The 144,179-nt window shown below is 33.9% G+C and overlaps 12 protein-coding genes and 1 long non-coding RNA gene across 21 annotated transcripts; 7 read left to right on the forward strand and 6 right to left on the reverse strand.

The window, feature by feature from the left end:
- Window positions 1-11,778: 11,778 nt before the first annotated feature.
- LOC140867315 (F-box/kelch-repeat protein At3g23880-like) lies at window positions 11,779-13,268 on the forward strand. The gene has a single exon (XM_073272393.1). The coding sequence runs from the start codon at window positions 11,889-11,891 to the stop codon at window positions 13,158-13,160; it is 1,272 nt and encodes a 423-aa protein (XP_073128494.1). The 5' UTR covers window positions 11,779-11,888; the 3' UTR covers window positions 13,161-13,268.
- Window positions 13,269-19,118: 5,850 nt separating this feature from the next.
- Window positions 19,119-22,286, forward strand: LOC140863655 (pentatricopeptide repeat-containing protein At3g16610). 4 transcript variants are annotated; one of them, XM_073267239.1, is made up of 3 exons: window positions 19,119-19,252; window positions 19,353-21,653; window positions 22,143-22,283. In XM_073267239.1, exon 2 carries the CDS (start codon window positions 19,492-19,494, stop codon window positions 21,550-21,552), a length of 2,061 nt encoding a protein of 686 aa, XP_073123340.1. In that variant the 5' UTR covers window positions 19,119-19,252; window positions 19,353-19,491; the 3' UTR covers window positions 21,553-21,653; window positions 22,143-22,283. The 4 variants fall into 4 exon arrangements, with proteins under 4 accessions (XP_073123340.1, XP_073123341.1, XP_073123339.1 ...); XM_073267240.1 differs by having other exon boundaries at window positions 19,128-19,252; window positions 19,356-21,653; XM_073267238.1 differs by having other exon boundaries at window positions 19,134-21,653; window positions 22,148-22,286.
- LOC140863656 (uncharacterized) lies at window positions 22,157-24,294 on the forward strand. 3 transcript variants are annotated; one of them, XM_073267242.1, is made up of 5 exons: window positions 22,157-22,293; window positions 22,383-22,500; window positions 23,226-23,361; window positions 23,463-23,542; window positions 23,698-24,294. In XM_073267242.1, the coding sequence occupies exons 2-5, from the start codon at window positions 22,430-22,432 to the stop codon at window positions 24,134-24,136; spliced, it is 726 nt and encodes a 241-aa protein (XP_073123343.1). In that variant the 5' UTR covers window positions 22,157-22,293; window positions 22,383-22,429; the 3' UTR covers window positions 24,137-24,294. The 3 variants fall into 3 exon arrangements, with proteins under 3 accessions (XP_073123343.1, XP_073123342.1, XP_073123344.1); XM_073267241.1 differs by lacking the exon at window positions 22,157-22,293 and having other exon boundaries at window positions 22,367-22,500; XM_073267243.1 differs by lacking the exon at window positions 22,157-22,293 and having other exon boundaries at window positions 22,367-22,500; window positions 23,226-23,358.
- Window positions 24,295-24,523: 229 nt separating this feature from the next.
- LOC140865499 (probable WRKY transcription factor 65) lies at window positions 24,524-27,292 on the reverse strand. Its single transcript, XM_073270162.1, has 3 exons — window positions 26,946-27,292; window positions 26,694-26,843; window positions 24,524-25,245 (listed from the first exon to the last, which is right to left on the reverse strand). Exons 1-3 carry the CDS (start codon window positions 27,059-27,061, stop codon window positions 24,729-24,731), a joined length of 783 nt encoding a protein of 260 aa, XP_073126263.1. The 5' UTR covers window positions 27,062-27,292; the 3' UTR covers window positions 24,524-24,728.
- Window positions 27,293-36,568: 9,276 nt separating this feature from the next.
- Window positions 36,569-37,679, forward strand: LOC140866048 (uncharacterized). The gene has a single exon (XM_073270914.1). The coding sequence runs from the start codon at window positions 36,730-36,732 to the stop codon at window positions 37,507-37,509; it is 780 nt and encodes a 259-aa protein (XP_073127015.1). The 5' UTR covers window positions 36,569-36,729; the 3' UTR covers window positions 37,510-37,679.
- A 1,828-nt stretch (window positions 37,680-39,507) lies between these two features.
- On the reverse strand, window positions 39,508-42,908 carry LOC140864380 (chaperone protein dnaJ C76, chloroplastic). Its single transcript, XM_073268532.1, has 9 exons — window positions 42,314-42,908; window positions 41,568-41,696; window positions 41,358-41,487; window positions 41,080-41,200; window positions 40,882-40,963; window positions 40,661-40,714; window positions 40,422-40,460; window positions 40,064-40,166; window positions 39,508-39,932 (listed from the first exon to the last, which is right to left on the reverse strand). Exons 1-9 carry the CDS (start codon window positions 42,539-42,541, stop codon window positions 39,799-39,801), a joined length of 1,020 nt encoding a protein of 339 aa, XP_073124633.1. The 5' UTR covers window positions 42,542-42,908; the 3' UTR covers window positions 39,508-39,798.
- A 766-nt stretch (window positions 42,909-43,674) lies between these two features.
- LOC140863792 (large ribosomal subunit protein uL5z-like) lies at window positions 43,675-46,068 on the reverse strand. Its single transcript, XM_073267459.1, has 5 exons — window positions 45,931-46,068; window positions 45,727-45,834; window positions 45,589-45,631; window positions 44,485-44,680; window positions 43,675-44,096 (listed from the first exon to the last, which is right to left on the reverse strand). The coding sequence occupies exons 1-5, from the start codon at window positions 45,931-45,933 to the stop codon at window positions 43,898-43,900; spliced, it is 549 nt and encodes a 182-aa protein (XP_073123560.1). The 5' UTR covers window positions 45,934-46,068; the 3' UTR covers window positions 43,675-43,897.
- A 1,414-nt stretch (window positions 46,069-47,482) lies between these two features.
- Window positions 47,483-52,368, reverse strand: LOC140863576 (shaggy-related protein kinase eta). 2 transcript variants are annotated; one of them, XM_073267101.1, is made up of 12 exons: window positions 52,195-52,368; window positions 51,122-51,214; window positions 50,845-50,904; window positions 50,491-50,763; window positions 50,328-50,402; window positions 50,189-50,245; window positions 49,181-49,321; window positions 49,039-49,089; window positions 48,848-48,943; window positions 48,684-48,767; window positions 48,420-48,521; window positions 47,483-47,925 (listed from the first exon to the last, which is right to left on the reverse strand). In XM_073267101.1, exons 1-12 carry the CDS (start codon window positions 52,324-52,326, stop codon window positions 47,824-47,826), a joined length of 1,266 nt encoding a protein of 421 aa, XP_073123202.1. In that variant the 5' UTR covers window positions 52,327-52,368; the 3' UTR covers window positions 47,483-47,823. The 2 variants fall into 2 exon arrangements, with proteins under 2 accessions (XP_073123202.1, XP_073123203.1); XM_073267102.1 differs by lacking the exon at window positions 52,195-52,368 and adding an exon at window positions 51,891-52,126.
- Window positions 52,369-53,897: 1,529 nt separating this feature from the next.
- LOC140863575 (sec1 family domain-containing protein MIP3) lies at window positions 53,898-59,391 on the reverse strand. 2 transcript variants are annotated; one of them, XM_073267100.1, is made up of 8 exons: window positions 59,222-59,391; window positions 58,916-59,059; window positions 58,165-58,314; window positions 57,063-57,569; window positions 54,995-56,530; window positions 54,847-54,915; window positions 54,425-54,561; window positions 53,898-54,122 (listed from the first exon to the last, which is right to left on the reverse strand). In XM_073267100.1, exons 1-7 carry the CDS (start codon window positions 59,267-59,269, stop codon window positions 54,433-54,435), a joined length of 2,583 nt encoding a protein of 860 aa, XP_073123201.1. In that variant the 5' UTR covers window positions 59,270-59,391; the 3' UTR covers window positions 53,898-54,122; window positions 54,425-54,432. The 2 variants fall into 2 exon arrangements, with proteins under 2 accessions (XP_073123201.1, XP_073123200.1); XM_073267099.1 differs by lacking the exon at window positions 53,898-54,122 and having other exon boundaries at window positions 54,168-54,561.
- Window positions 59,392-60,863: 1,472 nt separating this feature from the next.
- On the forward strand, window positions 60,864-62,493 carry LOC140865337 (phospholipase A1-IIdelta). The gene is made up of 2 exons (XM_073269943.1): window positions 60,864-61,356; window positions 61,523-62,493. The coding sequence occupies exons 1-2, from the start codon at window positions 60,908-60,910 to the stop codon at window positions 62,307-62,309; spliced, it is 1,236 nt and encodes a 411-aa protein (XP_073126044.1). The 5' UTR covers window positions 60,864-60,907; the 3' UTR covers window positions 62,310-62,493.
- An 11,075-nt stretch (window positions 62,494-73,568) lies between these two features.
- LOC140867317 (phospholipase A1-IIdelta-like) lies at window positions 73,569-75,196 on the forward strand. The gene is made up of 2 exons (XM_073272395.1): window positions 73,569-74,076; window positions 74,265-75,196. Exons 1-2 carry the CDS (start codon window positions 73,625-73,627, stop codon window positions 74,989-74,991), a joined length of 1,179 nt encoding a protein of 392 aa, XP_073128496.1. The 5' UTR covers window positions 73,569-73,624; the 3' UTR covers window positions 74,992-75,196.
- Window positions 75,197-104,292: 29,096 nt separating this feature from the next.
- Window positions 104,293-105,863, forward strand: LOC140860411 (phospholipase A1-IIdelta-like). Its single transcript, XM_073263428.1, has 2 exons — window positions 104,293-104,744; window positions 105,197-105,863. The coding sequence occupies exons 1-2, from the start codon at window positions 104,293-104,295 to the stop codon at window positions 105,861-105,863; spliced, it is 1,119 nt and encodes a 372-aa protein (XP_073119529.1).
- A 9,433-nt stretch (window positions 105,864-115,296) lies between these two features.
- Window positions 115,297-116,769, reverse strand: LOC140867833 (uncharacterized). Of its 2 annotated transcripts, none has more exons than XR_012145284.1 (3): window positions 116,489-116,769; window positions 116,074-116,131; window positions 115,297-115,475 (listed from the first exon to the last, which is right to left on the reverse strand). It is a non-coding gene; the product is annotated as an uncharacterized lncRNA (long non-coding RNA). The 2 variants fall into 2 exon arrangements; XR_012145283.1 differs by having other exon boundaries at window positions 115,297-115,487.
- Window positions 116,770-144,179: the final 27,410 nt, after the last annotated feature.

The raw sequence follows: 144,179 nt of genomic DNA on the forward strand, positions 1-144,179 counted from the left end.
CATACGATGAATGTCAGGGTTCAATCCTTGAAAAAAAATGATCAAACTTCGCCATAGAACTATCAACAATATGAGGACAAAAGGGTAGCAGATCAAAGAACTTCTGCTGGTACTCCTCGATCGTCATCGTCCCCTGTCGTAAACTCAACAACTCACTGAATTTCGCCTGACGAAGAGCTGGAGGAAAATAAAATCTCTGATAAGCAGTACGGAACTCCACCCAAGTAACTGCACCTCTGGCTGCTATGAACGGTGCGGAAGTAGATCTCCACCACTTCCTTGCTTTGCCCTCAAGCATAAAGGCAAGAATCTCCATCCTATCCTCAGCCGTGCAACGGAACTCCTGGAAGCACTGCTCCATCCTCTCCATCCAATCCTCCGCCTCTTCGGCTGTCTCACCACCCGTCAAAGGCTTCGGGCTAACTTCTTTGAATCTACGCATGCTTACTCGCCTGCGCTCCTCGGGCTGTCCCCGATGTCTACGATCATCTGGATCGCCCCAACGACCGCCGTCTATGCTACCGTGACTCTCGTCGTAATCTGCCATCTGTTACATAAGAACAGATAATTACTTAATCCGCTTTACGATATTCCCAGTGCAATGCGTCGCTCTGATACCAAAAATGTAGCGACCCAACCCGGATCCACTACCTAATCAGAGTTATAGTAAAAGCGCACGCAATGAAAGTTTAAAGCGTAAAGTGCGGATAATTAAAATACAACAAATCCAATCGGCAGAATACAACCGACGCTATCACAAGTGTATAAATACTGTTATACAACCAAATCGAAGGTTCAGGATAAATAAATCCCTACCCTATACAACCTCGCACTCCCCAAGCTCAATCCTGCTGAAAGCCGCCTGGACCGTCCAGCCTCAAACCTGCCCCGCCACAAGGTACACAACGAATACCCAAACACAGGGGCGTGAGCTAGAACGCTCAATACGAAGCAATGATATAAATACAAATATGCGCACACAGATGGTTTAAAACTCAAGTGAAAACACTTGCTCATGGCGCCGGGAATATACAGTACCGGCTAGAGAGCTACTCCGTGGGGTACTCGTATACTCCATATCAGGGCTGAGCCAACCCCATCCTGACCCGAATACAAAACATGATACAAGTCTCATATGGAAACTGTCATACCTAACTCGAGTCCAAAATAAGATCATTGTTCCCTATGGAGACTATCAATGACTCACATCTCTCCAGATGTAGTCATACGTAAAATCATGTATGTGTTAAGACGGTAAAAACATGCTAAAATATGATAAAACATATAGCACATACTCATGCAACATATAAGCAAATATATCATGTCGGCTATCTCGGTCAGTACTTACGTACCTCTAACACTGCTGGTCAAACCTAGCTTCACTGACCTAGACTCCAAGCCTACTAGTCCAGTCTACTGCTACTACAATGCAAATATCCACGCATCAATAATAAAGCTCTAAAAGCCTTAACTAAGCTATTGCATACTCCTAAATATTTTTAGGATGCCAAAGCTATACATGCGTCCGTCGTTAGCCCTTTGTTGACGATAGCCTCAAAACTAGGCCGTAGCTCCGCGACGACGTCTAGATCACTAAGCCACTTTCGGATTCCCCGTAGGATGCCTAGATCTCCCTAGATCTGAGTTAGAAGGCTTAGAAATCAGAGAGAAGAGAGGGAATTGGTGCGAGAAAATGAATTCTCGGACCCTCTATTTATAGGCAACGTTCGGAGCCTCCGAACCCGGTTCGGACCGTCTGAACTCGATCGGAACCTTCGATCGCACCTTCGGAGCGTCCGATTGCTCAATATTACGTCAGCCATGACGTCACCTTGCTGACGTAAGCAATGACGTGTGCCCTGGTCCAGATCGGAACGTCCGATCTTATCGACGGAGCTTCCGATCCACTTCGGAGCCTCCGATCCTGAGTTCGGATCCTCCGAACCCGTTCGGAGCCTCCTGACTTGGTTCGGAGCTTCTGATCCATCCGAACCCTTGGGACCTTCCCGGCTATTTTCGAGTGTTCTGAATCCATTTCTGAAGTCCGTTATCCCAACAGGAACTTATTTAATCATGTTTTACTTAATCTAAACATAATCACGTAATTAATTACTCATTAATCACTAATTAAAAATGCTGGTTATTACAATATGACACTAAGTAAAACTTCAACCAAATATTGGATAAAACAATGACAAATAATTGATTAATGTCTTATCATTTGCACAAACAGCTACTTCTTATAGAAAATTGATTTGTCGAGATCACCTGTGCTTTTTGACACTTGCTTAATCATTATTTTGTTACGTTAAAATAGTCAAATACCATAATTATTCCGGATTAAATTGAAATTAGTTGAAGCTGATTATTTTGTTAAATTAAAATAGTAAAAATAAATAAATAAATAAAGCTTTGTGAGAAAAACTTGTGTGTACGCACACATCCACACTATTCAACTTCTTTCTTAAAACGTCTCCTCTCGATTACTGACCGAAAGTTATATTTACTTGGTGCATCTTTTAAAGGACTTTAAAGTTTAAACATGCATATTTTTTAAAATTAATATTAATTATTTGGTAGGTCACCATATTACTGCCTTTTAAATAACTATTAAAATTCTACTTTTTCCCCGGACTAACCAGTTAGCCTTTAAATTCTACTATTAAGGCACCATTTGGTTACCTATATTAATAATCTATATATAATTTATCTCATTCAGTCCTACGTTCTTTTTGTTATATTATTTATCCATCTATTAATTATTTATATTACATCAATCAAATCATTAATTATTTTTCTTACATCAATCAAATCATTGAATTTAAATTACTATATTACCCTCTATAAATATTATTATTCATATCTTATTATTTTATTACAAGGACGAAATGGTCATTTTATCATTTTATATAAAATTTAATCAATTAAATCAAACAAATTATAATATATCAATCAAATCAAATAATATATCAACTATCATTTTTTATTTATTTTTTATCATATTATATTATTTATCTCTGTATTAGTTATCTTATCTTCCAAACCAAACGGTACCTAAATATATTGATTTAAAATTTGTTGCTTTTGGAAAAGTGCATGGAATTTTCGTTCAAACAAAGATGACCTTATAGTGATATCATGAATCTTTATTTTTGGGTCTTGCGCCAAGTACAATTTATATTGTATTCATTGAATTCTTATTGGTTTATACATTTATTTAGTATAATATAACAGGTAGAGTATGATTGAATTATTATATTTTATCGTTATAAAAAAATAATTTTATTATATCTCATGGTATATTCAATTTAATTTGTAGAACATTTTGATTCTACCTATATAAATGTTCCTCTCATGCCATCCTAAGGGGTGAGGGCCACCCTGTATTTCATATCCTTGGATAATGTCTATACTGCTGATGAGCTCATTATTAATGAATATTTTTAAGATAGGTGATTTGGCGTTGTTTTCACAACGATATACAAACTTAGTTAATAGAAATGCCTCAAAATTTATATATGATATAGATAGGGTTAATTGTTAATCACTCCCTAAACCAATTTATAACTTATTTATAAATCCCTACATAAATAAAACTTACTTTCAACTCCCTAGAGAGAAAAACTTTTGTTCATAAATACCAATTATACTCTTATATCTTAAAATTCATAAAAAAAAATGAGAGAATGGATAATAATAAAAACAAAACCAATCCAAATAGTATATATATAAAAATTCAAATTAAAATCAAAGAACATAAACCATATCATATACATGTCTATGTTGATACAGGAGCAAGTATGTGTTTAGGAAGCAAACATATACTTCCAAATCATTATTGGAAGAAATATGATAAAGGACTAAAAGTTCGAATAGAAGATGGATCAATAATCATGCTTGATATAGTAGCAGAAAAATTAAAAATAAAAATTGAGGAAACAAAATTTGTAATACCCATTATATACCAAATAGAATCAGGAATGGACATTATAATAGGAAATAACTTTTTAAGAGAATATCTTCCTTTTACACAATTTGAAAATCACATAACTTTAAATAAATGATCATCAATGATTTATATTCCTAAAATACGAACAGCATTTCGTGTAGGAAATGAAGGATTTACAAAGAATTTTCATAAACGAAATACAAATCCAATAGAACTAAAAATAGAAAATATTTTAACAATTAATCATGAAAAATAAATCATGAAGAAATTTCATGATATTTGTTTTGAAAATCCTCAGGAAAAAATTAAGAAAAGAAAACAATTCATTGCTTTAATAAAACTTAAAGACCCTAATATCACAATCCGTGAAGCACCAAGAAAATGCAACATGGATGATGTAAAAATATTCGAAAAAGAGGTTCAAAAATTACTAAAACTTAAGATAATCATCCCAAGCAAGAGTCCACACTCTTCACCAGCCTTTTATGTCAGTAAGAAAGACACTGATAAGAAAAGAATGGTAATTGATTATCGAAAAATGAATAATGCAACAATTATGGATGGATATTACATTCCAAACAAGAATGATTTACTATCTTATATAGGAGGAATGAAATATTTCTCCAGTTTAGATTGTAAATAAGGATTCTGGCAAATTCAGCTAGAACCACAAACACAATTACTTACATCATTCAGTTGTCCAAAAGGACAGTATCAATGGACTGTATTATCTTTCGGACTTAAACAAGCATCAGGTATCTTTCAAAGATATATGGATGAATCTTTTAAATCATATGTAGATTTTTGTTGTGTTTATATAGATGACATATTAATTTATTCAAAAACACTAGATGTTTGTCATAAAGATGGAATTATACTTTCTGAAAAGAAAGCACAATTGTTTAAAACAAAAATAAATTATTTAGGATTACAAATAGAAGATGGAAAACGTTGTTTACAACAGCATATACTTAAGAAAATTCACGATTTTCCTAGTGAAATCAAGGATAAAGATCAATTAAGAAGATTTTTAGGATTATTAACTTATTCTGGAAATTAAATTAAGAAACTTGCAGAAATCAAAAAACCTCTTCAGATAAAACTTAAACAAGACTACAAGTGGAAATGGTCTAATGAAGATACTAATTATATAGATACTATTAAAAAGAAAATAATTAGTAATCTTCCTGAGTTATATTTTTCTTTCAATAAAAATATAATAATAATTGAAACAGACGCTTCAGATGAATACTGGGGAGCATGTTTAAAAGCTTATACAGGAGAAAGAAATTTAGAAGAACTTACTAAAACAGCTACTAGAAAAAATGAAGAATTATGCAATTATACATCAGGAACTTTTCAAGATGCACAATTAAATTATCATTCAAATGAAAAAGAATTATTAGCTTTAATATTCACAATTAGGACTTATGAAATTTATCTTATTCCTAAACCATTTTTAGTAAGAACAGATAATATGAATTTAACATATTTCAAGACAAGGAAAATATCAAAAAATGCAGGGAGAAATGCAGCAAGGCTAATTAGATGGCAATTGGAATTAAACCATTATCAGTTCGAGATCCAACATGTCAAAGGAACGGATAATTCATTACCCGACGCATTAACCAGAGAACTTCATCCAAATTATACTATCCGTAGTAACGTAATAACAAAAGATATCCTAAGTGATCCAGAAAATGACCGCGAATCGTCCGAACATGCCTTAGAAAGCATGAAGAATATAAATTGATGAAATGAGATTTATATTCAGAGACATGAATTATTTTATGACTTTCAGTCATCCAAACATGCCTCAGAAAGCATGGAAAATATAAATTGATGAAATGAGATTTATATTCAGAAACATGAATTACTCTATGAGTAAAGACAATCAATCTCATTTATGAAGATTGATTCAATTCTTGCAAAAGAATTTCATAAATGAAATGATACGCATAATAAAACTATTTGAGTTACTCACGAAAAAGAGTTAAATTTTAACCAGTTATATATATATATATATATATATATATGTTTTATTGTGCAGGATGAAACAATTAAATCAATTAGAAGAACAATTGATTGACATAGATGAAGAAATTCAGATTTTCAACAAAGAAAAAAGAATATAAAAGGAAAAATTCAGAGGATTAAAGAAAAGATGACAACATCATCATCATCATCCTCACCAAAAACTCCAATCAAGTTAGCAACTTCATTTAACAAAATAATGGAGATGAATGAAAAACAGTCAGTGGTCACAGCCAACACTGATAACCAAGAAAAAGAAAAGAAAAAAGAACCGGTGGTCACAGCCAACACCTAGAAAAATGAAAAAAAATAAAGGACGTTTAAAAGTGCCCTTGAAGCAAGAGAAAGAAAGATGGTTAATCTGCGACCACAAAAACCAATTTTTGAAAAAACAAATTTTCCAGAAAAACTCAAGACTGAATTCTTTGAAACACTAAACTATTTCAGAATAGCCAACCATCTGCAGAATCTTGGCTACAAACTTGTGACACACAGAGCATATCAAGAGCAAGAACACTACAAGGTGCTCCAGCGCATGAAGTCGCAAGATTCTTTTCAAATGGATTATTAAGTGGATTGGAAGTCAGTCCCAACAATCAAGAAATAGAACTATTTCCATATCAGTTGAGAAATAGTATCATCCAGTTCAAGAAAGCAGTCTTTAAGGACGATCCAGTATTAACATTGAGTATTCACTCAACCCTTCCAGATTGGGATGATAACAAATTCTATCAACCAATGGTATATATTCAATGTCGAAAACAAAAAGACAAGTTCTTATTCGAAGGATCAAATGAAGAGAAACCAGTAATGGATATCTCAACACTTCCTGAGATAAGAATAAAGACATTGATTTACATGATCTCAAAGACAGGAAAGATTGATGAAAACTCAAAGGTTAAAATAAATTTTGCAACCAGTAAAATTTTATTAACCACTGGACACAAGGAGACAATCCAAAAAAAAGAACAAGCCATGTTAGCTCAATTCGAAGCTCCAATCTATGAAGCAAGAGTTGACATGACCCGAGAAACCCAACAAATGCTATGTCAAAAACTAAAAATAATGATTTCCACTCACAAATGTGGACATTGCCAACCCATTCAGACAGAAAAAACATCTGTCAAAGAGGACAAACCAGTTGTCAAAGAAGACAAACCAATAAAGAAATGGTCCGAATGTACCAGTGATTCATAAAGTGACACAATGTAAAAACAAATGAAATCGTGGACCACACCACATGTGAAAGGCATCCACTCAGATGTAAAATGAGTTGTTTTCCATTATGTAGTATGGTCCCCCTCTTCCTTTATTTTTACTAACGTATGCGTTTCTCCACCCCTATAAAAGGAGATGTTTGTGTTGTAAATGGATAAGTGAAGTTAAAGTATCTCTCTCTTCTTAAGTTTCTTACAATCTGGTTCATACAAGATGTATAAAAACTATCAGAAACTAAGAAACATAAAATCAGAAACAAAAATAAGTCTTATGGCTAATAACTAAACAAGCAGGGCGTAAGGAGGATAAGGTTGGAAACCAACCATTGAAGATTCATGGTTAGAGTAAACCTGGAGATCCATAGAGCAAGTACCAGTTGATCAAGTGATCGTTAAGGGAAAGCAAGGATTTGGCCTCTGCTCAAAACCAAGATTCATTCAAACAAGGTAACCTTTCTAAATCTCTTGCAGCCCTTAATTTAAAGAAATAGTCAAAATACATTAATCATGTCATCATCCTTTATAAGAAATTGAAGATTGATAATAAAAAACTGGTTTGAAATAGAAGATGATCATGAATATGATACATTTCATGAATATCATTTAAATACTTCTGATTTAACCATATTCGAATCAATTTATCAACTAAAATTTGTAATTATAACCTATGAATGGAACCAAACTAATCTGAAAACATTTATCTGTTATAAATGAATCAGATCTGTAAAGCCATGAATGAGAAAATTCATAAGAATTTGAAGAATTCCGCAACCTGGTATCAGAGCGGTTAAATAAAGCAGATTATTAATGCCTGGATTAACTTTAGTATTGAGATTAAAAATTTATTTGATAAAATAATCTTACTAAAAGATTTACGTCAAATAGATCAATTATGGAATAAAATAAAAGATCTCCAAACCTTTTATTTCAAAAATCATGACAAAGAACATTTTTCAAGCAACTGGAAAATGATAATTCAAATTTCTGAAAACGATGAAATTGAAGACATAACAATATGTTATGAATAAGAACAAACTTTGTTATCGAAATCCGATCAACAAAAACAAAATAATAAAAGTAACAATTTTTACTAAATGGAAAATGTATGAAAATACAAAAATGAATATCTTTAATTTATATTCTCAAAATATAAATTTTGATATAGAAAATTGTGAAAACAATTTGAAACATCTTAAAAATTGTCAATCTTCAATTGATAGTTTCGAAGATTTTCAGAATTTATTAGAACAAATTGATTCAACAAAAAGTCTTTTAATAGCCTTAAGAAAATTAAGAAGTTCTATCATCTGTTAAAATGACAGAAGAAACAATTCCAAATCAAAATAGTCAGATTTATGAATATGAAGAGAACCAAGAGTATAATTTGAATATTATATTTAATCAGAATAAGTTTGCCGAGATACAGAAAACAGAGTTTTCTAATTCAAAAACAAATCTAATAGACCAACCAGGAATATTAAGCAAGATTTCAAATTTTATTAATCCTAGAAAAAATTTAATTTATTATTCGATTCGTACAATAGAACGATCTTGTAAAATAAATAACGAATCAATGTCTAATACTTTGAAGTTATTAACAATTCAAGATATTGATACCATCATGGCAAAAGCCAGTGAAAAAGAACGATCTGAACTGAAATATGTTCACATTGGAGGAATCAAAATAATAGTATCAGCTCACTACCGAGAAGGAATAGATACATCAATTGAAATCACAGTTCGTGACAAAAGGATACGTAATTTTGAGAATTCTATCATTGGAAAAATTGAAGGAAACTTATGTTACAAAAAGATGAAATTTTGTATACAATATATCTCTTTTTGATAAAAATATAAATGACGTTTTAACATTAGATTATTACTTTTATAGAAATAATCTTATGTTAACAGGAAACCATACGATCAATATAAACTATGTTGTCGGTTTAGCAATAAGTAATAATTCTCAAACAGGAATAATTTCAACAAAACCAACTATTTCTGTTGAAAGAATGTTTGAAAATATTACAAGAATTGAACACCCTCGAAAAGCATTTATTGAAGAAATAAATCCATATAAAAGATGGAGTTCAGATGACCTCCAAATCACAAAACAGTCTGTACCAAGAAGATCATTATCATTTGCTATAAATGATGAAGATATTCTTGAAAAGATTGGAACCATGAATCAAAATATTCTTAAAATTAAACAAGCTATTGTTAATGAATCAACCTCATCGCAATGACATCCTTAATAAAATTAGAAAAAGATCTAGGAGATTTAGAAAATAATATCAATAAGATCAACTATCAATACAAGAATTAGAGAAGAATTTCAAAGAATATATTGATTTAGCAATGACTAGATTAATAATTGAACAGGAAAGACATAGTAATAAAATATTAAACTATCTTAAAGAAGTTCTTCCAATAGATAAAGGAAAAAGAAAAATGGAAGAAGAACCACCATTCAAAATTGAATCATGGTATAGAAATCCCCTTAGTTATGGCAAACATAAGTATGGAGATGTTTAGTGAAACAGACTCATCTGATTTTGAACAAATAGGAGTAAATACAGAAGAATTATATCATTCACATCAGGAATCAGAACAATACAGAGATATGGATATTTCAGAATCAGAATCTGAAGATGATTCTAGACCACGATTAAATCTACGAACGAATGTAGAAGGTAGTGGTGGAAGAGATGATGAAGAATTTAAATATAACAGAGACCAATACTCTGGATCTTATAAAGATGTTAGAGATATTCTTAGATAATCAAAAACATCAAGATTTGTGAAACAGAATATCTTAGATTTAGGTTGTTCAACAGCCAAAGAAAGAAAATCAAAAATAGATCATTGGGCAAATGAACTATCAGTACAAATTCAATTAACATCATTATTAGACAAAAGCGAGAATATTCAAGTTTTAACTCATGAGATGATAAAAATGACACTGGTAGGAGCAGTAAGAACTTGGGCTGAAAACCTAGTAATTACTAATCTACCACAAGGAATGACAGGACATCGATATTTCGAACTATTTGTTGATGCCTTGTACCAAGAATTTTTAGGAGTTTCTAATAATAACGCTAATTTAGTAGCCAAAAATATAGAACAAAATAGAGCAATTTTTATTCTGGATAATATAAAATTATGTAATCTATGTTATCTAGAAGAATTTATATGTGATTATGAAACAAACTATTATCAGTTAATAGATGCTGATAAAAAAGAGCATTATAAATTAAATATTTTTAATAAAATACCTAATATACCAATAAATAGTAAAGATGAATTCTTAACTAGTGCTTATGCCAAAACACTAGGAGGAGCTATTAAATTTATTAAAGACGTTATAACAAAAAAATGTCAAGAAGTAACATTAAATAAAAGAATATCCAAATCTTACAAACAAAGTAATAAACTTTGTTGTGACAAATGAAATTCACAGTAAAAGAATACGGTTGTAAAACAAACATGTCACACAAACATTTAAAACGACAGAAACATAATAAATTAAATAAACCTTATAAATCTTTTAATAGGAAATTTATTCCCTATAAGAAAAAAGAAATTTAGAAGGAATTTCTTCAGAAAACCTTATAAAAAAAAATTTTATAAAAAGTTTGATAATAAAAAACCACCTTGCCCAAAAGGTAAAGGAAATAACTGCACATGTTGGTTGTGCAATGAAGAAGATCATTATGCAAATGAATGTCCAAAACGAAACGAAAAGAAAAATAAAGTTAAACTTCTTGAAGAAATATATACTATTGGATTCTATCCAGTAGAAACAATTGAATTTTCATCCGACGATGAAAATATTTATTATCTTGATGAATCAGATTTTGAATCCGATTCCACATTTGATAATTCAAGAAATAATAATGATTAAAATAAAGACAAAAGCATTTTCGGAAAGAAAAATATAAAGAGTAAATTGAAACTTATGTTTGATTTAGAAAGTTATCTGCAATTTGCCCATATAGATATCAACACTATTATTATTGTTATTTTTATCTAAGAGGTTACCATGAGTCTACTAAAAAAACTTGTTCATAATAACGAAGCGAATATTATAAAGTCTTAACGAACCTCATTAAACAAATTCAAACGAACTTTTATGGAATCAAATTACTAATAATTGACTGGCAGTTGGTTCATTTCCATCCTTAAAGATAACGTATGATATACATTAATTAATATTTTTTAGCACCACATAAACTACGGAATTTGGGTGTGGAACTGTGGATAAGGGGATGGCTTTTTTAATTTTTACTCATTATATTATTTAATTTATATCTTACATTATATTTATATTGAAGATATATTATTAATTATTTACATATTATAAATAATATATTAATTTAAAAATAATAAATTTGGGCTAATAGTAAGGTAGGTAGCCAGAGTTGGGTGAGCGGTCACGTCAGATATCCAAAAAGTTGCAAACAATTCATTGTTTCAGAAACCAAAAAATAAAAAACATCACTTTTCCGTTTCTTTAAAATCACTCAGTAATCAGTGTCACTGTATCAGTGCTCACATTCATTTGCAATCTATGTAAGTGTAACCATCAAAGCTCTCGTTTTTATGCCACCATTTGATCGATTGTGAACATTTTGATTCTCTTTTCAAGAACCCCATTCAAAATTTGTCAGCTCAAACAATCATAAAGAATGGCGGATTATCTACCCGAAGGTGTCATTGTCAATATCCTCCAAAGATTGTCCGTGAAAAACCTTATCTGCTGCACTTGCGTTTCGAAATCATGGTATTCTTTGATAACTAGCCCAGAATTCATCTCCTCTCACTTGAATTTCACCTCTGCCACAGAAAAAGATGCGTCTTTACTTTTACTCAGACGTTGCCTTGCAGATTCCGAGTGTTATTCTCTGTACACCGACGAAAAATTTTGCACTTGGAATGACACATTGAAATTCCCGTTTACGAGTATAAATTCTTATTTCACAATTATTGGTAACTGCAACGGATTGCTGTGTCTCTCAGATGATCGAGTGCTTTACCTGCACACCATCATTCTATGGAATCCCTGCATTAGAAAGTCGATTGTGCTTCCAAAACCCAATTTGATTTACAATTCTTTTGGCACTTTTGTGCAATCTTTTGGATTCGGGTTCGATCCCATTTCTAGTGATTACAAGCTGGTTAGAATAACATATGTGGATGATGCCCAAGAACCCCTGCCTCAGGTCGAGATATACCGGCTGAGTACAGGTATGTGGCAAGACATCAGCTATTTGGCCCTTGATTGTGTTATATACAATCGATCCCGCCCAGCATACATCAATGGGAGTACTCATTGGATTGCAAATTCCATCCAACGTGGCGACTTGATCGTGTCATTCGATATGTGTCGTGAAGTGTTTCGGAAGATGACTATACCGGCTAGCCTGGTGAATCTTGAATCTTTCAGTAGTAAAGATGTGGTGGCTTATAAAGGATCACTTGCTCTCGTGTCTTGGAATCTGTCGGGCAATGATCCTGGTTTTTGCGTGTGGGTGATGAAGGAGTATGGTGTTGCGGAGTCATGGGCTAAACATTTTGTCATGACTTATCAAAATGCCGGAGGGGGGATAATGAGGCCATTGTGGGTTAGAAAAAATGGTGGGATTTTAGTCGCTCGGCAAGATGGGCGTGTGGTTTCTTATGATGTGGTTGGGGATGGAGTCGAGGATCTCCGAATACGCGGATCGTCTTCTGAGGAATTTGTTCGTTCTGTTCATGTGGATGGTTATATGGAGAGCCTTGTGCTGCTTGGGAGGGGTCCTATGTTTGATGATGCACATGTTCGCAACATTTTGCCGCTCCTGAACTTTGGTGATGGCTGCGGTTCTTCTGTGAATAGCTATGGTTGCTGCTACCTGCGTAGCTTGGGGAATGGATTCAAGCATAGCCATGGGAGTTATGCAGCGCATGGAGCCATGTAACTAGTTTCATCAACTTTAGTTTTAGGGATATAAATCATGTAATTGTCTTGATTTTAGGTGTAAGAGGCAAGCTTATTGTTGTCTTGTCTTGTTGCTGATTGATTTGATGACAAAGCTCGTGACTACTATTATTGATTGTTTTTGTTATCAGTGACAGTATCTGAGTATCACATATCATTCAGGCTAATTTTCAAAAAAAAAAAAAAAAAAAAAAAGAAAGAAAAAAAATATCATTCAGTCTAGATCTGACTGTATAAATGATCCTCCCATGCCATCCATAAGGGGTGAGGGCCACCCTGTATTTCATATCCTTGGACAAAGAAATAATTAAATTCTAAATAAATAAAAAGTTTAAAATGCGAATGCAGCTTTAGTTTGGGTTGCCTTCACAATCATATGATGTTGATATGAAGTATGAACAATATACGGAAACTAATATCTGCCTTGTGTATGGTAAATATGGTGCAATCACTCTCGACTATATTTATTTTTAATTATATTTTAAAAAATCTGTGAATCGGTGGAACTGGTTTTAAATCGGTTTATCGGTTCAAAGCTGGTTCGGCCTATTCTGACCGGTTTAGAATGATTTAAACGTGAAAATGGTTTTTGTATCTGCTTTGGACTAGATATGTGACCGATTTGTGATCGAACTGACAACTCCGATCTAATTTTAAAAATTTTGGGATTAATGTGTTTGAGTGAAAAGTTCAAAAGTTGCAAGTGTGTTTGTAAGTATGAGTCATGTTAGACACATAAGTCAAATGATTATCATATATTTTTGGGATAATTTATGTTGCATTAGGATTTTTTATTCACGATGAGTTTGTATAAGATATTCATATGTATGTTTGTAATTATGGGTCATGTTGGAGAGAAAAGTCATATGTTTATCATATATATTTTTGGATTACACTATATCGAGAGTTTTATTTTCAGTGAGTTTTGTATAATATGTTATCGCGAACATCTTAAGGTAAATAAAAAAAAATATTGATGGATCCTATGTTATTTTGCACAAAAACAAAAAAAATGAAGTATTTCTCCGGTGTAGCATACAATGAGCTGTATTTTTGGGGAAAAAATTCAGATTTATAAGTCATAAATATTTTGAATTTTTCCTTCATTGCAAACTTTTAGGCGATGAGTCATCATGCCATATGATAGAATTTGATTACGCACACTTTGAGTCTGTGCCTAACTCCCAAGAGCAAAACTCTGTTGATAATATTTCTGAATGAATCCCAAATATTCTTTTTACAATCTTTAAATAGTGAGCGATAAAAGCTGAAGAAAACATCCTGAAACAGAATCGTAACTAAATACAATTGATATAAAAGATGGTTTCTCTATCCTATGACGTAATCCTTCATCCATGTAGGTTGGTTGCGTCTTCTAGGCTCTGGCCGCTGGTTACACTCTCCTTCATCTTCCTCGTGCACTTGGGTGGTATTGGGAATTTCTGAGTCTTCCATTATTTGGACTGGGCTTTTATCAATTATCCTTTTGTTGGCCCATTCTTCAAGAAGTTGGCCCACCAATTGTGAGTCCATCTCCAGTCTTACGGGCTTATCACTCCCCTCATCTTCAAAATCAACCTTGTCCTCAAGGTTGAACTGATTGTAAAGAGAGCAGAACTCATGAAAGTTTTCCCAAGTGGCATCCTCTGGATATTGGTCAGACCACTGCACTAACACTTGCTTCACTTTCTGATTATTAAGAGTGATAATCCGAGTAGCTAAAATGCTCAAAGGCAAAGATAGTGGCTGATTGTTAACACTGAACTCAGGCAGTGGTTCAATGTGGTTGGGAACATCTCCTTCATAGAGTTTGAGTTGTGATGCGTGGAATGTGGGGTGAATGCGGCTTGTAGGTGGTAACTGCAGCTTGTAAGCTACCCGTGTCAATAAGAATTTCAACTGGGATTTGGTTGTGAGATGTCGTGATATTATAGATGCGGGGACTGAAAGCATTAGTAAGTGTATGTAAGCTAACTTCCAGTATGTCTTCCTTGTGTTCCGCATCATTTTCTGCAGGGAAAAGCTGGCTCTCGAATTCCTCGTGTTCATCACCGAAGAGAACCATGACCCTATTTTTGCAGCGATGGTGAACATTGTATTTTTCATCGCATGTAAAAAACAATCCCTTTTCTTGCTTCTCTTGGATTTCCGTCGGAGTTAATCGTTTGTATGGTAACTTGGTGGTGTTGTGAGGAGGTGGCCACTGTAATTTTGGTGCCGGTATAACAGGTTTTGCCGACACCCCCGCCATAGAGTTGGGATTTGTAAATTCCCTCTGCCCAGTGCCCCGGAGGTCATCATTTTGTTCCTCAAACAATTGGGCTTTCGTCATCGCTTCAGTGAGATTCTTGGGTGGGTTGATCAATAACTCTCGTCTTATCTCTGGTTTGTGTCCCCAAATGAAAAAATTTAGAAACATCGGTTCAGATACTCCCACAATCCGATTCATCAAGCCTTCAAACTCAGCTCGGAATCGAGAAACACGCCCCGTTTGAACGAGTTTTGCAATGCGACCCATGGGATCATCATAGAAAGATGAGCTGAATCGCTCCTTTACTGCATCGAGAAACCCATCCAAATCTGTGAGGCTCGCGCCCTCAAGTCCAAGTACCACCCCGGCCCATATCCCTACTTGGTATTTAAAACCCAATCCTTCCAGCACTTTGGGTATCTTTCTACATTACAATTATAATCATTTCTCAAACATTGTTCTCTCTCTCTCCCAAAGAAACGTGAATGTGAAGTGTCATCTAGAAGGATTCTAGCCCTCTTACAGTCAACCTTAAATTATTTCTAGAAGATGGTAAGTGGAACACGTGTTCTCTTGATATTCTTTATATTATTTATCTTCATGTTCTATTATATACAAATCTATGTCCTATTGTGGTATGATAGTTTTCTACAATTATTTGGTTGAGTTGATCTTGCCTATGACCTTGTCTAGTAGGGTTAAACTAGACACCTATGATCCAATCTGGAGAGTTAAGCCAGACATTATGATTCAGTCTGGGAAGTTAAGCCAGACATCATGATCCATTCTGGTGAGTTAAGCCAGAAACTCATGATCCAATCTGGGGAGTTAAGCCAGATATTTGATTTTAATATATTTGAGACTTTTAAACTTGTGAATACTTTTGATCGCTTTATAAAAAAATGCGGTCATATATTTTTAAAAAGATTGCTTGAGATCGAATTGTTATTATTTTCTTTTGGGTTTAGTTGGAACATTTTATTTTAAATTCCGGATAATTATTTTGTTTTTCTTGGAATAAGTTGGTTGTTGGATTTAGTTCTTTATGGAGATGTATAATATTGATTCTATTTATTTTTATTATAAATCTCGTTTATTTTAGGCTTAATGTTCTTTTAGAAATAAATTTAACTATGTAAATTCTGAGGACACTGCCGATGTCTATGCCATACAACTCGGGGCATGACACAATCAGTCACCACTTCATTGCGATCCACCATTGGTACCATGCAGCCGCTTCCCCTTCAAAGTGGAAAGCCACGACCGGCAACCTCAATTCTTTTGGAATGGCATGGAGATTGAAATATTTCTCGGTTTTGTAAACCCAACTGTAAACATTATCCCCATTAAACTTTGGTAATTCCAATCGAAGCCCCTTCAAATATGAGTGCATATCCTTCCATCCTTCCCCCATCTGTCGGTTGCCGCCGCCCACCGATTTTGGAGATTTTAGAGATCCTCCGGAGACTTCATTCAGCTTCTGATGGACTTGCCCAAACCGCAAATCCATGCTCATCATATATTGTTCCAGTAACTTTGTGTAGTTAGCCATTTGAGATTCGGAATGCGATTTGAAGTTGGATTCCATCTGCCTCATCGCCTCTGCTACGTCCTCGTTTCTCATCCCTTGAGTATCGAGGAAGGTGAACGAGAGCACCAATGATAGAATTTGATTACGCACACTTCGAGTCTGTGTCTAACTCCCAAGAGTTTTAGCAAAACTCTGTTGATAATTGTCACGCCCCGAGACCGAGACGTGTCACCGGCGTTGTTTCAAATTTACAAAAAAATTGTAAAACAACCAGCCTCGTAGTACAGTATAAACCAAACCAGTCTATTATCATAAATAAACTTCAAAACATTGTCTTTACAACTCGATAAATCCAAAATAACGAAACAAATGCGGAAGCGTCTAAAAACTAAATAACAAAAACTTTAAATGCAACAACTCAAAATTTAATCCTCCAGCTCTATCTTTCACCAACCCCAAAACATATCTTGTTCACGATTCTCTAACTCATCATCTTCATCATCTGGGAGGGAAAAGTAAGGGGATGAGTGTTTTGGGAAACACTCAGCAAGTGGGGGCCGTTCGAGACATATACCAAATATATGCATAACATAAAATCATAATCGTGAACATGAACATGAACATAACTCAATACTTGGGCCATCGGGCCATAACATCATCATGATAAATAACTTTCAACACATGAACATAAGCACTGAAATTCATCTCCTTTCCATGATTTACTGTCTCCTATATGTTAATCCTCTAAGGAGCGAGGCCATGTCCAATATGTTAATCCTCTATGGAGTGAGGCCATACAACGGTTACAATCCCACCGTATAAGGGTCATATCATTATCATATCCATTCGAATCATAACAGTGCTTGACAACATGCATGACATAACATGAACCAACATGACACGAACAAAAGACACATGCTCGAACGAATTTCGAAAACCCAAATACCATGACTCATCAATAAATATTTTTAAAATCACATCAAAAAAATATACATACAAAAGCCCACTTACCGTAAATGTGTACAGAAATCAATAACCTTGCAAAGCCTGGACCAAAACTTCAATGGAAATTCGAAAGTACTTCTCGAAACACACTAATCCGTGAACCAATCAAAGCAAGCCTCTTCTTTAATCTATTCTCAATTCACGAATCTTCTCTGACAATCCTTTAAACAAATTCCTATGCCACTCACGTAAGGATTGAACAACTCCTTTTTAATATTGACAGAAGGCTTCGAAAAATAGTGCAAAACAAGAACTAAATTGTGGACGAAAATATGGATCAAAGTTGCAGCCTCTACACACGAAAATATGGAAGAGACTGACAAATCCTAAGGTTGCTAATCTGCTCGAAAGTAAGGAGAGAAAATAGAGACGATTTAGGTGTGATTATTCCACAAGCACTGCTCCTCTATTTATAAGCACCAAAGAAATTTGAGATTGACTAGGATTATGACTTTCAAATTTTGAATAGAAATATATCTCCCAAGATTTGACTACATCTTGATCTTGATCATCTATCTCAATAATATTTGTAAACTAATTATCAAGATACCCAAAATTTTTATTCTATCTCCAAAAATATCTCGATGACATAAAATATACTAATACAAAATATCATAAATTAACTATTATCACAAATAAATAATTAAACAATAAAAGATCCTAAACATAATTTAGAAAAATTACGGTTTTCACAATAATATTTCTGAATGAATCCCAAATATTCTTTTTACAATCTTTAAATAGTGAGCGATAAAAGCAGGAGAAAACATCCTGAAACAGAATCGTAACTAACTACAATTGATATAAAAGATGCATTCTCTATCCTATGACGTAATACTTCATCCATATAGGTTGGTTGTGTCTTCTAGGCTCTGGCCGCTGGTTACCCTTTCTTTCATTTTCCTCGTGCACTTAGGTGGTATTGAGAATTTTTGAGTCTTTCATTATTTGGATTGGGCTTTTATCAATTATCCTTTTGTTGGCCCATTCTTCAAGTTGTTGGCCCACCAATTGTGAGTCCATCTCCAGTCTTACGGGCTTATCACCATAATAGAAATGTCACTCAAGAATTAAAATTGTTCATAGCAAATAAAAAAAAACAATTTTCAAAATAAAAAATAAAAATAATACGATAATGTTTGTAATGTGGTCAATAAGTGGTCAAGACGAACCTCGAGTCTGCCAACAACTATTTGCATTATGCCAAACACGAGCTCCGTCTCCAACATCAATTGCTGGTTGCAACTGCTTGAGGCTTGCAGTGGATCAAGATCGCTCAAACAAGGTAAGATAATTCACCAGTGTATCGTCAAATTAAACGGGGAAGATTTTGGTTCTCAATCACCACATCTTGACAAGCTCGTGCGCTTCTACCTTTCATGCAGCAGGCCTCAACTTGCACATCGAGTCTTCAAATCAATTCCAAATCATTGGAGGAAAAACAAGACTATATTATGGAACCAGATTATTAGAGCTTATGCATGGGATGGACCTTTTGAAAAGGCCGTTGATTTGTATAATGAAATGGTGGATTCTGGGGTCACACCTACAAATTACACCTACCCTTTTGTGCTGAAGGCATGTTCTACTTTGCAGGATATAGACATGGGTGTAAAGATTCATGGGCATGCGAAAAGATTTAATCTTGAAAACGATGTTTACGTGTGTACCGCATTGGTTGACTTTTACGTGAAATGTGGCTGTCTGCTGGAGGCGAGGGAGGTGTTTGATGGAATGCCTCAAAGGGATGTAGTGGCTTGGAATGCTATGGCAGCGGGCTTTTCATTACGCGGGCTCTGTTTGGATGCGATTGGGCTGGTTTCGGAGATGCAGAACAAGGGTGTAGAACCAAACTCTTCTACTATTGTGGCCATTCTGCCCTCTATTGCAGAGACATGTAGGTTGAGAGAAGGAAAAGCTGCCCATGGTTTTTGCGTGAGAAGGGATTTTCACATTGATGTAGTGGTAGGCACCGGGCTTCTAGATATGTATGGGAAATGTGGGCAGTTGGTACACGCAAAACATCTATTCAAAACACTGGCGTCAAAAAATGAGATCACTTGGAGTGCTATGATTGGAGTTTTTGTTACATGTAATTATGCAGAAGAAGGTTTAGAATTGTTTAAAAAGATGAGAATGGAAGCTAGCAAAATTCCCTCGGCTGTTATGCTTGCAACTGTTATTCGTGGTTGTGCTAAGCTGAATGATTCGAATGTTGGTGAACAGATACACTGTTACACGTTTAAGTCGGGTCATGTCTCGGATATAAAAGTGTGTAATACGCTTCTTTCATTGTATGCAAAGTGTGGGTCGATGAACTACACAATAAAGTTATTTGAAGAAATGCAGACAAAAGATTCTGTCTCTTATAGTGCCATAATCTCTGGCTGTGTTCAAAATGGCAACACGGAGGTAGCTTTGCAAATGTTCCATAAGATGCAATTATCAGGGTTTGAGCCTGAATTGGCAACTATGATGGGCTTTTTACCTGCCTGCTCTCATTTATCTGCTCTGCAACATGGGACCTGTGGTCATGGCTACTCAGTGGTGCGTGGATTTGCATCAGATTTGTCACTCTGTAATGCTTTAATAGACATGTATAATAAGTGTGGTAAGCTAGAAAAGGCTAGGCTTGTCTTTGACAAGATGCTCGGGAGGGATGTGGTCTCATGGAATGCGATGCTCGTTGGTTATGGAATTCATGGATATGGAAAGGAAGCAATTTTACTGTTTCAAGATATGCAGAATGAAGGTGAAAAACCAGATGATGTAACTTTTGTTGCTCTCCTGTCTGCATGCAGCCATTCTGGACTTGTTTCTGAAGGGAAGCATTTGTTTCGTGTGATGAGTCAAGAATTCAATATCGTTCCACGGATGGATCATTACTTCTGCATGGTTGATCTGTTGGGCCGTGCTGGTCTTTTGGTCGAGGCTCACAATTTTGTCAGTACTATGCCATTTGAGCCTGATGCTCACCTATGGAATGCGTTACTAGCAGCTTGTAGGGTTCATAAAAATATTGAACTCGGAGAAGAAGTCAATAAGAAAATTCAGAGTTTGGGACCTTCCAGTACTGGAAATTTTGTTCTTCTATTCAATTTGTATACCACCGCACATAGATGGGACGATGCTGCTGCTGTTAGAATTAAGCAGAAGGATTTGGGCTTTAGGAAGAGACCAGGATGCAGTTGGACAGAAGTAAATGGAATTATCCATGCCTTTGTTGGGGGGGATAGGTCTCATCCACAGTCTGCTCTGATAAATAAGAAACTGGATGAACTTGATGCAGAGATGAAATTGATGGGCTATAGTGCAGAGTCCGATTTTGTTTACCAAGATGTTGAAGAGGAGGAGAAGGAAAATATTCTTCTCTATCACAGTGAGAAGCTTGCTGTAGCATTTGCAATTATTAGCCTTAAAGCTAACAAACCTATAATTGTTACTAAGAACTTGAGGGTCTGTGGCGATTGCCACACGGCTCTAAAATACATGACGATCATTGCTAAGAGAGAAATAATTGTTAGAGATACTAGTCGATTCCATCACTTCAGGGAAGGAATATGCAGCTGTGGGGAGTTCTGGTAGTGTCAAGAATGAAATATCTTGTGGGATATCTGTCCCCTTTGGTGAAACATTTTCCGCGAGTTTTCCCCTGGGGAATAGGAGATGATGTAGCATTGTGTCTGGTAAGCTTTAGACAATTTTAAATGATTTCTTTATTCGGATTTGTGTGAACTTTTAGGGGTTCAAGGATCTCTTGTCTGATAATTTTGTTAGAAAGATTTATTTGTTTGCTTGATTCCATTTAACTGATTTTTGTCTCTTATATTATCAACTTATCAAGTTTTTGTCGCAAGTGGCTACCTGTTTATGGTTTTTGCTTTTGCATTCGATTTTGAAAATTGATATTGAAGCATTTCTGAAATTTTGAGATGCCTAAAAATAGATTTACATACATGACTTTGCTGTTAGAAAGTTCCCTTGGTTTTTCTCTTTGGAGTTGTCTGATATCTCTTGAATTGCTATTCGTATTGTTGTTGCTAAGTTACTTCTGATTCCAGTTAACTTTATAGTGGATAAGTTAATGCAGAGCATCCTGTAGTGAGAACTTGTGAAATCAAGTGTCAAAACTACTTTCATGTTTTAATTACAATTTTTTTCCCTGTTCTGTCTAGGTTAGCCGACTGTCTCATCAAGAATTATAAGAGTATACGGTGGACTATGTAGTATCAACATATTTCTGCAAGGATCTAGACAGAGCATGATTGCATATTACGTATTAAACGATCTTCATGTTTTCATCATGCTCAGAAGCCGTGGAGTGAGGTATTATGTGTTAACAGGAATGCTTCAATTTCTTTGTTGGACGCATGCTTTTAACATTTTCACGATGCTACAGTTGCTTTTGACATCAGGATTCGAAGTTCTGGCCCAATAATTTCAAGAATATCCAATAAATGCGATGGATTTAAATATTAGGTTTGATACCTATTACATCATTCTATCCAAATCAACCTCGGAGATCTTGAAAAGGTAAAGTTGGATGCACAATGAAGTGTCTATCGGTTTACAGTTTACTAGCTGCCTGTGATCACACTGCAATTCTGATATACCTCATTGACTTTATTTTTGCTGATGTAACTTTGTTAAGAGTGGGAAGATGTTCAATCTATACCAAATCTTTCGATCCAAATGCAATTAAATTTATTTTTGAAATAATGGTCTAGGAAAAACACCCTGTTGAGTTTCTTAGGCTCTAAAATAATTTTCGAGGGTAAATTACACAAACAGCGACTGAGCTTGGATACACTTGTCCTATTGGAAACTACCCTCATCCTTCATGTGAATTTATATACTCAAAAGGTGTAGATATAAGGTTCTGTTTTGGTGGAACGTAAACTTTCAAACTGTTGGGCCGTTCGTATATTTCTGTAATCTTCACTGCCTTTTGCATTATTTAATGCCTGGGTAGAGAAGGTGGATGGCAAGAACTTGATTAGCTCTTATGGTTATTGATATTAATTGATATCAATTGTATGGCTCTAATCCTCGGGATTTCAAATTTAGAGCGTGGCAGAAAAACCAGTTTGACTCTTTTTAGAGAATCAGATTCTTTGCTTCGTATTCCCAATGATGAATCTTTTTGATCCACGCATAGAAAGCATCTTTCAATAGAAATAAAGCCATAAAAAAAGGTAAAGTTGATGTAAACAAATTCTTCATTTTGGGAATTCATTTTTCATTGTCGACATGAGTAGAAGAAGCTCCAGCAATCTCCGGCCACTGGAAAATCGACAACCTGGACAAGGGTATGGGGAATATGTCCCTAGTAACCGTAACCTGAATCGAGCGACGCCTCATTTACTGGACTACGTTCCGGCTCGGAGATCTGTGGTTCTCTCTCTAATTTCACACCCTTACCTTGAATTATTCTTATGTCTTAGGCTGTTTATCTAACTTGTATTTGGTACTTTCTGGCCCCTTTTGTCTGCAAGAATTCAAGATGGAGCACGAGAGATCCTTGGTTGTTCGTTGAGGAGATATTTACAGGAGGATCTGATTATGGAATAGCCAGGTAAAATCTCACTACTTAATGCGTCTGAAAATCGACCATCTCTTCAGGGATGACTCCTGAGGATGCCGGTTGGGTAGTCTGGTGCTTTGCTTCTTCAATGAAAAAAATACTCAAGTTGTATCCAACTGAATTTTCGTTATTTTTTCTTAATGCAGTTTGCCATCAACAGCACTCCCTCGCGCTCCAGTGCAGTATCTTCTCATCGAAGCTTACGATCCGCATGCCAGATTCCGAAACACCTCTACTGGAACCAGTGGCACGTATTACAACCCATTCGATCAAACCCCTGCAGCGGAAGAATCCAGACTGAGTCAAGAAGATCAAAACAAAGCCATCAATAAGCTAAGGAAACAACTCTACAACCCACACATAAGCAATATAATTAGGAGACTGGGCACCAAATCTACCAGCGGTGACTCCAAGAACATTCTGCAAGACGATATCGGTAAGAGGTGTGCAGTTTGCTTGGAAGACTTCGAGACTAGAGAGTTCGTCACGTCGACTCCTTGCGACCATATGTTTCACGAGGCGTGCATCGTGCCGTGGGTGAAGAGCCAGGGGAAATGCCCTGTGTGTAGGTTCGTGTTTTATTGAAATGCATAAATTTCACTCTCGTGCAAAACATTTGATGTTGGTAATTGTTGTCTGATAAGAATGGTTTAAATCAAACATTAACTCGAATCTTGGGATGAGTTTTTATGACTGACTTTCATCTGTGTTATTATAACAAGTATATTTTTAGTAAGTTTTTATTAATTGTGTAGCTATAACAAGTTCACACAAAGCTTGGGCGGAGATAATTTTAAATCTTCATCCAAGTGGCCCTAGCTCCCGCCCCATCCCGCAGTCATACATCGAATCGACGTTAAAACAAGGGGATGGATCGGAGCTTGAATTGAACGTAATCAAGCCAATGCAAACTACTGCTGATATATAGTTTTATCATCATAGGCATGTCCTCCAAGGTTTTTAGTAAAGATTCACAGCTGCCAGAGTCGAAAACGCAGCGGTAAATTGTACTAAAATTCAGTTTGGTATAAAATCAGGGAACCAGTCGTCGTTTCTTGAGATCTTTACAGTAAATGGTGGAAGGAAAAAAAAAAAGATAAAAGAAACAAATGATGCGAAACATGCAGCTCTCGATATTCTTCACTATCTAGGATCATATATATATACTCGTCCCACGTTATAAGAAGTTATCCTGTGCCACCGCAACATGGGCATGGCCTGCTGTATCTACACGGCCGAAAACCAAGGAATATTCCGGAAGGTCTCCAAGATCACCGAACAGAAGCTCGTCCTCTTCTCCGATGGGCATGAACGCCTCCATTTCAGGGTGGCCTGAACAGACAAGCGTGTTCCCGTCCATCATGGCGGACCCCATTTCGCACAGCCACCCGAGCTCACCGGCGAGCTCGGAGTAGTAGCCGTCGTCAGTGCTTTCTTCTGGAGGGAAGTTGGCCGTAGTAGTGGCGGTGGTGGTGGAGGAGGAGGGTGAAGTAGTGGACGTGGTGGCGGCAGAAGCGGCCTCGGTCTTTGGCCGAGAGTTGTGTCGGTGGTTTTTGGAGGAGGCGGCGGCGGCGGGGAGAGAGTGGTTGTGTTCGGAAGAGTAGGTGATGAGTATGGTGGTGGGATCGTGGCGGCTCCGCTCTACTTGTTTTCTGGCTGGGCAGCCTTTCGAGCTGCTACATCTATAATATCCCCTGCCATGCAATACCAATCTTCATTTTATTATTGTTGCTCAAAAATAACTAAATACAATATAATGTCTGTATTTGTTAGTTTTGATACCATGAACACTCGTTCAAATAGAAATATTGTTACACTGACATTTTATACATTCAATAAATAAACGTCACTTCAGCAAGTATTCATTGTTCATGTAGATATCTACTATCGTATCAAATTTTACATATATATATATATATATATATTCACTTAATTGTCATATCTATATGATAGGGTTCCTGATTAATCATTAGAATTCTCTTTACGTTGTGCCTGAGAAATTCTATGCTGGCAGATCGGTCTACCAGATCCAATGGCCCCGGGCCATTATGCACATCACATCATGGTGATGTGCACAATGCCCGGGCCGTTGGATTGCCCTCCGGGCACTACCCCGGATTGCAGCTAAGAACTTCGTGTTGTGCTTGTCAAATTTTAAGTCAGCAGCTGATTCACACACATAATTGGCGTACGGTGGCATCAAAATATATAATAATAATAATGCATATGAATTATTTCTGATTTTTATAATTTCAATTCAAAGCAAGGAAAAACTTTATTATGAGATGAATTAGGAGGTAAATAAATTAATTAATTCATAACAAAAAGACAGACGCTGTAAAGAGGAATATTTACAAAAGAACCACAAAATTTCACCAAGAAACCATTAAAAATACCCTTTCCTTATAAATAATTGTATAGGTTAAAACTTCATCTATACGACTAATTTCTTTAGCTATATCATTATTTTGTTAAAATGAAATCGAACACACAATAAATGAGTTACAATTTAAAACACAAACTTGAATTGATCTTTCATAGTGTTAAAAATCATAGGAGATGAATATGAATAAATAAATATGATGTGAATATGATAATTAAAATGGCAAAATGAATATGAAAAAAAAAATCTAAACATGAAAATGTTACAAAACGTATATGTCGTTCGAGTCCCAATTAATGAATGCTCCCATCATTCAAACTTTTTCATGTGTTCTCTCTTTCACAAAAGAGACACAAAAGGGGAGTGGCCACTAACTAAATACACAAATCCCAGTATTGCACATGCACCAAATAGTCTAATCGAACATGAGTAAAACAAGTCCATTTTTAAATTTATAAAATAAAAAATAAAATAAAATATTTATTTATTTAAATTTCAAAATATTTATTACATTGATATGAATTTTAGACAAGGTTATAATTATGTACGCATTCAACCACTATATCCATAAGTCATTGAATCATTCAATGAAAGAGATATTAGCGCACAGCCGCCTCTAATTATATAATCTCTAATAATACTAATTAATTAATAATAACAATAACAATAGCAATCAAAACCAGCCACCTACTTCCCGCCGGCAACCACGAGTTGATTGAATAAAATCTTTAATTCGATAAAATTAATTGATTAAATTACCTGGGGTAAGGTGACCCTTTGATGGGCTTCTGCCCGTATTTTCTCCACGACCAAGAATCCGGCGGCGGGTACACCTCTCCTCTGCTCCGGTTACCGTCGCCGCCGCCGGAAATCGGCACTGTCACCACTCTCTTCCGTGCGCCCCTTCCACTGCCCATTCGAAATTCGGAGCAGAAAATTAATTAACCCCAGAAATGCACTGTAATTAAGAAATAATTACTACTTTATGCTAGCTATATATATATATCAAACCTTCTTCTTGGAGGAGGGATGTAAGCTTCTTCTTCTTCTTCTTCATCATCACCTGTGTTTTCTGGAGTTTTAGTACCGAACTCCTCTTCAGACTCGTGATCGTAGCATTCTTCCATTTATAATGTACCAGTAAAGATGAAAATTATATATCCTATGCAGGAACTAGAAAGAGAGACAAAACCTTTTAGCTGTGTGCATGTGTTTATGTATAATAATATATATATTGCCTGAGATGGGGTGGTGGGGATGGGGGATACGGCGGTTGTGGGGGTGGCGGAGGGGCTGGAGGAGGTGGTGATCGGTGTTGGGTTTTATATATTAAGATGGAGGAGTGGTCACATTGACAGATTGGCGATGAGAGTAATTTATTATGGACGTGAAACCCAATTCATTTTTAAAAAAAAAAAAAAGAAAGAAACTTGAATAATTCCCATTGGAGTACTATTATTTTTCTGGATATTTTTGGGGGCCCATTTCTAACGCAATTATTAGAGTTTATTATATGTGTTTTATACTTTATATCTGTTGTGTATACGTACCAATACGTTTAGATAGTTGTAAAAAATCATTTTTAGCCCTTCAATTTTCACAAATTTATATTTTATTACTATTTAGGTAAGTTCTTAGAGCTTCAATATTTACATATTTATTATTTTGTTGTTTGTTATATATTTTTTAAAAAGGTATGTTAATTACTATATAATGCACTATTGTGGAAAAAGGCTGGTGAAAATGGGCCTTTTCACCCAATAACTTTTATTAGATGAATCATGTTGATACCAAGGTATCATAATATCGGGAGAATTTATGCTAGCACATGGACAATGCTCATATGCTAGATTCAACGATTGTTTTTTTTTTTTTGCATTTCAGATATTCACATGAACATTTGAAGTGCAAAAAAAAAAAATTGGCTGTTGGATCCCCACATGGACAGTGCTTATGTGATAGCATAGACTATTCTCATACTATCATGTACGAGATATATGAGATATTGAATTCGATGTCTCGTTGTAATAATCTTCTTTTTCGACTTAAAAAAAAAGTTATAATTCGCACACAAAAGTAAAACACAACAAAATTGATGGTATAGTTCACACGATTTATTTATTGACATTTGGGGGAAAACATTAAATTCGAGAGAGGGAAAAAAAATTTATGATGTCAACCGCATTATGTCATTTAGTAAAAATTTTAAAAATATATAATTGAACATAAATTAATCGCACGTAACCCACTATCACAAGCATGAATACAGTCACCTCAATTATGAAGCTGATCAATGGCTATGGCCTGCATTATTAAAAAACCCCAATTTCCGAGTGATTCGTTGTGAAACCTTATCCAATTGGACGAGACCGGGTTTTCGGTCTTTTTATATAAGTATTAGTATGTGCGTATTTACATGTGGATTTAGCAACAATATAACTTCTACTAAATGCTCGTCATGATTCGGGTCGTTTGATTTCTCTTTATCAATATTTTTGCAAAAAATATGTTTTACATGGTTTATCTGATGTGATTTAATTGACTAGTATGATTTGAAAGTTACTATGTCATCCGTAACATTTATCTAGCACCGCAAGATTGAGCGGTTTTGAGGTTTTATTGTCATGAAAAATAAATAAATTCGACCAAATTCATAGTATTAGAAATATTTTACTTTTTTTTAAATGTACAATTTTGTTTACTTCTCACATGAAGCAAGTATATGATCCAAGTGATTGAATTTAAACTTCTGTTATATACATTGTTAAACGTTATCTTTGAAATTATAAAATTATCTTAAATCAATTATTAAGAATATCTTACCATTAGGATAATGTTGTAACTTCAAAATTATCGTGTAAAATCGAATGCATACTTATAACATTTTTCGGACATAACTTGTATTCAACCAAATATATCAGGATAACATTTAAAATCTGCGCGCCTATTTAAGCATAGCTAGTCCCGTCACTCTTGCCAAATCCTAATTCCAATATTTGATTACAGTTATTAGGTGCAAGTCAAATACGTTTCGGGTCATAAAAGAATTAGGTGTTTAATTACAAACACATCTGATAAGTGATATCTATTAATCCCATTTAATTGAATGGATACAAAAAACGGTTGTGCTCCATTAATCTCGAGACGAGTGATCAAATTCATATATTATAATATGATATTTATATATCATTCCGTGTGAGTATATTATTCTTATAATTTAGTTTATCATTATATTTCACGAGTCAAAAAATATCTAAAACATGCACATGAAACAATCAATATAAAAATAAAATTTCCGGTGTCACGATAATTGAAAGTAAGTAGAAATTACAGTGATTACACATATGATGCCCCCATAAATAATTGGGTCTGGTCCGACCCGAACCCGACAACCCATAATCAGGAAACGTGAGTCAAAAATCACCTACTATTGTTATGATACAGGATTTAAGACAATACAAAGCTCATTCGATAATGCCTCATGTACCAATTCAAGTTAGATAGACCTATTCAAGACAAAGTGAAGAGCCCTTGACTCAAACCCTAGCTGTTGAACTCACTAGGCCGAGCCCTATCTAGGCATGGTAAAATCCCGACCCAAGCCCAATAATCCATATTTTTAGAAATATAATTTGAGGTCCATCTAGTCTTATTTTATGAGAAGCCCAGCCTGAGATGACCCTGTTAGGGAATGAGCTCATGATCATAAATTCATGGGCTTGAGCCCTAACTGGTATAGTTGAAACTCGACCCGGGCGCAGGAAGAGCCTAATATCTAGAATCTTTCAGTACTCTCGGACACATGAAGATCTGCAATAGATAAGGACAATATCTTATGAATCCAAGATTTGATGATTTTAGACTCATCAATTAGAGTCCTACTCTAACACATGTTCTACCTTGACAAGGTAACCTACCCCTCTAAGCCCCCTATAAATACAAGTATGGTTCATGGTTTATTCATTCATCTCTTCTATTCACTTTTTGTTCACACACTCACGCACGCATATTCTCTTGTTCTTACTTTTAGTCAAGCTCTTTCACTTTCGTGTATTGACTTAGGCATCGGAGGGGTCACGCCAAAAACACCTTCGGCGCCCCCTAACTTGGCTTCTGTCTGTGCAGAAATCCATCGTGCCCGACCCGACCCGATTTATTGAAGATTTGGAGATCCACTCTACCAGACCGAACTCGGAGGAAAAAATCGACATCATCAACATACATTTGTACATGTAGGGACGGATCCAGGAATTAAAACTAGCGTGGACTTAATCTTAATTTAATATATTATATATTATTTTAAGAAAACATAATATATTTTATTTATAATATATTTTGAAACTCATTTGAAATTTTCATAAATTTAGAGTAATACAACAATAAATAAGACTCAAAATTTTTCATTTTTTTCAACCACTACAATTTATTTTAATGCAACAACAAATAATTTTATTATTCAAGTAATATATTTTTCTCTCAAATCATAAAAAATATCATTTTTTAATACATTCATATCACACAACTATTATAATTTTAAAAATTAATCTGAAACAAAAAAATATTTCATTTGTATCTGTATTTAAAACTTGATAAGCCGAAGCCATAAGCTGAATTTTATAGAAAAATTTTAAACAATAAGCATACAAAATTTAAAATTTACTACACTATTAATTATTTTTGAAATTAATTATAAATATATATATATATAACCCAAAAAAAAAAAGTTGTGCTCGTCCATGTGTACATGAATAACAATACTCACACATAATGCATAATGTTTATACGTACACGCCAACACTGACCAATGAAATTTGGGATTGAGAAATCGTAATTAATTAGAGATAAATAATTATTAGTTAATTGCATATTAGTTGGTTTCTTAATCAACAATTTTTGTTTAGGCAATGGTTAGAAGAGACCGCGTCTCGCTCCGGAGGATGCTCTTAGAGTTGACTCATCAATTTTGACTTTTATATTAAATGCATGAGCATATATAATTAATTGTCAAGTGGATGAACGTAGGTTGCTACCTACATAAAACTATATGTTGTATAACTTACTAGTAATAGAATTGTAAATTCTATTAATTAAACAAGTCTTAATTAAATATTATTATTTAATTTTTTTTCTAGTGAACCTATGTTTCAATAATATACATTTATACTACTAAGAAACCATGCGTGTTTTATTTAAACCAAGAAATTAAGTATGAATTAGCAAGTACTAACAATTTTTTTTTTTGAGTAAGTACATCAAGAAATTCGAGACAGAAAAGAAAATACTTTTGGAATTTTAAAATTAAAAAAAATCGAATTCAAAATATATGAAACAAAACTTTTTTAAAAAAAAAAAAAAAAAAAACTAACAAGGTTATGAAAATGTTAATAACTCGACTCCGAGTCTCAGTGTCTCACCTGCCCCAATCATTTTTAAAAAAAAATAAAATAAGAACAAAACAAAACAAAACAAAACAGCCCCAGCACATTAATTACCAAAGTCCATATTGGTGAGGCTGATTCGATTTCTTGAGTCCTGTATGTTGCCCGCTTACCAATTATATATTTTCTATTGTCTGTGGCCCAAATAGTTGGGCCATGGTATTGGCCCAATACGTCTAAACAAATCGTATTACATTGTATCGGTCGTTGTTCTCTGGAGGAAGCTGAATTGTGGACGGTCCGGCAATAATAAGAAACTAGTACTCGAATGCATGCGTGCTTTTATTATTTATTTTTTAATTAAAAATATAATAGTTAGATTAAAAATGATATTTTCGTAAATAAATATTCATGAAATAAAAAAAAACAATATAAAAGCAAAAATGAAGATGATGTCATTCCAAGAGATCGCTGCTCTTACTTAAAATATAGTATAGATAGATAGCATGGAATACAGGTTTAAAGAGGATTCTTCTAGAAGTGGATTCGGATTTAGTGGTAAAATGGTTCAATAGACAAGAAATGTCATCATCTCATCTCATTTGCAGCTGCAAATCCCTCATGGCTAGAGAGTGGGAAGTTGGCATCAAGAAGATACATAGAGAGCAAAATCGGGTTCTAGATTATACAGCGTCTAGAGCTTTAAAGATGTTAGGGACTGAAAATTATAACGACACCCTCTAAAGAGGCACGAGAGATAATCGAAGAAAACAATATTGGTATTAGAAGAACTACAAGGATTCATGCTGTGACTTGTGGGTAAATAAATGATAATTTAGACTATATGACGTGTTGGGAACACAGACGACGCGCTTGAGCGATAATTTTTTACAGCTCGATCGCTCAACTTTAGGAAATTTTTCGTCCCGCATGTGGGGAGCTGCGCTCGAGCGATAATATTTTATAGCTCGAGCGTACCCTTTTTTGTCTCGTAGATGAGGGCTGTGCTCGAGCGGTAAAATCTTACAGCTCGAGCGCAATAAAATAATATTAAATATTATTTTAAACTAAATTTTATTCAAAAAAAATAATCGGATCATAAGACCACATCCCACCGCACCACACCGCGCCGAGCAACATCTGATGACGTAAGGACTCAATCCTATAATCCAAAGTTAAATTATATAAAATGAAAATTACATTGGAGTTGTTTACAAGTTTTTTCCTCTTTTCTCTCCAATGTCATTATACAATAGATTTAATGCGTTTACATTAGGTGCTATTATTTTACGGTGAAAAGAGAATCAAATTGACAAATTTTGGACAGATGAGTTTAATACACGAAATTGGTATAAAGGGGCATTATACAGGAAAAAGAACGACACCGAAAAAGATGTAAAAGACTAATATTCTAGGAAACACATTCAAAATTAATTTTGGTTGCTCTCGTTTACAAGCATATATAGGAATATCTACTTTTAGAGACCTGGCGGTTGGCACATTAATGGCATCGCAATTCGCATGGGCCGACGACACGACGAGTGGATGTATTCGTTCACCATAAAAATTAGTGTGAGATCGTTTCATGAAACACATTTTTTACAAGATTTGATTTATGAAAAAAAATTATTTTTTATACAAAAAATATTATTCTTTATTGTATATAAACTGAGTTGATCGATCTCACAAATATAAATTCATGAAACTGTCTGATAAAAAATCTATCTTTCTCCTCATAAGCAAGATAAGTTCATGTGATAGTATGCATTTATCATTTGTCAAAAAAAAAAAAATTTTAAAAAATTAACGTCATATTTTTTGTCATAAGAATTAAGATGGACCTTTATACTACGTTTGGAATGAAGGATTTTCACGGGATTTGGTGAGATTTGAAATTACAAATATTATTTTAGTATTGGGTAAAATGAGATTTCAAAACAGGATTAATATTTGATCGGATTTCGCGAGATTTAATAGGAATAGAGTTTTAAACATTATATTTTTTTTAAAAAAATTATATTTATATAACTTACTCATAGATTCAAGTCTTCTTTGCAAATTTTATAAAATACTATTTATCTAAAAATTTATATTATCAATCACACTATTATATTTTAAATTCTTACCAAACACCAAAATGAAATTTCAATTTCATGGATTTCATGAAATCCAAATCCAATTCCAATTTCAATTCCTATTTTTTTTATCAATCCAAAGAAGTGTTAGGATCCATGGATCGAATAAATCATAGAGGAGGTGGTTCCGTTCTTAATAAAATATAAATGTGGCCTAAGTACTAACACGTGAATTCGTGCCCATTTAATCAAATCACATATTAATTTGTGACTTGAAATTGGTCCATGCCTCGTTTTTCTTTCTACCCCTTATTAAATGTAAATTAATACCGGGTACGGGCACTGATGATCATTTTGTCAATGCTTTTGTATTGAATAAATATTTAATCAATACTAATGCCTTCACGCAATGCGTACTTAACAATTATTTAAATAATTTTTGTTGTTTCCAAATTATTTTTTTAATTTTTTTAATTAAAATTAATATAAGCATCTAAAATTTAAAAACACATGGAAAATAGATTAGTATTGTATAAAAATATAGATAAAAATAGATTTATATTAATCAAATTATATAAACAAAATATAATTATAACATTAAATAAAATTTTACCAATTTAATTCTACAGTGGGATACCTATATTGTGATTTGTGTGTATAACGTAATAGAGTTCTGATCCTACGCACCCTAGAGTGCGTGGGGTTTCAGATGCATCCGTGTCAAAAACAACTCCGATTGTCTTGAAATTTTCACGGTGAGATCGTTTCGAAAATTCGAATCTATCGATATATCATATGATAAAAATTTCAATCTCAGTGTTCGAAAATAGAAAGATGACCGTAAATTGTATATTTCACCTAATTTCCTGTCATCTTCATATTTACGAACATTGGTGTTGAACTTTTTATCATATGATATATCGTTGGATTCGCATTTTCGAGACGATCCTACCGTGAAGATTTCAAGACAATCGGAGTTGTTTTGGGCACAGGTGCACGTGGAACCCTAAGGTGCATGAGACCAAATCTCTAACGTAATATATATATATATATATATATATATATATATATATATATATAAGATGATAAAGTTATATTTAAATATAACTATATATATATACCACAAAATTATACGGGTTGTGTGGAACAATTCTCTGAAAAAATAGTCATATTTTTAGGAGCACTTTTCATTTTTTTTAAAATGAATGAAATAAATAATAAATAAGGGTTATAATTATAATTTTGGGATACAAATACCAAGATAATTACTTTACATTATTCTCTCCCTTTATGATATGTAAAATAAATAAAATATATATTATTCTATGTCATATAATAATGCATGAATCCCTTATATAACTATGTTGATCAATTTAATGAATAGACAAAAATGTTTTTTTTTTCATTTTTAATAAATTTATTAATTACTAATTATAAATATCATATTTTAAAATAAAAAAATATCATATTTTAACTTTATTTTTAAATTAAAAATTATAAAAATGCTAGTAATTTATTTTTATATATAAAATAAATTATTTATGTGCGCGCTAATTTTGTTTCAAGTTGGCAAAAAAAAAAATTTGTAGGCTCTCCACGCTAATACAACAACAGTGAGTAGAGAGCCCCAACAGTGAATTTGCTCTTCTTTAAGAAAATCCTCGTCTTCTTGATAAAGATATGCTTATAAAATATTATAAAAAATATAAAACATGTCATTAGAAAAAAGTATACATTTTCATTTTCGGATTATTGGGTTATTTCAAAATTTTTAAACAAGCTTATTGTCAGAGATGAACTCAAAAAATTCAATTAAAGATGACGAAAATAATTTTTTATCAAAAGAGAAGGGATGCAATGAGTAAATAAATAAATAAAATTGTTATTAAAAATTTGAAGAATAACATAATATAAACGAGACAAAATTGAACGAGACGGATGCAACCACCGATTTTCCGTCGATTTCATCTCTGTTTATTGTAATCGCATAAGAGGCGTGTAGTTTTGATAGAATCCACGGGTTGAACCGGTGGTTGAAACATTAAAATCTCGCATCAAACCGGATTTTCATGATTTGATTTGAGCAAATATAATGTTTATTTTGAAAATTTGAAAACTTCAGTTACAATAATTCAAATAAAATAAATATTTGTGGGATATTAAGCAGGTGATTAAAACGAAAGAAGGTTGATAGAGAGAGAGTAGGACAAAAATGTGGGCCATTTTTTGGTGAGAATGAATGGCGCAATAATGAAACGCGTGGATCTGACGGAAAATGTGAGCTCAATGATTCGTCAACTTTAAGCATAAAAATTGGGCCACACTTTTCAATCTTCAATTATTGGTCACAACTACAAGTATATTAGGTTTTTACTTTCGAAAAATAAAATAAAACAAGGGTTTAAGCTCGTTTTTTATATTTCATCCTTTTCAATTATATTGTTTATATTTTTTTTAGTTTGTCTCAAATATATAATCATATATCATATTTAGTAATATTTTTTTATATTTTTTTATTAATATACTCCTATTAACTACACCTTAAAAATTTTGCAATCATTTTTTAATACATTGAATAGATATAAAATAAAAAATTTATATAAAATTTGATTTTCCAATATATTTTTTTTAATCTGTGTAAAAATTCAAAAAAGACAATATATATGTAACGAAGAGATTAATTATTTTAATCGATAACGTTGAATCAAGTGTGGACTCGGACAAATTCACACTCGAATCCACAACTTTCCGACAAAAATTATGCAAAACCCCTCGAGGAAAACGATGAGAATTTCAAATACATGATGCCGGCCGGATAAAACAATACAAACAAATCACCAACGCCATGTTGCGTGTAAAAATAAATATTTGATTTTTAAAAAAAGATTTGAAATAACATTGATTTAATTAACAATGCGTCTACATGGAAAGCATGACTTCAAATTCTCTAATACAACATCAGTGTATTAAATGTTTCTAATTATAAAATTCAAAAATATTTTCTAAAATACCGAGATACACCCACGGGAGAAAGGAACTCCCCTCTCACTAGAGAATTTATAATTTTATTAAAAAAACAAAACAAAAACGAAATAAAATGCTACACCAACAAGAATAATTAAATGTCCCTTTAATCTATGAACATAATAATAATAATATCCCACTCAATCTTTCAATATCATTACAAATAATTACTAATATTTAAAATCAAATGGAGGGTCAAAAATGTAAAAAGCCTCTGCTGAGATTTCATATATAAAATTATAGCCGGCTTTCGTCCAGCACTTGCTCTCATCACAGATCTACCAGCCAACATTTCAAATTCTTCTTCTTCGCCAAAGAATGTCTGATGAAGAGACAATACTGCTGAATCTCTTCGATTTTTACTGGTTCGAACATGGAGTTTTCTCGGAGAAGAAGCTCGCTTTCTCTACAGTTAAAACAAGTCCAGTTCTTCAAGTTCAAGTAGGAGGAGGAGAAGAAGAGGTTCTTGAAAAACCAAAGCTTAAGCCAATCAAGACCCTGATGAGAAAATCTTTGAGTGACCAGTTTTTGAGTTCGAAAGATTGCTTGGAGTCTTCGGGTTCCCCATCTCCGGATTCAGTTCTTGTTCCCCAGCTGCAGACTATACTTTCAGGCAAAGAAATCGAAGAATTCCCGGAATCAGCCCATGAAATAGAAGAGTATTCGAGCATTTACAATTCTCGAAAGGGATTCGAGAAAAACCGGAAAGGATCTGGAGTCCACCTCCTCTCTCACACAGAACCAGAAGGGAAGAAGCAGAGGAGGAGGAGAAAAGGGAGTGGTAAAAGCTTGTCGGAGCTGGAATTCGAGGAACTGAAGGGATTCATGGATCTGGGATTTGTATTTTCCGACGAAGATAAGGATGCCAGACTGGTTTCGATAATTCCAGGGCTCCAAAGGCTTGGAATAAACAGAACAGAGGAATCTGATCATAAGATATCGTCGGTTCCGAGACCTTATCTTTCGGAAGCATGGGAATTTCTGGAAGAAGAAAAGAGCCCATTGACGGGCTGGAGGATTCCAGCTTTTGGTAATGAAATGGAGTTGAAAGATCATCTCAGATATTGGGCTCACACTGTTGCTTCCACTGTCAGATAACGAGTGCTGGCTGTAACAAAGAAAACAATTTTGTATGTAACGTGTTTGATTTCTTGACTCTTCTTCGAGCATTAACAGGTAAAACACAAACTGTGGTTAATTAAAAATGCTGTAATTGGTGAACAAAGGCTAAATTCATACCAATAAAGACCCATCCTTTAGATTGATTATGAGTTGGTAATCGTGAGATTTTCTCATATGTGAACATGGTTTTGATTTGGTTTCGATTGGCCCACCGTGTGAGATGAAAATAGTAGAACCCTCGACGAGTGTCCGAGTCGACTGCGTTGAAGATTTTGCCAAATGGTTTAAAGTTTGATTCTTGTTAGTGACACTTTTTGAAGATTATTATTAATGTCTTAGTTTGGGGATTATCGAGTGCGCTGAAAAAAGAATACCGAATGTCTTTCTTACATCATAAAAAATAATAATCATCATAATAGAATCATGAAATGGTGGGAAACTGTCTAAAGTATAAGATTTGTGACAAAAACTCTTATCAGATGATTTTTGGATAAATGGTTTTTCTATTCGATTCAATCTATAAATATTATTTTTTTTAAAAAAAATATATATAAATCGAATGGATCTATTTCCAAAAAATTTAGGTATTTCAAGAAGTCACTTTTAACAACGTTCGGGTTCCAACTCAAATGGGTACTTCTTATATTGTTATTATAAATACATTATATACCGGGGGAATCTTGCTGAGAAAACACAAATTATTTAGAATATAAAATGCATAGGTGAGTGAGTGGCTTACACTCATGGGGAGAGCATTTTCTTGAAAGGTTCAAAAGTGGAGCATATATTGCAGCTAATAGTCTACAAACTGACTAAAGGTGCTATAAAAAATAATTCTTATTATTTTGTCGCTGTTAAATATTTCAATTATAGCATCAGCTTTTGTAACGTACACATACACCACATTAAATTTATTTTTTTGAAAAAATAAATTATAATTACAAAATGGATTCTCTTCCGATTGCCACGTATCCTTGTGTTGCTGCCAGCGGGATGGCATGATACGTTCCATTACTTATAATTCACACATTTCTTCACTCAAAAGAAAAAATAAATAAAAAAAAAATCACACATTTCTCACCCCACTCTTTTGGATAAGATTGTCGTACAGTAGGATATATGGATTGGACACTGTCCAAATTTAATGAATAAATAAATTATAATTATTTCGAACTTAATTAAATGATATGGGAATTTAAATTAGGAGATATTTCACCGTGAAGTAAACGGGGTCACAAGACAATTAATTAAAATTTTAAAAGATTGAAATGGTAGATTTTTTATTTATAAATTATAATCATTATCATTACATGAGCTGCCACTAGCCCAATTGATAATTGATAATGATAGAAAAGAATAAGAAAAGGTGTTTTTTTTCTATGCATGTGAAGACGCACACATTCAAATAATACTTTACACAAGGGACAAGGCCAAGAACTATAGTGAAAGTTCTGTATGACATTTGACATGCAAATTTGTGAGGCTAACTAGTCCTGATTTGAGTCGTAATACAAATACAAACTCAAGCAAGATTTGACTCGTATGTATAAGGAAAATCTTGAATCCACAATCTTCACCTAAATACGTACGTGCACAAAGACGCATAATGAAGAATCATTTTAAACTATACTACGGTTCATTTCAACCTACATTTACAGGCATTACTCTCATGATAGATTTAAGAATCCTCATTTATCAATACATACGGGATCCACTAAAAAATAATTGATCTCACATTTATTGATAAATGTACACCGTTAGATCTATGCCAAGACAGTGTCTGTATAGATAGAATCTAACTTACTTCTACTACACCAAGTGACAATGACATCATTTAAAAATCATAACCATTAATAGATGATCCACTAGTTACTTGTACAGTTCTCACATAGAATTCACATGAATACAAACAACTTTAAATGATATGAAGGGATACGTTATTTCACTCTTGGGAAGCATGAATTTAGACTAGCTCCTAGCAGCATCACAGAATAGCAAGTCGAGTAGTCGACCAAGTCAGGCTCTCATTGATTTTGTAGTAGTAGCAGCAGCTTGCTAGCCATTTATATATTTTCATATCTTGTTTCAACATATGATCAAATCTGTATACAATTCTGATAAATCTTTCAGCGGAGTGCCAAGAGTTTATAGATTTTCGGACACCATATACATTACAGTTTCGAATCGAGCAGCATGCATGACTCCTATATTTATAAGAAAGAAAAAATATACAAATGAAATATCAGAGTCAATTTAATCTGTTCACTACTCCTTATTGGAGGCACCTTCAGGAAGTTTGCGAGTCGGAGCTTTGTCGACACCCCTTCTTGAATATTCCCTCCATCGGCGAGCTGCTGCAGCAGCTCGCGATGCCCTCTCTTTCATTTCCTCTTCCGAAGCTAAACCACCATAAAAGCCTTATTTTGTCAGACAATCGATTCAAGACCATATGCATAGACTCTACTGTTATTTTGAAGGAAGGTAAAGAAATTAAGAAACGAAACAATAGCCATAATATCTTTATGCTTACCTTGACTATTATACTTCCTTTCAGGGTTTCCCCAAAGGTTGCCCCAAAATGATTTAGTTTTATCAGAATCTTTCTGATTCATCATCTTTGTTTTAGCTTGTCCCTGCAGAAGAAAAGTGACCCGTTTGTTTATTTGCTCAATTAACCACACTCTCAATACATGTGAATATTCATTTGTTCAAAATTTCATTTTCTTATTCATATGATTCATTTGTTCAAAAATTCATGAATACCGAGAAATAAACATTTCCTATCCGGGAATAGGAAGCGAAACAATTTTTTCCCTTCATAAATAGTATCATATCCCTCGTTCACATTTTTAAATGAAACATTCTGAGCATTGCTGTAGTATTCTCACCAAGATTTTGATTTGTCTCTTTTCCCATCTAGAGCTTGCCTGCACCATTAATTACAGAGAACTAGCATTATATATTGAGCAAGATACCGTTTTCACAGCAAAAAAATAAAATAAAATAAATGGTTTGGTAAGGTAATTTCAACTGTAAAGCAACCGAACAGCATTCAAATGACTTGTTTGACATAATTACCGCTTGTCTCAAAGCAAATATTACAGGTTACACGGACAACTGGTCTTACCATGCGAAATACATCAACAGAAGCTGAGCCCATTCCTGAGAGCATCAAGGCGACCTGATAAACGATTTCAAAAATTTAAAATTAGCCGTGTATGTAATGAATCGATGTTCTTCACATTTGTCGAAACCAGATACTATCCAAGAAAGAAGATAATTATATCAACAAAAGTTGCAGGCCCAAGCTCAAAATTTCTTGGGAGGTGTTGATTTCTTGATTCTTACATTTACTCTTTCAACTCTTCTCATTTCATCTTCGAGCAATGATAGCTGAGCAGCTGATGTCCAATGGATACAATCAACTGGGCTGAAATGAAGATGGAAGCAACTATCTTAAAACCTCCTCTCTTTCTAGATACAATTTACTAAATAAGGCAAACACCCGAAACAAATGGGAAGAATCATGATAGACCTTGAACCTACCAGCTCTCGACTGCCTGTTGAACAGAGTCACCTTTGCCGCACTGGTTGTAAACTCTGGCCCTTCCAAAATCTTCCTCTATGGCAAATACACTCGAGCACACATTGGCACAATTCTTGCAACCTGAGAAATGGTTTGAACCAAAGGTATGAACAATCGGTCCTATTCCCCTCCCTCCAATTTTTTTTCCCTATCTGACTTTACAAATCAATTATAGAAACCTAAATCCATATAAGTGAAATAAATCCATGATAGCTTAAGTTGCAAACTCTAAACATACCTATGCAGCTAAACTCATCAACAAAGACATGATCCTTTGTGCTCAAATCATCGAAAAATGGATTAATTGCTGTCAAAGCATATCCATGAATTTCGTCATAAACCATTCGCTGAACAGGGTCGCTCAAAACCTGTACAGGCACTTCTAAGCATGAATGAGGTCCAAGAGCTAGCTCAAACTTTTAAAGGAGTCCACAGGAAAAGAATTCACCTCATAAACCTCATTTATAAACATACAGAAATTTGTGGTTTCCGGATCATCACCACTCAAGTCTGGATGGCAAGCTTTCATGCAATTATAATATGCCTTTTTTATCTGCTCCGGTGTCGCATCTGGAAGCTGGTAAAATAGGCCTCCAAAGAAATAGAGTATCAAGCATGATATTCAATGTACAAAACTATATAGCAGACACAATTTTAAACAATGGACACCAAGTCCGCTCGAGTAAATCCAAAATTGTAGTGAAACAAAAACATATAGCTGCGCATAAAATCAAACTTCCACATTAATATTGATACAGATACAATCACCATTCTTCAATTATGATAATTAAAAGAACAAAGTTATTTCCATGATAGTTTTTTTTTTTTAAATGTAGTTTCGAAAGTAACTCATCATTCACCAGTCCAAAAACTCCAACTCAAGTCAGGTGAATTTCTAAACTTAAATACATTCACATCACCATTGCAACATGTTTCATACCATTCATGAAACTCATCCAATGGTTTTCTTACTTGAAGAGAGTTAGTTAAAGATAGTCATTTTCCCTCCAAATCACATTACTTATTTCTTGATTTTGCCTCCAATAATTGAGGAAAAATTATGCAGATGAAAGACCAATTTCTGACACACTAGTGACTTGTACACGCGTGACTAAAGATACAGCAACGAAACGAGACCAAAGCTTTCAAAAACACCAAATAAGAATTTTAAATCACATCAATTTATTCTACTACCAGCCCGAGTAAAGCATAATAATCATCTGCATCTGCAATATCTTCAAAAGAGGCAGATTCCTGATATGTAACCCTCGTCCTGCTATGACTTCCTCTCCTCCCTCCATGTCTGTTCCACTTCAAGCTCTGCTTACCCAGCAAAGGGTATCTGTTAGTCGAACAAAAAATCTGAACTGGGTTTTGGAATTTGAATATATCTGTGCACACTGGTGATAGTAATTGAGCCATCAACAAAGCATGCACTAAAAAAAAATCTGGATTTTCTTTCCAGAAACAGGGAATGAAAACAATCTGGAGCTCTTTCTTGAATTATCGAAGAAAAAATGTTTTCCCCAACATTTAAGCGGAGACGAAAAATCAGCACAAGAAATATAAAAATGGGGGAAATGATGAGATGGCAAGATGAAGGCCATTTGTTTCCGCAAGAATCTGAAAGGAATATGAATCCTGACAAAATTTAGGTGTTGGCACGTGTCTTGGAGTGCGAGTTTCTGCCTTGCACGCCTTTTGGAGTTTGATTCACGCTTCAGGCTGTTGATATTTCGTGTCACCCGATAACATACAAACTTTCTGGATTTTTCAATATATGATGATAATAATTTTCATTAAAATTTGAAAGACCAATGTAATTTAATGATATGAAATGTGAGAAATCGAGGATAAACTAACCCATGCCTTTGTTTGGTAGCTTAGCTTTATGGAGAAGGGACGAAAGAAATGTAGCGTTCAACCGTGAAAGTTGACCAAATACGATTTGGCTTGAAGTTCTTGCAAAAAATAAGAAGAAAATATTAATTTTTGAATAATAAGAAGTGTATCAATTTTTATTTAAATATGCTTGATTAAGAATATTAGACTGTAGAAGTGTGACTATTTAACTTATTACAATACATTCTACACTTCAAATGAAATTAATAGTAAATTTCTCGAGAGATGAATTTTCAGTAAGAAATATATTTGAAAGAGAATTCGTTTTGCGTAAATGTAACATTTGTTTTTTTTTTTCTCCCTTTTTAAAAGGATAGGATATATACAAATTGAATACACATACACCCAAGAACGTTCATGTTAACACTCGTCGATCTCATAGACTTGGCCAAGATAGAATCCAATCATTAACAAAGAAATAGGATCTAATTTAAGGAATAAATTTAAATCACAATTTGTTCAAACCATTACATATTGGAATCAGAACCGAACACATTCCACCTCACATCGAAAGATATGAATACGGAATTTGTAAAAATTGTGGAACAACGGTCAAACCTAGGCACCTTTTTGGCTTCGAATTCAAGATTTAAAGATGGAAAAAGGGATCACCAAGCAAAACTAAAACGACGAAACGTTAGATCTTTTGTAAATTGAACGCAATGCCATAACACCAAATTATGATGTCCGGTTTCTTAACAGAACAAAATTAGGAATGCAAACCAGGAATTCAACCAAATTGATCATACGAGTACAAAAGATGTATGGTGAAATTGTTGAGAAAAATAAGATTTCTAACAGTCAAAAAGAAATATGTGGAGAAGAAAAATTGCATAACTAAATATGCATTTGGCAAACCCAAGATACATTCTCTAACTAGGTTGCGATGTTGGACGCTTTGTTGAGGATGACACCTTCATATTTCACTTGGAACCACTTCATTGCATCCTCCTTCGTGACCCTGTGTTGGATCCCAACACGAGACTTGCACCTACGACGTCGCCCCACTCGATAACCAGGGCGCTCCAACACAATGTAGAAGTCCATACCATAAATACCAGTCGAAGGGTCATACCTGGAGAAAGATTAGTAAATGCACAATTATTATTAGGGTAACAATGGTGCAAGGGAGATAAATCATTTAATGGACCATAGTAATCTTCTACGGAGTTGAGGCATACAATTTCTGAAAAGCAAACTATAATATGCAGTTTAGGAAGTTATCATTCTTTACTTTTTCCCATAAATAAATAGCCATTCATCTTTCCAGGGAGAGGGTAGAGAGTCTCATAAAACAGCCAATTCCATAATATACAGGACCATGTTCCTAAAACAAAAACATATACCGCAATAATTTTTTTTTTGAGAAACGATCTAACATCATTTACTTTTATATTGCGTAAGTAAAAGATGCAAAGCATACAATTTATAAATATGAAATAAAAAAAGGCAGATATAATTACTTAATTCCAAGATCGATGTGCTCCTGAATACCAAAGCCGAAACAACCGGTTTCACTAAAGTTCCTCCTCAACAGTTCATACTCCTTGACCTTCAGCCCGCTCTCAAGCAGCTGTGTTGCCTTTTCACCCCTGACTGTGACATAGCATGCAATTTTTTCATTACGCCTGATTCCAAATGACCGCACGGTGTATCTTGCTGTCAAACAAAAAAATTAACTATATTAGTAAAACATTAAAAAAAAAAAACCAAATACAGAATTCAAACAATTGACTTGCTCATGAATATAACATAAAGTATCATGCATTCAGAGCATTTGATGCTTCACTGTTAATTATTAATATTTGTTTCTTGATCAGCTTATCTGAGACATACGACACGAGAATTCCAGAGCTCATGATTGGATATAACAGCTTAGCATTTACAACATTCAAGTTGAACCCACAGGTGAGGTGAGAACCGGATAAGCTATTTTACATACCAAATCCAGTATCTACATGCCACTTTATACGATCATATTACAATAAGAAATCAAAGATCGCAACTTTACCAAACATATTCAAGAAAAATCCATGCTTACAACTGCTCAGCTCATTACATAAGAGGCCAGTGAGACATTAAATTTGAAATTCAAATCAACCACCGCACATCACCATTCTTAGATTGATCTGGAACATTTTCAAATCTTTCAAGTTTTACTCACGAACCTACAATCCGTATCACAGGGACAAACTTCACCACATGCACTCACAAACAAGCAAATGTACACAATCTTTGAGAAGTTGAAATACTATCCAAAATGCCTTTTCTTCCATTCAGATTGGACAGATCGAGTCCTGAGAGATGCATTTCAAATGACTCATCCGAGAGGATTTTAAATCCAGTGATACAAATACCTAAAATGGTGGGGGGAATATAACACTCCCCGAATTCAAAACAAGGACAACTGATTTAAACACGCATTCAAAATAATTTATTTCACATGCTTCAACCCAAGAACCCAAAAAGAATTTGCATTAACACCTGAACAATTTATCTTCTTCAAAAATTCCAAGATCCACGACAGGAACCGAAAATGCTGAAAAAACTAGTTGAAAGAGAATTACCCTTGGAGAAAACAGGGGTTTGGCCACTGAGCTGCTCCAACACCTATGGAAAAAAAAAAGCTAGGTATTGAACTACTGAAAATCGACCACACTGACTAACAATTTGATGAATATACAGAATAATTGGATGAGACCTACCTTAGCTGCTCTAGTGAGACGATCTCCACTCTCACCGACCGATATGTTGAGGACCAGCTTTTGAACCTTGATATCTCTCATCGGATTCGCTAGTTTCTTCTCCAAAGCCTGTTTTCAAACATTATCACAAACACACAAAAACAATTTAGTGATATTCATGTGTATAGTAGCATAAATGGATGCAAAACGGGTAGAAGAGGTTACCATGGCGGTGGACGGCGCGGTTGGAGGCGGCGGGAGTTGCTAGGGTTCTGAGGAATATCAAATATGTGCAGAAAAAAAGATGCCAACCCTAATATTATTGCTGTGGACTCGCGGAGAGTAGTGTTTCGTAAATTCACTCTGTCGCAAAATTACATTTTTTTTTACTAATAAATAATAATTAAATAAAAAATCATTTTAACACGTGGTATCATGTTTTTTTAGATTATGGATTATAAGGTGATTAATATTTTTAATTTTAAAAAAAAACAATAGGGATTAATTAATATAATTAGTTATCACAATATAATATAATATAACTACACAAAAACTGTTATGATACGATCTCACCAGTCAATTATGTGATAGAGATCTCCTATTTGAATAACCCACGAAAAATATTATTCTTTATTCCAAAAATATAAATTTTTTTGTTGTAAATATAAATAATATTGACTCGTCTCACAAATAACAAAATACTTGCTCTTGTAACTAAAGTGTGCATGTGCCAAACAAAATATAGTTTGGTTCCCAAGGAGATGTCCAAGTTGATGGAGAGTAGGTGAAATCTTGGCCAGATATCAGGAGTTTGATTCCTCCTGTCAACGCCTTCTTGGACTAGCCTGTCGCACAAGGCTTGCCTAGTGCAGTTTACTTGGCTAGCATAGTTTGCAGGCTATTGCGTTAGTCCAGAGTTTACCCAGCGCGCACCGAAAGATAGCGCCTGCGGGTTCCCATGTCATTAAAAAAACAAAATATAGTTTGATATTATAATTCTAACTACCAATTGGTAAATGTTTTACAGATTAGTTCTAAATGCACGTAAACTTATCATATATATTTTTACATTCATGTGTTGTGTTGTACATATATATATTTTTTCAAAAAAAACCATAAAAACGTACATGAAATAATCTCAAGGTACAAATATTTGAGACGGATCTTCGATCTATGAAATTATATTATTTTTCAACACAAGTATGAATGAAATCTCCTTTCACGTATATAGATACTTGAAGGAGTTTAACAAAAGTCATGCTCTTTAAAAAATATTTGCAATTGAAAGTTTAAAATAAATTCTAAATTAGTGAGAATTGAGATCGAGATGGGTATTTCGATATTTGGTCGACATTTTTGGCATATTATTTTAAGAAATCAACGGGGAAAAAAAGGCCTAATTATCATCGAATGCTCCACAACTTTCGCTAGTGAGATCGAGTTTAAATTTCAGAAGTTTAAATGTTTACAAAAATTTATATAAAATAGTCTCACTAATCAATATTTTGAGATAATCTCATGTTTGAGTCATTCATTAAAAAATATCATTATTTATAACAAAAGTAATACTTTTTTTAATTACTGACAAAGTTGACTCATTTTACAAAAAAATCCGTGAGACAACTTACAAATCGTAGAGTCTTTTATGTTTATGTTTACCAAAACGAACAATTTATAGTACACAATTTTATTTCACATGTCTCACATGACACAGCCATACAGGATGAGAGACGGCAGAATTAAGTAAATCGTAATGGTACAGCTTGCATGCGGAAGATGAAACATAACACACTCAGATTTGGAAACAAATGCAAATACAAAGGAATCCTTACACTAATTTGTTCAAGAAAATAACTGCTCATCTCGACACTAACACAACGATCATATTTGCTCCTACATTTAGAAATCTTTAGTTCCACCAAAACAAATGTACAAACACAGAAGAAACTTGCTTAACTACAAGAAATACTAGACCAATACAATCGAAGTTGCTCTTAAATCAAGTAGCCACTATATATGATACACCATCATAAAGGGATGTCAAGACGACCCACTTTGCTTGGGTTGAAATGCCCTTAAAATATTAAACAGAAAGCTAATGCTTTTGTGCGCCACCGATCACGTTGCAGCAGGATGGGGGAAAGGAAGACTCAGACTGGCTTGCCGCCAAATATGCTCTGGTATCAACTTGCTGATCAACTCCGGAGATGCTCCAGATAACTGCCAGTGAGAGAATTACAGGTTTGCATAAGCGTTTGTTGATGTCATGTTAATAAGAAAACGGTGGGCAAGGCCAGATTTTGAAATGGGAACACATGATGTTCCAATAAGAACTAAGCATTAATTTTGCTCTTTACCAATTCAATTCTGCTTCAGCACCATAATAGAACAATTTATCACTAGCGTTTCAACGAGGACAGAAATTTGTTAAAAACAAAAACTAATTAAAACACCAAGAAGACAAGAAGTAAATTAATTTATGCTGAGTCAACTCCAATAGTTGCCAAGTGTGAATTTGAAGTAAATACTGGTAAAAGATAATAATTTGCAGAAAAAATTATCAAGGTTCAGATTTAAAACGATAATAGAGATTCTACCGAATAATTAAGAACTGGGCGAGGGCGAAGAACAAAATCAATCACTGCCATCAATACAGCGACTCTCTACTTTTGGTTTCCAAAAAGGAAGGAAAGAAACAAGAGAAGAAACCGTACTTCCTGTTTAAAGTTAAAAAGAGGGGGGAAAGGGCGACCATTTGGCAGACGAGCATTGAGTTCCCGAAGCTCATTAAAGAAAGGGTGGGCACATGCTTCTATCTGCAAATAAAAAACATTAATTACATTTAATCAATGACAAATATAGTAGAAAAAGTAGTTACGAAATCTATGTCTATAAGTAAAATAAAAGCAAAGATTATTTTGTTGTTCAGCATTGCTATTGCAATAAAATTTAAAGAGATCGATTAAAATCAAACATACAGCTGTGCATCGAAGGCTTGGTGAGTATTGAAGTAGTCGAGAAGTAAGATCAATGGCCTCAGGAGGCATCCGCTTATGGAAAACCTGAAAAATGATTACTCTATGATAAAAACACTGAAATTTTAATAGACCACTAAGAAATGATATACAGCAAGTAGCTATACTTTGTGCCATGGATGGGCTTTAATTTGGGGAAACCGGAAATCAGTGTAATTTGGATTCATACACCGTATTTCTTCTCGGGTTGGAGTACCAAGAACCTGTGCAACAAAGTCATACATAAGGTGAATGCTACCATATCATCACTCAAATTTCTACTCCATAAATATGTAAGATATATACTGTTGATGCATACCTTGATAATCTCTACGAGCTGATCGACAGCATTTTCTCCAGGAAAAAGAGGCTGGAGTACAAGAAAAATGATATTCCACAAGGAGAACATGAGCAAGTGTAGGCTGGTAAGCATGGTAAGCCAGACTCAGAAAAACACAAACCTGGCCCAGAAGCAGCTCAGCAAGAACACAACCAGCTGACCAAATATCAATTGATGTTGAATATTCTGTTGCACCAAATATGAGTTCTGGAGCACGATAGTAACGAGAGCAAATGTAGGCTATGTTAGCTTCACCCTTCACCTGATAATCGTATAGTTTATGTGGTTAGGAAAAAGCATAATTGATAAGGTCAAACCATTCAAGTTCACAGAGTTTTTAGTATAATAAGCAATATGAGATTCTGAAAAGTGTTTTCTCAGGAAAAGAAAAATCTCTAGAGACATAACGGAAACATTTCCTTTCATTGGACTACAGAAAAAATGGTTAACCACCTTTTAGGATACCCAAAATGGAAAGAAACTATCAAACTACTACACGTCACCCCATTGCTTCAGGGTAAAAGGAGCCAAAAAGAAAGGGCAGAACCCCAAGGAAATTAACATGCAGCTACTGCTGCTAAAGTGAAAAACTACAAATGGGCCTTTCTATGTGGTTTACCAAACCATCCCTTCTTTCGCAAAGCATGCACTAAAATTAAGCTAGTTTTCCCATGTAACGAGTGAATAAAACGAAGTTTGGTATGACATGCCATCCCTCTACTTAAATGATCCAATTTCCAATGTCGCCTACTGTTCATTCAATTGATAATGACAACTGCTAAGATTTCTTTCCCCTGAAAACCTAAGCTTATTTTCCCATGTAACGAGTGAAGAAAACGAACTTTGGTATGACATGCCATCCCTCTACTTAAATGATCCAATTTCCAATGTCGCCTACTGTTCATTTAACTGATAACTACAATTGCTAAGATTTCTTTCCCGTGAAATTGTTAGCCAACCTGCCATGATTAAATAGCTATCAATAACATTGTTTATTGGACAGATTTCTGAACCTAAATTTTTTGACATAACTGACAACCGATGAACAATTACACATATAGATGTGGACCAAACGAGGGCAAACAATCTTCACATCAATACACAGGACTAGACAGAGCAATGAACTTACAAGAGCTTTTGCACTTCCAAAGTCACAAATCTTGACTTGGTGGGTAAGAGGATCAACCTGCAGCAGAGCATAGTATTTTATCAGGAAAATAAAAATTCAGAATGACATTGGCAAGCGAGAGGAGAATCATATCACTAACCAAAATATTTTGAGGTTTTATATCGCGATGGCAAACCCCAGCAACACTATGCATATACGCAAGCCCCCTAAATAACTGAGAAGAATTGGCAGATTTATGCCAGTCAGATATGAGAAAATGTGACAGGAGTTATTGAGAAAATGATTAGTGACATCGATCAAACCTGATAAGTGTAGAGTTTCACATAGACGAGTGGCATCCTTTGATTTGCATTGCTATAATGCTTTAAAACCTTGTACATAGTCTCAGGGACATAATCCATTACCAAATTCAGGAAAAGTTCATCTCTGGTTGTTGTGGAAAAGAAGCAGTGCTTCAGCGAAATCACATTTGGATGATCCATCAACCGCATTAACTGCAGCTCACGATTTTTATATCGCTTATCTTGTAAAACCTTCTTTATGGCCACTGTCTCTCCGGTCTCCAAGCACTTCGCCTGCAGAAATTATCACAACCTTTTAGATCTAAAAATATTTTCTTCTAAAGAAGAAATTAAGATCAAATAAGGAACACAAACCTGGAAAACAATACCGAATGATCCAGTACCCACGACACGCTCTGCCATGTAACTAATTGTCTGCAGAAAAGAACCACAAGCAAACTCTTAGCTCTAGCTAAGAAGATCATCAACAAGCAATTAATCATTTATAAACATCAGAAGGACCCCTTCATCAAGGAACTAAAAAAGGAAATGAAAAATCTCGAAATTTATAAGAACAATCTCAATATCCTTAAATTTTCATAAAACCTAAAATAGCAGCAACAGGAACTCAAAAAAGAAGTTTGAAACCAACCCTTTTGGGCTCTCCATTTTTGCCTCCTATCGTAGTAGAAATTATGTGACCAGTCAGCGGATCATTTCCATCAACTAATGCGGAAGACATATCCTGCAGCACAGACCCAAGTGAATCATTAGTTCATTCGAAAAACAACTTCGGGCTAAGACAATCAAAGTAGCACAATTTGCAGCAGCACCATAACAAAGATAGCTAAATATTGACTGAAAATTCTTAAATTCCTATCTACGCGCAGAATTTAGCAAATATAAAAGGAAGAAGGATGTAAAATGATGACACGTTTAGAACTGAAAAGGCAATATTTGCAACAAGAGACGGCTCTCAAGAAAGCATCCATGCATGCCAGAATACTTGAGAAGGGAGGGATCTACTATATCTTAAGGAGAATCTACCATAAGCCAACTGCGTCAAGCAAACACTCATTCAATTCAAGTAAACTTCATCTAAAGTTCAAGAAAAGCAGCCAGATTTCACCCATAGAAAGTAATGAGCTACATCTAAGCAAAATGAAAAAAAAAATATTAAAAAAACATTGCATTTATAAACATAAGAGCATGGAGAAGGAAAAAGCATATGCATTATCCGGCAGATAAAATTGAAGAACCAAGAAAAAAACAGAAAAAAAAACCTTTTTCTACCCACAAATAAAATATGAAGAACGATGAGAAAAACTAAAATTGCACAAATTTTCATCAAAACGGATGCATCCTACCAAAAAAACCTGATACCCCAACAAAAAAAAAAAACTTATAAATTAGTGGCAGACCCAACACTCTCTCTTTCCAGAAATCCAGCAGAAATTCTCAAACTTAGAACCCAGAACACCCACGTAAAACATTTAACTCTCAGATCTCCAGCATACTCCCCAAATATGCAACCGGGAACCACCATAGATCCTTGTACAAGTAAAGATCCACAGATTGGCGAAGCTTCTGAGCTAGATCGAGGTACCACAAAAGAAACCCAAGCAGAATTTGGGTAAATACACATTGTTAATGCAGAGAGAAGTCCAAATGAGCAGAAAAAGAAGGCGCTAACGGAGGGATGGATGGGGTGGTAGGTTGTACTACCTTGTCGGTTTCCATGGCGTGCTTGCCGGCGGTGGCGAGTGGTGGCTGAGCTTGGTCAAGATGATGATATGGATGATGGTGGTGGTGGTCTGGTGGCGGATTATGGGGATGCTCTACCGGCAACGAATCCATGTGACTTTCTCCTCTCTTCTCTCTCTTATTATTTATATTTTATATATAATATTATTTAACTAAAGGAAAAATATATGTGAAATAGGATTTTATATGAGAGTATTAAATAAATTATAGAGGCTGGTCTAATTTCAACTGAAAAGCCAAATTTGGTGAAAAATATATAAATACTTTTATACATTCTACAATATTATTATTCAGTATTCGTTGTGACAAGAAATATGATAGTTTATTTAAATTTTGGAAATAGTCGTTCTAAATTGGTTGGCTGTTTGAAAATGAATTTAGTGAAAAATAATCTATATCTAATTTATTAGTCTTTCATGAAGGAGATCTCACATATTTGATTCTTATTGTTATTCTATAAATTAAATAAAATAATAATTTTTTTTAGAAAAAGAAATAATACATTTTCACAAAGCACTGTATAGCAAATCAAAAGAGGAAAAAAATGTTCGTATCATCGTATGTAGGGAGGGATATAAGAAAAATACACAAAAAAATTTATAAATTCATTTTACGATTCAATTTTAAGACTCGATTTATTAAAAAAAATATAATAATTAATGTTAAAAATATTATTTTTATTAGAAATATAAATTTCAAAATAAAAAACAAAACATATACGAAGAAAAAAAAAAGGGTTCGGAAAGAAGAAGGCAAACCCACGCGAGTATGTGTAACGTAGGGACACGCTCCGTTGTGGGACTACACCACAACTATTTTTTTTGGATCAAAGATTTGGATGTCTATTTATTTATTATTATTGTTGTTGTTATTGTTATTATTATTGTGGACTACAACTCATGGCAAACATTTTGGATGTGCCTCATCAATTCCTCACTTTCTCACAAATAATGCATACAATTTTTTAATAATAACAATAATTGTTATCATGACATGACCAAAAAGCTCATAAAGCATTTAATAATCATTGGGACATTGCAAACTTATCCATACATATTTACTGTTATTCTTCAATTAGATAGGTGAAGTTTTTTCACTATCAAACCCAGAAAAAAATACCTCATTCGAATATATTTTTCTTCTTCAAAAAAAAAGTGGAGTGAATTATTTACCATTATGAAGAATTGTTATGATTACATATGATTCCAAAATAAAATGAAAAACAAATCGATTGCCAAGAAATTTCTCTCATTTTAATCCAATTAAACCCCGAATACAATAAGATGAGAATTAAATCTGAGTTTAAATTTAATTTCGATTCAAACGAATCTGATTAATTTCGAAGCTCAATTGGTCGACATGAATTTATATAAACGTGTAGAATCATTTGTCTCAATCCATCTGGCACATTTAAATATCCAAATTTTGAAACCCCCCCCACCCCCCCCCCCCCCCCCCCCCCCCCCCCCCCAAAAAAAAAAAAAAAATGACATCCAAATCAAAATTCAAAAGCGAAGAAAACCCATAAGGTCAACATTAGAAGGCCCATCAATAAATTCTTGCATATGGAAGGTCCTCGATTTCCATTAGACCCCAATCATTTCCAAGTAAATATCCACTATAAAAATACATATATCCATCAACTAAGAATAATTGCGGTCATTCTTTCAAAAAAAAAAAGAATAATTGCGGTCATCTATCTACGCCCAACAATTTTTTTATTACATATTGCATATAGCATCTTTCAATCGTCTGCAATAACCTAATATTCAAATGAAAAAGCCCAAAAATCAAAGCCAAGAACAGTTCCTCTTTGTCTCTCGCCTACAATTGCCCACTTTTACTATTTCCTGGGGTGGATTGATGACCAATTCAAGTATGCAAAATACCTACCCAACATAACAAAACTCTCTCTCTATATATATATAATGAGATGATTTGTGAATGCTAATAATTGTACTTAAAAGTATATCACTTCATTATGACAGAAGAAATTACACATGGATATGAGAGGAGGGAAATAACATGGGTATTCATGTATTCACTGAAAAATTGAAACAAAGAGCATGGGAGCATTAGGCACAGATGAATGTCAGACTCTGGCTATAATTACAACAGTGATTGTATGAATAACTAAATCTGCTAGAAATATTTTGTTAATTTAGATTATATGCAGGCAAGAATATTGTACCGGTTAGCCTATATATAGCTGTAATCCCCCAAGAGTAATTCACACATGTTGTTCGGGGTAAGAAAAGTTGTTCCGCCAACAACTAATTCGATATCAGGCCTACTGCTCTCAGTCAATGCTTCCTGCACTTCCCTCACCTAGCAATACATAGGAAAAGCAACCGTCAATTTTCGTGTTCACTAAAAAGGAAACCAGAATTTGGAAACTAATGCCCAGTTCTTATGTTGCAAACAAAAACAAGGTACAATAACAAGAACCACGACAGTCGCATTAAGTTACATAATCAAACTTAAATAAAGAAATAGTTGAGGGAAAAGGAAACCATGATATTATGGAGATAATAGATTCGATCAGGAAAGGAGGTCGGAATCAAGAGGAAATAAAAGTAGAAAAGGACTAGATTGAGTTTAAAGAACACATACCTCAACTGCGTTGATACCCCCAATTACAAAAATTAGAATGACATTTTGCTCCGCCAGACTTGGTTTAGCCTGCAGCATGAAACAGAAAAGTTAGCACTCAGAATAATTGGAAGAAAAACAAGGATAATGAAGTTTAGAGTAAAAGTACCTGTCCAAGGCCAAACCTTCCGAATCCACTTTTAAAGAGGCGCCCCACGGTAGACGAATGGTATTCTAGCCCGGGTATTTCACGCTTTTCCAACGCACTTGTTATAATTTTATAGAGCAAACCTTTGGTTGGATATGAGTCATCACTGTGTTTACTTTCCAACGCCAACATCAACTCGTTCAGAGGGGAATTTCTCCTCATGCTAGATAGCTTGTGAAGGAATTTAAAAAGATTATCCACCCGATCTCGAAGCTCTAACTTTAGCTGCATGTCACCATAAGCTGGCTCTCTGCCTGCGTCTTTTTCAGCATCATTATCATCCTCTCCCCAACTATCCCACTGATCGTCATCAAAATCAACACTATCCAGTTGAGCAGACGAACCTTCCTTCTTCTTGTCAAATTTCATCTTGTTGAAGTTTGCCTCAAGCTCTTCCGATAAGCCCTGGAGAAACTTTAGTTTTGAGACAACTGGGTTTTCTAAAATAGCATCAACAATAGCTTCTTTCATGAAATGTTCCTCTTGCCATGAAAATGGACCACCAGAACCAGAAGTTGGGAAATTCTCGCCGGCCAATAAATACCCAATAACTGTCAGAAGCAGAGCATTTGGAAGAGTAATTAACCCCTTTGGCTTCTCCGTGTTACTGCGGTTTTGCAATCGCGAACCGTCTAAAACAGTCTTATTAATGAGGTCACTAATTTGAGCAGCAAGGCTCTGGATTGTGTCCGCCGCATTTACATGTAGTATCTTCTCAGCACTGTTCAATGCATCCCAGTAAGAAGAATTCACCTCATCTAAAGCATTTAATGCAGCCGCCGCTATCTGAATCATTCCTTTATTTTTAACAAAGCAAGATTGTCTTTTGGCCAGTGCCTTAGCCAATGGTTGTAACTCTGATTTGGTAGCAAAACCAGGACGAATCCTCACATCCAAAGATATATTTTCCCGCCGTAAACTTTCTTGAAGCCATTTCTTTATCAACATGGCCCCATCTTTCGTCCTCCGGTCCAGAATTGCTTCCAGATAAGGTGCTCCACGAAAATTTTCAGTAGAGACAAGGGACCCTTGCAGAAGGTCACTTTTATCATTCAGTTTCCTGCTGAGCTTCATCAACTCAACAATTTGAGCATCTGAGTCGCCGGTATTCCACCCATGCAAAAATGCTTCTATGGTTTCCAAAAGCTGAAAATTACTCTTCGACTCATCTTCACCAATAATTTTTTCAAGTGGAATCTGCACATCGAGAGGAGCTCGTTCCAGTCTAACCGGGCCATTTTTTAAGTGGCTAAGGGACCCTTTCATCTGAGTTAAGGACGTTGTGCGTTCTCTACGAGGAAGTGAAGAAAACATCCGATCCACAAGTGAATCCCCATGACAGCATGGTGTAAGAAGATCAAGCGTGCGGTCGACAAGCAGTAGCCCTGCTGATCTTTTACGGCGACCGACGTCATAAAGACTAGACATGTCAGTCAGCAACTTCCCAACGTTTTTCGACAGATCACCCAGAGAAAATATTTCAAGTTTCAGATCCATCTACATATTTATAATAATAATAAAAAAAAAAAAAGAATCAGGCAAACTTACAAATCTAACACACTGATTTTTTACATCAAAATAAAGATAGAGTTGAAGTTTTTACAGTGAAGAAAATGGCATTAGTTAGAAAATTGACAAATAATCACAACATTTATGAGGACAAGAAACAAATTGGTGCTCGACCAATAAATGGCTGGTGCCTTTTATATATTTAGGTTATTCAAAAGGTGATGAACATAGGTACGCCTCTAAGCTATGACAATGTACTTTTAGAGTACTCGTGCTCTGATATGTTCACACTTCACAGATAAGGTCTTCTCTTCACCTATATTTCTCAGAATTCTTGTCATCTATGCTTCATCTGAACAGTAGGATTTTTTTAATGGAAATTAGAGTTTATGCAATTGAAATTCTAAACTTCAGAAGATTCTCTAAAATAGTCGTGTACTGCCAAGCGATCACCACAAGCGAATGTTTTTTAGAGTTGATTTTGTATGAGAAATTTCCACAAAAGACAAAGTTAAATCACCTTTAACGCCAAATGATAAAGAAATTGAGCTGTGAGAGTCACCCCAGGACTAACATCCTCAGTGTCAGATGGCTTCCCAGTACTTAATGGAGGCAATCCAGAGCTAATAGAATTTTCATGCTCAGAAGATAAGAAACCTTCAGCAACAAATCCTTCTGAAGGTAAGACAAAGACTCTGGGAGACAATGCACATAAAATCAAAGGGAAGTGATGCACTGAAACCATCAACTTTTGACTGATATTATCTGAGCAGGCAATGGAGGGATCTTGCTGTGGAATTTTTGTACTTGTGCCATCAAATCCAGTAGCATCAGCTTCCATTGAAGTTAATTGTGACCATCCTTCATCTTCAGAGGCAGTACTTTCCTTGAGATTGTATTCACCAGTCACATGGGATTTTATTTCTTGTTTCTTAACAACCTCCTCATAATCCTGGACAAGTAAAGATTCATACTCATGGAAAGCATCCGGACCAAGAGGCGAATCAGGATATGCTGAGTGTGACACCTGCAGCGGTCCAGCGGACAGAATATGTGAACAAATCATCACAGAGAAACTATAGGAAAGACAATGATGGAAACTACATAAAGTTGCTATCACCACATTACAAGTCAATATTTAGTGACCAGCAAAAGAAAAGTGAAAGCACTAACAATTTTACAATGTTTAGCGCAATGTGTTTGGACCTGGTAATCGTCAAAAAAGAGAAAAAAAAGATCTAATGGTGGCGTACACGCCAAACTGCAATCTGCTCATTGACATGTTTGATAGTTTAATTAATATAATAATATCATATCATACAGGAAGCTTAGATTATAATGCAGCTCACTGGGTGTAGAGCACATCTATTTATCAGAGAATGCAGCGTTATTCTAAGTCAGCTGTATCCTAAGAAGTTATCCCAATTCCCAACAGTTACATATATGATATATCTCAAACCAGAGATTGGGAATTCACACTCATATCATGAACAACTAATGACTTAATTGAATCCTGATAAGAATTATTGGCGTAAATAGCATATGAAACGACGCATTCATGAAAAATAAAATTGAGATGAAAACATCGAAAAGTAACTTCAAGCACTGATAAAAACAAGAACCTCTGAAATGGACGTATAAATAGCACATCCACGAACGTTTGGAAGTGTACTCAGGCAACGTATTATATAACGATGTGCATCACTTAAAAGCCGTGAAGTAAACACCACAACTTTCTTTGCAGGATCAGAATTGGTACTCCAGCCAACAGCCTAAAACACATGGACATCAAAAAATTCAAAAAAGCAATAGCAAGAGAATAATCACAGATGTGTAGCACATCAAGCCTCGAAGTAAAGCTGCACTATATCCATAAAATACAAAGAGATCAGCAATAAACAAGTACTGTGTGCAGCAACCCTCCCCAATTTTACAACTGTACTTTTATATGTTTCAAACCGTATCACGTCCTTAAACCACTAATTTGGAGCTTTTCCGTTAATTTAGCTGTCATCGTGCATGACATTACTCCACGTAGAAAGCATTGGTGCGACGATGCCCTTCTATCCAAAGAGTGTTGGGCTAATGGTTGATATCATATATACTTAAAACTGCTAATTTCGCGTAACTTTGTAACTCAACCAACCAAAGCAAGCAATTTCTGAATATGATTTTATGTGACAACACAGGTTATGACATCCGATCAACATAATGCTATCCTGAGTAGACCCAAAAAAATTCCAAACAAAAAATTCATGAAGAATTCTAAACTGTATATGCAAAAGATCAACTCAATGAAACGGAAACAAATGGTTCAAGAGAATGCCAAGTTAAGCAGAGGATTAGTAGCAACTAACAACTCATCGATCTCACCTTATCAAGAGAAGAAATGTTCTCCAAGCTGCATACAGAAACTGCACCGAGCTCAAGAAACAAGGGGAATGCCCCGAGAAACTGGAAACTCTCTGCACTACCAGCATCCAAGTACACAATTGCATCTTTAATGTCATCTGAAATCTGATACAAACACAAAAGCACAGAGAAGGTCCGACAACCAGTTAATCCCCCTAAATTTTCTTAAAGAAACCAAGACATTTTCTAGAATTAACTTCATGAAAATAAAGAATATCAAAATTCCAATTAATTCACAAGACGTGAAAAAAAAAATGTAGAACTCACTTGTCTGATGGAATCAAGGCAACATTTGATCACATCGACTGAAGCCATGTTTATTTTGCTAGCTTTTCACTAGAATCGGCGAGGTAATAAAAGCCACAAAATTCATCGGGGAGAAGAGTAATTGACGAGTGATTTCAAATGCCTCGCGAATCGGTTCGCGTGGATTCGATGGAGAAATACGCCAAAATGCCAAGCTTCATAAATCATTAAAATTGTAAATAAAATAAAATAATAATAATATTAATAATAATAATAATAATAATAATAACTTCTAAAAAATAATAATAATGATAGCTTAGTATGAAAATTAATTTAGTTTGGTTATAAATTATAGGGGAAAAAATTGAATTAGGATCATTGATAAAAGGGTATATTTTCACCGAATAGTAGATCTGAGTGTGACTGATTCATATTTTTATTGAAAAATGATTTTTTTTTTAATGAGTTGAATGAGGTGAAAAATTTAAGGGAAAATTGTTTTTTTGGTCCTGTATGTTTGTCACTTTGCGATTTTAGTCCTTTATATTTTCAAATTTCAATTTTAGTCCGCTATCTTTATTTTTTTGGCAATTTTAGTCCTTTTTCCGACGTGGCGCTGATGTGACACCAATTCAGTGCTGATGTGGATCTGACGTGTACAGTGCCACGTAAGAATTTTCGAATAAAAAGGACCGAAATTGCCAAAAATTGTAACATAAAGAACTAAAACTGAAATATGAAAATATAGAGGACCAAAATCGCAAAGTGACAAACATACATGATCAAATTTGCAGTTTTCCCAAAATTTAAACATACAATTTTGTTTGAAGAGTTTTTGTGTTCCTAAAAAAAATCAGATCTCAATATCATTTTAATTTTAGTAATTAACTAGTAAACTGCCTAAAATAATAATCATATTTGATAATATATATTTTTTATTTATTAAATGTTTAATTTTATTTTGTTCTCTAATTATTTTACTATATTATTATAATAGATACCTTTTAATTAATTACATTTTAATTAATTGTTGAAATTTGAGATAAATTTACAATTATCTTAATTTAATTTACAATTAAACCAAAATTATTAGGTAAATTTAATCATATATACGATCTTATTTTTTTTAACTATTAGATGTTTTCTTATTTACTGAAATAGAAAAAAAAAATGGAGATGCTTCAGTACTTTTATCTAACTTATTAACGAAATAAATTTTGGAGTGAAATAGAAATTTTTTTGATGTAATTAGTAATTACTAATTAACATGCTACAGCGATTATTAAAGAGGCCTGCAAGAATGTTTCAGGAAAAAAAAAAAAAGATGGAAGGGTAATCACATTATTTTTTAAATACTTGTTTTAAAAAAATAATAAAAAAAAGAAAGGGGATTGGAATTTGGAAAGCAAGGAAAAGTCTTCAACGTTGGGAAAATCTGGAGCGCAGTAACTTTTATCTCATGGAACGGAGTTCTTTTGTAATTAAATATGTCTTTTTGGCGTAGTTTACAAAAGACATATATATATATATATATTACATTGTAATCTTTTAAAGTTAAATATTAATTGTGTTTTGCTGAATAAAAAAAAAAAAAATTTGTGGGTCCCACAGAAATAATTTCCCATTACGATCATACAAACAAACACCTTATCTTGACTGCACAATGCCACTCTTTGAGCTTCAAATTTATCGATTTGCATAAAATCGATGGCAGAAGAACCTTCATGGGAACAACTGTTGGGCAGCAAGAAGTGGGAGGGCCTTCTCGACCCATTGGATCTCAGCCTCCGCCGCCTGATCCTCCGCTGCGGCGACTTCATCCAGGGGACCTACGACGCCTTCAATAACGACGCCAACTCCAAGTACGCCGGCAGCAGCAGGTATGGCAAGAAATCTTTCTTTCAAAAGGTAATGCTCGAGTCGGCTTCCGATTATCAGGTCTCCTGTTTCCTTTACGCCACCGCGAGGGTCAGCGCCGTCAAGGCGCTGTTTCTGCATTCCATGTCGCGCGAGGCTTGGGACAGGGAATCCAACTGGATTGGCTACATTGCTGTCACCACTGACGAAGTTAGCCAAGCCTTGGGCCGCCGCGAGATCTACGTTGTTTGGCGGGGCACCACCAGAAGTTATGAGTGGATCGACGTATTCGGCGCCAGGTAAATTTCCATTATTCTAGATGCTTCGTTATCCCATGTGGAGCATCATTAATCATTCATATTTTTGTGAAGGTTTGTAGCTAATTACTTTTGAAATACGAGATAGGACCTCAAAGATCCAAACTTTTGTCCATTTATTGTGTTCTTTTATCGTTCATTACGGCAGACCTGAGTCTGCGAAGCAGTTGCTGCGTCCAAGAACATGGGAGAAAAAAGATGTAGATAGCAGCAGCAGTAGTGATAGTGATGGAGATGATGAAAAAGTGCCTAAAGTTATGAAGGGTTGGCTCACTATCTACGTCTCGAATGATCCGAATTCGTCCTTCACCAAACTGAGCGCAAGAACTCAGGTTCTGAAAAAGGTAGAAGAGTTGAGAAACCAGTATAAAAACGAAAGCTTGAGCATAACACTAACAGGGCACAGTCTCGGCGCTTGTTTAGCAATATTAGCTGCTTTCGACATAGTCGAAAACGGGGTTCACAATATCCCTGTTTCGGCTATTGTGTTCGGATGCCCACAAGTAGGGAACAAGGCTTTTGTCGAGAGAGTGAATCGGTATCCGAATCTGAACGTTTTGCATGTCAGGAACAAAATCGATTTGATTCCAATGTATCCTAGTTCTTTGCTGAGGTACAAGAACACTGGAATTGAGCTGGAGATTGATAACAGAAAATCTCCGAGCTTGAAGGATTCGAAGAACCCGAGCGATTGGCATAATCTGCAGGCGATGCTGCACGTTGTGGCGGGTTGGAACGGCGCGGACGGGGAGTTCGAATTGAAGGTGAAGAGGAGCTTAGGATTGGTGAACAAGTCGAGCGCGATTCTGAAGGATGAGTATTTGATTCCGGGTTCTTGGTGGGTTGAGAAGAACAGAGGAATGGTTCTTGACGAGAATGGAGATTGGGTTTTGACACCACCTTCTGAGGAGGATCAACCCGTGCCTGAATTCTAAAAGAAACTAATGAGTTTCTTGCCAAAGATTGAGATTAAGATTAGACCAAGTACTTCAATTGAATCTTGTGCTGTATTCTTCCAAATCTTCGTAAAATGTTACACGGTGTTATGTATAATTGTTAAACATCTGTATAAAAATGGGCTTGATGCAAGCTGTGTTGATGGGTAGAATTCAATATTGTTGAGTTTCCTTTGATAATAAAGATGACAATGGGTCGGGTCTAGACCCGGTTAAGCAGTTCCGGGGCGTGTCTTGGGTTTAGTCAAACCCGCTTCAGACCCATCCCACCTCGCCAAATTTTATATATATATATATATATAGAGAGATAGAGTAATTCTCAGCTGCCCAATCATTTTTGCCCACTTCGTTCTCGATGTACGTTTTAGTTGTTTTTTTTTTTCGTATCACTAAAACACGGTACCAGATTTTAGTTGTCGGGGACGAGTTAGACAACATTGGTTGAGCAGCTGAAAATTTCTATATATATATATATATATATATATATATTTAGTTTCTTTCAAGTGCCCACCTACCATGCCCACCAATGATGTGGCACTATTCTATTGGACCTACAGTTTCTCATATCTTTATCATATCCAATAGAATAGTGTCACATCATTGGTGGGCATGATGGTGGGCATAGCAGGTGGGCACTTGAAAGAAACTCATATATATATATATATATCAGTTTTGATTCACGTGCACCCGTGCCCAAAAAAAATTCGATTGCCTTGAAATTTTCACGAGAGGGTCGTCTCGAAAATGCAAATCCAACGATATATCATATGATACAAATGTCAATCTCCGTGGTTGGAAATATAAAGATGGCCGAAAATTGCATATTTCACATAATTTCTTGCATATTTCACCTAATTTTCGGTCATCTTCACATTTTCGACCACCGAGATTTAAATTTATATCATATGATATATCGTTGGATTCACATTTTCGAGACGACCCTACCGTGAAAATTTCAAGGCAATCGGAGTTATTTTGGACACGAGTGCAAATGGATCCCCGCATCCTAGGTACATGGGATCAAAACTGATATACACATATATATATATATAGTAATGATACCCCGCACATAGGGTTCGGGGAATACATAGGCGTCAACTGACGTGACACCCATGTCATTAATTTTTTTTAAAAAAAATTAAGAATTTCACTCACTTTCCCTACCAATCACCTTCACCATGACACCTCACACAATCCCACCACCTTCTCACCCCATCCAGTACTCACCCACTAGCGGTTTCACGGAGGATGATTGGCGCACCGCTCGTGGGGGTGGCCGGTCGCCGAGGTGGTGCCCTTCACCATCACACGATGACCACCCCTCCACCGGCCGACCTCCCTTTAACTATCCAAACTCCGATTTAGAATGCGCTCATCCCACGAACGAAAGCCCTTAGGTTAGAGTTTAGACCTCCGATCTTGGCACCATGCACCGACAATTTTAGATCTAGAGTTTGTCTTATTTCAAACACAACGGAGCTTTGGCGGGTTAGTCGTAACATGGTGGTGGGTCAAAGCTTTTCCTCTGTTCTAGAGTCAAGGGGTCGTTGGACCACGGTGGTGGGTTCGTCGGACATTGGTCGGCCGTAGGTGGTCGGCAACGGTAATTTCTAGTGAGTATAACGGGTTTAACCGAGATTTGACTCGTCGGATTCGCGGGGCGGGCGGGGGTGGGGATGGGGGCGGGTCCCGGGTTTAGCCATACCAGCACCCTCCCGTTGCCATCCTTATTTGAGAACGGGTGGGAATAATTTAAAGTTCGAATAAACTCATGAGTTAATAATATATTCATCAAATAAAGCTCGATATCGTCACTATTGTAATCGAGTCAGATTAAAACATTCAACAATTCGGCTCGAATTGGTTCGATTACCTCCATGTGTATAAATGTTAAACATGTATATAGAAATGGGCTTGATGCACGTTGTATTGATTAGTATAATTCAATATCGTTGAGTTTTGTTTGAGAGCATGTGTGAATAATTTATTTAAGGGTAAATTTGCTTTAAATTTTCAAATCCAAACATAATTTTTGCATTCAGTTTTTGTCTGAATAAAATATGTTTGAACTCTCTGGTCCACACAAAAATGTTTCTTCACTCACTGGGCCCACTTGTTTTTTTACGGATGTAAATCAGTACAAAACATTAAAATATGACACTAATATATGATATTTAAGTACTAACTATAAAATTTTGAGTACAAAATTGAGAAAATTTATTTATATCAACACTTACAACATATTTTTGGATACTCAATAATCTTATAGTATTATCATATCTAAAATAATTGATACTACAATAGCATATATTAGTATCATATTTCCAATGTTTTGTACCGTTTAATAAAAAAAAGACAAATATGTAATTAATATAAATATTTGCATACATATTTGAGTACTTAAAAATCATATATCAGTATCAAATTTGAAATAATTTATGTTCAAATATCATGTATTAGTACTGTATTTTCAATGTTTTGTACCGATTTTTATCCGAAAAAAACATGTGATCCCAGAGAGTGCAGAAACAATTTGCTATGGATCTGAGAGCTCAAACATATTTTTTTTTATAAGGTCTAAATACAAAGTTATGTTTGAGTTGGAAGATTTAAAGCAAATTTACTCATAATTTAATTTTAAGACAACGTTCAAAGTGACATATTATTAATCTATTGATAATTTTTATCTTATCCAATCATATGTTTAGTTTGTCATATTATTTATCTATCTACTAATAGTTATCTTACATTAATCATATCATTAATTATTTATCTCACATCAATCAAATAATTGAATTTAAATTACTATATCACCCTTAATAAATAATTCAAATTTTCTTAATTTTTAAAATGACAAAATGGTCATCTATCATATTATTTAAAATTTCATTAATCAAAACAAATACACTATTAATTATCAATAAAATCAAATAATATCATATTATATTTATTTTTTATCATATTAAATTATTTATCTCTATATTATTATCCTGTCTTTTAACTTCAAAGATATTTAAACATGTTATGATTTATTTCTTGAGCCGCTGGCGAAATATAACATGGCTTACCTCACTCGGGTAGCCCATGTCCTTATTTGTGTATATATAAGCCCAATCATATTCAATACTTTTTTAAAAATAAATTCCTTCTCGAGCCCAAGACCAATAATGTATCCCAATACGGCAATACCTCATACCTGACATGCTGCGAGGATTGTTTTTACCCAAACAAGCATTCCGAACTGGCAAACTCGCTTTGCTTTGGAGAAGTATCAAAACGGGCTAGTGAGACTGACTAATCCATTCCTCGTCGCAACTCATTATTAGGCAAAGCGGAGCGGATCGGTTCACTTTTTTAGCGGGTTGGGAAAACACCAACCAACTCACTTATTTTAGGTGACGGGGCGGCCAACCTAGCGAACCTACTTGTAATTTGGCGGGTTTTGACGGAACAACACGCAACCCACCCCAACCCACCATTAGGCGGGGTGGGGTGGCCCACATTTTAGGAGGGTTGAGAAAATGTCAACTCAACCCATCTATTTTGTATGACGAGACGGGCCAATCCGATGGGCCTAGCCCATTTTAACTTCTGACACCTCTAGTTATGGGTTTTCTCCGCAGGACTCCGAATACGCGAGGAAAATTATCATCCATATTCAGTGCTACATGCATTCTCATAAGATAAAAAAAAAATTGTCCAATAATTTACATATATATATATATATAGTCTTGTTAACTATGGATTTGTATTTTTTGATACTGTAATTTTCATTTTTTCTTTCATTTTTTTAACAGTCACTTCTATCCACTAGAAATTGCTTATGTGGGGAATGGGGATTACATGTGTCCTGGTACTCATTTTCAAATTAGCTAGGTAATAAAATTAAAAAAAAAATAAACAAATCCCAAATGCCACGTAAAAGTTTAGAAACTCATGGAACTAGAGGTGGAATAAGTTTTGAAAAATTTTGGATTAATTTGATATTAGTTTGGATAGCTCAATTAAAAATATTAAAAGATTCGAGAGCTTAAAGTTTTAGCCCGAGTAGACCAGAAATTCTGGCTCCGCCACTGATCACAGGCCCGAGGTTATCATAAGAATAGTAAAAATCGAGACAAACGCTGGAGTATTAGCAAGAATCCGTCCTTATCCTACCAACCAAACGTTGCAATAGTAGTCAATTTTACGCGTACTTTTAATTAATTGATTGATTACGTGAACAGTTTAAACAAGTCCATATTATAGGGTTTTTTTATATTTAATTTAAAAAAATTTAAATTGCAAAAGTAATTTGAATTAGGGGTGTTTGCAAATATATTTAGTATTAGTATAATATTTTTTTCCCAAAAATATAATTTTAATTTTAATTTTTGAATTTGATGATCATGTTAATAAATTTAAAAAAAATAAGCTAAACAAAAAATGTATAGTTAAAAAAAATTAGATTGATTAAATAAATTTATTTTGATCAAATTTATTTATAAAAAAATTAGTAAACAAATTTTTTTAAATTAATTAAGTAATTAATAAAGTTTTATAAAAATATTATTTATTTAATATTAGTATGATATTTTTTCTCAAAAATCTAAATTTTAATTTTAATTTTCGAATTTGATGACTACATTGAAAAATTTAAAAAAATAACAAAATAAAACAAAAAATTTATAGTTAAAAAAATTAGATTTATTAAATAAATTTATTTTCATCAGATATATTTATAAAAGCATTTAAAACAATATTTTTTTTAAAATTAATTATGCATTAATAATATTTTATAAAAGTATTAATTATTTAGTATTGATATGATAATTTTTTTTCCTCAAAAATATAAATTTTTAGTTAACAAAAACCTAGAATTTTTGTATCAATTCGGCACGAATAGATCTGAATTAACTCTTCTAGGTTTATCCAGAACCGAGGAACCTTCACAAATCCAAACAAATTAAAATAAATATATGACTATGCTAACTAAAATTTAAATTAAAAATAAAATTTATATTTAAAAATATAAAATAAAATAAATTTAATGAAAATATGTTGTTTAAGTTATCTAATGCTTTTATAAATATATTTGATTAAAATAAATTTATTTAATCAATCTAATTTTTTTTAACTATAAATTTTTATTTTGATTATTTTTTTAATTTTTTAACGTGGTCATCAAATTCGAAAATTAAAATTAAAATTATATTTTTGTGAAAAAATTATTATACTAATATTAAATAAATAATATTTTTATAAAATATTATTAATTACTTGATTAATTTTAAAAATATTGTTAACTAATGTTTTTATAAATATATTTGATCAAAATAAATTTATTTAATCAATCTAATTTTTTTAACTATAAATTTTTTGTTTTGCTAATTTTTTAAAATTTTTAATGTGATCATCAAATTCGAAAATTAAAATTAAATTTATATTTTTGGGAAAAAATTATTATACTAATACTAAATAAATAAATTTTTTATAAAACATTATTATTTAAATAATTAATTTTTTTTAAAAAAAGAAAAGGAATGCAGTGGTGTTTTGTAGTATATTTGCAATTTAATTTTTTTTATAATTAAATATAAAAAAACCATATTATATAAGCATAAATTCAAGCGTCGTACAATCAATAATGATCATGATACGAATGTGGCATCAATTGAATTCATTCCATATATATATATAGTGTCCATTTTACACGTACTCTAAATAATTGATGATTTTTTTATGCATCTATAATTGTACATGTCCAATTCCACTAAAGATAAGCAAACATATTTTAGTACCATATAATTTATACCATGAGACTAGAATGTAAATTTTTTTTTTTTGTAGGTTTCCTCTGGCGTTAATATTAAAAGATGTCATGTTTCAATGCAATACAAAAATATTCCAAAGGAGGAAAGACCAAGTATAAATATTGGAAAAATAACATTTTTAGGATTTGATTTTTTTTTATTTTGGTCAATTATTTTATCAAATTTTACAAACATACACGATCGAAATACCAAAATTTATATGCATTCATATCTTCATACTGAGACTTGATCCCCCGCACCTTAGGATGCGGGGAATCCGTGCACACCCATGCTCAAATCAATTTCGATTGACTTGAAATTTTTATGGTAGGATCGTCTCAAAAATACGAATCCAACGATATATCATATGACACAAATTTCAATCTCGGTGGCCGAAATCGTGAAAATGGCCGGAAATAGGATTAAATGTGCAATTTCCGGTCATCTTAACGATTTCGACCACCTAGTTTGAAATTTGTGTCATATGATATATCGTTGGATTCATATTTTTGAGATGATCCTACCATAAAAATTTCAAGTCAATCGAAGTTGATTTGAGCATAGATGTGTACGGATTTCCCGCACCCTAGGGTGCGGGGATCAAGTCTCTCTTCATACTATACCACAAACATAAAGAGAGGTAGGTTAATCTACAAAGAAATCATGCAATCATGGAACCAATCAATTGACCGACAATGTGATGATAGAAATGAAAAGAAAAAATAAAAAAAATTCAGCTAATTATAATTTATAAGGACAAAAATATTATTTTCTCGTTTGAAATGAAAATAATTTACTAAAGCAATCATCGAACCAATGTTTAATATATATTTCATTTTTAATATGTCATTGTTTACCTTGGGTTTATGTTACATATGTAAGTGTGTTATTAGAAAATACTTTTTAGTACAACGGAGGTTGCAGATACTATCAGATTAAAATTAAGGGTGTCAATTCGGATGAGTTGGATCAGATCAATCGGATTAACGAAAAAAATATTTAAAATGGACCACCATATCAAGATCATTATTGATTGTACGGCGTTTGAATTTATGCTCACATAATATGGAGTTTAAACTATCCACGTAATCAATCAATTATTTTAAGCATGTGCATCTTTCAAATAACGAACCACGCACTCTAAATAATTGAAGATTTTTTTTTATGCTACTATAATTATACATGTCCCATTCCAATAAAGATAACTAAACATATTGTAGATCACATTGACAAAACCTATATAAAAAAAAAACACATAAGTTTTTAAAGCTTATAAGCTATTTTTAAGAGCTCTTGTCAAATTTTATTTTAAAAATAAGCTGGTAAATTTTGGATGAATTTATTTTAAACAACTAAAAAATTTTGATGTGTTTGCTATTATATGATTTTTTTACCGTCAAAATTATCAAAAAATTACAATATTATAAAAGTATGTAAATACTAAATAACTATATATATAAAATATTTTTAAATTTATCATAAATATTAAAAATATATTTAAAAAATAATAATATTTTAAATTTTAATTTAGAAATAAATTGATAAATTATCTTTAAAAATGGGCACATGACATGGTGATTAAATAATTTTAAAAATATTTAAAAATTTCTCAACCCGAATCCGAACCAACCCAAAAATGGCCAACCCGAACCCGGCTAACCCCATCAACCCGAAACAACCCGATTTTATTTTTTTATTTTTTTTTAAGAAAATAATTAAATAAAAATTCAAAACACAAAATAATAATAGTAAAATTTAATTTAATTACATGATAACAAAATCTAAGCTTATCTATAATTTAAATTTAAAAGTCTAGTTGTAGAAAATTTAAATTATACTTACTACAAAAAATAAAAAAATATTTTAAAAAATCAAAATTGTACAAAATAAACATTAAATCATGAAATTCTATTATATCAATATACAATAATTGTTTTCAAATATACAACATATGAAAATGAAGCAAATATTTATTAATTTATATATAAAAAAATAAATAATAAAAAATTTTGAGTCATCTCGAGTTAATTCGGGTTGACCTGAACCCAATCCGAACTCGATTAATTTTTTCGGGTTAGCTTTCGGGTCAACCCGATTCAACCCAAACCCAAAAAACCCCAACCTGAACTTGATATTTTTTCGATCGACTCGTATCGGGTTGACGGGTTGGATTAGTTTTTGACACCTCTGATTAAAATAGTTTACGTCTTGAAAATCCGTGGTTGTATCTCTCCGAAGTCACAATCATTTTTTAATTTATTATATAGTGATAGGGATGTGCCAAATTCGAACCCCTATCTAAACCTGGTCATGTTTTATTTATTTATTTATTTTAAAAAATATCTTCTTTATTTCTTAGGGGACGACGTCCATTATTTGAAGTAGGGATCACCTTTTATGCTCACTAGTCAATACATCTACGTTTAAAAACAAATATCTTTTTTTGTTATATATATGGCTGGGATACCGTACCAAAATATTGAATTATCGGGATACTGTACCGAAAGTTTTTCGATATACAAATATTTTTTCGGTATATCGAATTTTTTTTGGTATCTATACGGTATCAGTATGGATTTTTTTCATACCAAAATTTTAAAATTTTGATATCGATACCGATATGAATTTTTTCATACCGATATTTTTGATACGGTATACCGAAAACCCATCCCTGGGTATACCAAGGTTATCGTACCAAAAAAATACCAAATTTTTGGTACGGTACGACAATGATATCGAAATTTTTGGTATAGTAACAATATGAATTTTGAAAATTTCGATACATACCGAAATACCAAAATAATATATAAAAATTTTAAAACATATAATAGATTTAAACAATAAAATTTAAAAAATATGATTTTTTGGGTATAAAAATGTATATATATCGATATCGTATCGAAATCTCGATATACTGTAAAATTTTGGCATAATCGGTATGTTAGTTATATGTATCGAAATCTTAAGTACCAAAAATCAATATGCCGAAAGTTTTGGTACGATATCGATATTCAATTTTCTTATACCAAAAATCGATATGTCGCAAGTTTCGATACAATATCGATATTTAATTTTCTTATATCGTAATTTTCGATAAATATATTATATGTAATTTTCAATACAGTACGGTATTGTATACCACACATATGCAAGTCATAGATGTAGCATCATATATATATATATGTGTGTGTGAAATCATATATTATTTTTATAGGTTTCAATAATAAAATAATAAGTTTTCAAGTCCAACTTTTCCCATACACGACAATTTTTATTTTTATTTTTATTTTTATTTTACATGCCATACACGACATTTATATTTAAATATCTCTACACAAATATATAAGGTGCCAAATTGGAAATTTCTGAAGTAGGATATTGAAGCAATTTCACTCGTTTACTATTATTAAAGTGAACTTCAATTGAGGGGGGAAAAATCTTTAACTTGCGATTACAATTAACTATATGGGATGAGAACAAATATAAACTGAAATTTGGGAAATGAATTTTTACGTTTGTCTTCTTGTTTTCGCTTAGGTTACCCTCTTTTTCTTAATTTCTAAGTTCTAAAATATATATTCTAAGAAAAACGAAAGTGTACACTAAAGTTGTGTAGAATTTATGTTGTCCACGGTATTACAACACCAGAGACAACATGCAGCGAAAAATAATAATATAAAAACAACAATTAAAATAAATAAGATCATCAGAGATAATTATGCACAAGTAACTAGTACTTATGCGGGTGCCTTGAGACCAAATAATCACTAGAAAAGTAAATCAGTTTTACAAACCAATACTAGTGATTTTTACGAAAAACATTAAGACTAAATTTCTCAACAAGTTGAGAATTAAACCAAATTGCATCATAAAAAAATAAGAATAGCAAATAAATTAGATGCAACTCCCGTATGCCAAAACTTGAAGAACCAAAAAATATCATCGCACAACACTATGCACTAAATATTGTCTGCGATGTATTCGACAGGCACGAAAACACGGGGAAAGCAAAAACGATCGGCTACAAAACTTTCTTCAGAAAACTTCAAATTCTTCTACGTGAATGCTCTCTGAATTCTTGTCTCAAGATCTTCTTTTGTTTGTGCGCAGGAATCCTTTCAAGCCTGAATACTAATTTAAACGAGTAAAAAATTTAAGAAAAAATTGTTTTTCTAGTCTTCCATATTTACTTATATGTGATTTTGGTTTACTATGTACTCAAAATTGAAATCTTTGTCCTATATATATATCTTTATGGTAATTTGTTTAATTTTTAATTTTAATCATTTTTTCTTTAGAATGTATACGTGACACTAAACACATTGAGACTATGTTTGCATCTCATCAATGCCAATGTGTACCAATGTGACTAAATTATAAAAATAAATTAAGATAAGAGACTAAAATTATAATTTGACGCAAGAAATTAAAATACCAAAAATTTGTGGGAAAATCAACAACCAAAATTACAAAATTTCCTTTAATTAAACACATCCATAAATGTTTGCATATAATATCATGATAAATTCTCAGTAAAATTATTTTAATAATAATTATATTATTTTAAATTAACAAATGGATTATATATATGCTAAATTCGTGATCAGTGCAAGAAATTATATGATCTCAATGAAATTAAATATAAATATTATTTTACGGGTTCTCACACCGAGCTCAAATTTTTGCACTCATAATTAAATTCGTAACTTTAAACATTCTTAATTCGGAGCATTTGCAAGACTAGTATATTTAAAATGTTTTCTAGCTTCTACACATAACTTTTAAATATTTCATTAATTAGCTAAACATATGAAAACACTTAAAATAAACTCATGTAAAAACTACCTTAATAAACTAGCTAGTAACAAGGGTGTTAACCGATCGAAGATCCAAGAATCTTGTGTGGGACGGTTTAGTTGTCAATATTGTTTTCTGAAATTCTCACTCAAATCGTTGTTATACATTTCATTATTCATATATATATATATATATATATATATCATATCACATGATCACCAATATTATATATATAGGAAAAAATTCTTCTGTTACAAAATGGTGTAACATATAATTGATTAACATGAGTGATAATTTACATATTTAAAAAACTATCACACCAATTCTTCTGAAATTCTCACTCAAATCATTGTTATACATTTCATTATTCATATATATATATATCATATCATATCACTTGATCACCAATATTATATATATATGCCTAAAAAAATGTGTAACAAATAGTTTGTTTTCTTCTAATTTTTCACGTGCATGCCTATTTCTCAAAGGAAAAACTAATTAATCCTTCTCTTACATTAATATTATATTTTTACGTTAGCTGTTGAGCTAGCTAGCATACCATATGCATTATTATATTCTTCCGCCATATTATTTAAACCCCATCAGCCATAGCCATTGAACTCACAAGCTTAAACACTCTGTCTGCAACTGTTTTGAGTTAAATATATATATACACGTAAAATCAATAATCCTAGCTAGCTAATGGGTACAGAGCTCAAACCTACATGGGACCAACTTCTGGGGAGCGGTGACTGGGAGGGACTTGTGGAGCCACTGCACCCGGACCTCCAAAACATAATCCTCCGCTGCGGCAACTTCAGCCAAGCAACCCTGGACGCCTTCAACAACGACAAAGACTCCAAGTACGTCGGCAGCAGCAGATATGGCAAAGAAGGTTTTTTTGACAAAGTGGTGCTTGACTCGGCTTCTGATTATGAGGTTAAAGCTTTTCTGTATTCCGCCTCTGATCTCGGCCCTCTGTCGGTGTTTGTAAACCACCCGGTGGCCGGTTCTTGGGACTTGTATTCCAACTTCATCGGCTTCATTGCTGTCACCACCGATGATGTTAGCAAGGCCTTGGGACGCCGCGAAATCTACGTCGCATGGCGTGGTACTGTCACAGGCATGGAGTGGCTCAATGACCTTGATATTGGGTATAAATTACATTAAATTAGGCTCCATTTATATATATATATATATATATAGCCAAAGTTTAGTCCAGTGCTATTTTTTAATGTTCATGCATGGTTAATATATATATATATATATCACAAAATTAATTATCTTGTGCTATTTTTAATTTAATGTTTTGTTTTTTGCATGTTTGTTGTTACACCTGCAGCCTTGCGTCTGCCAAAGAATTGGTACCTACTGAACTTGACCCAAGAAAGGTGCCTAAAATCATGAATGGTTGGCTAAACATCTACCATTCCAAAAATTCAGATTCGAAATTCGTCGGATTATCTCCAAGAGAACAGCTGCAGAAACATATCGACAAACTGATAAACAACGACTATAAGGAAAACTTGAGCATTATAGTGACAGGGCATAGTCTTGGCGCTAGTTTAGCAACATTATCTGCTTTCGATCTGGTCGAAAATGTGATTAATAAAGATATCCGGGTTGCGGCCATCTGCTCTGCTAGTCCTCATGTGGGGGATCAGGTTTTCGTGGACAGAGTGAAAAGTTATCCAAATCTGAAAGTTTTTCGCACCTTCAACGCACATGATGCAGTTCCTTCGGTTCCACAAACATTTTTATTAGAGTACAAAGCCGTTGGAGTAGAGCTGATAGTTGATAACAAGATATCTCCATATCTGAAGGACGACGTGTTGAAGGCGCATGATTTGCCGGGGGTGATGCACGTGGTGGCGGGTTATAAGGGGAAGGACAAGCCATTTGAATTGATCGAGGGATGGAGCTACGCATTGGCGAATAAGGATAGCGACTTTCTCAAGGAGGAATATTTGATCCCAGCCAGTTGGTGGGTGGAGAAGAACAAAGGGATGGTTCGCGATCCTCAAAAAGGATGGATCTTGGTTCAGGATGAGCCGGTACCGGAAACCTAGCTTCAAAGATTAGGACCAAAGAATATATATATATATATGTGTGTGTGTGTGTGATCGGGGCTGATTGTAATATTTTGTGAGAAATAAGGTGCATGCATATTTTTCATGCATGGCGCCATTGTCTGCATGGCTGGCCTATTTGATGGTGTGTGTGCTCTTAATTTGGCTTGTACCTCTGTGTGCGCTTTGGTTTGACATATATGAATAAAATGCATCGTCTGTTATTTCACTTTCACTAAATGAACATGGGTTCCCTTTTCTTATCGGACAAAGTTCATGCAATTCCATTTCTTATTGTTTTTTTGCATAATTTGAATTCAAGAAACATAAAAACTTCAAATTTGCTAACACCATATCCAATGCATTACATTATCTTAATTAATGTACGTAACACTAACTTCAAAATAATGTAATTCTTATGCCAAATACAACACTCATCTTCAACCCATTAACTCTAAATTTTACACTAGAAAGAATATTCTCAGAATATTATCTATTATTTTATTCACAACAACTAATTTATTATACAAAATATTTTTAAAAACAATAATTAAAATATCAGTAATATCTAAAATAATAATTTCTATATATAAATATTAATGAATTAAAAAATTTAATTAAATATATTTTCAGAATTATTTTAAAAATTTTAAAATATTTTATTTTATTTATTTAAATATTTAAACTTATTATTAATTTTACGAATTTTAATTTTATTATTTAAATAATTAAAGAATTAATTAGAAACAAAAAAAAAGAAAAAAAAAAGATAGCGTAAAGCTGCAGTGTTGCACCATAACACTGTAGCTTTGCTCCAACCTGACGCTGAAAATAGCACTGAGTTGGAGCAAAAAATGCAACACCAATTTGGTGTAATACACCAAGTTGGTGTTGCATTGGAGATGCTTTAAGGTGTTTGACCTAATTTATGTTAAACAAAGTATATTAATATTAACATCATGAGTCTTGAACAATTTAGGTTTTTGTGGGAAAAAATCTTTTTACTTTATTGACAATCAAATAAAATTAAAAAATTTCGTATTTCAATATGTGACGTTGGGGGCTGAGGAGGCGGGGAGTGAACGCCGATGCCAAGAGATTTCATGGACAATGAGCGGCTCCTAGTAGGCTTCTAGACGGAGGGAGACATGAATGAACCGATCCCGTGCCGAAATGAAAGGAATTCTGAGACTGTCAAACCCGGACATGTTATATAACAAATGAGGCAAGTGCCTCAGGCCCAAAAAATTTTGGGGCACCAAAATCTTTTAAAAAAATTATTAATATGATAGTTCATGAGCCCATTTTAAATAAGCCCATAAATAATAGTTGATAAGCCCTCTCTTAATTTTTTTCCAAAGAAAAAAAAGCCCTATCTTAGTTAGTTAATTTTAAACGTTATAATTAAGAAGAAAATGAATCGGCAGATTCAACATCACCGTGAGGGAGAAAAAATCTGCAGAGTTCAGATTGAACAAAATTTCACATTCAAATATTCGAGCGAGGAGAGAGAAAACAGAGCAATTGAGGTAAGAAAAATCTCTTCTCATTCCACCGCTCAAGCATATTTAGATTTTGGGTTTTCAGAATAATGAATTTCTTCTTTTTGTACGTTTGCTTGCGTGACTCATCAGTCATCACTCGTGATAAATTTTTTTTAAGCTTACTTTATTTAGAAGGAATCTAGTTTAGAGTGATAATTGCATTGGTTAAATACTTTTGGATTGAACTCTTCCTACGAGAAACTTTTCTTCAAATTTTCCAAATTAAAGTTAATCAAAACTTATCTTCGATAAACTATGTCGCAAAAAATACTAAATGTGTTAGTTATGTTATCTATCAAGAAAAAAATTGTTGAGAAAGTAGATTATGCAAACTTAATTAATAGTACTTTCGCTTCAAAAACTACCTATATTCAAGTAACTATGTACTGTTCGAAATATGAATTTTATATTTTATTTGGATCTTTTTTTTTAGTATTTGCTTATAACATATTGTTTTTGATGATTTATTTTTTCAAAATTTTATTTCTAAAATTCATGTTACAAATACTATTATTTCTATATGAATATTAAGCTTTGAGGGCACCATTTTTGGTGCTCGCCTCAGACCTCAAAATCTCAGGTCCGGCACTGGAGACTGTGTAGGCATGAGACTGCATAGTTGAAGAGGGCTTAAAAGATTTCATATGTACTATTTATATCAAGAAGGTGCATCTTCTTTTCGGGAGCTCATCATATAAGAACTCCAAAGTTAAGCATGCTTGACTTGGGATAATTTTAGGATGACTGACCCTCTGTGAAGTTTCTCAGGGTGAGTATGAGTGAGGACATAAACACACTGAAAAGAATCGTCTTGATATAGTGGGTCATCACAAATAGGATCAGTGCCGACCTCTCTTAGTACGGTATGGTTCGGGGACGAACCAGACGGAAGATGGTGGGCATGTGACGCCCGGGGCTGAGGAGGCAGGGAATGATCGCCGGTGCCAAGAGGTTGCATGGACAATGAGCCGCCCCTGGTAGGCTAGCTTCTAGGCGGAGGGAGATATGAATGAACCGATCCCGTACCCGAATGAGAGAGATTCTAAGACTATGTAGGTATGAGACTGCATAGTTGAGGAGAGCTTAAAAGATTTTATATGTACTATTCATATAAAGAAGATGCATCTTCTTTTTGGGAGCTTATAATATAAGAACTCCAAAGTTAAGCGTTCTTGACTTGAGACAATTTCTTGACTTGGGGCAATTTTATGATGGATGACCCTCTGAGAAGTTTTTCAAAGTGTGTGTGAGTGAAGATATAAGCACACTGGAAAGAATCATCTTGATACAGTGGTCGTTACACAATCTTTTACAAATTAAGTTTTTTTTTGTGAAAAAGTTAATTTAACTTCATCTCAAAGAAATTAACAAATTTTAGAATTTCAAATATTATCATATTAAGATTTTCATTGGAAAAATCTTTATAATTCATTAACAAACAAATAAAAAGAATTTTGAAATTTCAATCTTCTTGTAAACTGAATACTTATCTAATAATATAGCATGCACATAATTTGATAATTTTGACATCATCATAATAAGTAATTTTACAAAAAACATCATTATCAAATATCTCAAGTATATATAAACAAATGATAAAATTGACTGTATACATTGTAAAACTTTGACATGTATTCACACTTTTATAATACTAGTAAAAGTCACGTGTTTTGCGCGTGAAAATAATTTTTATTATCGATAAACGTTGTTAAATAAATGAGTTGAGATGAGAAGAGATAAACATGCAAATAGTTAATAATCTTCATGATTTTTAGTAAATATTAAATTCAATATAATATGATATTTATAACATGTATTATAAAATGAGTGCGAAGAATCTTTGTTTAAAGATTTTATATGTTAAAAGTACAACTGAATTTATAGACATTTTATTTATCTTTGAGCTTTAGCAATTTCAGAAGTCCGTTTCCGCACTCTACCAGTAAACTACTGCATTTCTATCAAGAACGAGATTTGCCTGTCAAACTGCTAAAACCAGAACCAGGCCCGAGAAGAAGAAGAAATTTGATAGTGTTCATTCACCCCCTTCCCCTCTAAACACTCCATCCGGTGCTACAATTGGTATAAGAGCCAAGATCATGAGTTCGATTTCCATTGATTGCAAGAAGTGCAATTATTGAGAGAGAGATTGTTGAGGTGCAATAATTGTCTCTGCTTGGTAGAACGATAGAACTATAATGCTTGGACTGCTGTGCAGTTTAAAAAATTTGAGTTGCACCATTAATACCAGCTATAATTTTTGATAAAGCGGCAAGCGTTCGATCCCACGCATCCCAATCAAATCACAAGAATACTCATTTTTTATTGGGAAAATTGCAAATTTAGTCCTGTATGTTTGTCACTTTGCGATTTTGGTCCTTTATGTTTTCACATTTCAGTTTTAGTCCTGTATGTTTCGATTTTTGGCAATTTCGGTCCTTTTTCTTCGAAAATGCTGACGTGGCACTGTACACGTCAGCTCCACATCAGCATTGAATTTGTGCCACGTCAGCGCCACATCAGAAAAAGGACTAAAATTGCCAAAAAAATAAAGATAGCGGACTAAAACTGCAATCTGAAAATATAAAGGACCAAAATCGCAAAGTGACAAACATACAGGACCAAAAAAGCAATTTTCCCTTTTTATTTCATAAAAACATATTTTATTGAATTTGTAACCTATCTAGCTAGCTATCCTATAATCCACATATTTTTATAGCAATGGAAATTGAATAAAAATAGTTGTGTGTGGCTCGTGAGGCTTATGTCCAAAATATATTCAAAGTTTTTTCATGTTAATAACATCCTTGACACATTTTGAGCCGTATATATCAAACTAGATAGAATTTGATTAACTTTATTCACGATGTGAAAATCCGTAGTTGTATCTCTCCGGAGTCACAATCATTTTTTATTTATTTATTATATATTTATAGGGATGTGCCAAATTCGAATTAGTCACACCACTATCTAAACCGGATCATGTTTTATTTATTTATTATTTTTAAAAAATATCTTCTTGGACGTTAGGACGTCCATATTTGAAGTAGGGGTCAGCTTTTATGTTCACTACATGGAAGTGATGGATCAACTGACTATACATTCTTAAAAAAAAATTAAAATTAGCTTTTTCCAAAATCTTTATAAAATATTTAAATTTATTTAACGACAAATATGTGTTTGATCAACTATTTTATTAAAAAATTTATATGAAAAATAATGTGTTCTGATTTTCATCATGATAAAAGGATTTTTTTAATACATTAACTTGTCTCTTTTTTAGTTTTGACTCATTAATTTTTCAAATTTTGCTTTTGATAAATTAAGTTTTAATTTTCGGATATTGGTCCAATCGCTGACTTTAATTGAGAGGGAAAAAATCTTTAAGTTGCGATTACAATGAACTATATAGGACGAGAACAAATATAAATTGAAATTTGGGAAATGAATTTTTAAGTCTCTCTTCTTGTATTCGCTGCATGCTTACCCTCTATTTCCTATATTTTTTGTTTTGTTTTGTAATTTTAATCATTTTTCCATCAGAAACATATGTGTCCCCAAATATATCACCATCATGTTTGCATCTCATCCATGCCACATCAACATCGTGTAGAAATATGACTAAATTATAAAAATAAATAAAGATATGAGACTAAAATTATAATTAGATACAACAAAAGACCAAAAATTTGTGGGAAAATCAACAACCAAAATTACAAAATTTCCTTTCGTTAAACACATCCATATACGTTTGCATATATAACATGATAAATCTCATTAAAACAATATTTAAATAAATTCTAGCTAATTAATTATTTTAAATTAACAAAATTGGATTTATATATGCTAAAATCGTGAGTGCAAGAAATTATATGATCTCAATGAAAGTATAAAAATTATTTTTTCGGGCTCACACCGAGCTCAATCTTTTGAACTCAAATTCATAACTTCACACGTTTTTCGGTAGTCTCCGCGAGAGCTTATTTAAGTGTTTTGTAATTTTTACATATAATTTCTGAATAATTTTTTGTCAGTTTCTATTTTCAACTCCATTTGGATTTGGGAACCGACAAATTAGTCGGTTACTAATTAAACGATATATGGATCAAATTTAACCGTGACATTATTTTTTCCCCATCAAATTAGGTGGAGGGAACGTATCATTCATTGCGCACACAGCACAAGTCAAAATCGTATTCCTACTTGAGAAATTCGAAGGGGTACCTTTCTGCAGTTTCTTTGGTTATGATTAGGCCACATCCAATTTTCATGTGGGCCCATATAAAAATTGTGGGCAACATAGTGAGGGCCACATAAAAATTGGCCAATCATAGCCAAAGAAAGACCGAGAGATATTACTCTTTCGATAGATAACACTTGGTCAGAGGTTAGAAGTTCGATTACTAGTTTTTACCAACACTTTTTTAGATTGGTTTGTCGCATATGACTTATCTAGTACGGTTTACCTGACTAGCGTGGTCTGCAGACTATTGCGTTAATCCGAGAATTTACCCAGTGTGCACCAAAAGATAGCGGCTGCGGGTTCCCACGTCATAAAAATAAAATAAAATAATCTCATCACGATCTCATATAAATTTTTGTGATAAATGATATTGAGCCCGTCTCATCACGAATCTATAAGAAACGTTTTACAGGCTCCAAACCATTTCAAAATTCAATCTCAATGACGGTCGAAGTTCAAATATTATGCTCGAATTAATATGATACGTGCAATTTCTTTTTATTAAATAAACTTTCAAACTAAACCAACTGATTATGGAAAATCGTCAATGAGCTCTTAGTCTAATGTCCAAAGGTGAGGCCTTGAAACCAATTGGTCTCAGGGTCAATTTTCGCCGATTGCGGGTATTTTTTCTAATTTATTTAGATAGATTTAAGTAGTTTCTTTGTCCGATATAATCAAGTCTCGGGTTAATGCTCAAGTATCTTTAAAATATTAATAAAGATATGATAAGATTTTTTTATCATATCATCAATACTATCTCTCGGAGAGAAGTGACGAAGAGTGAAATGAGGAGAAACTTTGAAGTGGTTGACTTTATATTTTAGAGCATGTGAGACAATATTCTGGTTGCTTGTAATTTTATTTGAGCGTTCGTGACAGAGTGAACTTACAATTTACATGGTGCCAAGAATGTCGGGCTTTTAGGGTGGCCACGAGTGGTGTTGGCTTACATATTGCCGAATTGGTTGGGCTTTTGAGGGAGACCACGAATGACGTGGGCTTACACATTGCCGAACTGATCAAGCTTTTGAGGGAGGCCATGAGTGGCGTGAGTTTACATGTAATTGTCAAGCTATGTTGGGCTTATAAAGTGTCAAGTCATAGATTGGGGCTTTAGTACTAGATTGCATGCCCGATATTGTAAAATAGGGTCTTACTGCGAGATTGCATTTTCGATATCGTAAAAGGGCTTTACTGCGATATTGCATGCACGAGATCTGTAAAAGGATCCAAACAAAAAATACAAGGCAATAGAAGTCCAACAAGTTTGATCATAAGAAAACAAACATAGAACTTTAATACTAGGAGAGTTTTTAGAAAAGATAATAAATTTTAAAAATAAAAACTTCGATAATTTAATGTCAAGATAAGAGTATTTGAAATACTTATCTCTCATTTTTTGGATGACATGAATTTGGATGTATAACAAGATAACATCTTCTATTCTTTGCTCAAAGAATCGACTTGATGTAGTAATAGAAAATGATCTCCACCATAAAAAATGAGCCAGTGTGACATTAAACATCATTTCAATATCAGATTAGGGATGACAATGGATCGTGTTTAAACACAGCTCTGCATTCAACTCGACCTGGCGGGACGTGATCTAGACCCTGTCAAGCGAATCCACATGCGGGCCCGGGGCGGGTCCCGAGTTTGGCCGGACCACCCGTCCCGGACCCGCTCCGCCAAAAATATATATTAATATATAAATATAAAATATATATGTATATATATTAATAATATATAATTATATTTTTTATATTAAATAATCAATATTTTATCCATAATTTGAGTTTATAATATTTTTGGATTGAAATTATTTTAATATATTATGATATTTTTAATATGAAAATGTATTATTAAAATTTTTCTTATGGTATTAATTATTAATTAAATAAAAAATGATACATTTTAACTTGTGAGAATAATTTTTGTCCTAAATATTATTAAACAAATTTGAAAAATAAATTTAATGATGTTTTGTTAATTTTTTAACTTATTAAATTTTTTTATTTAATAAAATTTAAATTATATAAAATTTGACGAGTCCAACGAATCTAACTCAGATTGACACCGTCGAGTTCACGGATCCAAAGAAAAGCGGGGCGTGTCCCGGATTTGCCCGAACCCGCCCTTTTGCCATTATTATATCAGATCATATGATAACGACTAGAATAGCCCACATATAAACAGGGGCGGCCCTCCAACGGTGGAGCCCAAATTTGTTTTAAAAAAATTATTATACATAATTACATATATATTATAAATATTAAATATTATGTATTAATGTTGTTTGATTAATTATTATTATTTTATAATAGTTATTAAAAAAATTGAAGAATACTTAGGCATCGTCAACAACGAAGTTATCATCAAAACTGATATGTTCAATTTTCGCTTCGTTCATCACCTCTCAGTTTGGTGTCGTTCGTCGTCAACGATCACTTTTCATCGCCTCTCCTTGATCATCGACGTTCTTAGCCTTGAGCTTTATAGCTTGATGTTCGACCAATTTCTTCTCGACATCTGTGTGCGTTAAAAATTTAACTTATGGCTCGTTCAATTTAATTTTGATTTAATGTTAGATTTTAATATTTATATTTAAATTTTGAGTTTTGATGATTCAATGTAATTTTTTTTGGATAATTTCATAATTATATTCACAAAATATGAAGATAATTTTGTATAGCTCGATTATATTTGATTTTTAAATGGGAATTGGTAGCGCTAAGTCGTATCACGCCCAAATTACCCAACTTAAATCAGATAACAAAATATGCAGTAGTGTGAGTAGGGATCGTTTCCACGAGGAAAGTGAAATTTAAATAGTGTTCTTAAAATACTGAAAATAATAAAAGTGGATTTTTTTGGATTTTACTAACTACTATGCAAGAATTAAAATAAGAAAGATCAATAAACTAACGAGACTTGGTATCGGTCGACTACACCCTTAAAATTATTCATTCGATCACCGATTCCCTAAAAATAATTAATTCACATTGAATATTCATCATTGGAAATTTAATTCCCGTTTCACCTTAATTTTAGTTATTAACTAGACACCAGCGTTTTAAGTTAACCCTTACCCCATAAATTAACCCAATATCAGAGATTAGATTTAAATCCACGATAGCATTCAAATGAGTAAAATTGATGAATCTAGATAACACAAATACCAGCGATTGTATTTAATCTAGTCAATTGTTGTTCCTACGATTTAACAAATTCAACAACAGAAAATATTAATCATAGTTGCTTCACAAATTAGATGGTTCAAACAATTACGGATTTTTATTCTAATTGAGCAATAGATTGTATAGAAAAATCCTAAGGTGATCAATCCTAAAATCTCACATACAAGCATGACAATCAATCCAAAACAACTCTTGATACGCAATTTGAAATTAAACAATAGAAAACTGAACCTCACAAATAAAATAACTCAAGGGTTCGTCTTCCTCAACCAAGTACTAAACTAAAAAAGAATTAAATCTAAGAAATGAGAGATAAAACCTAGCCGCCAGGAGTGAAACGACCCTAACTCTATAATTAATAAATAAATATGCGGATTTTTTTTTTATATACTCACTAAATAAAATATGCACATATATGCCCATACATACATGCACAGAATAAAAAGATTTAAAATAAATAAATAAATAACTTAAATAAAAATTGCATTCTTTAAATAAAATAAATATCTGAGTCAAACATTTAATTAAAAATACTGCATAAATAAAATGATAAAATTTGCATGCACTGACAACATTCAATAAAATATTCAAAACTCACAACCACTGAAAAATAATATAAAATGTGTAACATGCTGACATAATAAAAAACATGCAATGTGACTCAGACATCTATCACGGTCATGGGGATCACTGCCAGCCTGCTCATACGTCCTCGCCTCCGGTGGGTACTACATCCTCCTCTACGTACTCACCTGCACCATACCAGTGTAGTGAGCCTAGAGGCCCAACATGCTAACATAACAAGGGTTTAAAATAATTTAAATCAATTTACTACTGATACATAACATATACATAAATGAGCATGCTAAAAAAAATATCATAACATATCATAACTTAAATTAACTTAAATAACATAATACATAAATATTGTTGAACAAATTATTTTCTAACATCGCATGGTTGTATCCGTAGTGTAACCTTAAATCATACATTAAATACTGATCAGCGTGGAAACCAACGTACATGGCGGTGACGAATCACCTCTCAAATTGGCAGTAAACTGCCCTTCAATAGTTCACATATGGGGACGAATCCCCCTTAAATCTCAAATTGTCACACTAATTCAACTTCCAACATAAAATATTTTCTTATTGTTCAACCTTAAACATTTAATCATACATAAAATTATTTCATGAATGCATGTACTTAAATAAAATGTGTGTCCTTCATATATATTTAATTAAATTTCATACTAACATATACATATTAAAATAACTTCAATGCATAAAAATAATTAAATATATAATCAGGACACATGCAATTTCTCATGGATTGTACTGCACTGCTGGCCCTAACACTCAAGCCCATTTACTTAAATTTGGCCCATTAACATACTTAAGCCCAATAAAATTGTTCTAAGCCCAAATAAAATTAATTAAAGTCCCATAACACAATTCTGGCCCAATGGGCCCAAAAGCCCAAAGACTGGCCCAATAACTTTCACGGGCCCTAAAGCCCATGAAAATTATTGGACTCACTTAATTAAATCAATTTAAGCCCAAATAATTGAAATCAACCCAAAATAATTAAATGGAGCCCAATAAAATTTTAAGATTTAATTAGGCCCATTAAACCTTTAATTAAACTTAAAACTTAAAAACAAAAATACCCGAGCCCAACTAACTCAACCCGGATCTGGACCCAACTAACTTGACCCAAGACTTGATTGACCCGACCCGAACCTAACCACCTGACCCGGACCCTTCAAACCCTAAAACCCGAACTGCCCTACCCCTTCCCTAATCTGTCCGCCCGCGAGCAGCAGCCCTTCTAGGGCTGCTGCCGCCGTGCTCCGGCCGCCCCTGGCCGGAGCTTCGCCGCCCAGACGTAGCCCACGTCTGGGCGGTCCTAACCTGGTCACAACCCCGACCCCATGCAGCCCCAAGCACAGCAGCCGAAGCCTCTTCCAACGAACCCTACACTGCACTCACCCATGACCGATCTGCACCAGCTGGGTTCCTGGGCTCGTTTGGCTCGATCCACTCGAGCCTAGGCAACCCTCAACCATCCTAAACCCCTTCGACCAGCAGTGTACATCACATGGCTAAAGAAAAAAACGATGAACAAACATTAAATCAAGCATGAAAAGTGTCTCAAGCCATCGATCCAATAGTTTTCTGAAAATTTCTTTGAAGAACATCGATGCACACGCACACACCCGTACATACACTAGTACAATACGAAAAATAGAGAAGGGATCATGCCTTTCACCGAAAAACGAAGAGAAAACGAGCGTGAGACGATTCCGGGACGACGAACGACGAACACACCTTCGAAGCTTAAAGAAAAATCGAGCTATGGAGTCTTGGGGATGTCTGGAACGTGACAATGGAGGCTGAAGAGGATGGAGACGGCTAAGGGTTTCGGCCGAATGGGTTAGGGTAGATTAGGTTAAGTTTTTAATAAAATAGGTTTTTAGGAAATTAAAATATTATTAAGGGTTGTTAAAATATATAAAATATAATAAATAAAAACTCTAATTAATAAGTAAAAATCTGATAAAAGTTAAAAATCCCGAAATTATTATTTAAAGAAATTTTAAGGATAATTAAAAGTCATTAAAATGGCTAAATTTGGATAAAAATAGACTCCTCAAATTATATAAAATTAAATACTAAAAATTTTGAGGTAATAAAACTCAAAATAATATTTTTGGGCTCTAAAATGCTCATGGAATAATTTGACTAGAAAGTTGTCATTTCGTCCGTCCACGGTCCCGTCTACGCGATTAAAACAATTAAAATACTAAAAATTGTAAAAGCATTAATTATGGGTTAAATGCTTAAAAATAAATTAAACCATGCACAAATAATTCACATAATTATTTAACCCATAAATCTAAAATTTAAATAATTAAATATCCTAATTATGCATGCGGATTTACGTATTTAAAATACCGGGTGTTACAAGGAGAGTTCTTCCACGTTCTAAGCCTCCCAATCTGATGATTGATGTGTAAAAATCGGAATCGAGACCTAATAAAAGTCTAGAGTCTAAAATAAAAGAGTTCCCAAAAATAAAAATTCTTTCCGAACAGACCCGCTTGATCGATCGGTAAAGATTGACCGATCGAGCGAGCTAAAATTATCCAGCTACTGTCTTCATACTTTTTTGGCCGCTCGATTGGTAAAGTTTAACCGATCGAGCGAGCTCACTTTTTTCCAGCGCACAATGTTTTTGAAAATTTCATATCTCGAGATCTTGCCGTTGGATTGAGCTGAAATTTGGACAACAGCTTCAAAACATCTTGAATTTCATTCTGAACAGGGTAGATCGGATTTGGAGCTCACTAAAATTAAAAATGATTTTTTGATTATTGCTGCTCCGTAATTTATTCTTGCGCAATAGCTTTTCCATCTTTTCCTCTCAAATGCATCTACCTTTTGATCATTATCCTTTTTCTCCTAAATCCAAACAAAAACAATAATTAGAAACTATAAAATTAATTAAAGCAATGCAAATTCTCCTAATCATATCAATTTAACCCAAATAACCATAATAAACTATCACCACATCAAACTCCCCCATACTTAAACCTTGCTCGCCCTCGAGCAACACAAAACCAAGAATAAATTTGAGCTCATGATCCATAATGAAGAATAACCATGATTTACACATTTGTGCCTCAGGAATTAACTCAATGCATGATCAAGAAAGGCGCTAAAATTCTAACAACGGAACAAGTTCAATATCTAGACATTTCAACTACAGATATAGCCCCGAACGTGTGTGTATGTGTATGGTCATTAGCAAGTGTCATGCACACTCCATAGATCCATTCAATGCAAAACCCCACAATAGCTCAAGTTGAAAACCAACACACACATAAGCTCACTTGCACACACTTCTCCACTATCTAACCACTTACAAATACAAATCAAGTAGGACTTTATTAGCTTGTAACGTGGCCTAGGTATTGGCTTATGAAGTGAAAAGTAAGGATATAACAAATAAGAGAGTATGAAAATATGCACAATAAAAAACTTCTCTCTTCTTCTTTCTCATTTTTTTCCTCTTTTATACCTTGATTTCATACCTTGATCGCTCTTTTTTTTTTTCATGCTCCATTGTGCGACATATATGTATATATATATATATATATATATATATATATATATATTTTCAAGGTAAATCTCAAAATTTTTTCATGCACCGATTTTCTTGATAACAACTCAAGAATAGATAAATCATGATAATCACAATGCATATAACAAACACATCATACTCCCTTCAAAGGTATGGATTAAATATCATATTTAAGCTCATTAGGGTAGTTGATAGGCTAGCCAAATAATGTCGAATGAGGTTTAAAAATATTCCAAGAATATTCTATTCTTTTCAATTAAGCTCAAAAGGGACACTAAGGATAAAATTTATTTACATGGTAGGCTCGAAAGGCTCAAACGAATCAAAGATCGCCTATATCATTTTCATATTCGCTCGCAATCTAGATTTACGCCTCAAAGAATGTGTAGTTAAGTTCTGACATGCACTAGCCACTTCCTAAGACTATCACAAAGCTCACACGACCTTCACTATGTCATATACAATTCACAAGCCATGACACATGCGTGTTCAAAAATATTCAACAACCATATCAAAGTTTAATTTGCATTGGACATCAAAGTATTCCAAAGTTAGCAAATCATCTATTTTTAAAAGCATGAATGTCATCAATTAGATATCATCATGAGCTAGTGATTTTCAACAGTCAAATTCATCACAAACTATGAACTCTAAAAAAAATTTAATTTTTTTTTTCAAAAATCGGCTAAATTCTCTCAATGACTGGCTAAGTCTCACCCCCATACTTCAAATCTTACATTGTCCCCAATGTAAGAAAAAATGCAAAACAAAAAAAAAATAAATACTAAAAATAAAAAAAAATACTCCCCTTGGGTTGCCTCCCAAGCAGTGCTTGATTTTCAGTCTTCAGCTTAACCCTCAAAAGCACTCCTCAAAGAGCGGCTGACGCCCAAAGTAAGTGTTATATGACACCACAAGTGGGTCTTTGTTCCATGTGCCCTCAAGCTTGGCTAGATGTAAACATTTAAAGCTCGTCACCGCAGCAACACTCCATAGCGACTGGTAAATATGGGAAGAGAACATTTCGGTGGGCTCTTGGAAGCCAACATCTTTTGAAACTGGTACTGATGGACAAGAAGGATTTTGGGGATGTGTGTATGATAATACTATCAATGAGCTCAAATCGATAGAATCTTGAATTACGTCATCCTCAAACTCGAGTGGCAAAATATTTCCATCATCCCCTATTTCTTCCATAACATCTTTCGACTGCGGTTCAATAAGAAGAGAAGACTCAAACGCCTCTAAATCTTCAGTATGATTTGATTTGCACTCCCAATCCTGGTTCTCTGAGTCATCATCATCGAACCAAATCGGATTGGCCACTGCTTGAGTATCTTGATCCACTTCATGTTCTCGGTGTTCATGGACGATTGATCTCTTGATATTCTCCATTTGCTCCACAAGGTGACACCTAGAATTTTTTAAATCTTCTATAGCTTCCTCAGTTGATGCCACAAGCTTGCTCATAATATCCTCTAGCGTATGTAAGACCAATTTAGAACAAATTCCCTCCTCCTTTTGAAGCCCGAATGGTTGGTCTGTAAAATCTGGGTGTGTAAGATCCCAATACCGGTAATAGTCAAATTTTGCCATATCATCCAACAGATGCATCAAACTATCATCATCTCAGCAAAATAATGAACTACCGGCTGCGAAAGCTCCTTCAATTACCCATCTTCTTGTCACTGCATCCAAACCATCAAGAAAAAATGTAAGGAGAGAACAATTAGAAAAATCATGAAACCGAAAGATGGTCGCTAAATCCTTGAATCTCTCCCATGCTGCGTAGTGTGAGTAGGGATCGTTCCCACGAGGAAAGTGAAATTTTAGTGTTCTTAAAATACTGAAAATAATAAAAGTGGATTTTTTGGATTTTACTAACTACTATGCAAGAATTAAAATAATAAAGATCAATAAACTAACGAGACTTGGTATCGGTCGGCTACACCCTTGAAATTATTCATTCGATCATCGATTCCCTAAAATAATTAATTCACATTGAATATTCATAATTGGAAATTTAATTCCTGTTTCACCTTAATTTTAGTTAACTAGACACCACCGTTCTAAGTTAACCCTTACCCCATAAATTAACCCAATACCAGCGATTAGATTTAAATTCACGGTAGCATTCAAATGAGTAAAACTGATGAATCTAGACAACACAAATACCAGCGATTGTATTTAATCTAGTCAATTGTTGTTCCTACGATTTAACAAATTCAACAGCAGAAAATATTAATCATAGTTGCTTCACAAATTAGATGGTTCAAACAATTACGGATTTGAATTCTAATTTAGTAATAGATTGTATAGCAAAATCCTAAGGTGATCAATCTTAAAATCTCACATACAAGCATGACAATCAATCCAAAACAACTCTTGATACGTAATTTGAAATTAAACAATAGAAAACTGAATCTCACAAATAAAATAACTCAAGGGTTTGTCTTCCTCAACCAAGTACTAAACTAAGAAAGAATTAAATCTAAGAAAAGAGAGATAAAACCTAGCCGCTAGGAGAGTTATTCCACGTTCTAAGCCTCCCAATCTGATGACTGATGTGTAAAAATCGGAATCGAGACCTAATAAAAGTCTAAAATCTAAAATAAAAGAGTTCCCAAAAATAAAAATTCTTCCCGAACAGACCTGCTCGCTCGATCGGTAAAGATTTACCAATCGAGCGAGCTAAAATTATCCAGCTACTGTCTTCATACTTTTTTGGCCGCTCGATCGGTAAAGTTTAACCGATCGAGCGAGCTCACTTTTTTTCCAGCACGCAACATTTTTTAAAATTTCATATATCGAGATCTAGCCGTTGGATTGAGCTGAAATTTGGACATAAGCTTCAAAAATCTTGAATTTCATTCTGAACAGTGAAGATCGGATTTGAAGCTCTCTAAAATTAAAAATTATTTTTTGATCATTGCTGCTCCGTAATTCATTCGTGCGCAATAGCTTTTCCATCTTTTCCTCTCAAATGCATCTAGCTTTTGCTCATTATCCTTCTTCTCCTAAATCCAACCAAAAAAAATAATTAGGAACTATAAAATGAATTAAAGCAATGCAAATTCTCATAATCATATCAATTTAACCTAAATAACCATAATAAATTATCACCACATCAGGAATTAATATTTACACTCCATTTTGTGTTACTTACATTTAACTTGATATGTATAAATTGAAGTGAAAATAAAAATTTGAGTGTAAATATCAAATTTTTTAAAAAAACTAATGTAATAAAAAAACTTTTATTTTAATCTACGTCCTAAGTCTCATTTTCTTTAGGACCATCTCTAGATATATATCGTATCATAAATTTTGAAAACAACAATCAAAATATAGTATATAGATAAAATCGAAGAGAAAACAATAACTCAAATCTTAATAAATGAAACTAAACAAAAACCAATAATTCAATATATCTCATAATCATATTCCTCACACAACAAATAATTGGTCCCCTTAATTAGGAGCATGGCCCCTTGCTTTCCTTCCACGTTGATAACATGCATGTCTATTATTCAACGTACGTCCCAAAGCTCAAACGAAAAGCCAACATGCATCTCTCTCATCATTTAATCCCCTCCAACCATAAGTTATTGACAGATGCGCGCTACCTTAGGGAGTTAGGCCAGAATTGGTAGCTTTGATAACTAATGATTGATAACATAATCATTCATTATCTTGAGTCGAAGATATATGAATATTAAATTTTTTTAAGCAAATGGCTGTCATGATTGTGAACTTAAATAAAAATTGAAGCTTGGAACTCTTGATAAGAAAAAATACGAATGTAAAGAAGATGACAAAAAGTACGGAAAAAATATAACTTTTGTTTTTGTTTTTTTGTTTTTGTTTTGTTCAGCGAAGGAAATAGAGGAGCCCCGTGAAAAGAAAGTTTAGACTTTAGAATAAAGAGGAAACCCAATACAAAGAACTCCCGAGTCCCGTCGCTTCCGCCCATAGGGTCGGCTCGTTTCGTCACATAATTTAAGTGGATTGGATTGAAATTTTTTCAACCCAAATAAAGGTGAGCCTGGAGAAAAAAAATTACTTTATGGTAATATATGTATTTTTTTTATTGAAAGTTGTGAATTTTTTTTGTATTAATTACTTTATATAAAATTTACATGTGTGAAATCAATAATTAAAAACTTTATTAATATGTTTCTATTAGTATTTATTTATGAAATAAAATTTATAATTAATTATAAAGATTTTATTTATTTATTTTTATTTGTAGTGAGCAACTCGTGGGCCGATCATGAATTGACCTGTCTGATGACTTTAATTTCCATGGAGTTTTCCAGAGAATTGGTACTGCTCAAATTGTGAGAAATTTAACTGAGAGTTTAACGTGGCAGAGAAGAAGACACATGAGGAGAGATGATGAGAAGAAACGATCGTGGGTAAAATTGTCAATTCAATTGTAAATATATTTTTTATCTCACATATAATAAATTATATCAAACATCGTATAATTTATTATATTACGTGATGGGTTATGACCTAATTTAATTTTTTACCGGTCCGAGTCCAATGACTTGGGTGTCATATTATTTATTTGGACACTTTATCAATACCCATAAATTCCTAAAAGCCCATAAGAGACTCAAACCCATGAAACTCTCCGAATATCTATAAATAACTCAAATCCTCTCATTATTAAGGTACACACTCTATAGTCACATGATCTAGTTCTCTAGAACTTTTATTGGACAAATACTGACTTGAGCGTCGGAGTGTCTTCGCCGGGTAACCCCCGACGCCACTCACTTTGCTTTGTGTTGCAGGTAACAACCCACAAAGTTCGGTCTTTGGAATGGTTCAAGTATTAATCCGACTATCTAGATCTTCACAATTTACCCAGATTTTCTCCAATCGGGTAAATATCAATTTTTTGCTACATCATCTTGGCGTCGTCTGTGGGAACTTGTTCACTGCATCATTAAGAATGCATACTCCATTACAAACAAATCAAGGAAATAATCGCAATGGAGACCCACCTCCAATCTCCAAACCACCGTCTGGATTTAGTTTCACGCAGGAAACTTTGACAGCCTTAATGGAAGGAACAGCCGCGTGCGCAGTGACTGAAGCGGTCGCTCAGTTCACGACATCCCGTCAATGCCGAAGCACCGACAAAAGAGCTCATAAAATAGGGTCATCATCTCGTGACCCTGATAAAGAAGACCCAAAGAAAACTAAGTCTAAAGTTAATGATAAAGATCCTGAGGGGACCAATAAAAATACAACTCATAAAAAGGGTGAAACAAGTGCTCACACAATTCACGACGTCTTTTACGAAGACAAAACCACTAATCCAACCCGGAGATATGGATCTCACACATATGTAACGAGAGAGAATTCGTTGGAAATCTTGCTTATACGTTGGAGCCCGTTCACTAATGTCATTCTATCTGAAACATTGCCTAAGGGAGTCAAAATCTCCAACCTACCTGAGTTCGATGGAAGTAGTGATTCTAAAGATCATATTGACAAAGTCTACGCGAAAGCAGATTTGTATGACATCACAAATGCGAATTACTGCAAGATATTTCGAACAACATTATCAGGACGAGCTCTAACATGGTTCAATAACCTGCCGTCCGAATCCATTGCCAGTTTGGAGCAACTCATCTAGCGCTTCATTCAACAATTCTCAATTAACAAGAAATATCCGAAAACAATAGCATACTTATTCACAATTGTTCAGAAAGAAGAGGAAAGTTTGAGAGACTATGTCAAGATATTTACTCATGCGGTTGATGAAGTCCCACACGTGAACCAAGATATGTTATCTAGAATAATGCATCAGAACTTGCGTCTTGGAAAGTTCAAGGAATCTATAGCAGGAAAATCCTCGAACACCTTGGAGGAGCTGTTGTCTATAGCCGAAAAATACATCCGCATAGAGGAAACTGATGAATTGCACTCCTCGGGAAAAAGAAAATGAGACAAAAAATACGATGAAATATAACGCAGGACAAAAAGTCATGATAATCTAAAGAAACTCTATACTCATAGAGCAAACACCTGCAAGCTAAAATAATTTCTTGTCGCTAATTTATTTGCTCTGCAGATCAAAACTTTTTTTTAATTCTCTTTTATTTTAAGTTTAATAATAAACTTACGTTGATTTGTTTACTTTTCTATTTAATTTTATAAAAAGGAACCCAGCTCCGTCAACAAATGCTTAACTCATACGTCATGACCCATGCAATCATTAAGGCTACTCATCCATCAGAGGCTTGGCCAGCCCTGTAGGACTACCTAAGTCACGATGCTGTAAGAGGTCAAGACGACAAAAATATATTCCCGGGATACCTCACCACCTAGCAAATAGAGTGGGTTCAAAACTTCTTCATGAGACAAAATCTTGGGAACTTGATCCATTCCTAAGTATTTATCCATTCCTAATACTTCTTCATACTTCTTCATGTTAAGCACTACAAGCGCTACAAAAAGTCATAGCGACTATAAAAATTCATCAAGTCATAGTGAATATAAATAATTAATCAAGTCATAGAGACTATAAAAAATTTTCAAAACAAGTCATATCGACTATAAATTTTTTTTTCAGAAGAAGTCATATCGAATATAAAAAAAAATTTCAAAAAAAGTCATAGCGACTATAAATAATGCATGAAATCATAGCGACTATAAATTTTTTTTTAGAAGAAGTCATAGCGACTATAAAAGTTTTTTACGAGAAGTCAGCTCGAATATAAACAATTAAAAAAAATCATAGCGACTATACACAATTCAAACAATTCATAGCGACTATAAAAAATTTTACAGAAAAAGTCATAGTGACTATAAATAATTTATCAAGTCGTAGTGACTATAAAAACAAATTATTATTAAGTCATGATGACTGTGGGGACCTCGGGTGCAAATCTCAAATCATAACATACAATCGATGTTTATCTAAATCGGGGCAACAAACCAAGATGCAACAATTTTTTTTAGGGAAGGGCACGCGGGCGCGCCCCTGTCTTGGGCCATGGCACCATGGTGCCATGGTTAGGCGCGGGCGCGCCTTCTATGCTGCATGGGCGCGCCGCGCCTTCGGGTCCTCTTCTTGTCCAGCTGAAAAATGAAGGTTTTGCCCTTGTTTTGATCCCTAAACATCATCTAACATTAATATCATGATTCCAACATCAAATATGAATAGAAACATGTAATACAATAAGTGGTGTAAGGATTCAAAACAACACCATTGATTAACACATCTCATGCCAAGAAATTTAACATAGTTCTTGTTATTCAAACCAAGCATCTAGTCTTGCTAAGTTCATACAAACTTTTAGCTAAAATTTACACATAACGTTCTTGACAGCAGCTTCTACAATTCTAACCCGAAGTCACCACATCTAACTCGATCTTGTTCTTTCACGGTTGTCTCTGACTTGTTCCTGTCCCACCTATTGCCATGCACACACACATACAAATCAATAGCCGGATATCTCCGGTGAAAATATAATTCCAGTATAAAAAAACATAATCATGCATTTGAATAAAGGTACACATCTTGTAAAGCAACAACAATATCATGTTGAATCTCTAATATCAAATATAAAGCAATGCATGAATTCAAAATCGGTTTTCAAATTTGGTATCGGTTCTTTTTGGGATCCCAGGGAAGAATAACACAACAAGTCTCCCACCAACACTCCCATTCGAGGTGACGTTGAGTTCTTATTCCCGGACTTTGGCCCACTGTATCAAGATTCTCGCAATAGGGATACGTCAATCGCTAAAACTCCTCGATACAAGTCCAAACATCATCTATCTCTTGGCAAATCATCCATCAAAATCTCAATAGGAAATTGGCTCAATATGAATGCATCAAAGTCTAGAAGCATAAGAATAAAGGCCAACCAAATGCAAGCTAAATGAAGCAAGCAATCATCTATACAATCAAAAGCAATTAAGAATATAGTATGTGGTTTTAGAAAGGGCACTCAATAGAGTCATATTGAGTGTTCAAAGCCTTTTACTCTAAGGTTGTCTTATACCTTCTTATCTTGGTTTCAAAGCTCTTCAATCTTCACAAGCTGCAGCATAATCATAGTAGCCCGTATCCAAAATTAATGATTAATGAGTAATTAATCATGCGATCATGTTTAGATTAAGTAATACATGATTAAGAAGATTCCAAAATGGATTAACAGAGTACAGAAATGGATCCGGAACACTTAAAAATAGCCCGGAAGGTTCCAAGACTTAGGCAGGATCGGAGGCTCTGAACGTAGGATCGGATGGTCCGAAGTAGCTGAGTTCGGATGGCCTGTTGCAGTTAGGATAGGCGGAGTTCGGACGCTCCGAACTAGGATCGGACGGTCCGATCTTCCTCAGAAAAGATAATATAAGGAAACTATTTGTTGAGTTTGGACGATCCAAAGTCCAGGATCGGACGGTCCGAACAGTGATCCGGCCAGGTGTCCGAAGAAGTGACGTCGTGGATGGCGTAATATCGAGGTCGGATGATCCGAAGTTCCGATTGGACGGTCTGAAGTTCTTTCAGGTGACAATTTTCACGCATGCAGAGTTTGGACGGTCCGAAGGCAGGTTCGGACGGTCCGAACCCTCGTCTATAAAATGAGGCCGAGGAACTCATTTCACAATCGCATTGATTTCCTCTCCTTCGCTCGCGTGGCTCTATTTTAGGGCTTTGGATACTCTTATGTTAGAGTTGGAGTAGGAAATATATTTTTAGCATAGTCAGACGGTGTCTGACATAGTAGCAGAGCAGTGCTCGTATAGTAGAGCCGTGCTCGAGGCCGTGGAGCTGCAGCAGGGGTGTGCCCCTATTGCGGGATAGACGCCATCAATGGGCTGACGATGCACGTAGGTATAACTATGATCTCCTTAAATTATTTAGGAGTATGCAATAGCTTAGTTAATGTCTTTAAAGCTTATTAGATAATGCATGGATATTTGCATTGTAGAGTTGATAATAGGCTTGGAACCTAGAGTGAGTGCCTGTAGTAAGGTACGTAAGTACTGACTGAGATTGCCATCGGATATGCATGCTTATATGTTGCATTATGTGTTTGCATGTTATTATTGTTATGTGGCATGTGCATATAATCTTGTGCCTGTACATCTTTTGAGATGAGCCAGTTAGGGTTGCTTAGCCCTGTTTGGACGCTTTGATATCGAGTACCCTTAGGTACTGATATCTAGAGGACTTCGTGGTCCGCTTATGAAATTCGGGAGTGAGTGGTCGGGCACAGTGGTTAGCGACCCCGTTGTGACGAGCTCATGTCCCAGGCGCCAGTCTGAGCAGTTGTATTAAGTTATCCCTGATATGGATACCCTGTCATTTGCATGCATCATATTTATATGTTTATCCGTGCTTTCGTATTGAGATTAGAGCTCACGTATAGTATTTTTTGTGTATCTGGACACCCCATTCGACGAGGCAGGTGTAGGTTCAGGGTTGAGCACCAGGAGCTTGGAGTAGCCAGTGACCTTGAAGACAGCAGGATTAGCTGTAGGTTTATACCCATAGGATTATTTGTAATTCGATTGGGTTGTATATTGGTTTAATTAATCGATTGTATTCCACCGGTCTGTTTTTATTTAAGTCTTCCGCAGTAATTTATTTAATGCATGCTTAATTATGCTCTTAACTCTGATTATGTAGTGGATCCGGGTCGGGTCACTACATTTATTGGTATCAGAGCTGCATGCAAGAGACTTGAGATATAGTATTGAGACTTTTTGGTTATCCTTGTAGGATTGATGAGACCTTTAAAGAGATGATGATGAGGCGATTAGATTGCCCGAAGACTATCATCATCGGCAGAAATTTTAAATATTTGACTTATGGGATTCCGGTAAATGCGGACAGGAGCGATGGATCGTGTCCGAGCTTTCAAAACTTCTACTCATATAGATCCTAGCTTTGGATCGAGTATCGGATGCCAAAGGCAGTGCCAGAGGATTGGTTGGGACATACTTGATGTTTGCATCTGTACAGTCCATACCATGATGACACTACTCTAAAGATTCTCCAGTCGTAGTTGGAGAGATTGTCAGATAGACCTTCACCAGGGGATGCCTCAAGTGTCTAAGGCATGACTGGATGTGAACGTAAGATCATTAAATTCATGCAGGACATGATTTTATCTGTATTATTGTATCGATGCTTTCGGTAGGCACACGAAAAACTTCATATTCAAAAGCATGATATGAATACAAGAAGAATGCTGACGGTAGATCGTGAGCAGAAGAGGTCGACCGACAGGCACTGATGCAGAGCATAGCTGGTTAGCGAGCACGGATCATTTCTCCGGATGTCTTTGCAGAAGGACGTGTAAAGAGATTTGGTCAGGAGTATACTTGCATTGATGCGTATGTCAATTAGAAGCTTCATGCTCAAGAAACGAAGACGAATGCGATGATTTTAAATACTGTATTGTTATAGTTGTAAACAGTATTTATGGGGACCTCGGGTTGCTAATCTCGTCTTAGGGCAATTAACGATTAATAAACAATTAATCATGTATTTAAAAGAATACTCAAACCAAACAAATTTTTTTTTTTTTAAAATCTTGCACCTCGCTCGATCGGTAAAATCCTACCGATCGAGCGGGCAAGAGATCTCATCCCTCGGGTCTGAGCAATTCATGGCCTCGCTCGATCGGTCAAATCTTACCGATCGAGCGAGCAAGAAAATTGAAGTTTCTGTTCAAGAAAAATAGGCCTCGCTCGATCGGTGAAATCCTACCGATCGAGCGGCCACTCTGCCCAGAAAATCTGCAGAAAAGTTTTGTGCTGTCAAAACTTGAGCATTCAATCTAAATCACCTCAAAACAATACAGAACATAGTTGAATATATTAAAGAACATGCATAGAATGATAGTACTAAACATGAAGCATAAATCCATGCCTTTATTACATCAAACTAATAATATCAAAGGCAATAAACCATAGATTACACAAAGTCTCAAAAGTGTGCTTCAAGTTTCTAATTGCCTACTAAGTTTGATACATTCAAAGGCCTAGTCCTTCAGCTACAACCCGAGTCCTCACTTGCTCAATCTCTCTCCCGAGCTATCAATGTCGTCGTTGTCTAGCTCCTGCCCCTCTGTTGCCATGCACACATACAAAACAAAGCAACAGCCGGATAAACTCCGGTGAGAAATCATTCCTAGTATAATCGACATATATAAAGCGTTAAAGAAATCATATCAACTCTATTTATAAACGACTCAACAATAGAGTAAATAATGCATATATCGATTAAGAATTGATTCATATAACGTCATTTGCCATCAAGATTCGTAAACGATCTTGACATGGATATCCATCTATCGTAGTCATTCTTGACTCGAAAATAAGGCCGCCTCAGACCTTGGCATAGAATCAATTCAATAACATATCATATCAACTCAAACTCAAAGATCCACTACCTGAGATGGATCGACAACATAAAAAACAAATCAAAATATAATCAAGTATGTGATTTTTTTGCGGGACAACTCAAGAAACGTCATTCCCGAGTTTCAAATCCCTGACTCGCGATGTCGTCTTATACCTTCGTATTTCTCAGTTCAGAATGCTTCAAATCTGAAACACAATATCAAAAGACACATATCAAACTTCGTTCAAGTCTACCATTTCAGAATCAATCCAAAATCATCAAGAATCGTCAATCAAAACCACTTCAAACCTTCGTCACTTCTTCCTTCAACTTGAAGTTGAGGTTCTTGAGTCAATAGTCTCCGAATAAACTCTGAAACTGAAAATAACATTGCTACAACATCAATAACTATTTGAAACGCGTACTTCATCCCTAAATCTTCTTGCACAACACATTTTAAGAACCACAATCATCGAATTATCAACAATTGTATCAAAAAATCTGATCGTTTCATCAACGTAATTTTCACACAAAGTGGATGGTAATTTTTTGTTCCTAAAAAATAATAAATATACAACATGGAGTCTATCAAAAAATTACTCATCATATTTTATAATTGTATGTATGCGTGCTAAGCCAGGGTATTGTCTTAAAATTAGGCTAGTAGACTAAGTTCATGAACTTACTCTTAGGTTACATTTGGAGATATGGATTTGAAGTCCATGAATTTCGATTGTAGTTTCATTGTTAACAATAAGATAATAAAGTAAATCTTAAATTCATACGTTACTTATTTACATATTATTAGTACAAAATAGAGTGAATTTCAAATAACACTATTACTAGGTGAATTTGAAATTCATCCAAGTTACATGAAATACTTAACCATGTATGTAAAGATCAAGAAATTTACATGCATGCAATTTCAAAAGCAATTACACCAAGAGTTATGTAAGATTAATTATCTCAATTAATGTTGGCATTAACTCAAGAAGTTGAAAAACCAAAGGACAAACCATGAAACTCCCATCATCAATTATTATTATAGACATGATTAAGGACTTTTATGACCATTAAGAGTGTCCTTTCACCTTCTACTAAACCTCACCTATAAATAGAGCTCAAGGTTGAAGGAATTAGATACACCAAACCCAAGCTTTGCTCTCTCCATATCTCACAAAATTTAGTATCTATAGTGGTCGAGACTCTGCCTAATTTTCGAATCTGGAGTAGCTCATGTTCAAAGCAAGTAGTCGAGCAAGAGTGCTGTTGAAAGTCCTGATCGAGGTGTCATCCAATTTCGAGTTAGAGTTCTGAGCAAAGATCCAATATACTTCAATTTTTGTGGGAATCAGGTAAGTGGGTTTTTGTTTCTTTAAGCCATCTTTGTTTCAATTCGATGGAAATCATTGAGTCTTGTTTCTATTGGACTCTTTTTGTTAATTTTGATTCTCTAAGCATTATTCTAAGAAACCATCAAAATCTTTGTTTGGGCTTATTCTTATTTGAAATCACCAAGTATCCGTTTCAAGCCTTGATCGTACACTGTTTGTTTTATGTCCTTTGATTCCGTATATATTTCGTTCCACATGAATCCTTTGTTATGCTTCATTTTGAAGTACCTTATGATTCGTTATGCATTCCTTTGCTAAGCCTTTGTTCAGATTCATTATGTCCTGTTCGTTCCAATGTGGTATGTTCGTTTGTGATGATTCTGATCTGAATAATGGCGCATTGGGAAAAGCCTGTGAGGGAAAAGGCCCCAGAGGGAGCCCATGCGTGGGAAAAGGCCCTAGAGGGAGCCCAAAACCAGTAAAAGCCCATGGTCATTATGATAAGATATGAATAAATATATTTTTAAAAGAATGATATTCCTGTTTTGAAAACTCGATCGTACATTCCTCGTTTCATGTCCTTTGATTTCGTTTCATGTTTCTTTCTGTACGATTCCTCTGTTATGCAATGAGATCTTGAAATGCACTGTTAGGATTCAAATTAAGAAATGGTAAGGAAATTCCGAAAACATGATATGATAAGGCCCTGATGCGGTGGGTTATAATAACCGTTTAAGGCCTCGTCCCCTTAGAGGAGTAACAATTAGGGACTGATCAGTAGCCAGGACTAACGAGATGAATAACAGTGCCATGTATAAGTTATGATTCGGTTGTGATATGTCTTGATTCTTTGTTTCGTATTCTGTTTGTCTCCTATCTTGACTCCTATTGAATTCGTATCATGTATATATATTCGATATTTGTGTGTACGATTGGCCCCCACTTGCTGAGTGTTTCCCAAAACACTCACCCATTTACTCTCCCTCCCCAGATAAGAATGAAGATGAGTTAGATGACAAAGAACAGATTATGTTATGGGGTTGGTGCTGACGGATCAGTTCAAGTTGAAGAAATATTGTTTTTACTTTAAATTTCAATTTCGCTTCCGCATTGTCGCACTTGTGTTTTTCTATGTAAAAACAGTTATAGTTTATGAAACAGACTGTTTTTTTGGCAAGATTTGTACTACGAGGCTTGTTGTTTTACGATTTAAAATTGTTTACAATGCCGATGCTACGTTCCGATCACGGGGCGTGACATTTTAGTGGTATCAGAGCCCGCCAGGTTCCATAATCCGGATGGGAAGAGCTTCTTGCTGAAAAAAAAAATAAATTTCAGTTGTGAAGCATCCCTAGTTCAGATAGACCAGCTGGGACAATAGACCAGTTGGGAGAGAAAGAATCCGATAAGACAAAATAGCTGGCTAATATAATAGATTTGTTAAGAGTAATCTTATTCTAGAATGAACTTCAATTTTGTCCTTGAACAATTTATGGGATGTGCTAGTACTCCAATCAAGTTAGCTACAACCCGACACCAGTTAGCGCAAAGAACGTAGATGAAGAAGATCCAATTGAAGTATACATGCCTGAAATGCGACATACTAAGATTATCACCAAAAGGAGAAATTTTTAAGTCATAGATCTGCCACACAATATCTTGTGTGTTTAACTAAGGAGAAAACATTTTAGTGTGATTCTAGTTAAGAGAAACTCAGTTAGATGAATTTAAGTTTGAACTATCTAACTATTGGAAAATATGGTTTTGGGATATATGAAGATAAGAATTCAATTATTAGTGATTTATCCAATAGGAATTTGGTTAGGTAATCCTCATAGACAGAATTAAGAAAAGTTCGGCTATATATGTGGGGTTTTATAATGCCCTAAATACGACAACTGGCCCCTATATATGGACCAACACGAGTCCCATCATAAGTCTTTTTTGCATGCTAGCTTGTGTCCTTACTCACACGTATCCTGAGAAATTTTCTAGCTAGTGGGTCACCCACCACTCTCATAATTTTCTCAAGTACTCAAGCTCGCTTAACTTTGGAAATTTTATGTGATGAGTTCTCGAAAAGAAGTAGTACTTATCAAATCTTTTATATATCTCTCATTTAGTGTTGGATGTTTATTCATGATCTTGTTCACTCTAGTCATTGGTAGGATTTTCATTTTCCAGATATTAACCTCTCATATTGTGGACCAAGTACCACCTGAAAATTTCTGATAATTAGGGTGCATGTCACAAGTTTACACTTCTTTTAGTGGATCTCACATAGTCAAATGTGAGAATAAATATTGTACATTTTAGATGCACAATTTCTTGTGAGTTGGTAATGTTTTCAAGGAAATTGCCTTGGACTACCACATCAATGAATGCCACATATGTGGTTATACGTTACTTTTGAGTTTTGAAACTACAAAATTATCTCAATTACATGCATCAATGAAAATTTAAAGGACACTTCATTAATTATAATTTTGTGATTTTGAAGAAAATGTGTGTAATGCGTGCGTAACAATCATTATAAATATTGCATTTTCAAAATGAAAATGAAAAGTATGGGAAACACAGCAACAAAGGCGCAGCTTCTTGGGAGGGCTGATCCGTTTTTATGAGAAATGTTTAACTATGCGGCCACATGTACATATTCATATATATGAACTGATTTCATAAATTATGGAGTGATCAGTTAGATTCGATTTAGGTAAATTCTCTTCTATAAGAAAAGAATTGAACTGAATTCCCATGCAAATGGAAATGTTATTCCCCAACATAAACTTCATCCGACAAGCTAGGGTTGGAAAAAATCCAATATTCGGTACATATGCCGAGGTTATCGTACCAAAAGAATACATAGTTTTTGGTATATATACCGAATATTTTAACAGTACGGTAACGATATCGAATTTTTCATTACGATAACGGTATAAATTTTGAAAATTTCAATATATATCGGAATACCTAAGTACCGAAATAGTATATAAAACTTTAAAAATATATAATTTTTTTTAGTATAAAACTGTATACATCATTTCGAAATATCGATATACCATAAAATTTCGCTATAATCGTAATACTAATTATATGAACCAAAACTTTCAGTATGCCAAAAATCAATATACCAAAAGTTTCGATACGATATCGATATAAAATTTTCATATACACTAAATTTCGATATAAAGTTTTCAATTAATGCACCACCTTTTTCATAAAAGTCTATTTCTCAAAAGGAAAAAAAAACTAATATATTCTTCTCATAAAATATTATATTTTACGTGGTTTTCAACAAGTTGAGCTAGCTAGCTAGCATACCATGCATTATTATATTCGTCCACCATATTATTTAAACCCCATCAGCCATAGCCATTGAACTCACAAGCTTAAACACACTGTCTGCAACTGTTTTAAGTTAAATATATACATAAAATCAATAATCCTAATGGGTACAGAGCTCCACCCTACATGGGACCAACTACTGGGGAGCGGTGACTGGGATGGACTTGTGGAGCCACTGCACCCGGACCTCCGCAACCTAGTCCTCCGCTGCAGCAACTTCAGCCAAGCAACCCTGGACGCCTTCAACACCGACGAAGGCTCCAAGTACACCGGCAGCAGCAGATATGGCAAGGAAGGTTTTTTTGACAAAGTGGTGCTTGACTCGGCTTCTGATTATGAGGTTAAAGCTTTTCTGTATTCCGCCTCTGATCTCGGCCCTCTGTCGGTGTTTGTAAACCACAAGGTCCCCGGTTCTTGGGACTTGTATTCCAACATGATCGGCTTCATTGCTGTCACCACCGATGATGTTAGCAAGGCCTTGGAACGCCGAGAAATCTACGTCGCATGGCGTGGCACTGTCACAGGCATGGAGTGGCTCAATGACCTTGATATTGGGTATAAATTACATTAAATTAAGCTCCATTTATATATTATAGGGAAAATTGCTTTTTTTGTCCTGTTTGTTTGTCGCTTTGCGATTTCAGTCCTTTATATTATTTTTAGATTTCAGTTTTAGTTCGTTATCTTTATTTTATTGACAATTTTAATCCTTTTTTCGACGTGACGCTGATGTGGCACTATTCAGTGTTGATGTGGAGCTGACGTGTATTAAAGTGCCACGTAAGCATTTTCGAATAAAAATGATCGAAATTGCCAAAAATCGAAACATGCAAGACTAAAACTGAAATTTGAAAGCATAAATGACCAAAATCGCAAAGTGACAAACATACCGAACCAAATTTACAATTTTTCCTATATTATATAGCCAAAGTTTTTAATTAGTCTAGTTAGATTTAATTTATTCAGTCTTTTTTATGTTTTGTTTTTGTTTGTTGTTACAACTGCAGCCTTGCGTCTGCCAAAGAATTGGTACCTACTGAACTTGACCCAAGAAAGGTGCCTAAAATCATGCATGGTTGGCTAAACATCTACCATTCCAAAAATTCAGATTCGAAATTCATCGGATTATCTCCAAGAGAACAGCTGCAGAAACATATCGACAAACTGATAAACGACGACTATAAGAAGGAAAACTTGAGCATTATAGTGACAGGGCATAGTCTTGGCGCTAGTTTAGCAACATTATCTGCTTTCGATCTGGTCGAAAATGTGATTAATAAAGATATCCGGGTTGCGGCCATCTGCTCTGCTAGTCCTCATGTGGGGGATCAGGTTTTCGTGGACAGAGTGAAAATGTATCCGAATCTGAAAGTTTTTCGCACCTTCAACACAAACGATAAAGTTCCTTTGGTTCCACAAACATTTTTATTAGAGTACAAAGCCGTTGGAGTAGAGCTGAAAGTTGATAACAAGATATCTCCATATCTGAAGAGCAACATGTCTGACGTGCATAATTTGCAGGGGGTGATGCACGTGGTGGCGGGTTATAATGGGAAGGACAAGCCATTTGAATTGATCGAGGGATGGAGCTACGCGTTGGCGAATAAGGAGATGACCTTAGCTAATTTGGAGTTTTTATGTTTCTTGAATTCAGATTATGCAAAAAAACAATAAGAAATGGAATTGCATGAACTAATTTGTTCGATAAGAAAAGGGAACCCATCTGCATTTACTAAAAGTGAAATGACAGACGACGCATTTTATTCATATATGTCAAACAAAAGCACATCAAATACAACACTAATCTTTAACCCATTAACTTTAAACTCTACACTAAAAAGAATATTCTCATAGTATTCTCTATTATTTTATTACAACAACTAATTTATTTCAAAAAATATTTTTAAACACAATAATTAAAATATAAATGATTTCTAAAATATTAATTTCTTTATAGAAATATTAATGAATTAAAAATTTTAATTACGTATATTTTCAAAATTATTTAAAATTTTTAATTTTAGTTATTTAAATTTTTAAACTTATTATTTATTTTACGAATTTTAATTTTATTTATTTAAATAATTAATTAGAAACAAAAAAAAGAAAAAAAGATAGCGTTGGTGCAATACTGTAGCTTTGCTCCAACCTGGTGCTGAAAATAGCGCTTGGTTGGAATCAACACCAATTTGGTATAATACATCAAGTTGGTGTTGCATTGGAGAATGGAGATGCTCTAAGGAGTTTGACATAATTTATGTTAAACAAAGGATATTAACATCATGAGTTTCTTGAACAAATTAAGTTTTTGTGGGAAATTTTTTTTACTTTATTTACAATCAAATAAAATAAAAAATTTCTTATTTCAATCTTTTTCAAATTAAGTTTTTTTTTTTTGTGAAAAAATTGATTTAACTTCATCTCAAAGAAAATAACAAATTTTAGAATTTCAATATTCTCTTATTAAGATTAATTTTCATTGGAAAAAATTTGTTTAATTCATCAAAAAACAAATAAAATTAAATTTGGAATTTCAATCTTCTTGTAGGATGTATACTTATCTAATAATCTAACTGATGCACATATTTTGATAATTTTGACCTCATTATAATAAGTAATTTTACAAAAATATCAACAGTACCAAATATATATCTCAACTTCTCAAGTAAAAGTAAAATAATGGACGGACACACATATATCATCCTTTTTAATTATTTTTTTTCAAAAACTAAACAAACGCATATTAAATAAGTAAAAAATTTATTTCTAGAAAAAATAAAAATATTACAACTTTTTGAAAGATAAATTACCTAATATTTTATTAAAATGATTGCCTATTTAACTGCCATTTTCAAAACAACAAAAATTTTAATGAGATGATTTACTGATCTAGTTTTTTACCATACCCATAAAAAAATATCACTTATATCACTATAAACATGTACCAGGTCAACATATTAGGGATAATGATTTATGATAATGACACGATCTCACAAAAGAATTATTTTTTGAAAATTATTTTTCTTTTGCATTAGTGAAAATTTCCATGTTTAAAATCTTTTTTTTTTTTAAAAAAAATCAATTAAAAGCCTTGATGTTCACTAATCACTACATGGAAACTGACTACATTCATTCTTTAAAAGGGAAAACTGCACTTTTGGTTCAGTATATTAGTCACTTTGCGATTTCAGTTCTCTATATTTTAATATTTTAATTTTAGTCATGTATGTTTCGATTTTTGGCAATTTTAGTTTTTTTCTTCGAAAATGCTTACGTGGAACTATACACGTCAGCTTCACATCAGCACTGCATTGACATCACATCAGCGCCACATCGAAAAAATACTAAAATTTCCAAAGAAAAAAAACAAAGATAGCGGACTAAAACTGAAATATGAAAATATAGAGGACTGAAATCACAAAATGATAAATATACAGGACTATAAAAGCAATTTTTCTTCTTTAAAAATGTTCGGAAAGTAGTTTCTTTCTCTCATAATTTTTCACGTAGTTCTCAAAATAATAATAATTATTATTATTGTAATAAATTCTTCTCATTAGATACTTTTCATGGCTCTCAAGTCACAACAAGCTGAGATACAGTTAAAAAAAAAAAAAATTTGAGAATACCATATATATGGTATATTATCGATCTCCCACCATTATTTAGAGCCCATCAGCCATGCTATGGAATTCACAGCTACATACAATATTCACATAAGATAAAAGGGTATACAAAATTTTTGGTCTTTAAATTTATATATATATATATATATATATATATATATATATTTGGTCTTGCTAATTGTAGAATTCGTATTTCTAATATTGTAATTTGTAAATTTTTTTATTATTATTATTTTTCATTTTTAGCCTTTCTTGACCAGAGTCCAGCCCCCGACCACAGAAATTGCTTATGTGGAAGCGGCTGACAGCGAAATGGATTTTTGGAAAGAAAAATTGTGTGTGCCACATGTATTCATTTTCAAACTAGGTAATAAACTAAAAAATTAAAATAAAGAAATATCAATGCCGCAAAATATTTTTAAAAAAATCATAATATATTCAAGTTTCCTTCCAAAAATCTACGTCGACATTCACGGACATTGCATCAAATCACAAAAATACTCAATTTTATTTCATAAAATACATATTTGGGAAAATTGCATATATCACCTCTATGAAATCTCGGGTTTGCTGATAACCCCCTATGAAATTTTTTTAAGCTAATAACCCCATGTGATTCTAGATTTGTAGCATACACACCCTTTTCAGCTAAAAAATGACGAAAATATCCCTACATAAAATAAATGATAAATTAAAAAGTTCATAAAAGTCAAGGGTATTTTCGTCATTTTTTTAATCAAAAGGGGTGTGCATGCTATAAATCTAGAATCACAAGGGGTTATTAGCTTAAAAAAAATTTCATAGGGGGTTATCAGCAAATCCGAGATTTCACAAGGGTGATATATGTAATTTTCCCTACATATTTTAGCCAGTAAATTGTCTATAATCAACATATTTTATCCACTACAAAAAATATTTTAAATTTTCTTTAATATTTATTTATCTTTATCAATATTATTACATTTTTAGATGCTCAGGAGCACTCCTAATTAAATTTTTTTTTTAACAATCAGTAATTTGAATACGACAAACTCATCATCTATATATACTATCTATACTCGTTAAGAGTCTTGTGAAAATCCTAATTGTCATGAAATCCTTTAGGTTGTGCTTGGATGAAATTAAAGTGTTTTAAATCCATGGATTTCGATTACATTTATTGTTAACAATGAAACATATATAGAGAAATCTTAAATTTATAACTTAATTATTTACATATTAGTTAGATGGATTAAAATATATTTCAAATAACCACTTTATTGGATCAACCCAAAATTCATCATAATGATCATGAGATACTATATAAACATAAAAGAAGTGAATTTGATGTTTGACTTTTCAAGTATATATTATAATAAACACTGTGAACTGTTATGGTGGTACCTTTCTAAACAACACAAATATATTTGAAATCCATGAAAACAGGTCGACCAGGTTCGTTCTACAATAAAAAATAATATTTTACCTTTTACACATAGAAAATAATATTTTTTTATGAGTGACTGTAGTCGGATATTTGTCTCGAAAAATAGATCTGTGAAACGATCTTATGAGTTTTTAGTACATTAATTAGAATAACAATGTTATTGCTTCTAAAAGGCATATCAGTACGAGCGGTTTACATGCATCAACTGTTTAAGAAGTATATATACCATAAGAACAATTTGAAAAACAATCTTAAAACAATAGGGTAATAAAAGCGATTACTAGCAACGATTTACACAAATCACTGCTAAAAGTATTCGATAGGAGCGGTTAAATAAATGCTCCTAAATGTTCGAGCAATAAAAACGGTCTTCAGCAGCTGCTTACTAAAAACCGTTTCTAAAAAGATTAAATACGATCAGTTTAAATATTGATCCTAAAAACTTCATCAATAGAAATGGTTTTTAGCAACCGTTAATACACACCGTTGCAAAAACTACCCAATAAGAACAGTCCCGCAACCGCCCTTACAATATAGGTAATTAGAAGCGGTTTATTCCGAAGAGTTGCAATTGTTCGCTTTTCAAGAGCGATTTTGAAACCACTCCTAAAAACCCACTCCAAAAAAACCGTTTTTTGTAGTGAATTCCATCCAAGCACTTATAAAATTTTAATAGGATAACATGTTCTTGACCTTTTAACATTTGATCACAACACCCCTACGACTCATTGTGTATGCACACACTAATGTGTATATTTATGGTATTTTTTGTTTTTTGCACGTGATTTGACTTTATTGCGTTATTTTTTAAGTACAAATTACTCTTCTTTAATTTTTTTCTTACCAATAAAAGTAGAGTAATTTTACATGTACAACTAAGCTTATACAATGAATTTTATACCATAAAAAATCAATGCAAAATTTTATTTATCAAATCGCATGATCATGTATTTAAGCCTCGTACAATCAATAATGATCACGATAAGAATGAGAGATCAATCGAAATAAGTCTATAGTAGTCGTTTTACATTTACTTCAAATAATTGATTGAATTTTTTATGCATCAAATTATTTTACGTCCAATTCCAGTAAAGATAACCGAACATATAGTTAGTGCCATATTTTATACCAAGAAAAATAATTTTCTTTTCATTAACTTGTCCATTTTAAAATTTGGATCTTTTAAAATTTGATTTCGGTATACTAACTTTAATTTTCAGTTATTTTGGTTTAATTATTGACATGACATCTTGACATGTTAGCATTTTCCGATGTAGTGTCATCCGATGACATATCAGTATTTTTCGGTGCCACGTCAACAAGCGGGCCAAAATAAGCAAAAATTAAAAGTTAGTATATCAAAACCAACTTTGAAAAGTTAATGACTTTAGACAAAAAAATAGACTATTTTCCCTTTTTCCTTTTTGTACGATTTGGCTTCGGTGTTTTCGTTGTCTTCCTCAATTCGAAGTGTGATTATGAGGTCCTCGAGTTCAACTCCTTGCGTTTGTGTTTGAGGTAGTTCTTGAAGTCCTTCCACAGCGGTGAACACTTTTCAATGATTGATGCTACTTGGAAATGTTCATTGACTTCCATCCCTTCAGCCAGTAAGTCATGCAGAATCAGTGTTTTTATAACCGGACCGGTGTTCGAACCGGTTTACTTAAAAAAATGGTCCAATCGATCGGACCGTTTTAACCGGACGCTCGAACCAAAAAACCGTTTATATAATTTAATATAATAAATAATATATTTTGGAATTTTAAAAACTCAAAAATTATATAAATAGATATAAAATATATATTTAACATAGTTTAAAATATAAATAAATATGTAAATATATTTAAAATATTAATTATAGTTATAAATTGTTTAAATAATAAATTATTTATTTTTTAAAAACCAATAATTATTTAAAAAAATTTAATGAAATATAAATTTCAAATAATAATGTATTTATATATAAAAATATTAAATCTAAGGTTTAAACATAAAAAAATTTAAATTTTCAAAATAAAAAAATTAAAAAAAAATCAAAAAACCGGTTCAACCGGTTTTCCGGTTCTTGGCCGGTCCAATCGGTTCTTGACCGATTTTGACCGGTTCTGACCGGTTGGACCGGTTTTTCGATTTTTGGGGTCGGACCAGACCGGTCCGACGACCGATTCCTGGTCGAACCGGCCGGTCCGGTTCGGTTCCGAAAACACTGTGCAGAATAATCTGTATTTCCTGCACTTGACTCATTATTGTTTTTTGGTCAATCATCTTGAAATCCAGAAACTTTCCAACAACAAATTTCTTGATGTCTCCTTCTTCTGTCTCGTATTTATTTTCTAATGAATCCCATAGTTCCTTTGCTATTTTGACAGAGCAGTAATCAATGTAAAGTGTGTCATCAAGGCCATTCATGATGTAATTTCGACAAAGGAAATCACCTTGGTTCCAATCATCAACAGTCTTTCGCTGGGTGTCTAAATCTCCTTCGGTTACAACAGGAGATCCTCTTTCAAAAATCTGGATCGGACAAACTCATCGTTGTCAGATAGAACAACATATTATGTTGCCAACGTTTGAAGTTGGCACCAAAGAACTTGGACGGCTTTTCACCGTGAGCGGAGGCAGTGGAGAGCGGAGTGAATGAAACAATAGACATATTCAAAACCAAAAATAGAAGAAACAAGAAAATCTTGTCTTGTGATTGTTTGAGTGTAATTCGGATTCAGGAACATAGTAAAACATCAACAAATAGTAATTCGAGGCGAGAGGATCTCTCTGTCGGCAAGACAAAATTTTCCCGTACAAATTGCTTCAACGAACGACTGCAATCGTCTCTAAGATACAACGACAACACAAGAAATAGCAGCACAATAAATCTCTTGAAGCAACAAACAAAAAATGGTAGAAATTATAAGTGAGAAAGCATAAGCATAAATCACATGCAGAAGAATGATATGACTGCAGACAAGGGGAAGCCATTTATAGACGCCAAAGGTTGCGACAAAGAAACACAACCCATCGAGCCGACCAGTCGCACTGATCCTGAAGTGACGGAGACTTTTAGACTGGTAAGTGAAAAATAAATTTAATAAATAATAATAAATATTATTTTAATTAAATTTTGTCCAAATAATAAGGTCATAATACCCCAGCCAACTGAGCCGATCGGCCGCGCGTGTGTGTTTGGTCCATCGACTAACGTCTTGCCCCTTCACAAAACTTCTGGTGTCTTAAGGGCCCATTAATCCCATAAGCCAAAGTTAGACTAGTTAAGGAAAGAAATACACTGGAATGCTTCCAATGTGGGACAAACAATTTTCCTTTTAATATCCATTCACATTTTTGGGATAATTCATAAAAATTTTGTTGTTTCGACTGTGTCCCAGTTATGTCCCTAAAGAATTTAAGGGGCCGAACTCGTCCCTCATCTTTTAATATGTGTCTCAAATATATTCTTGCCCGTCGAATTTGTCATTTATAATTAACGAAATAAGTATGTGTTTCTCACGTGAGTATGAAACCACAATTAAAAGCTCATTTTTCATTCATAATTTATATATTTGAGCCCTAATTCTCAAATATCTTCTTCCCGATTTCCCTTCAAGCCATCGACTTCCCTTCAGTTGCGGGCTTCGACGAGCCGGGAGCTGCAACTACTTCATTCAACCACTTTAAGTGAACTATTTATTCTTATTTTGATTCCCAGCACAGGTTTGTATCACATAAATCTGTTTGTGCTCATCTTTCTCTTCTTCTCGGTGTGAATCTTGAATCTTCTAGTCATGAGTTCATTGCGTAAAGATGAGAGATTGAGAGCTGTGTTTTGTGATCAATCTTGAGAAAATTTCAGGAGAAAATCATCGGTCTGGAGAGAATTTCAGGAGAAATGAATTGACCGATTTGGGAATTAGGTTTGCAGAAAATAGAATTGGGTTTTTAATTTGGGCTAAATTCCTCACGTGCAAATCCCGTGATAATTCCTATCAACTACAAACAACAGAGTTAGCAGTGAGTACGGATTTGAGACGTAATGGAAAACATGAGGGGACATAAATGGCTCCGAAAATATATTAAGGACATAATTGAGATATAGTTGAAACAATAAGGATACTTTAATGAATTATCCCCACATTTTTCCAACAAAACTTCTGTATAAAATGAGTTTAATGTATTATAACATTAAATTATGTAATGAGTTTAATTATTTTTTAAATACAATTTAATATTTAAATTAATTAAAGTGATTGTATAAATAAAATTAATTGAAAATATAAGTTAATGCATTGATGTTTTCATTTAAATCTTCAATAACAAGTGATAAATTAAATAGTTCATAAAAATCAAGGGCATTTTCGTCATTTTTTAGCCAAAAAGATTGTATATGTTACAGATCTAAAATCAAAAGGGGCTACTAGCTCAAAAAACTTTCATAGGGGGTTATCATCAAACCCGAGATTTCACAGAGGTGTTATATGTCATTTCCCCAATATAAAATTATACACCAAGAAACCAAAACCTCAAATCACCATAGGCCATAATAATAATAATTCAAACTTGATTTGTCTCGTAAATAATGGATTGATTTCGTGTGAGACAGTTTTGTAAATTTATATTTGGGAGATATGTCGACTCAATCCACATATAAAGGAAAAAATAATACTTTACCGTATAAAATATCATATTTTTTTAAGATTTGAGTTAGATATAAGATCCGTGCATGTCTCATCACAATCTAATATGAGTTTTTGTGATAAGTGATATTGAACCTAGGGGTGGTTTTTCGGTATACCTTACTACAAATATTGGTATGAAAAAAATTCATACTAAAACCGATAGTAAAATTCCGAAATTTTGATACGAAAAAAAAATCTATATTGATACCGTATAGATACCGAAAAAATGTCTATATATCGAAAAAATTTCGGTACGATATGCCAAAAATCCGGTATTTTGGTCCGGTATGCCAGCCCTAATTGAACCCATCTAATCACGAATCTATAAGAAACGTTTTAAATGCTCCAAATCATTTCAAAATTCAATCTCAATGAGAATCCAAGTTAAAAGATTATGCCCGAATTAATATGATATGCACAATTTATTTTTATTAAAATAAATTTTCAAAACTAAACAAACTGAATATGGAAAATCATATCTAAATAATCAAACCAATGAATTATTATTACGATTATATATAGACCTCACTTATACTAACATCTTATCAACCAATTTTTTCTTGTCATTCTTGAGGCCTGTCTTAGCTTGCGTGCGAGCATCATCTCAGGTACATGTAAGATATCGATTTGTAATGTTTTTCAAATAAAGGAAAATAAACCTCGTTTTGAAAAATGAATAATAAGAACCTACTTGATGAAGTTCAAGGACGGGGCCAGAAAATTTCATTAGAGGAGATAAAATTAATTTCATCATTGTTATTTTTCAATATATTAATAAAATAAATAATAATGGTAAAAGAAATTTTATTGAATAATTGTTTCTTTGAATCATGTGTGTTGGGATCGAAAAACATTGTGTAGAGTGGGTAGATACACAATTTAAAAATATTTTAGAGCTACAATAGCTCGTTTTTGAAAGGTTCAAAAATGAACCAAACACCGATAAATTATATCGAGTTTGCTTTTCAAACCAAGCAAAATACACTCGAAATAATCCTTCGTAGAAACTGAATAAACATTTGTGAAATCATTTGAAAGAATGGAAATTGCAAGAATAAAAACAGTTTGGTTAAAGAATTTTATCAAACACTTTGTATGCAATATTTTGGTGTATGAAAAATACATAAAATGTGAAAGGGCCCATGTCTTGATTTAATATTTAATGATCAACCAACCAGGATTAACTAATGTAAACAGCGAAAACGAGTTAAAAATTTGCGTTTTGGGCCTACAGAAAATTCGGCTTGACCTATTCGTAAATAGGACATCCCAAAAACCTGTACAATACAACCAGCAATATATACTAAAAAATAGAGACACAACACCAATTTACAAACCTATAGCCGCACTGGCCAGGACTAAACACATGCAGAGCCGGCAAGACTCGATCACACAAATAACAATCCAAAACAAATTCCAAAACTATCGATACAGATACACAGGGCATCACCCCGACAAATATAAAACTCGCTCGACTGATATATACATATATCTGGGAACTCGACTCCACGCTCGACTCACTGGGTACCACTAGATGATGCTCCACCGGATGCGTCAAATCCCCCTGGATAACCAGCTATGGAATCACAAACAACCACAGCATAAAAAGAAAACAGGGGTCGGACCCCAGTACGACGAACTAGAAAAATTACGACAAATATAACTGACATGAATAAAATCAAGTACAATGCAATGCGTGACAGGTATCAATAGAATAAGGGATACCAAATGGAGTCCAAATAATCGTATCACAATAATCTCAGTGGCCACCCATGCTAGGAACGTAGCAGACCTCGAATCATCATTGCTAATCCACACACGTAGCATCAAGGGCGACAGGAGCTACCCGTCCAACCTCATGCTGTCATCAGGAGTGTCGTACGTAGCATCGAGAGCACGGTTGCTACCCGCTCGGTCTCGTGCTAACTCAAGAGTGCACTAAATAATGTCACTCGCTCCATCGATGACTCAATACATCTCAAGAGATCAATATCAATAGCAATCAAAGGAGTCAAGGCTCAACGTGGTATGAAAAAATGTAAATGAGTGAATGCAATCATATAATCCACATAAGCACATAAAGCACGTTATCACTCATTACAAAATACTAAATATCATTACATGTCATTATAGGCGTCGTAATATAAGCAGCTCATACGTACCTCAATCAACACTTAATTACCACAGAAATATCTCACGTATTTCTCGAATAGTCCAATCCTGTGAAAACATCATTTATTTATATTAATTCCTATTCCCTTATACAAATATGAGAATTATCGGAACTAAGTCTAAAAATCCAAATTAATATTTTTCAATTTTCATAATTCATAGTAAATCATCCTATCAATATCCAAATATCGAATAAACGACTATAAAAGTCAAAATACCAACTTATTCAGATTCTGAATTTTTCTAGAAAATTCCCAAAAATTTTGAAATTTATATATATCAATTCTAACACATCTTAACATCTAAATAGCGATTTAAGTCACCTTAAAATTCGAAAATCCCCAATATAAAAAAATATGAAAATTCAAAATTAATCCCAAATAAATTCTGAAAAATAGTCAATACCTTCAATCAACTCCGATATAAAACCTCAAAGCTAAGACATAAAGCTCCAACTAGCCTGAATAACCTTCCTCCTGCAGCAAGCGGCGATTGGCGGCGAACGGCGACGGCTGTCGAAATTCGAGTTTCGAGCGACGCGAGAAAATCGTACAATATTGGTATCAAAAGAAAGCTTACATCGCGAGGATTCCAGAACTATATTTACTTTTGAAATCCGGCCAAAAACGAAGAAGATACGAGCATTTAAAGCGACGGGAAAATTGTTGAAATAAAAGAACGAAGAAGACGACGTAGAGAAGGAATATGGAGGAGAGAGAAAACTGAGGAAAAGAGATATATCTATCTTGTATTTATATCCATTTTATTAGATATGCATTGATTTAATGTGTGTATTATTTTATTCATTCGGGGTTAAATTTTGACTCGGTTCGAGTTATTTCAACTCTTGTGTGCTCTATAAATAAAATATGCATTTTAATATCGTCTATAAACCGATATTTATTCATACATATTTTTAACACACAAATTAATTAACATATTAAAATCGGGTCCTTACAAAATGCTTCAACAATGCATACTAAAAACAGTGGCAATAAGAAAGTACATGCGATAAACAAATAGACACACAAATTTGTTTATGGATGTTCGGAGTTCAATCTCCTACGTCACCCTTTCGTCTTCCTTGAAAGGATCCACTAGAAGACTTTGATTTATATAAACCCATTTGTACAAACCCAATCCAATTTAGGACTTACCCACTGCCTAAACAAGAACTCCTAACCACTCGATTGTAGGCCGCAACCTTACAATCCGCATAATGTTTAACGTATCTTATGCCAAGACTACATACACAACTTTAACGTCTTTGTGCTAAGACTTTCACTCAACTTATCTTTTCAAAGCACGTCTCTCGTATGTGTGTGAGTGAGCTCTCTTCAACTTATATACAAAGATATTGAACATGAAAGAGTGTTCTATAAAGTATGTTTGGTATAGAGGATTTAACGTTGAAAGCTTATCTCTTCTTCTTCTTCTTCTTCTTCTTCTTCTTCTTCTTCTTCTTCTTCCTCACACCTTGGGCTTGCTCTCATTTTAGCTTCTTTTGTTTCTATAATCTGCTCATACTTTTAATCTCCATCAAAAGCTTGTGTTTGATCTTCAATGTGTTGTATTTATAGCCTCAAATAATGATATGAATGTTAGATACAAGAATATGACTGTTTGGGAAGTTTCTGGACATTTTTTGATGTTGCAACAGTTCATATTTGAGTTGCTGGAATTTTTCTCAACTTGATATGATTGTACTGTTCATCGGGCTGGTTGATCGATCTGGTCAGATCGATTTGGTCTGGTACGACTTTGATCTTGTCTGGTCCAACTTCGATCTGGTCTTGTTCACTTGATCTGGTCTAGCCATTTTCGATCTGGTCTTGTTCACTTGATGTGATATAGCCATGTTCGATCTGGCCTTGTTCACTTGATATGATCTTAGACTTCGATTCAGATTGAGCTGGTTGAAGATGATTTGTAGATCATTTTCCTAGCTTCGTAATGCATACTGAATCATTACGTTTGGATAATCGATCTGTAAGATATTGCCAAAATACCAGAGCTGGTCATGTTTTGATCAGCTGGTTACTGTACCATTGATCAGATTTGCATACAGCTTGATGTTGCGACCAACTTTTTGCCTAGATAACATCCGAACTAACTGATCTGGTCTGAAATGTGACTTGTAGATAATTGAGCAAGCTTTCCAACCGTTTTGGCCTCAAGTCATTTGGATCATCGAGCTATGAGATATGCTCGATTAAATCAACTGCACTGGCTTGAATAACTTTAAGTTCCAGCTCAAACCTTCCAACTTTGATCTACTAATTACAACACTTGATGAAATATGTTATAAAAACAATAAAAAGTTTTTTTATCATCAAAATCAAGATTGTTTGTGTTTCACAACCCAACAAGGTAGATTATTAGCTTTTAAAAAAAGAAAATTTAACTATTATATTAAAAAAATTCGAATTTAAGAATTAGTCAACTTATGAGTGATTTTGACTAAATTAAAGAGACAATGTTTAACTTAATTTAAAAAATAAATATTGAAACAAAGGTAATTAACTAGAATAGGCTCTGAGGAGATGAGGGGCCCCGGTCGACCACGTCAGGGGTAAGGCGGGCCAAATGACCGTTCAGGCCCCTCCTTGAATCGGGTCCTTGATTATTTTTAAAAAATTAGTATTTAAATTAATATCCAAATAAATTTAATTAATAAATAGTGTTATAAAAAATAAAAAAAATCGTGAATAGGTTTTTATGACAAAAATCTTGCTTTAAATGAGTTAAATGGTTCACTAACTATGTTCAATTTTTATCTCCTTTCTTCATGCGGCCCTCCAACCAATATAATCCATGCACAAAAATTTTTCGTAGACCTCCGTTGCATCATAGATAGACATACCGTCAAAATTTTCTTACTTATTATTCAATTAAACCATGTTGATTACTCAGATTGCAGGTTAAAAAATTGAATAATTTTACAAAACGTAGAATTTTTCTTTTTATTTTTTTTCATTTACTGATTGTTCATCATCATTTTATTAATTTATATTACATTAATTTATTATCTCTCTCCTATATATATGTATATTTTTTGTTTATATTTGACTTCATTATTTAGTACTATTTTTTTTTATGAATTTAGTTAAATAGTTCCATTTTTGCACAAATATTCATCATAAAATGTAAAAAAAAAATGACGACTTTGTTTTAAAAAATGCAATAAGAGTGAATTTTAAATAATATATGTTGTTGAATAATTTATTTTGAGAAACTATGGGTAAAATTTTTTCTAATGCGAATGTTCTTTTGTATTATGTGTATATATATATATACACACACATTATTAATGAAAAGAGATCATATTTTTAATTTCGTTTTGTGCTATATTTTTCTCAGGATCGCCCCTGGACCACGTACAATATATTATCAATGATTGTACTGAAATATCTGACATAGAATATTCGTAATTTTTATGAGTTAAGTTATATATACCTCTGTTTATGTCATGAAATAAATAATCATTTCAAAAAAGACTGAAATTTGGGACTTTCACAAGATATATATACGCCACTCCATAAGCTCAAGCTGAATCGAATGTGGTCGAAAATGATAATTAACTTAAGTTATTATTACACGAGTTCATTGTAAGTTTGTAACATCATATTAAACATTATTTCAAATACTTCCCAATGTGATATCATTCCAATATCAGATCATAAACTACAATAGCCCAGATATATATCGTATGATAAATTTGAAAACCACCATCAAAATATAGTATAGGTAAAATCGAAGAGAAAACAATAACTCAATCTTAATATATATAATATGAAATAAAACAAAACCAATAATTCAATCTCGTGATATTTCTTACACAACAAATAATTGGTCCCCTCAATTAGACCATTGCTTTCCTTCCATGTTGATAACATGCATGTATATTATTCAAACGAAAATCCAACATGCATCTCTCTCATCATTAATTTCATTTATCCCCTCCAACAATATGTTAATGACAGATGCTACCTTCGGGAGTTATGCCAGTTTGGTAGGTACGATAACTAATGATTAATGATAACATTATATAGCGTTCATTATATGCCTGTGATTGTGAACAAATAAAAATTGAAGCTTGGAATTCTTGATAAAGAAAAACGACGTAGCATAAAGAAGTGGAAAAACATTACTTTTGCTTTGTTTGTTCTCCAGAAAAGGAATTAATAGTTTAGACTTTATAGTTTAGACTTTATTGAGAGTTTACAGAGGGAAGAAAGGGTAGAGGATTTAAAAAAACAGGTAAGGAAAATAAAAATAAAAATAAAAAAGGTAGAAAGGGGTCCGGGTGGCATAGAAGAAGAAACATGAGGAGAGATTTGTGTTAAGACTCAACAACGCGGGACTCGGGATTTTTAGTATACTAGTAAGTAAAACATGAAACATGTGTTATACGATCTGAAAAGATGAAATTATAAGAATTTAAAGAGAAATTAAATATTTATGTAGATTTATTTGAGAAAACAAAATTTTCATTGTTTATTGAAATTTGAATAAAAAGCATTGTGTTCATTCTAAATTCTCGATATTTAAAGTATGTTGAATCCGATATTTTGGTGATAACAAATAACAACTCATTGTATATGAATGTGCTGCCAACCATTGTATTTCAGGAATCTACTACAACTTCTACCGGAAGCTTGTCAACCGCCTTTGCTCTCGACCGGCTGAAGTCACAAGCCTATCGACTGGCTATCAAAACGAGCAGAGGATAAATCTATCTACCAGAAGCTTGTCAACCGCCTTTGTCTCTCGACCGGTTGAAGTCACAAGCTTATCGACTGGTTATTCAAACCAGCAGAGGACAAATATCTCTACAGGTAGAATGCCAACTGCTTTTCAGGATATCTCAAGACAAGTACCTGTGACAAGATGTTCTTTGCAAGATCTTTTATTAAAAGCAGAACCGGCGTGTCAGAAGATATGTTGACTCCTGCAATCAAGACAACAGGTTGCACCAAAATGGCAAAAACACAGAATGACTACAGATAAAGCATTCGACCGTTTATTCCAGTTTTGGACCCTGGAAGTTGTCTGCAGTGTACGATCTTCATGCAGAATCATCAATGCATTTATGAGCATTAAATGTGCATTCAATGCAGCATCAGAACGTTCAAAATAAAGACGTTGATGATTGACCTATATAAAGGGAAGATTGCTCAAGAAGTGACAACAACGAAACAAAAAACAAAGAGAGACAAGCAATTCAGGAAAATCTCAATCAACTCAATCACTTGAATAATATCAGAAGTCCTCATCTGATATACTTGAGCACACTTACAAGATCATTCGTTTTGCTGCTCAAATAAACCCTCGCCTACAGTTCACATATCTGATCGTCAAGGATCATCCTAGGGTTTTCAAGCCTCTCGACCGCTCTGCAGTTTGAGAAGCTCAACTCAACTATACTCATTGTTGAAGAGAATTGAAGCTACTCTGAAAGCTTCCACCAGTCTGATAAGAACTGAGAATCTTATCTGTGTAAATCTAGGAGTTTCGGATTAGGCATTGGATAAGTCCTAAGTCTGAAGTGGGTGTATTACAAGACGTTGTAATAACCAAAGTCTTCTAGTGAATTCCTTCCTAAGTGGAAGAAGGGGAGACGTAGAAGGATTAAGCCTTCGAACTTCCATAAATCGTGCCTTAGTCTTTACTGCTATTTATCTTACATTCTGCTCATACATTGCATTATTAACTTTGCATCACTAAAACCTCTGAACTATTTCCGCACTATTTAAGTTGTTCAAACCGTTTTAGAAGTTGAGAAAACAGATTAAGTGAACTAAACCTCACTTGATCATTTTAAAGAAGAAGAAGAAAAGTTTCAGAGTGTATTCACCCCCCCTCTACCCTCTGAACCGATCCCAACAAGTGGTATCAGAGCGGGTTCCTTTCTCAACTGCTGATCTGAAGTTTTAAAATCATGACTTCTTTCAACAGAATTCCTATGTTTTCTAAAGAAGAGTATGATGATTGGAAAATTCGCATGCAGGCACATCTTGCAGCACAGGATGATGACATGCTATATGTCATAACAGACAGTCCTATCAAAATTATGAAGGTCAACCCAGCTCTAGCCGATGGTGCAGGACAAATGATTGAGAAACCAAGAGCTGAGTGGACCACTGAGGACAAAAAGAAGGCCAATCTTGACAATGTGGCCCGGGACATCCTATACAAAACACTGGACAAGAATATGTTCAGCAAAATCAAGTCATGTTCCACAGCAAAGGAGATTTGGGAGAAGCTCACTCAGCTATGTGAAGGGAATGACCAGACAAAGGAAAACAAGCTCACTTTGGCCATTCAAAAATATGACAACGCCAAAATGAAGCCAGGGGAAACCATGGCTGAATTTGATGAACGGTTCAGTAGTATCATCTGTGATCTTATTGCTTTAGGTAAAACTTATACTAACCGTAAAATTGCTGTGAAGGTTATGAGAGCTTTACCCAAAGAATGGGAGATCAAGACAGTGGCCATGAGAGAGTCAAAAGACTTAAGCAAGGTTGAACTGCATGATCTCTTTGCAGATCTCAAAGCCTACGAGTTCGAGCTCAACATGAGAACAGAAGATGAACCATCTACTTCTCAACCAACCAAGGCCTTAACCTCAACCGTGATATGTCCACCGGTCGAGGAAGCTCCAAAGAGATCAGCTGAGCAAATCAGCAATGAAGCCATGACATTCTTTGTCAAGAAATTTGGTAGATTTATGCGTAAAAACAATTCTAAATTTAAAAATTATCATAAATCGGACCATACAAAGGATGGTCCTACTTGTTTTAACTGTGGCAAGTCAGGCCACTTCATTGCAGACTGCACCAAGCCTAAGAACAATGATCAGAAGCAATTCTCCGAAAGAAGAAGGGGTAAGGAGGATAAAAGGACGTTTAGAAAAGGAAGAGACCAAAGGGTTCTAGTAGCAGACGAAAGAAAAAGCAAGTGGGCTGAGTCTGACTCTGACAACTCCAATACCGGAAGCTCTTCAGATGACAGCGATGATGAAAAAGTGGAATGCCTTATGGCCGACATCGAAGAAGAAGCTGAGGAGGTATTTGACTTTGGCTCACCTGAATTTACTCACAGTGATTTAGTTACTGCTTTACACGAAATGGCTAATGAATACAAAGCATTATCCAAGGAGTTCGAGGAAGTAAAGGCAGAAAGAGCTGACCTAAAAGATAAGTCAAGCAAATCAAGCTGCATGCAGCAAAAAGAGCTTGATGGTCTTAAGGTCAAGCTAAGTCTGCTGGCTACTGAGAACGACACCTTGAAAAGAGTATTCCAAGCTACCTTGATTGAGAATAAAAAACTACTTGAAACCATCAAGGCTTGGAATAAATCTTCTGTAACCATTGACAAGATTCAAGAAATCCAAAGACCGGTACATGATAAAACCGGTCTAGGGTTTGGAACAAATGAACAGTCTATGGAATCCTGTATTCAGTCAAGCCTGGACAAAGGCAATCTTAACAAAATAAGATTTGTCAGGTCCAGCACGATATATGAACACGATAAGTGCAGCTTTGACAAAAATCAGAAAGTATCTAACGAACGAAGCTCTAAGCATAGAGGGCTGGGATATGTGGATCTCCAGACCTCTAATCAAAGAGGAACTTGGATCAAACCAAAACCTAATGAAAGAAGAAAGGGAAACCAATCTAATTTCAAAAGGCCATGGAATGAGTCTAACTACTCTAAGAAAATATGGTCAAAGGAGAAGCCTTACCAGTACTTTAATTGCAGGCCAGTTCAAAAGAGGTACAGGCTAACTGATGAAAATCAAAAAGGCAAGCAGCACACAGCAACCTCACAAGCACACACATTTACTGCCTATCGACCGCACAGATTTCTGGACACACACACGGGCAAACCTGTAAGGGTGTTCCAGGTGTGGGTCCCGAAAGGGCTAATCCGACCTGGACCCTACTAAATATGGGTACCAAAAGTTCTTCACTCTTTGCAGGTACTAAAAGTCCAAACGGGCGAGAAAACCACTTCTATCAAGGACACTACCTGGTATTTAGATAGCGGTTGCTCACGACACATGACAGGGAATCCAGAACTTCTAACAGAAGTGGTGTTGTGCAAAGGACCAAAGATCAGCTTTGGAGACAACTCCAAAGGTAAAACCGTGGGTAAGGGTAAGATTATCCATGGTAACATCATTATTAAAGATGTGTTACTTGTTGACAAACTATGCTATAATTTGATAAGTATTAGTCAACTATGTGACAATGATCATTCGGTCGAGTTTCACAAACACACTTGCCTCATAAAAAATGACAAAGGTGAGACTATTATGACCGGTGTACGAGACCTAAACACCTACAAGGTAAACTGGTCTTGCTCACATATTTCTTCACCTACTTGTCTTACTGCTCATCATGATAAACAGTGGTTGTGGCATAAGCGGTTAAATCATCTAAATTTTAAGTCCATTCTTAACTTGAGGAAGCATGATTTGGTTTCTGGTCTGCCCGAAGGAGATTTTATAAAAGACAAAGTTTGTCCTGCTTGTCAACTAGGAAAGCAGGTGAGAGCAACCTTTAAAAATAAAGGGTGTATGTCTTCTTCCAAATGTTTAGACTTACTTCACATGGACCTATTTGGTCCTATACCAGTAAGAAGCATAGGGGGAATGAGATATGCTCTTGTTGTTATAGATGACTTTTCTCGATTTACTTGGGTCATCTTTCTCTCTTCAAAAGATCAAACTGCACCTCACCTGATTAAGCTTTTTAAACGCTTGCAAAATGAACAATCTACTGTGATAGATAGAATCAGGAGTGATAGAGGGACTGAATTTTTAAACACCACTCTTATGACTTATCTAGATGATCAGGGAATCAAGCATGAGTTGTCAGCTGCTAGATCCCCACAGCAAAATGGGGTGGCTGAAAGAAGGAACCGTACTTTAAAAGAAGCAGCCAGAACTATGATTGCTGATTCAAATGTTTCTCAAAGGCTTTGGGCAGAAGCAGTTAACACAGCTTGCTATACTCAAAACAGATCTATGATTAATAAACGATTTAACAAAACTCCATATGAGATCTGGAATGGCACAAAACCTGATATTTCATACTTCAAAATTTTTGGGTGCAAATGCTTTATCCACAACAATGGCAAAAACCATTTGACAGCCTTCGATGCCAAAGCAGACGAAGGAACTTTTATTGGTTACTCAGCCGTTAGCAGAGCTTATCGAGTGTTCAATCAAAGATCACTAACGGTCGAGGAAACCATTCATGTTGTTTTTGATGAATCTACTCTTTGTACAGAACAAACTCAAGGGAGCATAAATGATCTGAGTCATAGACTGGAAAGCACAAATCTACAGGAAGAGAGTGACAGTGATCTATATCCTCCAAAGAAGGATGATCCAGTTCCCTCTACCGGGTGTGATCAAACAAGGCCAGAAGTGGATCCACCGGTTGATAACAATCCTCCAGCCAATGATGATCCAGTAAACGAGGACGTTCATCAACCAATTGATGACAACCCTTTAGGGAATTATTTTAGGTGGAACAAAGATCATCCACCTGGGTTGGTCATAGGTGACCCTTCTGCTCCTCGAAAAACACGTGGTCAAATGATTAATGAATTCTTGCATGCAGCTTTCATATCTCAGGTAGAGCCCAAGAAAATAGATGAAGCTCTATCAGATGCCAGCTGGATTGAAGCTATGCAAGAAGAGTTGAATCAATTCACCCGCAACAATGTTTGGCATCTAGTTCCTCGACCGAAAAATCAAAATGTGATTGGAACTAGATGGGTGTTTCGTAACAAGCTCGATGAACATGGCACTGTTGTGCGTAACAAAGCTCGACTTGTTGCTCAAGGATTCAGACAAGAAGAAGGCATAGACTTTGAGGAATCCTTCGCGCCAGTTGCAAGACTAGAAGCAATCCGCATCTTTCTTGCTTATGCAGCCTTCAAGAATTTTAAAGTTTATCAAATGGATGTGAAGTCTGCATTCCTCAATGGTCTACTTCAAGAAGAGGTGTACGTTGAACAACCACCAGGTTTTGTCAATCCTACTCATCCTCAATATATCTATAAACTTGACAAAGCTCTCTATGGATTAAAACAAGCACCGCGTGCTTGGTATGACACATTACTAAAATTTTTACTGGAACATGATTTCCAAATTGGAACGGTCGATAAGACCCTGTTTAAATTTGTAAAAGGTGATCATGTGTTACTAGTACAAATTTATGTTGATGACATTATATTTGGGTCAACTAACCCCAAGTTGTGCTCAAAGTTCTCTAAACTGATGCAAGAGAAGTTTGAAATGAGCATGATGGGCGAGCTAAATTTCTTTCTTGGATTGCAAGTGAAGCAACTTGAAACTGGAATATTTATCAATCAATCCAAGTATGCCAAGGAATTGGTAAAGAAGTTTGGAATGGAACAGTGCTCAACTGTATCTACCCCCATGAGTACATCAATCAAGCTTGATAAAGATGAAGGGGGAATCCCGGTCGAGGTAACAATGTATCGAGGCCTTATTGGCTCATTGCTTTATTTGACTGCCAGTCGACCGGATATCATGTATTCAGTTTGTTTATGTGCTAGATTTCAAGCAGCACCTAAGCAATCTCATTTCATTGCCGCCAAACGAATAATTAAATATATTAAAGGAACTACTAATGTGGGTCTTTGGTATCCCAAAGATTCAAATCTTAATCTTATTGGCTATTCAGATGCAGATTATGCAGGTTGTAGAATTGATCGCAAAAGTACAAGTGGCACATGTCAATTCCTTGGAGATAGACTAATTTCGTGGTCAAGTAAGAAGCAGACATCAATTGCTACCTCGACCGCCGAAGCAGAATACCTTGCTGCTGGCAGCTGTTGTGCTCAAATACTCTGGATTCAACAGCAGCTTAATGATTATGGGATTCGGTCGAGTGAAGCTCCAATCTACTGTGACAATACAAGTGCCATAGCCATCACTCACAATCCAGTGATGCACTCTAGGACAAAGCACATTGATGTCAGGCATCACTTTATCCGAGATCATGTCTTAAAGAAGGAAATCAGGCTGGAATACATCTCTACCGATCAGCAAGCAGCAGACATATTCACCAAGCCTCTACCGGACGCTAAGTTTTCATATTTTCGAAATATTCTTGGCTTAGTAGATTTAAGTTAGTATGCATGTGTTTAGGGGGAATGATTGTCAATATGACATTAATAGATTAGCTGTTACGTTGCCATAAATATTGGCATATCATCCGCCTTTAACTAGTCTCTGACAGGCTTCGTACTAGCAGCTTGATGCTTTGAACCAAATGACATTAATTGGGCGCCGTGATTATGCTCTTCAAAACTTTTTGAATTTCAAAAATACTTTTCATGACGTCACCCTATGGCCCATAGGTTCCTATATATACTTCTTTACACTCGTATATCAATCTTTCACCTTTGCTAAAATCTTTCATATTGTATTAAACGCATCATCGAATTACTCTCTAGATTTTGCTTACTCTCTGCTCGAGTTCTTATCTACAGCTATCATGTCGATCCAGAAGACTTGCCTCGCAATCAACTTTGATTCCGTTGTTAAGGCAAACAACGCAGGAATTTCTGAGGTCTTCACCATGCTTGAAGCCTCTGGACTGAAGAAATTTCTGGAATGCAGCGCCATCTGCGATTTGCCTGTTTTGAAGGAGTTCTTCGCAACCGCTCAAATCGAGCATGGGACTATCAAATGCTTGATCAAGACAGAGGTCTACTCCTTCAATCAGAAGTTCTTCACCAGCACATTTGATCTGCCCTCCAGGGGTTTGACAAAATGCACGGATCTTCCAGATGGTAACTGCTCTTATTGGTTGAAGGAGTTCTCAACTACTGATGCTCCGATCAAACTGCCGGCCCAGAAGACATCTCTCAAAGCTCCATTCAGGCTACTGACTAATATCGTGGCCAAGAATCTTCTGGCCAAGGCTGGATCTTACGACAAGGTGACGCTGGAGAAATTTCAATACATGGCTTGTATTGCCTCCAAGATCAACATAAACTGGTCAGACATTCTGTTCAATATTCTATGTGAAATGATCAGGGGCAAAGGGCAATCCGAGGGATTTGCTTTGCAAATCTGCCACATCTTGGGCGTCCTTGGAGTGGACTTTTCCAAGACTGAGCCTCTGCATCCCACCAAATGGCTCAACAAGTCTACGATTCTCAAATTCCTGAACAAGAAAGAGACTGCGGTCGACACCTTGCCCTCAACCGCAAAGGTTATTGCTATCCCTCAACCGCTTTCAACGGTTCCGGTCGTGGCCAAACCAGTCCATACCAAAAAGTCTGCCAAGCGTCAACTGATCATCGAATCTGACTCTGAAGATGAATCACGTGAGAATGTTCCACTGATTCAAGCTTTCAGCAAGTCATCCCCTTCAGTCTCCAAAGCAGCTGTGTCATCCACGCCTGCAGGCGAGAAGAAGAGGCAGCACAAGAAGCTAAAGTCTCTTTCTGGACTTGCTCCTACCCTGCCAACGGTCGAGACTACTACCGTTGTTGCTTCTACTGCTCCTCGTCCTACAAAGGGTGTGATAATCCGGGAAGGTGCCTCATCAGCTCCTGAGGTCACTCTAGCTGATCCCAAAGACAAAGGAAAAGGTGTGATGATCTACACACCCAAGGCTCAACCAGCAGCTACGATAGAACTCAATATGATCATCTCTCACGTGCTCCGTACTGTCAAGCGTCATCTACAACGTTTTGACAGATGGCATCACTCCCGCACTCACTTGACACTCGCTCAAATATTTCCTAAATGGAAATCTCTAAACGTCATTGAGCAGAAGATGCTTCTATTTGCTGATACTGAAGACATCGTGGAGGCTCTGGGAAGAAGACATCTCATAGACTTGAAGCTTCGAGGAAGCCTGCTATCTCTGCTAATTAATGAGCGTGTCAAGAATTTCAAATCCAAGAGTCCTACCGCTGCCGATGACTTTGTGATTTTGACTGGACTACAGGATAGTCTACGTCAAATCACTCAACTACTTCAGCACTTCCAAGCTCTCAACAATGTCAAAACACCAGCTTCAGCAGCCTGTTTACAAGCTTATGTGCTGGAAGCACAAGTGATGATGAAAACCTTTCTCACTCAAGATCAGGGTGAAGAAGACGTCTATGCTCTCCCCTCTTCAGATGGGATTCTGACCGATCTCATCACTGCTGACCTCTTTCAATCATCTGCTCTAAGATCGAGTGTGGCAGCATCTTCATCGGTCGACCCCTCCTCAACCGCAGTCCAAGCAGTTACTCAACCGGAAGCAGTTGTGATGCTCACTCCTCTCCAGTGACGACCACTCACACTTCTCCCGGTCATTCACAAGATGTTTTAGAAGTGGTTGCACAAGAGATACCTGTCACCTCTGTGACAGAGGCTCCTTGCAGTAGTGAAGCAACAGTGCCCCCAACAGAGATATCAAGCACTATTGTATCACCTGCATCTCCAGAACAGCAAGTGACTGATGCTGATCCAGCACTTCAACCGTCTCCATCTACTGAAAAGTTTATGGAAGATCTCATTATGGATGAACCAAGTGCTGATCCTGGTACTCCACCAACCATATTGGCTGCAGTCGAAACTATTACATCTCCAACTGTATCATTATTGGAAGGTCCATCGGGTAGCTCTCCAGCCAGTTCACCCGCACCACATCATCGTGAGTCTAGCCCGATTTCACCAAGAAATGACCCAGAAGGGCAAATGCTTCAGACTGATGATTCTTTAATTGAAGCCATGGCCGCAGCTCTAGATCATACCTTGATAAATCGGCTTCATGAGCTCATGCAAACGGTTAGGTCCTTCTCTCAAGACATAACAAACTCATCCTTATCAGTCGATAATTCACGTCAAACGATGATTCGGCATTTCGAGACCGTGTCTCGAGACCTTGCTCGTCTGTCCACAGAGATCACTAATCATCATCGCACTCAAATCAACACGCTCTCTACCGTCTCCGAACAAGTTATCCGATCCGAAAACCGCCTTCATAAGCAGTTGAATGATCGGATGGACACTATGCAAGCCACTCTACTTGCTCAAATCGATGCAAAAATAGACACTATGCAAGCCTGCCTTGGCACTCAACTCACTGAGGTCATCCTTCGACTCAACCAAGGTGATGCCAAAAAGGGGGAAGAAGAGCAACGTAGAGCAGCAGAGGCAAGAAGACGTGAAGAAGAGTCCAGAAGAAAAGAAGAAGCCGACAGAAGAAGAAGAGAAGGCGATAGGTCAGGAGGAGCCAGTTGGTTCAAAAGATGAACAACTTATCTCTTCTTTACTTATCGCAGCTGCATTTTTTTTTTCTGTAGGTGTAATAAAAATGCTTATTGTACTTAATGAAATTCATTCTCTCAATGAAGTTCATTTTAATGCTTTCATATTGTTCTTGGAGCACTTAAGTTTTGTCATCACCAAAAAGGGGGAAATTGTTGAATCCGATATTTTGGTGATAACAAACAACAACTCATTGTATAGGAATGTGCTGCCAACCATTGTATTTCAGGAATCTACTACAACTTCTACCGGAAGCTTGTCAACCGCCTTTGCTCTCGACCGGCTGAAGTCACAAGCCTATCGACTGGCTATCAAAACCAGCAGAGGATAAATCTATCTACCAGAAGCTTGTCAACCGCCTTTGTCTCTCGACCGGTTGAAGTCACAAGCTTATCGACTGGTTATTCAAACCAGCAGAGGACAAATATCTCTACAGGTAGAATGCCAACTGCTTTTCAGGATATCTCAAGACAAGTACCTGTGACAAGATGTTCTTTGCAAGATCTTTTATTAAAAGCAGAACCGGCGTGTCAGAAGATATGTTGACTCCTGCAATCAAGACAACAGGTTGCACCAAAATGGCAAAAACACAGAATGACTACAGATAAAGCATTCGACCGTTTATTCCAGTTTTGGACCCTGGAAGTTGTCTGCAGTGTACGATCTTCATGCAGAATCATCAATGCATTTATGAGCATTAAATGTGCATTCAATGCAGCATCAGAACGTTCAAAATAAAGACGTTGATGATTGACCTATATAAAGGGAAGATTGCTCAAGAAGTGACAACAACGAAACAAAAAACAAAGAGAGACAAGCAATTCAGGAAAATCTCAATCAACTCAATCACTTGAATAATATCAGAAGTCCTCATCTGATATACTTGAGCACACTTACAAGATCATTCGTTTTGCTGCTCAAATAAACCTTCGCCTACAGTTCACATATCTGATCGTCAAGGATCATCCTAGGGTTTTCAAGCCTCTCGACCGCTCTGCAGTTTGAGAAGCTCAACTCAACTATACTCATTGTTGAAGAGAATTGAAGCTACTCTGAAAGCTTCCACCAGTCTGATAAGAACTGAGAATCTTATCTGTGTAAATCTAGGAGTTTCGGATTAGGCATTGGATAAGTCCTAAGTCTGAAGTGGGTGTATTACAAGACGTTGTAATAACCAAAGTCTTCTAGTGAATTCCTTCCTAAGTGGAAGAAGGGGAGACGTAGAAGGATTAAGCCTTCGAACTTCCATAAATCGTGTCTTAGTCTTTACTACTATTTATCTTACATTCTGCTCATACATTGCATTATTAACTTTGCATCACTAAAACCTCTGAACTATTTCCGCACTATTTAAGTTGTTCAAACCGTTTTAGAAGTTGAGAAAACAGATTAAGTGAACTAAACCTCACTTGATCATTTTAAAGAAGAAGAAGAAAAGTTTCAGAGTGTATTCACCCCCCCTCTACCCTCTGAACCGATCCCAACAAAGTATTATAAATTTTTTTTGCCGCTTAATTTTTTACTTTTTAATCATGACTATGTTGTTTTTTTTGTTTGAACTTCTTGATTCTTCTATTAAAATCATCAATCCTCTCGTTATCTTCAATCATTATGATAACTTTTTTGGAGACGAATGACTTTGATTCTCTTTATAAGGTTGTGTTGTTTTGTTTGTGGTTATTATTCTCTTATCATCATTTTGTATTTTATTCATTTTATGAATATTTGGTTTTAATTATCTGTAATAGCTATAATTTTTGACTTTTTAAAAACTCTAATTTTGAATTAAAAAGCGCTTTTTTAAGCACTTATTTTTCCATCCAAACATCTTATTAACTAAAAAACGCTTTTTTTAATAAAAAAAGTGCTTCTTTAGTCTGGCTTTTGATACCAAACGGGGCCAAAGCATTTTTTATTTTTCCAAAATACACGGTCGCTACAATATAAAATACATTTAATAAATATACAAATATTGGAATTAATATTTTAAATTAATTTTCAAGTGTGCATGTCGGATATTTCTCAATAGAATAATCAATAAATGACACTACAACGTTTATTCAAACAGTGTCACTTAGTTCAGATATTTCACTATAACAATTACTGCAAGGCTTGAACCACGACATTACGACTATGCTTTATTTTCAATTTAATTGATGCTTTCTTTGATTTAATTATACTTATCATATAAGAAGGTTATGTGATCGTAAACAAGTCGAATTATTTTAAATTCATATCCAATCTAGAAAATTTGATTAATTTTAATTAATTTTGAGATTTTAAATATTCACGGTTATTCAATTCGGACTTTTGTATTATCTACAAAATTCTAGCAATATTCAAAATAGATTTTTTTAAAGTTTTAGAAATTCAATTGATTTTCGAATTTTACTTTCAAAAATCTTACAAAAGTCAACCAACATTCAAAACTGATGACAAATTGGTTGAATTCATTAACATAAAAATATTAAAACATAAAGTAAAATTATAAATTATCAACAATTTTCTTTGATCCAACCAAATATTTGATGTATTTTTAAAAATAATTATTTACATAAAAATTTTCTCTTTTCCCTCTTTCTTCTCTCTCGTCTCGTCTCGTCTCTATCTCACACTTTTTATCTTCAAATGTACTTTTATATTTGCACTTTTTAATTATCATTTTTTATCTTAGAAATTTTTTTTTTCCATTTTTTGAACAAGAATTAAATACTTTCTTAAGTCATTAATATTTTTACAATAGTTTGAAATCAAAACAAAATTAAAATTATAAGTTTTTTTAAAAATTATTATGAAAATCATAAAAATTTGTTGCACATAAAATTAAAAGACGTTAAGTTTTTCAATAAATAAAATTTAAAATTTTTTTGTTAACTTTTGAAACTGATTTTTTCCGTATTTTCAATTATTATGTAAATTAATATATTTTTATTCAAAAATTATATTTACTCAATTGTAAATAATATTTTTGAATATTTTTTACATGAAGATTTATATTATAAATTAAAACATAAGATTTTTGATTTAATAAAATAACAACTTTTTTAAAAATTAATGGTATATAAAAATACCAACAAATAGATGTATATAAATTTATTTAAGTGATTTAAATTTTAAATAAATAAAATCTATGCATTTTAATAAATTAAAAGTTATTTCAAACTGATATACATGTTAAATAATTATTAGTTCAAATAGATCAATGAAGAAGAATAAGTTATAACAAACTTAAAATTACATATCAAAATTAAACAATTCAATTATAAATAAAATATGTGGCGTAATATTCAAAATCATGGATATTAATATGGGAAAATAAGTTTTTTGGTCCATTAATTTGTCCATGTTTTGATTTTGGTCCATTAACTTTTTCGATGTGGGTTTTGGTACATTAACTTTGCATTTTCAGTATTTTTTGGTCCAACTACATACGTGTCAACTTTTGATTGGTCCAAAATGATGACATGGACCAATAAAAAACTGACACGTATGCAGTTTGTTATGATCGAATACGGTGTGTAGAAGGGGTGAATGCACACTTTTAAAATATTTCTTGAGCTACAATAACTCGGTTCTTGAAATATTGACCACCGATGAATTATATCGGGTTTGGTTTTCAAACCAAGCGGAAGACACCCGAAATAATCATTCGTAGAAAATTATTTATCATTTTGTAAATCATTTTAAAAAGATGCAAGTTGATATATGAAAACAGTTTAGTTAAAGCATTTTATCAAACACTTTGAATGCAACATTTAGGTATTTTATCAAACACTTAAAATGCTTCAACAATGCAATCAAAACAGTAGCAATGAATAAATTCAAGAAATAAAGAGACAAAGATTTGTTTATGGATGTTCGGAGATTTCAACAACTCCTAAGTCACCCCTTCTTCCACCTCGGAAGGATCCACTAGAAGACTTTAAATTTTACAAGAAATTTGCAAAACCCCGATCCGGTTTAGGACTTACCCACTGACTAAATAAGAAATCCTAGCCACTCAAATGAATATTGTAGGCCGCAACCTCACAATTCGCATAATATTTAACGTCTTTATGCCAAGACTACAAACACAATCTTTAACGTCTTTGTGTAAAGACTCTCACTCAACTAATCTTTGAAATGCATATCTCGTATGTGTGTGAGTGAGCTCTCTTCAACTGATATATAAAGATTTCGGACAAGGAAAAGTGTTCTAGAAATTTGGTTCGGTGTGAAGAACTTGGCAGTGAGCGCTCATCTTTCTTCTTGTTCTTCACACCTTGGGATTTTCTCACAATCTAGCTGATTTATTCAAGTAGGCTGCCCATGATGTTGTTCTCCTTCAAAAGATTTTGTTTGAACTCCAAGATGTTGTATTTATAGGCTCCAAGAGTGATATAGCCGTTAGACACAGAAATAGAGCAGTTGGAAACTCTGTTTTTGTACCTTTTCTGAAACGTTAAAATGAGTTCCACTAAACTTATCTTGGTAAACTAAATTTGGTGCGAAACTTGTACTGTTGAATTTTCGGCATTGTAGTAGTTGAGCGATCTTCAATTTGGTTAGGTAAACTACTCTTGGACAACTTCAGTTTAGGTAGTAGTTTAGCAACTTTAGAGACATATGAACACTCTAGTGTTGTATCTCTTTATTCGTTGATTTTTGGGCAACGTTATAAACATAAAAGTTGTAGCCCTTGATCTTAGATTTCCAACGCCACCATAATCAATCAATTCGGAGTTCATATTCAAACGTTATGCTCAAAATACCAGAACTTCTCAAAATCAGTTTAGCACAGAATCAGTTGAGTGCATGCAATCAGTTTAGTGCTATATCTCTTGATTCGTTGATTTTTGGGCAAAGTTATAAACATGAAAGTTATAGAATTTTTTTTTAGATTTCCATTGAATTAAGAATCACTCAATTTGGAGTTCATATGCAAAAGTTATGCTTAATACACAAGACTATGCCAGAACTTCTGCTCTGCAAAATTTCGTTTCCAAACCAGTAATTGCAAAGAGGTTTAGCATCTCCTTAGGTTCCGATTCAGTCTTTGAATTGTGAATATGATTTATATATAATTATATTATATTTCCAACGCATGGTGAATCGTTCCATTCGGATTATCGAGCTGCAAGATATGGCCAAAATACTGGAACTGCTCGAGGTAAACTGATGGTGTATTTTCTGCTAAACTCATCGAATTCAGTTTGGCATTGAGACATTTGTTTAACCAAGATAACATCCGTTTTTGCTCAACTGACATGAAATAGAATATGTTCAAAATTGAGTTTTCTTTCTATTTGCTTTGGCGGATAATAATTTTCATCTCTGATCTATGACATATTATTGAAATAGTAGAGCTCGCCAGAGATTTAGTTTGCTCACTTTGAGTTTTGACTTCCATATTGAGTTATCAACTTCACACTTAGAGTAAATATGTTAGAAACACAATAAAAAGTTTTTTTATCATCAAAATAAGGATTGCTTGTGTTCCAAAACCCAAAAATCTCCCCTTTTTTGATGATCACAAAACTTGGATAAAAATATGAATATTTAAACTCAAGTAATGAAAAAATCATATTTTTATTTAACATATTTCTCCCCCTTTTTGTGTGAATCAAAAAGATTAAAAAAAATTCTCCCCCTTAAAATTATAACTAGCTCTCCCCCTATATTTTATAAAGGTAGAGGGGTGAATAACTCATGAAAACAACTTCAATGAAATATGTATGCAAAAAATAAATAAATAAATAAATAAATTTTCATCCTCACTTGACTATTTTGGTAAAAGAGATCGCATTTCTGGACAACAATGTCGAAACAAAAATAAGCGAGGGAAGTGTTTGAAAATATCACATGCTATGAATTTTATTCACTCACAAAGATCAAGAGATAATTAAAAATTGACTTGAGCAAATCATCTTCTATATTTCTCTACTTTTGCCACCATATATAGTCAACAAGTATAAATAGATCAAGAAGTTGTAAAATATCATTGTGATCCCAAAATAAGTAATCTTATGATGTGTTCTTTCAATGATGATTCTAAAAAGATTTAAGCGTATAGAGGGTATTCACATAGAAAAATATTGATCTCACAATGATATTACTTCTCCTCTTTTCCACAAACACAAGTGATTACTTATGCAAGTAGAGAAAATACATTGGAACTGAAATCATTTTTCGAATAAACGGATTTGGTATTTGGAATTATAAAGCGCAAATATATGGAAGATACAATTGTAAGTCAAAAATCATTACTCTCCCTATCTTTATAATATGATCATAAAAGAATTTTAAAGAGCAAACAAAAAGTGCTGTATCATATATCATTTCATAAATTTTAAATTTTCAAAAATATGAAATGCACAAAATATCTAACACAAATAATCAAGTTGAGCAATTAGCAAGCTTCATAAAAAATTGCAAGAAATAAAGAGACAAGAATTTGTTTATGGATGTTTGGAGATTTCAACAACTCCTACGTCACTCCTTCTTCCACCTCGAAAGGATCCACTAGAAGACTTTGAATTTTACAAGAAATTTGCAAAACCCCGATCCGATTTAGGACTTACCCACTGCCTAAACAAGAACTCCTAGCCACTCAAATGATTGTAGGCCGCAACCTCACAATCCGCATAATATTTAACGTCTTTATGTCAAGACTATAAACACAATCTTTAACGTCTTTGTGTAAAGACTCTCACTGAACTAATATTTGAAATACATCTCTCGTATGTGTGTGAGTGGGCTCTCTTCAACTGATATATAAAGATTTCGGACAGGAAAAGTGTTCTAGAAACTTGGTTTGGCATGAAGAACTTGGCAGTGAGCGCTCATCTTTTTTCTTGTTCTTCACACCTTGGGCTTTTCTCTCAATCTTGCTGATTTATTCAAGTAGGCTGCCCATGATGTTGATTTCCTTCAAAAACTTTTGTTTGAACTCCAAGATGTTGTATTTATAGGCTCCAAGAGTGATATAGCCGTTAGACACAGAAATAGAGCGGTTGGAAACTTTTGTACTGTTTATGTACCTTTTCTGGAACATTAAAATGAGTTCCACTAAACTTATCTTGGTAAACTGAATTTGGTACGAAACTGGTACTATAGCAGTTTCGGCACTGTAGTAGTTGACCGATCTTCAGTTTGGGTGGGTAAACTACTCTTGGCTAACTTCAGTTTAGGTAGTAGTGTAGCAACTTTAGAGACATGTGATCAGTCTAGTGTTGTATCTCTTTATTCGTTTATTTTTTACCAAAGTGATAAACATAAAAGTTGTAGCCCTTGATCTAAGCTTTCCAACGCTACCAGAATCAATCAATTCAGAGTTCATATGCAAACGTTTTTCCTGAAATACCAGAGCTTCTCAAAATCGGTTTAGCACAAAATCAGTTGAGTGCATGCGATCAGTTTAGTGCTATATCTCTTGATTCGTTGATTTTTGGGCAAAGTGATAAACATGAAAGTTGTAGAATTTCCCTTGGAGTTCCATCAAATCAAGAATCACTCAATTTGGAGTTCATATGCGAAAGTTATGCTTAATATAGCAAACTATGCCTGAAATTCTGCTCTGCAGAATTTCTTTTCCAAACCAGTAACTTCAAAGCAGTTTAGCATCTCGTTAGGTTCCGATTCAGTCTTTGACTTGTGAATATGATTTTCAGATCATTTTCTTATATTTCCAACGCATGGTGAATCGTTGTATTTGGATTATCGAGATGCAAGATATGACCAAAATACTGAAACTGCTCGAGGTACACTGATGGTGTATTTGTTTTGCTAAACTCATCGGATTCATTTTGGTATTGAGACGTCTGTTTAACCAAGATAACATCCGTTTTTGATCAAATGACGTGAAATAAAATATGTTCCAAATTGAGTTTTTTTTAGTCACTTTGGCGGATAATCATTTTCATCTCTGATCTATGATATATCATTGAAGTAGTAGAGCTCGCCAGAGATTTAGTTTTGCTCACTTTGAGTTTTGGCTTCCATTTTGAGTTATCAACTTTACACTTAGAGAAAATATGTTAGAAACACAATAACAAGTTTTGTTATCATCAAAATTAGGATTGTTTCTATTCCAAAAACCAACAAATTTGGACCAAAAAACACTGAAAATGCAAAGTTAGTGTACCAAAACCATATCGAAAAAGTTAATGGACCAAAACCCAAAAGTTGTAAAGTTACTGGACCAAAAAACTTATTTTTTCTATTAATATAGACAGTTATATATTGAAGTATTTTCTAAATTGTGTTATTTCAAAACTTTACAATTTATTACTAAATTTTAAATTTTTTTAAAGTATTTGTTAAATATTTTTATTTTGTAATAAAAACTTTATAATGTAATCATAATTATATTAATATTTTAATGTAAATAAATATTTTTATATAATTAATTTTTAAATCACCACAAATAAATTATAAATTTCTATGCTGCAAATTTTCAAATAAGTTTTTTTTGCATTAATTATTATAACATTAATCATTATAGTATTAACTAATTTTACATTAATATGTTTTTTTAATGAATTTTCATATGAATATTGAAAAAATACATTACCCCATATTTTGTTAAATTTAAGTTTCAAACATTGGTTGCTAAATTTTATATTGTTTTTTGTTTAAAATATTTGATAAATTTAATTTATGTTTTTGTCTTATTTAATAAAATTATATATTTATAACTTTATTACTATTATCATAATTTATTATACATACCTAATTATTTTAATAAAAAATAATATAGTTACCTAAATATTATTAATTTTTTTTTACCTAAATGTTATTATATAAAAAATTATATATTATATTGTAAATATTGAATTTTAATAATATATATTTGTATATGCAATCATTTTTTAAAATAAAAGATTGATAACATTGTTACCATTATTTTTTATTTTTATGCTATCAACTATTTTTTTTTATCCAACTAAGTTTCAAATGATGACAACTAAACTTTTTAATTTTCATTCAATATCCATTAAATACGGTTATTAATGAATAAATAATTTTTTAATTATTGAAAATAAAATGAAAAGGTTTGGTGGATACATAAAAACTTTCGAATATAGATACAAACATCAATTTAAGGAAATCATTTAAACATATATAAAGACAATTTAGATGATAAACACAATTTAATTTATATTAACACAATAAATCAAAGAGTGCATGACAAAAAATTAATTGAACAATGAGAGACAAAAAAATTATAGGATAAAATTCATCTAATATGACAATAAATTAATAGACAAGTATTTAGGAGAAAGACAATTTCACTCACCTTCTTTAAATATTGGTACAAGGTCAAAATAGACATGTCACAAACTCACAATTAAACTCTCACAATTTTAATGTTCACACAAGGACAAAGTGGACATTTGACAATTACTTAAAAAAAACACAATTTATTTTATATTTACACAATAAATCAAAGAGTGCAAGACAAAAAATTTAATTGAACAATGAAAGACAAAAAAATATTTGTAGTATAAATATTCATCTAACATGACAACAAATTAAGAGGCAAACATTTAAGAGGAAGGTAAAACGACAAAATAGACATGCCACAATTCAACTCTCACCATTTTAATTTTTTCACAAGGACAAAGTGGACATTTGACAATTAAACTCACACTTTTTAATATATATTTATTAGATATTGAAGCTAAAATTTTAAGCTCCTGTATCCTTTAAAATTTTGAATTAAAAATTTTTATATACAAAATTTTAAAAAAAAATTGGGCTACCTGGGCTTTTTCAACGTGGATCTGCCATTTGAGAGGAAAAGTTCATGGGTAAAATTGTAAACATGTAAGAACTATTCTCTTAGGTGAATATGAAATTCATCCATGAGACGGATATGAATGTTATGATCTTACTTTTTTAAACAAAAAAATTGTGAATATATTTGAAATATATAAAATTAAACTTATTTCATTCAAACGCAACCTTGGGAAATTGTTCAATGTCCTAAGTGCATATCCAATTATTAATATTTATTCTTAAATGTGAAATCCATTATTTTGAGCACGAATATGCACTTTAACCCTAAAACTAATTCGTGTATCCAATTATGATAATTTATCAATCTATGTGGAGTTTTGTAATGCTTCAAATTCGACAACTGACTCCTATGTACCAACATGAGTCTCATCACGTACAAGTCTTTCTAGCATGCTTGTGTTATTACTCACACGTATCTGAGAAATTTTTTAGTTGGTCACTACTCTCATAATTCCTCAAGCCAACCCTTAACTTTGACAATCATGTGATGAGTTCTCTAAAAGAAGTAGAACTTATCAAATCTTTTATATATCTGATTTTAGTATTGTATAGGTTCATTCATGATCTTCGTCATCCCAATCATTGGTGGGTTTTTAATTTTCTAGGTATTAACTTCTATATTGTGAACCATATACCACCTGAAAATTTGGGATTCGGGTGTCACAAGTTCACACTTTTTTTGTATATATATATTCTCACATAGTCACATGACTCACATGGGAGAACAATTGTAACGTCCAGAAAATTCATAAATTAATTCTTGAATATTAAAGGGATTTTAAATGAAATTTAAATGATTTTATTTTATTTATTTATGATTTAAAAGATCATGTTTAATTAAATGATTTTAATGTGATGTATTCTTGATTTAAAAAATTGTTTCTAAAAGATTTCATGTTATTTATTTTAAGTGAGATTTTATATTTCAAAATTGAGATTTTAGGTGTTAAAATATATGTTTAATTATTGTGTTAAATGATTTAATGTTACGTAATTTATCTGATGTTTAATGGCTGCAAGTTAGCTTTTGAAGTTTTCAGGTTGAGATTAATTTTGGACTGAGGAACGAGACTAGTCTTCGAATGAGTTAAGAAAATATTTCAAGTTATTTTAAGTTTTAGGTTGGTTCAATGTTTTTTTATTATTTGGGAAGTAAATTTTTTGTAGAAAAAACAGTGTTTGCAAATAATGGGCCGACTACCAAGCTTATTAGTTACCAACTGAGTAGGCGTCAAAATATTTTTTATAATTCTTCCCAACCCTAGTTGCGGTATACCCCTTATTCCCTCTCCCTTATCTCGTTCAAAATCTGCACCAATGAATAAGAAAGATTTTAAAAACTCATTTTGCAAAGGCTGAGATCGCTACCATTTGGTTATCTCCAACTTGCAACGATCACACAAATTTTAAATACTTTTGAAATCACCAATCGAGAATATATGTATTTTGATATAAAAAAGATGTATGTTGATAGGTATGTAATGTATATTGCATTGTTTTTTAAAGATATTTTGAAGAACATGATATAAACCTGTGAAATGCGAATTGTTCTTGATGTTATGACAAAGAATTTCATGAGAAAATGATTCAAAGATGAATAGATCGGATAATTTTGGTGTGAGTATGATGTATGTATTTTTAGTTTAAAACTTTTGAAGTTGTGATGTTCTTGAGTGAATCCTTTCAAGTTTTTAAAATTTTTCATGTGAAAAATCAAGGATTCAACGTGGGACTGTTTTGGTGTAAAATATTTTAATATTTATGGCTTGATATGTGTTAAAGTCAGAATTTTGGTGTGAGTAAGTTAAATGCGAAGTTTTGAATCAAAATTTTGAAAGATGGTTTGATATGGATTCCCTTTGTGTTTTTGAAGTTTTTGAGTGTATAATCATTTTTGTCAACGTGTGGGTGAGTATTTCCTAAAAAAGATGTTAAAGGGGATCGAAACAGGATTTTTAGGTTAATTTTCAAGCAAATTTGCACAGCGCCGACCTGCTTAAAAACCCCAGGCAGATCGCCTCGTGCCCAAGCACAATTTTCTTGCGCCTAGGTGCGAGGGGGTTGCGTTGGGGCGGAAGTAAATTTTTGTCCTTAAGAGAAATGTTTTGTCTCGGAATTTTTAGTACGTGTTTTTGAGGTCCTAAATTCATATTTATGATTTTAAGGTGTTTTAAACATTTTTAAGAGTTCCTATGTAAATAGTTTCAACCTTTGATGTCAAGAACGGAAAAGAACGGCTCATATGAATCGGTTTAGTTATGTAATACATTATGTGTTATTACGTTCTCACAAAAGCTACGTTCTCTATGAAATATGAAATGTTATAAAAGATTTATGGACATGTTTATCTTTATTTCATTTAGCATATATGATTTTTAAGCATGAAGCAAGCATGAAAGGATTTTAAGATCATGACATGACAAGTTTCAAGTTATTTCGAGGTTCATGATGATATGATTTTAAGATATTTTTAAGTATGTTTAATGAACGATAAGAAGTTTTATGATGAGAATAATGAAGTTATGAGAAAGTTATGATTATGAAGTTTATGATGAGAAAGTATGACGAAGTTATTACGTAATGATGCATGAAAATATTTTGATTTGTATGTGACTTTGTGGTGGAAATACGGGACTGGTGCTTTGGGATGATCTCCGGAGGAACATTTCCAAAATACGTGCTCACGAAATGAAAATAATAGGATTGGACTTCAGGTATGAGCTCTGGGAAGGCCTTTCACAACTATGCGCTCATGATAATGAGAAGAACGACACACTGGGATTAGCTTTGGGATGAACTTTCTAAAATACGTGCTCACGAGAATGATAGGACTGACACCTTGGGAGAGCTTCGGGGATTACTTTTCCAAATGATGTGCTCATAATGACGGTTGCCATAAATGCATGTATTTCATCACTCCAAATTGAAGAAGTTTATTTTTATATTATTTTTATGCATGATGTTTATATTTAAGTCTTGCATGTCCAAAGCAATGTTGATTTATAATGTGTAATTATTTTGTATATGAATAATGCTTATTGAATTTTTAGACTCACTATGCTTGATTGATACAGTTAAATTTGAGACATAAATGAATTAAAGGCTAAAGAGTCCAAGAGACGAAGACATTAACATAACTATTTCGAATCTCTGATGTTTTAAAGCGAGAAGAATATGCATATGTTTATTGTTCTTTTGTTATTATATTATTTAATGCACAACTGTTATGAGACAGTGTTAAAGAAAAATTTAGATTTAGTATTTTAAATTACAGTCTCGCGGCAATAAGTTTTAATGATTTTAAGTTGTAACCTTTTTATGTTGATTATTTCATCTGATAGTTTATATTTGGTTTCACAAATGTTTTAAAAGCATTTTACACCCTAAGTTTATTTTACCGAAACTCTTGTTTTGTCTGCTTTCTTAAGCTTGTAATTCTCGGTTCAGGTTTTTTATGTAAGTGGTAGTTTTTGGCGTGCACGTATAAGAAGCGGTCATTGACTGTAGTGTTGCATCCTTTGTTTCAAAGCTTTAATGCAAGTTAGAGCAACAAGGTTTTTGAGTGTCAATTACATAAATTTTAATTTCAATTACGAGTTGTTGAACTTGCTAGTTCGATATGTCCTGCACTGTTGCATTTGGAAATTTTTCCTACACTTTTTTGCGTTTAAATTTTTGATAATGTAAATACGGGACGTTACAGTAAATGTACATAGTCAGATAAACAATTTCTTGTGAGTAGGGTAATGTTTTCAAGGAAATTTCCTTAGACTACCACATGCATCGATGAATACCACACACGGTTATACGTTATTTTTAAAAATACAAAATTATATATCTCAATTACATTAGTGGAAAGAACACTTCATTGAGATAAATTTGTGATTTTGAAGAAAATTAATGTGTGCGTAACAATCATTATAAATATTGCATTTTCCAAAATTAAAATGACAAGTCTGGGAAACACAGCAACAAAGGCGCAACGTCTTG

Source organism: Henckelia pumila, chromosome 4, assembly GCF_033568475.1.
Source record: "Henckelia pumila isolate YLH828 chromosome 4, ASM3356847v2, whole genome shotgun sequence".
NCBI classification, from domain to species: domain Eukaryota; kingdom Viridiplantae; phylum Streptophyta; class Magnoliopsida; order Lamiales; family Gesneriaceae; genus Henckelia; species Henckelia pumila.

Excerpts from the sequence above, each read along its gene's own strand:
- LOC140866048 (XM_073270914.1), top strand. The coding sequence starts at position 36,730 with ATGTCTGATGAAGAGACAATACTGCTGAATCTCTTCGATTTTTACTGG.
- LOC140865337 (XM_073269943.1), top strand. The coding sequence starts at position 60,908 with ATGGCAGAAGAACCTTCATGGGAACAACTGTTGGGCAGCAAGAAGTGG. Across the intron at positions 61,357-61,522 it reads ATCGACGTATTCGGCGCCAG|ACCTGAGTCTGCGAAGCAGT; the intron begins GTAAATTTCCAT and ends TCATTACGGCAG.
- LOC140860411 (XM_073263428.1), top strand. The coding sequence starts at position 104,293 with ATGGGTACAGAGCTCCACCCTACATGGGACCAACTACTGGGGAGCGGT. Across the intron at positions 104,745-105,196 it reads CTCAATGACCTTGATATTGG|CCTTGCGTCTGCCAAAGAAT; the intron begins GTATAAATTACA and ends TTACAACTGCAG.
- LOC140863655 (XM_073267238.1), top strand. The coding sequence starts at position 19,168 with ATGCCAAACACGAGCTCCGTCTCCAACATCAATTGCTGGTTGCAACTG.
- LOC140863576 (XM_073267101.1), bottom strand. The coding sequence starts at position 52,326 with ATGGATTCGTTGCCGGTAGAGCATCCCCATAATCCGCCACCAGACCAC. Across the intron at positions 48,944-49,038 it reads AGCTCGTAGAGATTATCAAG|GTTCTTGGTACTCCAACCCG; the intron begins GTATGCATCAAC and ends TTTGTTGCACAG. Across the intron at positions 47,926-48,419 it reads TTTTTAACTTTAAACAGGAA|TTATCTGGAGCATCTCCGGA; the intron begins GTACGGTTTCTT and ends TCTCACTGGCAG.
- LOC140863656 (XM_073267242.1), top strand. The coding sequence starts at position 22,430 with ATGGATTTAAATATTAGGTTTGATACCTATTACATCATTCTATCCAAA. Across the intron at positions 22,501-23,225 it reads ACCTCGGAGATCTTGAAAAG|AAGAAGCTCCAGCAATCTCC; the intron begins GTAAAGTTGGAT and ends CGACATGAGTAG. Across the intron at positions 23,362-23,462 it reads TTCCGGCTCGGAGATCTGTG|AATTCAAGATGGAGCACGAG; the intron begins GTTCTCTCTCTA and ends TTTGTCTGCAAG.
- LOC140865499 (XM_073270162.1), bottom strand. The coding sequence starts at position 27,061 with ATGGAAGAATGCTACGATCACGAGTCTGAAGAGGAGTTCGGTACTAAA. Across the intron at positions 26,844-26,945 it reads ATCCCTCCTCCAAGAAGAAG|TGGAAGGGGCGCACGGAAGA; the intron begins GTTTGATATATA and ends TCGAATGGGCAG. Across the intron at positions 25,246-26,693 it reads AAAGGGTCACCTTACCCCAG|GGGATATTATAGATGTAGCA; the intron begins GTAATTTAATCA and ends ATTGCATGGCAG.
- LOC140863792 (XM_073267459.1), bottom strand. Across the intron at positions 45,632-45,726 it reads GTCTCACTAGAGCAGCTAAG|GTGTTGGAGCAGCTCAGTGG; the intron begins GTAGGTCTCATC and ends TTTTTTCCATAG. Across the intron at positions 44,681-45,588 it reads AACCCCTGTTTTCTCCAAGG|CAAGATACACCGTGCGGTCA; the intron begins GTAATTCTCTTT and ends TTTGTTTGACAG.
- LOC140867315 (XM_073272393.1), top strand. The coding sequence starts at position 11,889 with ATGGCGGATTATCTACCCGAAGGTGTCATTGTCAATATCCTCCAAAGA.
- LOC140863575 (XM_073267100.1), bottom strand. The coding sequence starts at position 59,269 with ATGGCTTCAGTCGATGTGATCAAATGTTGCCTTGATTCCATCAGACAA. Across the intron at positions 57,570-58,164 it reads TTTATACGTCCATTTCAGAG|GTGTCACACTCAGCATATCC; the intron begins GTTCTTGTTTTT and ends GGACCGCTGCAG. Across the intron at positions 54,562-54,846 it reads GGGGTATCAACGCAGTTGAG|GTGAGGGAAGTGCAGGAAGC; the intron begins GTATGTGTTCTT and ends ATGTATTGCTAG.
- LOC140864380 (XM_073268532.1), bottom strand. The coding sequence starts at position 42,541 with ATGGCTCAATTACTATCACCAGTGTGCACAGATATATTCAAATTCCAA. Across the intron at positions 41,697-42,313 it reads ATTATGCTTTACTCGGGCTG|CTTCCAGATGCGACACCGGA; the intron begins GTAGTAGAATAA and ends CTATTTTACCAG. Across the intron at positions 40,167-40,421 it reads AGAGACAAATCAAAATCTTG|GGACAAGCTAAAACAAAGAT; the intron begins GTGAGAATACTA and ends TTTCTTCTGCAG.
- LOC140867317 (XM_073272395.1), top strand. The coding sequence starts at position 73,625 with ATGGGTACAGAGCTCAAACCTACATGGGACCAACTTCTGGGGAGCGGT. Across the intron at positions 74,077-74,264 it reads CTCAATGACCTTGATATTGG|CCTTGCGTCTGCCAAAGAAT; the intron begins GTATAAATTACA and ends TTACACCTGCAG.